The 144,179-nt window shown below is 33.5% G+C and overlaps 3 protein-coding genes and 3 long non-coding RNA genes across 6 annotated transcripts in view; 2 read left to right on the forward strand and 4 right to left on the reverse strand.

The window, feature by feature from the left end:
- Positions 1-8,494: 8,494 nt before the first annotated feature.
- Positions 8,495-15,701, forward strand: LOC143058921 (uncharacterized). Its single transcript, XR_012973292.1, has 3 exons — positions 8,495-8,716; positions 9,103-9,196; positions 14,981-15,701. It is a non-coding gene; the product is annotated as an uncharacterized LOC143058921 (long non-coding RNA).
- Positions 15,702-22,207: 6,506 nt separating this feature from the next.
- Positions 22,208-43,600, reverse strand: LOC143058517 (uncharacterized). Its single transcript, XM_076232024.1, has 5 exons — positions 43,478-43,600; positions 40,768-41,316; positions 34,972-35,073; positions 26,112-26,318; positions 22,208-24,124 (listed from the first exon to the last, which is right to left on the reverse strand). The coding sequence occupies exons 2-5, from the start codon at positions 41,264-41,266 to the stop codon at positions 23,943-23,945; spliced, it is 990 nt and encodes a 329-aa protein (XP_076088139.1). The 5' UTR covers positions 41,267-41,316; positions 43,478-43,600; the 3' UTR covers positions 22,208-23,942.
- Positions 43,601-81,710: 38,110 nt separating this feature from the next.
- Positions 81,711-86,248, reverse strand: LOC143059539 (uncharacterized). Its single transcript, XM_076233058.1, has 3 exons — positions 86,230-86,248; positions 82,511-83,732; positions 81,711-82,426 (listed from the first exon to the last, which is right to left on the reverse strand). The coding sequence occupies exons 2-3, from the start codon at positions 83,679-83,681 to the stop codon at positions 82,410-82,412; spliced, it is 1,188 nt and encodes a 395-aa protein (XP_076089173.1). The 5' UTR covers positions 83,682-83,732; positions 86,230-86,248; the 3' UTR covers positions 81,711-82,409.
- A 39,505-nt stretch (positions 86,249-125,753) lies between these two features.
- Positions 125,754-127,145, reverse strand: LOC143059538 (uncharacterized). Its single transcript, XM_076233057.1, has one exon. It carries the CDS (start codon positions 127,056-127,058, stop codon positions 125,925-125,927), a length of 1,134 nt encoding a protein of 377 aa, XP_076089172.1. The 5' UTR covers positions 127,059-127,145; the 3' UTR covers positions 125,754-125,924.
- Positions 127,146-131,206: 4,061 nt separating this feature from the next.
- Positions 131,207-144,179, forward strand: part of LOC143058880 (uncharacterized) — a 14,004-nt gene continuing 1,031 nt past the window's right edge. Inside the window, exons 1-3 of the long non-coding RNA XR_012973274.1 lie at positions 131,207-131,373; positions 143,453-143,545; positions 144,095-144,179. The exon at positions 144,095-144,179 is cut by the window's right edge and continues 1,031 nt beyond it. This is a non-coding gene — a long non-coding RNA (uncharacterized LOC143058880). The remainder of the gene's footprint in view (positions 131,374-143,452; positions 143,546-144,094) is intronic.
- Positions 136,157-139,750, reverse strand: LOC143058447 (uncharacterized). The gene is made up of 2 exons (XR_012973064.1): positions 139,580-139,750; positions 136,157-139,001 (listed from the first exon to the last, which is right to left on the reverse strand). It is a non-coding gene; the product is annotated as an uncharacterized LOC143058447 (long non-coding RNA).

The following is a 144,179-nucleotide window of genomic DNA, read 5'->3' on the forward strand; positions in this document are numbered from 1 at the left end:
AGTATAAGCCAGCATTCTAGGAAAGGAAGTTTTAAAGAAATAATACCTCAATAATCATATTTATTTCATACCAAAATACACAATAAATATTCTAATATTATGGCAGTTAGTTGTACAACAATACAGATATTAAATAAAGTGGGGAAATGTCTTACTTTAAGTAGGGATTTTAAACTGTTTCATTTAAACCATTTTATACCCAAGTCCTAAAGTTTAAACCCAAAATGAAGCCAAAACATTTAAGAGACGAATTGGTCCAGAACAGTAATAGTAAACAGCATGGCTGTAATGAATACTGATAGTTACCTTCGAGGAAAGTATGAATTCTGGACACTGAATAAAATGTGAATTCAGTTTATAATTAATAACTAAATGACTTAACAAATGGTATTTTCTTGAAATAAGATTTGCAATTTAAGCAACACCATCTTACCTTTTACTTTTAATAACCGGTTTAGAAAAGGAGTAAAGTTATTGTGTACATACACACAGGTGAAAGTTTTTATGTAAACAATAGTAATTATATAACAATGTAAATATGCTCAAGTTAAAAAGGGAGCTAATAAATAACTCTTAATTCAAATATTGCCACATTGTCTGCTAGTTAAAATTTACCAGGGACTGAATTAAATTGAAGACTTTGACCATGGTAGCCCACAGCTTAAATTTTGCAGCTGTTGAAATTTTGTAGCCCACAGCTTAAAATTTGTAGACCACATAATATATAGTCTTATAAAAGAAAAGCAGAAATTCAAGTACAGTGTAGGCTAGCCCACACAAAATTTTAGTGGCCATTGGTGAGTAGGCCCCAGTTAATTTCACACCGTGTTTATCTTGTCCAGTACTGTACCCCTTTATATTTTTCTGTCCTTTTAAATTTGTGATTTAAGGAAGTATCTTTATTAATAATTTAAATATATTTATGTATGCTCTTAAAATGAAAATTTACTGGTTGTACTTTGTAAATACAGCTGTTTCTCAAACCACACCTCTTTTTGACAAATTTAGAATATTCATATAAAACTAATTTTGTTTACATACTGGTTCCCAGTTCTGATCTGTAGGTTGCATCTCGTAGAGACATAACTTTGAAATGTTACAAGTAAATTTACATGTGAGTATTATTTATATTGAAATCTGTTGTAGCCCTGCAGTCAAGTCGGGGGTAGTTATGAAATTTAGTGTTAGTTTAAACTCTTAGTAGATAGGCCCATATGAATGGTGAAAATATGCTGCACAGCTGTATCATATCTATATTTTGATCTTTGAAAAAAATTCCAGGATATGATTTTTTTGTTACATAGTAAAAGTGGCACAGTTTTAGCCGTAAAGGGAGTTCCTATGGGAAAATGCATTGTTAATATTTACAGAAATGCAACCTACAAATGATATATTTTGTTCAAAGCAAGCTGATCACTTTTTTTTAATTTTAAGTAAAAACTAGGAGTAAGGGAATTTAGACAATTTAAAAAAATAAATTCAACCTAATGTCAAATATATTAATTTCAATAGTCCAGTATTAATACAACAAACTAAAGTGCAAGGAGTACATGTATTTATTTTTCTACATTTCTTGTTTCAGCAATTACTTTACCTTTCCAGGCCAGTTACTTATTATGTGTTGTGTATTTATTTGCAATTGACTATAACATTTTTGAGTGACTGAATAGATTGATAATATTCATCTATAGAAAAAAGGAATTGGAGACATCCGTAATGGTTTTAGACAGCTGCAGTTGAAGGTACACAAATTCAGGTTGTCATATAAGCCTTTGAAGTCATATCAATAGCACAGGCTACTGGTCAATAAGCATGAGTCATCAGCCATCAGTCATATGAATAGCCTTAGTAGGGTAGTGGTCAATAAGCATGAGTCATCAGACATCATTCATATCAATAGCACAGGCTAGTGGTCAATATGCATGAGTCATCAGCCATCAATAATTCAGTCATGTCACTAGCCTAGGGTAGTGGTCAATTATCTTGAATGACCAGTTAACAAAGCCATGTCACTAGCCTAAGGTAGTGGTTAATTATCAGGAATCACCAATTAAATAAAGTCATATCACTAGCCTAAGGTAACGGTCAATTATCAGGAATCACCCATTAACAAAGTCATATCACTAGCCTAGGGTAGCGGTCAATTATCTGAAATGATGAGTTAACAAAGCCATGTCACTAGCCTAGGGTAGTGGTCAATTATCAGGAATCACCAGTGAACAAAGTCATGTCACTAGACTAGGGAAGTGGTCAATTATCAGGAATCACCAATTAACAAAGCCATGTCACTAGCCTAGGGTAGTGGTCAATTATCAGGAATCACCAGTGAACAAAGTCATGTCACTAGCCTAGGCCTAGGGTAGTGGTCAATTATGAGGAATCACCAAATAACAAAGCCATGTCACTAGCCTACGGTAGTGGTCAATTATCAAGAATCACAAATTAACAAAGTCATATCACTAGCCTAGGGTTATGGTCAATTATCAGGAATCACCAGTTAACAAAACCATGTCACTAGCTTAGGGAAGTGCCCAATTATCAGGGATCACCAGTTAACAAAGCCATGTCACTAGCCTAGGGTAGTGCCCAAATATCTTGAATGACCAGTAAACAAAGCCATGTCACTAGCCCACTGCAGGGTAGTGGTCAATTATCTGGACTGACCAATTAACAAAGCCATGTCACTAGCCTAAGGTAGTGGTCAATTATCTTGAATGAGCAGTTAACAAAGCCATGTCACTAGTCTATGGTAGTGGTCAATAATCAGGAATCACCATTTAACAAAGTTATGTTACTAGCCTTGGGTAGTGCCCAATTATCAAAAATCACCAGTTAAGAAAGCCATGTCACTAGCCTAAGGTAGTGCCCAATTATCAGGGATCTCACCAGTTATCAAAGCCATGTCACTAGCCTAGGATAGTGGTCAATTATCTGAAATAATTAGGTAACAAAGTCATATCACTAGCCTAAGATAATGGTAAATTTTCTAAAATAATTAGTTAACAAAGCCATATCACTATCATAAGCCAAGGTAGTGACCCGATATCTGGAATGACCAGTTTACAAAGCCATGTCACTAACCTAGGGTAGTGGTCAATTATCTGAAATGATAAGTTAGCAAAGCCATGTCACTAGCCTAGGGTAGTAGTCAAATATCAGGAATCACCAGTTAACAAAGTTATATCACTAGCCTAGGGTAGTGGTCAATTATCAGGAATCACCAGCTAACAAAGTCATATCACTAGCTTAGAGTAGTAGTCAAATATCAGGAATCACCAGTTAACAAATTTATATCACTAGCCTAGGGTAGTGGTCAAATATCAGGAATCACCAGTTAAAAAAGCCATGTCACTAGCCTAGGGTAATGGACAATTATCAGCAATGGATCAGTTATCAAAGCCATATCACTATCCGAGGGTAGTGGTCAGTTATCAGGAGTATTTTTTGCATTGAAAGAAAAGCAGACATGATGACATTCATTTATGATTATCCAGTTTGAACTTAACTCTTATGTTTTTGTGTTGTTGGAATGTTGTCCATTGGAACTGTACCCCATATCTCCTTGTATTCATCTGCTTAAAAGTTTGGAAAACATATGTCCATACTACTTGTCTTAAACTGAAAAAAAAATATTCCAATTTCTTAATGTTTTTTTTTAATTATTTACAACATTTTTTTCATGATTAGGGTAATGATACATTACTGACAACATCCGTAGGCTGGTGACACATTACTGACAACCCGACCAGTCTAGGGAAACATTACTGACAACACCCCCAGGCTGGTACATGAGAGAAAACATTCATAGGCTAGTGACATATTACTGACAACACCCCTAGGGTGGTGACACATTAATGACAACATCATTAGGCTGGTAACACATCACTGACAACATTACTAGGGTACTGACACATTAGTGACAACATCTCTAGGCTGGTAACACATTTGTGAAAACACCACTAGGCTAGTGACACGTTACTGACAACACCCAAAGGCTGGTAACACATTAGTGAAAACACCACTAGGCTAGTGACACATTACTGACAACACCCCTAGGCTGGTGACACATTATTACAACATCTCTAGGCTGGTAACACATTAGTGACAACACCACCAGGCTAGTGACACATTACTTACAACACCCCTAGACTGGTGCACGAGTGAACACATCCTTCGGCTAGTAACACATTACTGACAACACCACATGGCTGGTGACACATTAGTGAAAACACCACTAGGCTAGTGACACATCACTGACAACACCCCTAGGCTGGTGACACATTAATGACATCTCTAGGCTGGTAACACATTAGTGACAACACCACTAGGCTAGTGACATATTACTTACAACACCCCTAGGCTGGTATATGAGTGAACACATCCCTCGGCTAGTGACACAGTACTGACAACACCCCTAAGCTGGCAACATTAATAGAGTACTGACACATTAGTGACAACATCTCTAAGCTATTGACACATAAGTGACAACACCACTGGGCTAGCGACACATTACTGACAACACCCCTAGGCTGGTGCATGAGTAAAACATCCCTAGGCTAGTGAAACATTACTGACAACACCCTTCAGAATGCAGTCTTGTAATTGACTGCTCCATAGGCTTACATGCAAAACAGCTGATCTTTGAAAATTAAAAAATAAAAAATGCTACATAGAAAAAAAATTTCATGTTCATATCATGTATGTACTAATATGAAATTGTGATTTAATCGAAAAAAGGGGGTCTTGCCACGAAGAATAAAAAGTTACGCAATCCTGAAGTCAAAACATTTTTTTTCTACTTTCTGTTTGCTATTTATACTAGGCCGCACCACTTCCAGTAAACATGATATCCTTCCACTTTCCTGGATTGATATCCTCAAAAGATGCAAGATTTTTTTTAAAGTCTATATATATGCTCCCATTCAAATGCATTGCTCGGCAAAAGAAAAGGGGTGGTTCCAACCCCTGGACCCCCTCCCCCTTTGTGGATCTGCCAATGTTGATGTGGTTCTGTCCCAAAAGTAGTACACTGGACTGTAAAAGTCTTTTTTTTTTGGATAGAGCCAGTGCAAGTTTACCTCACTGTTCTAGTGGAACAGTCAGATTTTCCCATCACTTGATGTCTTTTTTTGTTCGTCGTCGTCTGTCTGTTGTTCTCCTCTAAAACTGCTGAACCAATTTCTACCGAACTTAAGCTGAATGATCCTTCATGTTATATCTATGGGTCTCTAAAACACAGGTTTTGTTTTGTTTTCTGTTTCGTCATGTGATCATGGCTAAATAAAAGCATAGGATGAAAGATAGTTTTGGCTTTTATCTCAAAACCCAAATCAAAGGATTTAGAGCAAATCTGACACAGAGTTAATTGTTCATTATAGGTGAAGTTCTATCAACAATAAACTTTCAGACAAGTGTAACAACCCATTGTTGGGTTGCTACCACTAGATTGGTAATTTTAAGGAAACATTGCAGTTTTTATACGACTGCAAAAAGTTTTTTGTGATCATATATTGGTAAAGTGTAGTCGTTGTCCGAAGCCATTTGGTTTTCGCATAATTACTTTAGTATAAGTTAATAGAAATCTATGAAATTCAAACAAAAAGGAAGGTTGGGATTTATTTTGGGAGTTTTTGTCCAGAGTTTAGGAATTAGGCATTTTTAAGGGACCAAAAGGGTCCAAAATTAAACTTTGTTTGATTTCATCAAAAAATGAATAATTGGGGTTCTTTGATATGCCAAATCTAACTATGTATTTAGATTCTTAATTTTTTGGTCCTGTTTAAATTGGGCTACCTTAACATGCTTAAGGTCCAACGTGTCTAAAATTAAACTTATTTTGATTTTAACAATATTTAAATTTTTGGTGTTCTTTAATATCATGAATAAGCTGAATCTGAATATTTACTTAGATTTTTATACAACCGCAAAAATTGAAATTTTTTTGGTCGTATATTGGTATCACGTTGAGGTCGTCATCGTCGTCGTCGTCCGAATTCTTTTGGTTTTCGCACTATAACTTTAGTTTAAGTCAATAGAAATCTATGAAATTTAAACACAAGGTTTATGGCCACAAAAGGTTGGTTGGGATTGATTTTGGAAGTTTTGGTCCCAACAGTTTAGGAATAAGGGGCCAAAAAGGGCCCAAATAAGCATTTTCTTGGTTTTCGCACTATAACTTCAGTTTAAGCAAATAGAAATCTATGAAATTTAAACACAAGGTTTATGGCCACAAAAGGTTGGTTGGGAATAATTTTGGGAGTTTTGTTTCCAACTGTTTAGGAATTAGGGGCCAAGAAAGGGCCCAAATAAGCATTATTCTTGGTTTTCGCACAATAACTTTAGTATTAGTAAATAGAAATCAATGAAATTTAAACACAAGGTTTATGAACACAAAAGGAAGATTGGGGTGGATTTTCAGAGTTGAGATCCCAACAGTTTAGGAATTAGGGGTCAAAAAGGGCCCCAAATAAGCATTTTTCTTGGTTTTCGCACCATAACTTTAGTATAAGTAAATATAAAATCTATGAAATTTAAACACAAGGTTTATGACTATAAAAGGAAGGTTGGGATTGATTTTGGGAGTTTTGGCCGCAACAGTTTAGGAATAAGGGGCCCAAAGGGTCCAACATTAAACTTTGTTTGATTTCATCAAAAATTGAATAAATGGGGTTCTTTAAATGCCGAATTTAACTGTGTATGTGGATTCTTAATTTTTGGTCCCGTTTTCAAATTGGTCTACATTAAGGTCCAAAGGGTCCAAAATTAAACTTAGTTTGATTTTAACAAAAATTGAATCCTTGGGGTTCTTTGATATGCTGAATCTAAAAATATACTTAGATTTTTTATTATTGGCCCAGTTTTCAAGTTGGTCCAAATCAGGGTCCAAAATTAAACTTTGTTTGATTTCATCAAAAATTGAATAATTGGAGTTTTTTTATATATATTTGCCAAATCTAACTGTGTATGTAGATTCTTAATTTTTGGTCCCGTTTTCAAATTGGTCTGCATTAAAGTCCAAAGGGTCCAAAATTAAACTAAGTTTGATTTTAACAAAAATTGAATTCAGGGGCTTCTTTGATATGCTGGATCTAAACATGCACTTAGATTTTTGATTATGGGCCCAGTTTTCAAGTTGGTCCAAATCAGGATCCAAAATTATTATATTAGGTATTGTGCAATAGCAAGAAATTTTCAATTGCACAGTATTCAGCAATAGCAAGAAATTTTCAATTGCACAGTATTCAGCAATAGCAAGAAATCTTCAATTGCACAATATTGTGCAATATCAAGAAATCTTCAATTGCACAGTATTGTGCAATAGCAAGTATTTTCAATTGCACAGTATTGCCCAATAGCAAGAAATATCTAATTGCACAATATTGTGTAATAGCAAGAAATATCTAATTGCACAATAGCAAGAAATTTTCAATTGGAGTTATCTTTCTTTGTCCTGAATAGTAGTTGAATCAACTTAAATCATTGTTTTATACAATATACAATGTATATTTACTTTTACTACCAACTGATAAATTTAAACAATCTTTACCATTCAGTGATAACAAGCACTTTTTTACATTTAAATATTTTATGATGTATTTAAATGAGTAGTTATTGTTACAAACTCCATTAGTAATTTGAATTGAGATCAGTTTTGGAATAAGGGAAAGGGGGATGTGAATAAAAATTGGGGGGGGGGGGGGGGGGGGTAGGGGGTAAATTTTTCTCATTTCAGATTTCATAAATAAAAAGAAAATTTCTTCAAACTGTTTTTTGAGAGGATTAATATTCAACAGCATAGTGAATTGCTCAAAGGCAAAAAACAAATTTTAAGTTTATGAGACCACATTCATTCTGTGTCAGAAACCTATGATGTGTCAACAATTTAATCACAATCCAAATTTAGAGCTGATTCCAGCTTGAATGTTGTGTCCTTACTTGCCCCAACCGTTCAGGGTTCAACCTCTGCGGTCATATAAAGTTGTGCCATGCGGAGCATCTGGTTTATTATGGGCCCTGTTTTCAAGTTGGTCCAAACAGGGGTTCAAAATTTTACTTTGTTTGATTTCAACAAAAATTTCTTTGATCATGTTGATATGCTGCATCTTATCATGTATTAAGATTTTGAATTTTGGACCATATTAGAGGTTAATTGTCAATTTAAAATTTTTAACTACTTGGACCACATTCATTCTGTGTCAGAAACCTATGCTGCGTCAAATATTGAATCACAATCCAAATTCAAAATTCAGAGCTGTATCAAGCTTGAATGTTGTGTCCATACTTGCCCCAACTGTTCAGGGTTCAACCTGTACGGTCGTATCAAGCTGAGCCATGCGTAGCATTTTTATTGGTTATTATCTTGAATCTTATTTCTGAAAAAGATATACTGTGAACAGCAAATATAATTTGCAAAGTAAGGTATTAATACACCAAAAATTGTCAATTGACCCCATAAGAAGTTAATTATTGCCTTTTAAAGACAATTTTGCACAATTTGTTCATCTAGTTTGCTGAATACTCTAAAGAATCTTCTCCTTTGACATTGTGGAATCTATTACAGCCAAACTTGGATTGAATGAGTTTCAGAGTAACTAGTATTAAGTTTGTATTTTATTTCCTTTTAGGTCAAGAAACATAGTCACTTTATAGTTGCATGGCTAAAATGGAACATAGGGGTAAAATGATCACAAATGGAAGATTGATGCAAAAATTTCAGGTGAGCACTTCAGGCTCTTGAGAGCCTCTTGTTTAATTGCTTCTGTAAGTAATATATATTAATTTGAAATTCTGACGAGTGAGACACATGCAGATTATACTGTAAACAATATTTCAGAGTTTAATGTAGTCAAGCAAACAAATCATAGAAGAACAGCAAATCATGTCTTTGTTGTCCAATGAAAAATTAGTACAAACACAAAGAAAAAGTATGGGAATGTTTGTTTTTTAAACTATTGACCAGAGTGAAAGTCTTTGAAAGTGATGACTGGCAAACAGTCTGTGAAATGAAATAGCACAAATATTCCATTCTTTTAAAATATTATTGTATATAAAGAAAAACATATACTGATGTTTAATAATAGTTTTTACCCTTTTTATGTTTAGGACAAGAAATATAGAAAAATAATGAAAAGTATAAACAGTTACAACAGAAATGAGCGGCAAAACAAGATAAACAGAATACAACAAGACCTAAATGGTAAGACCACTTCTATATACTGTAAATTCAGAAATTATTGATTGCATTTATTACTGTGCTTTTTCACGAATGGACAACTTATTGTGATTACAAAAAAAATCTGCATAAAGATCTATATATGGGCAGGAATTCGCTAGTGAAATTTTAGGGTCAATAGTGTTTATCCAATTAAAAAATAAACAAATCATGCAAATATGGAGAATAAACATTGTTTAAATATCAAAGTGGGTTAGTCTTTATTGCCAAATGCAAAAAAAATGGATCCAATTAAAAAAATCAACAAAAAATCAGCACTTGTTATGTGCTGGTAGTTGAAAACTGTAGACAAAAAGTGTGACATTTCTGCAGTGGCAAAACCCCTAGTCATATTTAGAATATGCCTGAAGAATTGTTCTACTATAATAGTTGAAAATCAACTGCAAAATGATCCGTCTATCATTTAGAAACCCCATTTTGTACAGAATCCGATTATTGCTGCAAATAAAATACGATTGAAAATGGACAAGTGCATGTAACTTTTCCCGTCAACAAATGTTACATGCACCTTTTCATTAGCTGATTAGCTTTGGAAACAAGTTATTGGTCCAGCATGGCAAATTTTGAAAGGTGTCAACAATGGGTACAATTTGGATTTCATGATTTTTATCAATCAACTGAAGTTTGAAAAATATAGAAGGTAAGAAAATTTATTTCATTTTCGTGTCAATACTGCCCAATAATACTCATCTTTTTATAACAGTTGTATACTTTTTATAGTAAATATTACCATAATTATTTTTTTCACATTTCAACCCACTGACAATTACATTAAAATGTGGCTTTGTCATCTTTCACACTAGGCATCTACCAGTGATCAAGCAGATGATAAGAGAGTGGGACCAGGTTAATTTGACCTCACAATGAAGTGTTACATGCACTTTCTGTGTAAATTAGGTTCTTTGATAATGATGTGTGACTTGCTTTGCAATTTTGTCAAAAAATATAAGTTTATCTTGTATTTAAACAGGTTTGACCCTTACGATATTCATTCTATTGCTGGAGAGATTTCTGTACATAACATTGACACGAAAATATTTACCAAGGAAAGGTGTCTATGATACATGCAAAAGCTTTTTTTGTACGGTTTGCCTTATCAATCTAATTTTTTACATGAAATACCACAGATTAATTGCCAATTTGATTAACTAGTACTTGTATTCATTCTCAGCATTATAAAGATAACTGGCCACTTAATTTGAAAACATAAAATGTAACATTGACACCAGAATAAAAACAATATTACTTTATTACACTTAAAGCATAATTGGCCAGTGCATAATATTAAATCAAATGTAAATTTATGCTGAATTCTTAACAGAGAAGTTGTTGTTCTTTCTTGATTTCTAGACTTTACAATATTTACTTGTAATTCTTATCATTTAAAGGCATGTAACATTGACACATCTTCTGCGTCCAGGTTACATGCTACAACCTAATAAATGTGCATACAATTATTCAATCAATAAAATCTTGTTGAAATTTAAATTTGCTTCATTAAAATGATATTAAAGAAATAAATGAGTTTTAATTATTTGTGTTTATTTTTTTCCTGATTGACTAGCAATTTTTCCTCATCATTTGTTGGTGTTCCTGTCAATGTTACATACATAACCCAGAATTATAATGTTTTAAAAGCATTGATTTCCAAACCTCTGTTATGAGCTTTAAAATGAGTTTATCTGAGTTTATAAATGACTAACATCTGAAATATTGTCATCACACAATTTCTTTGATGCTCCTATGATAACTTTATGAGTAACATGGACTACGAATGTTGTATCAGGTCTTTTTTGTGTTACATGAGAAGATTTTACTGTGTTGAAATCAACAGTTAATCTAATTTTTAATATTCAAAGTTATTATTATGATACCTATTTTAAAAAATAATGTATAAAGTAAACCCAAATTAAACTTTTTTTTCATTAAGAAATTGTGTATGTAACATTGACAGTCTATTATTTAGACTTTTACATGTTCAGGCCAGTGTTACATGCGTAAACAAAACTTACTGCCATATGGAGCTATTATCTTATTTTTATTTTACAAAATTAAAGCGTTTTCATGTTTTCCTGTTTATTTTGTCTTTTAACACTAGTTAGTAACATTGACAACAATATTTTGTGTCAAGATTTTTTTTATGTTACATGCAAAGGTATTACTTCCTTAAAGTCAGACATTTATATAACATTTTATAACCTAAACGATTAATTAGATATTACTGGGCAGCAATTATATTATTTCTCCAAAGTTGACTATTAAGCACACCACTTTCATCTTCTGGTCTTCATGTATGTAACATTGACATACAACCTTTTACTTTTCTGTCAATGTTACACGCATGAACAGAACTGATAACATTTACTTACTCCTTTGCTCTATAAAGAGATTATTGATAATTTAACTTGTTTTACCACCATCAAACTTCATCTTTATTTCTAAATATAGATATTCTTTTTAGAAGTGCATTTTCTTCATTGACAACAAAATTGGTGTCGGTCTTGAAAATTTACATGCAATTTTTAATTAAAAAAATCTACAGGCAATATAAACCTAAGAAAGAAAAAGATGATCAGCAATAAATGTGATGAAGAAAACTCTCAAGAAGATGCTGCAAAAAGATACTGTCCCTGTCAACCAGTCAGATGGTGATGTCCCTGGCAGCCAGACAGATGGTGATGTCCCTGTCAGCCTGGAAGATGGTGATGTACATATCAGTCAATCAGTTAGTTGGTGATGTTCCTGTCAGTCAGTCAGTCTGTGATGTTCTTGTAAGCCAGTCAGAGGGTAATGTCCCTGTCAGCCAACAGATGGTGATGTCCTAGTCAGCCTGGCAGATGGTGATGTTCATATTAGTCTGTCAGTTGGTGATGTTCCTGTCATTCAGTCATATGGTGATGTTCCTGTCAGCCAGTCAGATGGTGATGTCCCTGTCAGCCAGTCAGATGGTGATGTCCCTGTCAGCCAGTCAGATGGTGATATCCCTTTCAGCCTGTCAGATGGTGATAACCCTATCAGCCTGGCAGATTATGATGTCTGTGTTAGCCAGTCTGATAAGGTCCCTATTAGTGAGTCGGGTGGTGACGGTCCTTTCAGCCAGTCAGATAGTAGTTCTGTGTCAGAAAACCAGATGATGGTGACTGTGTATGCAGACATACTAGTGATCTCCAATTTGACCATTCTACAGCAGTGTAGAAGATAGTTATTTCAAAATCTTGTTTATTTATCCCTTTTCATTCACCAGTCAACACATGTATCATGTGTATTTACTGATGCTCATTATAGAAATCATGAGGAATTCAATTTGTAACATTTTTTTTTTAATTGTTATGCCAATAATTGACATTCCAGAATATCTTTTGCATTATAAGAGGTTCAGGCTCCTTCTGATTTCAAAATCATAATAATAAACTCATCATGGATACCAGAATTGAAATTTTGTAGGCCAGAAACACTTTTCGTTTACAAAAGACTATTCAGTGACGCTAATGAAACAAAAAAGTAAAAGAAGGCCAAATAAAGTTGAAAACAGGACTATGGTCTAATGGGTGTTGGTTTTCTCTTTTGAATTGTTTTACACTGGTCATTATGGGGCCCTTTAAATTTTGGCTTCCTGTAGTTTAGGTAACAAGTTTTCAAGATGAAATGGCATTGAAAAATCGAAACAAGATATTTGAGAGTTTCTATATTATTGTAAATTTTATAATCTATGCATGGATTTTGGTTCTGATTGAGGGTAGATTAATTGTTGTTTTGTTTTTTGTTGTTAGATAGTTGAAGATGTTGGAGACAGAAAACAAGAAACAAGAAACTTGTTTTGAATGTTTGAAATAAAATTTATTGTTTAAACCTTAAAAAGTTATCATAAATGTAAGATTAACCAGCAGAAATAAAACGAGATATAGGATAATATGTCTATCAGACAACAACCTCAAAGATGAAACCCAAATTGTTCTTTATAGAAGTTATGTAAACGATTGAAAATAAGATTCTCAATAAATGCAGCTGTATCAACCTCTAGTAGATTTGTCCATATTTTGTCTTGGTTTTTCATACTATTAGTTTTAAGTGTAACTGTGTCACATGAATGAGGGATACATGTAATCATTTTGTACCCTTACTTTGTCAGTATTAGTCATTGAGTGAGAAACTTTGTGGATGCTGATGGTTGTGTGGTTGTCTTCTTATCAATCTCATCCCTGTGCATAAAAAAACGGGTTGCTTTTTTACTGATATAAAAATGTTTCATGTTGTGGAAATTTTGGATGACTCCTTCATCAATTGATCTATCTTTGGTCTTAATTTTATTTTTCTGTTTTTTTTTTACATTTGAATATCTTTTAATTTAGCCTTCCATAGTGTACCACCATGAACAAGCATAACTACTGGTATAGTTAAAAAAAATATGTCTGCTGTCTGAAATTTAGGTGAATGGTTTTGGTATTAACCACTATTTAAATAATATCATATATGAGAAATGTGGCAGTATAATTGTATAATTTACATTCAGATGGTTGTTTGGAGGCTTTTTATATCTTTTAAGGTCAATTCTGGCATGGTTCATTATTCATATTTTTTGTGTCCACGTTACATGCAACATTTAAGTCACTATTTTATGACAGAAATGAGATAATTGCAAAAATATTAATACAATTTTTTAATGTGAGGGTAACACAATGAAAAAGAGCCTTTACATGTTCAGAAAGAAAATGATTCTTACTGTATTTATCTCGTAAACATTGCATGTAACATTGACAGAAAAGTAGAGGAAACTTGTTTTCACAAAATTTCTGAAAGAAATGAAAATATACATTTTAGAGTTTTGATGATAGACAATGTTTTGTGATCAATATATATGATATTGAATGTTGAATAAGTTAAGGAATCATTAATCTCAATTTGGAAAAAGTGTCCATGTTACATGCTCCAAATTCATTATTTGCTTTGGTTCCAAACTGACGCAAGTTTAAAAATGATTTTTTTGGTTACAAATAGAAGGACACCATTTGTAGCAATAATTTGTAAAAAATTTAGAAGCTTATAATGATTTTTATTTTTTCTTACAATGTCACACTAAAGTAGCATTAGCGAATTCCTGCCCATATATATATGTTTCTGTTATCAAAATATGAGTTCTTATTTTTGCAATACTCACCAGTCACATTATTCGCATTACTAAAAACGTCTCGATAATTTCTGAATTACAGAAATAAAAGTATTTGCCTTTGAATGATGACATATAAAAATAAGAAGATGTGGTATGGTAAACGAGTGACTTATCCACCAGAGTTCAATGAAGGGGATGCAAGAAATTAAAGGCCAATTATGGGCCGGCCTTCAATAATGAGAAAACACTTCTTTTATAGGTCAGCCAATAAAGATCCCAATATGAAAAGATTTAAACAATCCAATTTAGTTCAACATGTTCAAAGTCAATAACAATTACTTTAATAATAAAAATCATGTCTGTGAGCACTCAACCTTACCATAATATTTGACAGTGGTTCAAATTACACAACATATGAACATTCTATAACAACTATTGCAAGTGGCTCAACTTTAAATATCACTGCAAGGCACTAAACAACGAATATTAAATTTTGGACACAAAGCACTGAAATAAGAGAACTCACAAATATCAAATGAAAGTTTCTCAAAATGTTCATTCAAATATGATAAAAAAAAGCTTATTTATATTGCTGTTTTTTGTCTATTTAAACATTTTTTTTTTAATTTGTTTATTTATAGGTCAGATATCTTGGTTTTTATGATCATCAACAGGTCCTGCAGGGTCTATACTGAAGAGGAAACTTAATTGTTAATACTTTTCTACATATTGTGCTAATAGTATTAATTAATGTGAAATGAACTGTGTGTTTTTCTGGAAAAAGAAATTGAAAAAATTCTACAAAATTGCTATTAACAAAATGGAGTACATGTACTATCAAAGATGCACAAGAACACAATTGTGTAAAATGTAACAACCTACATATTCGCTGATGGATTATGGAGAAATTAAGAAAAAAAATAGTATCTTTGTCATGTTTGATGTCGAAATAAACAACTGCTTTATCCATTCATGTACATGGCTCCATCATATCAAATATACAGAGAAGATGTTTGAAGAACAAGTTGCCAAAATTTATTCAACCAATTGAAGGAAGATGTCTTGTGGATGGAATTATTTATGCACTGAACTGTTATGTAGGGGGTCGAATAATTGTAGACAGCAGCTGAAACAGAAGACAAGTTAAATTAACATGAAAAGTGTTTATTTTATTTAATATGCAAATATGAGCACAATATTAATAACATCACAAATAGTATGATATTCATAACTACTAGTGTTTTGCTTATTATTGTATTGTCTTAAACATACTAAACAGTCAGCCTTTTGTTTTTGTATGTTTAAAACTCACCATGAAAATTTGTATTAAAGTTTTAATTATCTTTTGTATCAATAATTCAGTCAAGGAAAAATTATATTTATACTATCATGAAATTTCCTTAGAGGAAATTTGTAGAACAATGATTTCCTTAGAGGAAATTTAATGTCTTGAATTTTCCCTCAAGGAAAAGTGTTTGTCAACAATTTCCTCACAGGAAAAAGTTTTTCCTCCAAGGAAAATTTGAAGCTGCAAATTTCCTCAAAGGAAAATTTGAAGCGGCAAATTTCCTCAAAGGAAATAGATTTTCCTCAAAGGAAAATTTGAAGCCACAAATTTCCTCAAAGGAAAAAGAATTTCCTCAAAGGAAATAGAATTTCCTCTAAGGAAATAGAATTTCCTCAAAGGAAATGTTTATGCAGCAAATTCCCTAAGGGAAATCTTTTTCCCTCGAGGAAAAACCAATTTCCCTTGAGGAAAAATCTTTTTCCTTTAGGGAAATTTGATTTCCCTTGAGGAAAACTACTTTTCCTCTGAGGAAATTGTTGACAAAAGGGGCATAACTTTTTCAACAGTGGTGCTAGAGCAAAAAATTTTTAGGACAATTATCAGGGAACCAATATCAACCAAGCTATCAACTTCATTTTGACTTAACTCCAAAAATTAAGGTGACAAATTTTGCACTCAGCGGAATTGCAAACTTGTCCCGGAGACTGTTATAAACCTATAATCAAACAGAAAAAATTGAGTTCAGAAAAAAAATTCAGAAAAAAATGCACTATTTTGTTTCCCTCCATGTTTTGACATGCACCGGAAACTGGAGTTGTAATACAAGACTGGTACCTTAAGCTGGTGGTACATAAGTGACAACATGCCTAGGCTAGTGACACATTACTGACAACAAACACTAGGCTAATCACACATTACTGACAACATGCCTAGGCTGGTAACACATCATTGACAACATTACTAGGGCACTGACACATTAGTGACAACATCTCTAGGCTGGTAACACATTAGTGAAAACACCACTAGGCTAGTGACACGTTACTGACAACACCCATAGGCTGGCAACACATTAGTGAAAATACCACTAGGCTAGTGACACATTACTGACAACACCCCTAGGCTGGTGACTCATTAATTACAACATCTCTAGGCTGGTAACATATTAGTGACAACACCACTAGGCTAGTGACACATTACTTACAACACCCCTAGACTGGTGCATGAGTGAACACATCCTTCGGCTAGTGACACATTACTGACAACACCCCTAGGCTGGTGACACATTAATGAAAACACCACTAGGCTGGTAACACATTAGTGAAAACACCACTAGGCTAGTGACACATTACTGACAACACCCTTAAGCTAGTGACACATAAGTGACAACATGCCTAGGCTAGTGACACATTACTGACAATAAACAATAAGCTAATCACACATTACTGACAACATGCCTATGCTAGTGACAACACCATAGTGATACATCATTAACAACACTAGACTAGCCACGCATTACTGACAATACCCTTAGGTTAGTGATATATTATTGACAACACCTATAGGCTAGTGATATGTTATTGACAGCCTAAGCTTATATATGGCACATTACTGCCAACACCCGTAGTGATAAATTATTAACAATCCTAGGCTAGTGACACATAACTGACAACTACCTTAAACTAGTTATATGACATGTTACTGACAACTACCGTATGCTAATGATATGACTCATTACTGACAACTACCTTAGGTTTGTGGTATGACACATTAATAATAACTCCCCTAAGTAATTGTGAAATGACTTTGGATAAGTTATAAGAAACATAATTGACAACTTTCACGGGTTAGTAATATGACACATTACTGAAAACTATCCTTCTTAGTGAAAGGAGACATCAATGAAAACTACCAAAGTCTAGTGATATGACACATAACTGACAACTACCATAGTCTAGTGATATGACACGTAACTGATAAAAAACATAGGATAGTGATATGACAAATAACTGACAACTACCATAGTCTAGTGACATTCCTTTGTTCACTGGTGATTTCTGATAATTGACCACTACCCTAAGATAGTGGTATGACTGTGTTAACTAATCATTTCAGATTATTGACCACTACCCTAGGCTAGTGATATGACTTTGTTAATTGGTGATTCCTGATAATTAACCGCTACCCTAGGCTAGTGATATAACTGTTAATTGGTGATTCCTGATAATTGACCACTACCCTAGGCTAGTGACATGGCTTTGTTAATTGGTGATTCCAGATAATTGACCACTACTCTAGGCTAGTGACATGGCTTTGTTAATTGGTGATTCTTGATAATTGACCACTTCCCTTGGCTAGTGACATGGCTTTGTTAACTCATCATTTCAGATAATTGACCGCTACCCTAGGCTAGTGATAAGACTTTGTTAATTGGTAATTCCTGATAATTGACCGATATCCTAGGCTAGTGATATGGCTTTGTTAATTGGTGATTCCTGATAATCAACCACTACCCTAGGCTAATGACATGGCTTTGTTAATTGGTGATTCCTGATAATTGACCACTTCCCTAGGCTAGTGACATGACTTTGTTCACTGGTGACTCCTGATAATTGACCACTTCCCTAGGCTAGTGACATGGCTTTGTTAACTTATCATTCCTGATAATTGACCACTATCCTAGGCTAATGACATGGCTTTGTTAATTGGTAATTCCTGATAATTGACCACTTCCCTAGACTAGTGACATGACTTTGTTCACTGGTGATTCCTGATAATTGACCACTACCCTAGTCTAGTGACATGGCTTTGTTAAGTCATCAATTCAGATAATTGACCGCTAACCTAGGCTAGTGATATGACTTTGTTAATTGGTGATTCCTGATCATTGACCGCTACCCTAGGCTAGTGACATGACTTTGTTCACTGGTGATTCCTGATAATTGACCACTACCCTAGGCTATTGACATGGCTTTGTTAATTGGTGATTCCTGATAATTGACCACTTCCCTAGGCTAGTAATATGACTTTGTTCACTGGTGATTCCTGATAATTGACCACTACCCTAGGCTAGTGACATGGCTTTGTTAACTCATCATTTCAGATAATTGACCACTACCCTAGGCTAGTGATATGACTTTGTTAATTGGTGATTCCTGATAATTGACTGCTACCTTAGGCTAGTGATATGACTTTATTTAATTGGTGATTCCTGATAATTAACCACTACCCTAGGCTAGTGACATGGTTTTGTTAACTGGTCATTCAAGATAATTGACCACTACCCTAGGCTAGTGACATGGCTTTGTTAACTGGTGATCCCTGATAATTGGGCACTTCCCTAAGCTAGTGATATGGTTTTGTTATCTGGTGAATCCTAATAATTGACCATTACCCTAAGCTAGTGACATGGCTTTGTTAACTCATCTTTTCAGATAATTGACCACTACCCTAGGCTAGTGATATGACTTTGTTAATTGGTGATTCCTGATAATTGACCGCTACCTTAGGCTAGTGATATGACTTTATTTAATTGGTGATTCCTGATAATTAACCACTACCCTAGGCTAGTGACATGGCTTTGTTAACTGGTCATTCAAGATAATTGACCACTACCCTAAGCCAGTGACATGACTGAATTATTGATGGCTGATGACTCATGCATATTGACCACTAGCCTGTGCTATTGATATGAATGATGTCTGATGACTCATGCTTATTGACCATTACCCTACTAAGGCTATTCATATGACTGATGGCTGATGACTCATCCTTATTGACCAGTAGCCTGTGCTATTGATATGACTTCAAAGGCTTATATGACAACCTGAATTTGTGTACCTTCAACTGCAGCTGTCTAAAACCATTACGGATGTCTCCAATTCCTTTTTCTATAGATGAATATTATCAACCTATCCAGTCACTCAAAAGTGTTATAGTCAATTGCAAATAAATACAAAACACACAATAAGTAACTGGAAAGGTACAGTAATGCTGCAACAAGAAATGTAGAAAAATAAATACATGTACTCCTTGCACTTTAGCTTTTTGTATTAATACTGGACTACTGAAATTAATATATTTGACATTAGGTTGAATTTATTTTTCTAAATTGTCTCTATTCCCTTACTCCTAGTTTTTACTTAGAACTAAACAAAAAGTGATCAGCTTGCTTTGAACAAAATATATCATTTGTAGGTTGAATCTCTGTAAATATTAACAATTCATTTTCCCATAGAAACTCCCTTTACAGCTAAAACTGTGCCACTTTTACTATGTAACAAAAAAATCATATCCTGGATTTTTTTTCAAAGGTCAAAATATAGATATGATACAGCTGTGCAGCATATTTTCACCATTCATATGGGCCTATCTACTAAGAGTTTAAACTAACACTAAATTTCATAACTACCCCCGACCTGACTGCAGGGCTACTAAAATTTTGTGTGGGCTAGCCTACACTGTACTTGAATTTCTGCTTTTCTTTTATAAGACTATATATGTGGTCTACAAATTTTAAGCTGTGGGCTACAAAATTTACACAGCTGCAAAATTTAAGCTGTGGTCTACCATTGTCAGAGTCTTCAATTTAATTCAGTCCCTGGTAAATTTTAACTAGCAGACTTGTGGTGCATTCCCTGTTTAATTTGCAAATTTTTACGTCATTTAGTACCAAGTTTTCAAGTAGAAACCTTAAATATCTTTTTTTATACTGATAAGTTTTGCAGTCACATTTGTAAGGCCACACTTAAAGATATGTAAGGTAGAGATAGTGGGTAAGTTGGTAGGTATTTTCTTTTTCTCACAGCAAAGGGAAATTGGAGTGTCAGGTGTTTTTTAATCTTCATGTCTATCCGATTAAAAGAGAAAAAAAATCACATCAGAACAATAAAAGCATTTGAGTAGGCAGCTATATATACATGTGGAATCTTACATACAAAAAATACATGTAAAATAAATGTATAAAAATGGGGTGTCTGGTTTACAACAGCCAGATGTCTGTACAAAAATATTTAACTGTGCACAAGATGAAGAAAACACCCTAGCCCCATCCCCTTTATTATATGTTTATGATGGGATTATAATTAGTAGCAGTAGTCTTGATATTTATGTCGGTCCCCAAAAAAAGCCTTTCTAGACATCATAATTATTGGTCTAATCAGTTACCAAGTTAGGCTAACGTTTAGTTTTAGATTAGTTTATTCTGAGACAAGGATACAAGTGTATATGTGTCTCTCGAGCACCGATTTAGGGGGTGAGCAGGGTGCATTGGTCCCCCCTCTAGTGGGTAAAATTTGTTGGTCTGTAAAGGGAATCACCCGGACATGACTGGAGCATAGAGACTGCACTACAGATCAGACAAATAGCCAATAGGCAACAAATCGTCTGCACTAGTGCCAGAGGAATACTTTTTTTATGATGTAGACGATTGACATGGACTGGAGCCCCCCCCCCTTTTTTTGCAAATTGCTGCATGTCACTCTAGCCCTTTAGTACGTTTTCATGTGTAACAAAATGAATAGCCCTCAAATGCATATTTCGTTGCGTGTAACCCCCCCCCCCCTCCCCCTTTTTTATAATCGTCTTTTGAGTGCCTATATGCCGTCTCTATACAATGTCTAAAGCTTATTCAGTATTCAAAGTACTGATTTTCTAATTTTTTGTATTGTCTCTGTTCCAATGATATATGTGATTGTCCTACATCTTGGGTATAAGAACTTCTGATATTTTTTTTTTCCGCTGTCTACAAGTTCTGTGAGATAATCGCGCCAATGACGTGATCTCGTATCCCGCGTTGCTTCATAAAACTCATGAATATTCATACTACCATAGGCTAGTGATACGTAGAGCTTACCTTTCAGTTACCTGGAGTACACCTCAGTACTGCGTCATTATTGGTTTTATTAGTTTTTATCATGTTTTGAATTGATCTAATATAAAAAAAAGTTTTTTTAACTGATTTTATAGTTTGTTTTTGAGTTGTGCTACTACACCAGTAACCCAGGCTAAGCACATTAGGCATGTTTCAATATTTTCGTATATTTTTTGTACATAAATCAAGCCATTAGTTTCTCGTTTAAATTGTTTTACAATTGTCATTACTGGACTTTTATAGCTTGTCATATTGTATGGTGTTCGTTGATGGTTCATGGCATTACGAGTGATCGAGTTGCTTTTCCACCTACATTTGTTTCCGGAAGAAAGTTGTATCATTCGCAATCATACCATATCTTCCTATTTTTGTACTGTACATGCTCTTCAACTTCGTGCTATATTTGACCTTTTTAAAAAAATTTTATTCGAGCGTTACTGATGAGTCTTTTGTAAGCGAAACGCGCGTCTGGCGTAAATATAAAATTTCAATCCTGGTATCTATCATGAGTTTATATACACACTTTCTATGTAACCACGAAAACATTATTTAAGAAACATTTTTTACTTTCAATTAGCCAATGGCAATGTCAAATGAGGCGTTATATCGACCATCACATCCCACCTGTAGTTGTCAAGCATATATTAACAAATACTTTTTTAAATGATTACATTTTATTACAAAATATACAATTAAAATTAAACACAATAGTGTGATCACGTGATACAGTCAAGATATTCAATTACGTGATAACTTAAATACAAACCTAATAACATAAAAATACCCAAATAAGTGATAACATATAAAACGGGGTGATAACACAATCAATGAGGTAATAACATCAAAATGTGTATTTGCTTTTGAATATACAGTCACGTGATATGATCAAAAGTAAAGTCAATAAATATAGCACTATATAGACGACTGTAGTTACATTTTCCGATACTAATGTTATTATTCGATATTATTATTGCAAAAATCTTTGCGCAAATTTTGTTACTACATGTATATGAAAAAGTTACACCCTAACAAACAGATCCAAATTAGGTTTTATTTCGTATTTTAATACTTTTAAATCAATCAAAATCATAAAATTCTATACGTGCACTTGTATAAGGTCGATTTTTTTTCCGAGACAGCTCAATTGTTAGCACGGAGCTGCATGTATAGTTTTAGAATGCATGATTCAGATAGAGTTATGGTGACAGTGTAAATTCGAACATACTTCAATAGCCTTATTCTTCAACAAAATAGTCAGATGTATTGTCGTCATCGAAATCAATTATATTTCTCTTAAAAAACATTACCATCAACTATAGCATATGTGATATGAAACGAAAGAGCAATGTGCTATATCATTATAAGAGTGAACAAAATGACAGTGTCTAGCATTCAGGTAGAGTTATCAAATAAAAGTTATGCATGTTATAGTGACAGGGTAAATTCGAATATACTTCAAAAGCGTTATTTTGTTTTTAGCAAAACAGCTCTATTGGCGTCAGCGAAATCAATTTTATTTCTCTTTAAAAAACACATTAACATCAACTGTAGTTTAAATAATACGAAACGAAAGAGCAATGTGATATAATATTTTGAGAGTGAACAACATGACGGTGTCTACATGTATGTGTAGTTCAGACATAAAGAATTCTTGTAACAAACTTTTTAAATTGTAAAAATGTGATATGTATCTAGATTATCAATTTTGATTCTGTAGAAAAATACAATCAGTCAACAAATACAAATATATAATGACTAAAATGTAACTTCAAATTCGTCCATGACAGCATTCTAGTAAAATCATGTATGATAATAAACTATCACAGCATTCAAATATATTTATTGGTGGAGCTTAACATTATTGTTGTTACGCTTCACCAAAAATTAAAAGCAGTTCGTATAATTATTCAAAGTGTTATATTTACGAAAAGGTAACTTCATTAAAGACAAAAAGCGGTTCTTATATTCAAAGTTTAAACACGGATTATTTTTAATTGTCCACTTTTCTCGTCTATATTGATCAAAGTCTAAGTTAAGTCTAAATTTTGGCAGGACTTGTTTGCTCAAAGTAATGGCGAATAAAAGTGCAAAAAAGTGCATTTCACTTGACTGCCTTTGACTTACTTCGTGATAATTTGATTCAACCTAGTTTAAAAATTCTATTATCAAAATTACTAACTAAGTTTTATACCGCGAAAAAGAGTGAAAAGTCCGTGTTGCTCTAAAATAATACTAATGATGAAAATAAGCTGATGTTTAGTAGAGAAAAGCAAAATTATAAAAACTTAGAAGTAGAGCTTAGATCTCTTAACAAGTTAGGAAGATACAGTATAAAAATACAAAACAAATATCATTAATATTCAAAAGATATGTCCATTAAATCATAAACATGCATAAAATAACACAAACATGTCGGTCAAATAAACCATAAAATTACACAAAAATGTCAATCATATATTGTCAGAATACGTCGACGAACCCCAGAAGATGCAGACCTGTCCGATTTAATTTTGTTCATTCTACTTCTAAATTTCCCCAAAAGTTTTCTACATAATCCTCTCGTGTGAATAATTCTAACATCAAAGCCGTCTTCCTCCATCCATTTCTTGTCTTTGTCAAGTTTATATCCTAAAAAAAATTAAAAAAAGTTGTTTATATTAGAGGACGAATCTACTAATACTAGTAATCAAAGGCACAAGGATTATAATTTGATATGCCAATAACGCGTTTTGTCTTCATACGACTCATAGTGGCGCTCAGATAAAAAAGTTAGTAAGCCAAGCAAGTATAAAGTTGAAGACCACTGAGGATCCAAAATTCTAAAAAGTTGTGCCAAGTACGGCTAATGTAATCTAAACCTGATATAAGAAAACTTTCCAAACAGTTAATTCATAAAAGTGACCATATAATTAATTTTCATTCAAAACCAAAATGCTGACTCATTGTCTGGCAAAAGTTACATGCAACACAGACATTATCGTCGCCTTTATCTTGATATAAAAAGAAGAAAAACGCGTAAATTATGGTGGATTTCTGTAGATGAGCTTTAAAAGAAATTTTGTTTTGTTTACTTTTAATTGGCGATGCTAGCATTTAAGAGCCCTCACTGAATATGGCTAGATATCATTTGTGGTTTGGATGCCAATGCGACAACTCTACATCCAAGTCACAATTTCTAAAAGTAAGCCATTATAGGTCAAAGTACCTTAACTTGAAAAATTATTGACAATTTAATTTATCGGAAATGCCAATATGTATCCTGTCACATACTGCAGTTCAACTATATAAAATTTTGTGTTTTTGTAATAAAAGATAAATACAAGGTACACAAATTGTGTTTTATATTGTGGATATCATTATTAAATATATAATAAAATAATGTTGATATGCATTTGAGGGGACAATTAATTGAGTTTATATTTTTGATTTCGTATACAGGCAAATGCATATTGAAGTGTTAAAACAAATGTTAAGGATAACTTCTTCTAAATATACCTCGCGAGGAAATAGTTTTGCTGAAGACATCCAAGATGCAATATGATTTTATTAAGACATCGTACTTGATAACAGACCAACTTAATAACAAGTGTTAGTATTCGATGATGTAAGAGGGAAAAAATCCAATGCGATCGATACATTGAAGAAATAACAATCAAAATAACATTGTGGTCGTCACCAACAAAAAGTAAAATCACAAAAGTACTGAACTCCGAGGTAAATTTAAAAAAGGAAAGTTCCTAATCAAAAGGTAAAATCAAAACCCCAAACACATGAAACAAATAGATAACAACTGTCATATTCTAGACTTGGTCCACTGGCAGGCATTTCCTTACAATTAATTATTCTTTACATAAACAATTAGACATTGGACAATAAAAAATCTATCATAGAAAAAATCGGAACGTTTCGAATTTAAAAACGTAATTATCGTCCTTCCCGCCTATATCACCCTGCTCTGTTGCTCCGTAATTCTCGTATCAAGACTTCAAAACGAGACTAGGCATTATCAGCGACGTCACAATGTGAGAGGAGAAGTTATCAGCGACGTCACAATGCGAGAGGAGACGTTATCAAGCTTGCTTTTGTCAAGCGTAAAACTGTCTTAGGGAGAAAGAAACGACCAGTTATAGAACGATAAAAAGATAATCGGGTTTTCTTCGTAAAGATATCGTAAAATATCAGCCGATCGACACTCACTCGCCAAAAAAGGTTCACATTGTGGCTCGCGGCTGATATTTTACGATATCAATGTGTAGAAAACCCGATAATCTATACTTATCAATTCACCGTTTCAGAATCTTTTGTATTATTGGTAATATTTTCAAAAGTGTACTCCAAAATGTCGTGATTGGTTAAAGATGTAAAAAACAATGGAAATGCAATCAATAAATTGACGAATTTTAATTTCGCAGTACGCACAAAGAAATTACTCATGGATCTTTAGATTCTGAAACGGCCAATTGCGAAGAGTGCACAGATTCTCGTCATCTTTCACTGTACATCAGTTTGAAAAGACAAAAAAAAGTACAAAAAATACATCAGCTTTTCTGACAGTATTTCTGAACTTACGAATGCTTGATGCAGCATGTATGTCAGACATAAGATAATGCCTTACCTGCTTTCATTAATCGCTGCACAGTTTTCACACAGTTAGGTTGTTTGTTGTTTATCGTCTGGTAAAGTGCACTTTGGCCAAAATCATCTACAATATTGACGTCACATCCGTGTTTTATTAAGTATCTTGCAGCCTGAGACTTCCCGTCTATTAAGCACGACAGTAAAGCAGTTCTTCCTGTTTTATCTACACTGTCTAAATTGGCTCCTACAATTCCAACATAAAATCTTAAAATCAGGAAAATAGTATCAGATTAGTTAATTAACTAGACATGATGATGATGATGACCAAGTAGAGGATGAGGAGGCGTGTAATGAACTATTGAATATAAAGTGTGTGAACCATAATCAATACATCGAACTTTTCAATTTACCTTTAAGTGAAATTAGTTTTTTTTAACCCGAAATACGCTTTGCCTGAAGCATTGTCAATTTATTTTCGACTTCATTTGATTATTTATTTTGTGTGTTCGCTTCCCTTTTATGCAAGAAAAGATAAAAATGTATTAAAGAACGTCGATCTCTTGGTGTTATAAAACGTAAAACATGAATGATAGACTTTTATCTTAATATGTATATTCATTTTTTACATTATTAAATCAGCAATACAAAATGCATCTCTCCATGATAAAATCACAATGTTGTTTGCAGTATTAAAGTACATATTTGCAAAAGAGCTAGAAGTGATCAAAGTGACAAAAAACAATTTTGCATGTTCGCCTTATATATTTTGAAAAATTTACTTTTAATATAAATGAACCGCTTTGATACGTTTATCGTTCTGTATATCAAAAATATATAAATCGTGTATAATAATCTTATTCTCTCCCCCATTTTTCATTTCCAACAAACTTAAATTAATGTCTTTATATCTAACATGATTTTTCTAAAAACGTAAAATGACATTTTGAAGTTGAGGTTTGAGTTCTATTTATCCTAAAGCGTGATGAAATTTGTCTATTGTCGCAAAATATTTTACGATTTTAATATAGCAATAAAAAAAAATCATATCACCAACAATAGGAACCAAGATTATACATGTCTCTATCTTGTACAGTATGACACTAAAGCTGTAAATGATTACACATAAATGACAAATCTGGACAAAATACAAATTCATGCTAGGTCGAGTCACCTGAGGTCATTTGACATTACAGCTTCTTACAAACTGCTTAACTGGTTTTAACTAGAAATACACCCTTATTAATTCATATCTATAATCAAGTTGAACTCTTTTTATTTAAACAAACGGGTATCACTTAGAACAACATTGCATAGTATTGCATATTGATTGTTTTTAATCATGTTTATCACTGAACTAGTATATATTTGTTTAGGGGCCAGCTAAAGGACGCCTCCGGGCGCGAAAATGTCTCGTTGCATTGAAGACCTGTTGGTGACATCCTGCTGTTGTCTGCGTTATTGTCGGGTTGTTGTCTCTTTGGCATATTCCCATTTCCATTCTCAATTTTATTGTCGTCTTTGCTTAATTATATGACCATGTCGAATCAACACATGCAAGTTTTCACATGCTTCGAAATCTTGCAACATACATGTAATCGTTTGCATTATGTTACATATCATCATCGTCTGAAAGAATTTCGAATTTCGAATATACCGATAATGATATTTGTATCAATGTTTTCTAGGGGTTTCAAAATTCTAAGGAAGTCTAGTTTAATTGTATACTAGTATATCATCTATGTAACAAAAAAGAGAGAAAAAGCTGTCTATGTTTCGTTCATTAAACCGTATAAATTTGTCTATCTAATACGGATTGACACTAAACTGTCAACAATAACAAATGTATACAATCGTGTACTAAAAATGACAAATACATAGCAAAGATCACGTTCGGTCGCTCAAGTCACCTGCAATCTTTAGACAATATAGCGCAATCTTTAGACAATACAGCGTCTTCCAAACTTCACAACTGGTATAAACTGATCCCGTACAACTTTTAATTTTGAAATGGGTATCAGTTAGATGAACAATTCAAAAAAATGTTATCAGTGGCGGATCCAGAAATTTTCATAAGTGGGGGCCCACTGACTGACCTAAGAGGGGGCCCGCTCCAGTCACGCTTCAGTGATTCCCTATATTAGCAACCAAATTTTTTCCCAAAAAGGGGGGTCCGGGCCCCCGGCCCCCCTACATCCGCCTCTGGTTATGCTACACTTGTAAGGCCATTTACTTAAACTCTCGATTGCAAATGTTCCCTTGGTCTTATGTATTTTATTGTATAACCTTTGACAAATACAAGCAAAATTCAATCGGAAATATAGCAAAAAGGAACGATTCCGCTTTAGATCTATTCAGCACGGATTTTAACCATACATATTATAAAGACTTGGTGTATAAAAATGTATATAAACACGTGACTTTATGTGATCTCCTTGTCCAACCTACATCAATTAATAATCCATATGTATATATATATCACTAATGTCATCTAATGTCATCAGATTTGTGCATACGTCCGAAAAAGGGTTCAAAGACATTAATGTAAGCTTTCTAAAAGTTTGATCCACTTTATTGTGGTGCTTTTTCTCTCAGTTTTTGTTTAAATTCTTTTCGCTACACATCGATTTGACGCAACAAATGTACTTTTAGTTGCAATGGAACATGCATTCCATAAGACATAAAACACTAGCTAAATAAACAAAAATGAACACAAAAAGAAGGCATTCATTAAAGAATTTGAATGTGATTTCTTTATAAATGAACAATTGTTTGATAACATCCACTTGATACTATTTTCGTTTACATACATAGTCGACAAGACCACAGCAATATTTTTATCAGCTTAAACTTTATAAATTTGTTATTGAAAACCCTATGAGGAAACTGACGACAGAGACTTATAGAAAGCATCCTTCTATAGCTGTTATCTAAAGCTGATACTAAAGCATTATAACAATCAAAATAACCGTTATCTAGAAAGTCATTTTGCACGAAATTATGAAGGGATATGAAGACAAATCATATCATTTCAAAGTGTCTATATAAATCTAATCAATCATGATATAAAGCTACACTGTCTAGCTACAAAACCAGGTCTAATCCACCATTGTCTACATACGAAAATGCCTCGACCAATTCAGGAATATAACAGTTGTTGTCCATTCGTTTGATGTGTTTGAGCTTTTGATTTGGCCATTTGATTACGGACTTTCAGTTTTGAGATTTCTCGGAGTTTGGTATTTATGTTATTTTTACTTTTTTTGCAAGTCTGTCTATCGAACTATTCGACGGTGTCCTGTGACTCGTATTGAAGATTTGTTGTGTTTGACAGTAAAATGCAAAATTTGAAGATGGTCTCATTTTTTTTTTTTTAACATATGTATATAGATATTATTTTTAAAACATTTGTAGCGTTTATCGATGGGCATCGAGAGAATTTTTAGGAAAAACTTAAAGAAAGAATAAAGGAACCACCATGTTTAGTAATATCTAGAATGCTTATACTAATATAGTTGAACTCTCCTTCGGTCATCGAAAAATAAATATATTACAAGGGGACATATGTTTTATATAAACAAAAGTATTATGTTAACCTATAAGCTGTATTGCTGAGTTATAGAAATGTATATAAATACATGACTTTAGTGATCTCCTTGTCCAACCTACATCAATTAATAATCCATATTTATATTTCTGTTTTCTAACAATAAGAACGCATTGCCCTCAATCAAAATGAAACATCCTTGAAATAGAATAAAACATTGAATGACTAGGTTTTACAGGGGAAAACTCAGTGTTTTTGTTATAGTGTTTACATGTCTAGTTAGCCTTAACAAATATTTTACTAAAATTTTCTTTGGTTTTCCGTATTTAACCGATTTTTCATGGGAATGTAATATAGAAAAAAACATTTATTTCACCTGGCGTCCTGACCCTATGTGTCAAGAAATCATACATCCTTGTTAGCTTATGTTTGACATTGTTAAACATATTTCCTTGAATGTTGATGTGAATCACTTACACATTTGTTCACCTGTACAACTCACGTGTGCCTGTACAATGTCACGTGTTTATGTTGAAGGCTTCGTTCACACTGACCATGTGAAATATGCCGCGTGTGAACTCTCGTAACTCTCCTCGTTCACACTGTCCATTTGAAACATGTTTTGTGTACACAACTTTTGAATTATAAACTATAAATATGTTTGACTTGCATTTAATTCTCTATTCAGAAATAAAATGAACAGCTTCAAATATTTTCAAAATAAACACGTTGATACTTTAATATAAAGCCCAAAATAAAACGAACGCGCATAATAAAATGACTGCTAAAAAAATCACTATTTAAAAGTTGTTTTAAGCTTGACTATATATTAAGCTTCAGTGCAAAACCGGTTTAATTTCTATCAGTAAACTGTATATTTATAAAACACATCGGTTATTCATTTTTAATGTATCATTGCACAAAGGTGTTTCTGATTGACACTATAGCGATTGAATTATCAAAATAGCCATAAATATATGTGGTATGATACCCAATAATACAACAACAATGTATACTCTTTGGACCAGAGTACAAGGGTGTGACAACTACCGGGCATGCCTTTTACAATGAGCAAATTAAAATCAATTCTCTTGATAACCCAGTGTATTTACACGAGGAACACGACAGGTGCCGCTTGTGGAACTGGGTTTGTTACAATTCCGGAGAACCAGTACTGTATTCAGTGGTGTGGGTTGAGATGGTCAGTCATTCTGTCTTGCATACTGTTGTTTTTCCGTTTGTCTCTTTTCTAATTGTGTCGTTAGGCAAGTTGGGCAAGCAACGGTGATTACATGCATTAAATAAGCTATGTCGCTAATTTTGAAGGCCTAATTCATTGACCATTCGCCAATATTAAAAATTTAATTAGAAATATCAAGAATTTTTTTCCCAACTCTTTCTTGTTTTGTTTTGTGTTTGTTTACTTTACTAATTAAATGCGAGAATGTTAATATTACCATTTAAAAATCTGTTACGTGTCTTTTAAATTACTTTATGAGATAAATTTAATGTTAATAAAAACATTGAAATATCTGTTACGTGTACTTTTTATCACTTTCTTTGACTGACCTGTTATCATTATTAAAGTGTACTAAGATGCATTGCGTATATACAAACTAGCCGTTCCCTTTCTGAGGTAATACTATGAATCTATTGTTTTACAAGTTCATTAGAATAACAAATTAACACGATTAACATTAATTGATAGTGGTTTTCCACTCTGGTTGCGTGTTATGAACGCTTTTAAATTAATAAATTCGGTTAAGTACATGAACATTGGATTTGCATTATTAAAACCACAATTAATTGTTTTTATGAAAAATATTCTATTCATTAAATGATACAGGAAATAAACAAAAATGTGACGTGTAATATTCGTCATTGAGACAACATATCATCCAAAGAGAGACAGAGGTCAACTTACAGTTTCGACAAGTTTCTTTGCGAATACCTATATTATATGTCTAATATGTGGCGCGAATACATATGTTATGTGTTTTAGGACAAGAAGCTTTGTGTTAAAGTTTCATAACAGTTGGTTGAGTCAAACTAAAGTTAGAGAACGGAAACCAATTTTTGGATGTATGGACGGACGGACGGACATTGAGACAGACTTGGGTTAAACGTTATCCCTCCGTCTGCAGCGTGGGCTAGATAAAATAAAGTGCGGCCTTTCGGTAAATTTTGCCTTAGAAGACAAAATTAAAGGACAACTATAATGTATCTACCAAACTATACAATATGTTCCCTTCATTGTTACCTTACTGCGTAACACGTCTTAATTTGTAATAAATAACTTTGAGACTTCTAAACGTGTGTTGATAAAAAAAAAAAAAAAAAAAAAAAAATCGGCAAATAGTTGCTGGTTACACGTAGGAACTGATATATTTGCATTTTTATTTTACGGCCAAATAAAATTCCTTTTAGATTGCTGTCGTAAAAATAAAATCAAGTTTGCAAGTATGCAAAAAAAAAAACAAAAAAACAAAAAAAAAACAATGTCATGCTGTATCCTGATACGAATATGTATCAAAATGATTGCAATAAATTGACAGAACATATTTCTCACGGTGACCCGTCAACATTTATATCTTTTTTTTCCATTTCAATGACTTGTTTTCTTAATAAACGTGACCGTCACATATGTCCTTGTTCTTAATCGGTAAATCATATGGACAAAACAATCAGCTGCAGGACATCAAGGTCATGGTCAATATTTCTGGGTTAAACAACAGCAACATGATGGCAATAATATCTTTTGTAAGCTTGATTGTTAACTAAACCGTGTATTCCTTATTAGGTTAGGTAAACTACCCTCCTTTAAGAGTATGCTAGTCCCACATACAACCAATCTATCTGTCTGTAGGACTAGGCTACTTCGAAAGGATGGTAGTATACCTTATATAATAATGACTTCACAGTTCAGCTAGCAAGCAAGTTCAGTAATATATTATCTTTACCTACACATGCAATGCAATCGGCTGTAATAGCTCTAGTAACGTGATACTCCTTCAAACATTCAAATTTAGAAACACATTTGATTTTTTTTCAAAGTCTAAACCACATACGTAATACTGTTAGTAATACTCTTAGTACGACTATAGACTGACTGACCATCTCAAAATGTTTTTTTTTAAACATTATTCTGGGAATAATATCGAAAACTCCTCGATACTTTGACTAACATAGATTTAGTTTAATTTTCATAAAGTTTTGACAAAATATCAAATTTGACCGGATTACAAAAATATGAAAATTCCTAGAAATTTGGATCACACAATTAACCGGAATGATTTGGTTGGATATATTGCACTTTGACAAACACTTCTTTTGATCGATGAAACTTTAAGGCTTGATTTCTGCTTACTAATAGTATGTGATTGAACGCTCCATGATTTTTAAGAGTTAACTCCCTTAGGTTCCGTACCCCTTAAGCTTCATTAAACAATTTTGTAGAAAAATTAACTAGAAGCTTACTGAAGATTGAAAAGCGAACAATTATGACTTATTATCTTTAAATATTATACCGACTTATTAGATATGGACAGTTCATGTATATATGATTTAATTTACGTTGTATAATTTGCATAGCATAAGACAACAATTTAAGACATGCATATATTTTTTTTTATTGAAATACCTTTGTTGATAAGTTGTACAAGAATACATAATGCACTCGATTTGCATATATTATATTCTGCATATAAGTTTGATTAATATCAGCAGTACAAAATAAAACTTCTAAAGAATGAACAGTTTTCCTTCGCAATATTATGCGGATCTATTTGTTCCATTCGATGTCCACTTAATCTTGAAGTTACTTTATGTCGATAATATCGATTCCTCATCCTATATGTTGCCTTAATAGGTTAAATATACCCTAAAGTTTTAACTGACTAGAATAAGATATAGAACTTAGAACTATGAAATTGTCTCAGACCTCATTAGGTGGTGGTGGATGGTTCAGGGTGGGGGATGGGGGTTGGCGTTTCACTTCAATATTTGATTGATAGGGGAATTGTTACCCAACCATTTTCACGTATTTTAGATTTTTTTAAATGTATACTTTCAAGTTTTTATAAATTGCATAGCTAAAAAATGTGAAATTTGAGATTTTCAGCATCTGGGTGTATGGGGATGGAAAAGGTTATCATGGACTCCCTGTCCACTCCTTATTATAAGAGCAATAGCCTGTTTTAGTACTGATTGATCTTTCAATGATGTGTGTAAAGCAAGGCCGTTAGTTTTCTCGTTTGAATTGTTTTACATTGTCTTATCGGGGCCTTTCATAGCTGACTATGCGGTAAGGGCTTTGCTCATTGTTGAATGCCGTACGGTGACCTATAGTTGTTAATGCCTGTGTCATTTTGGTCTTTTGTGGTAGTTGTCTCATTGGCAATCATACCACATCTTCTTTTTATACTTTTAACCAGTTGTAAGGTGTAACAATAAAAAACGTTACATATGTCAAAAGATCGTAAAATGCAAAATAAAAGTCATATCAAAACCAATTAATAACATAAAAATACAACATATGTCAACTTGAAGCAATGAATAACGTCAACTGAGGTCACTTTTTCACTTACAAGATAACTGGGAATACTTTTTTTTATCAATTTTACACGTAGGTTATCAATGTAAACTCTAAGGCTATAACTTTGGTCCGGTTTTATTTTATCAGGACTCCAAAATTTGTATTATAATTTGGATTTTTAATTTTCCTGACCTTGATATGAAAATAAGGATAATTTATATTGGTAAGATTGTCAATTATCCACCGGAGTTTAAATGTGAGGATATATATATAAGAAAATATTTTGAACTGTCCGGTTTTCAACAATGACAAAACCTGAGACCACATAGTCTGAAATAAAAGATCCCACAACACGAAGAATATGAAACGATTCAAATCTGATGGCTTAATTTTCAACAGCGATTTAAGAAAAAATAAAATCTATCAGCTTAATTTCAACAGCAATGTACGAAAACAATATACATGTAACGGCTTCTTTTCAACAGGAATTTACGAAAAGAAATACTGAAAATCTGACAGCTTAATTTTCAACAGGAATTTACGAAAATAAAAATAAATCAAACAGCTTAATTTGTAACATTAATTTACGAAACAATATATGACAGACCTGAACCAACAACACCAACTGAAAAATTATAGGTTGATGACTATTGATTGTCGGTGTTGAACGCCGCTTTTGGCACTTTCTGCTATCTAATATCGACCAGTTTAAAGCGGTCGAGGAATTGACTCCGAGTGACTAGAGAAACCTACCAGACCTGGGCTTGGTTTTATCTGACATATACATTGTACATTGCATCAGAAAATAATTTTCCCTACCTGCTTTGTGTAGAATCTTCATGATAGTGACGTCATCAAATATTGTGGCTTTCATCATCGGTGTTTGACCAAACACATCCTCAATATCAACTTTACATTTCTCTGGAAAACAGACAAATAACTAATAAAAACATACAATTGAGCATATTTCATATATTCATAGTACTGACAAGTCAATTTAAGAATATTAAAAAGCACAAGTTGATCCAAAAGAGTGACAAAAGATTCCAGAGAGATATTTAAACTTATAGATAAAAAATAAACTGACAACGCCATGGCTAAAAAAGAACATTTCAGATAAACAATAGTACACAAGACACAACACAAAAAACTTAAGACTAAGCAACACGAACCCCAACAACAACTAGGGGTGATCGCATGTGCTCCGGGAAGGTAAACAGATTCTGCTAAGCATGTGGCAACCGTCGTGTTGCTCATGTTATTACAAACCCGGTAAATAGTCTAATTCGGTAGGTAATATTCGTGGAAAGGGACCGGAATTGTAGTTACGACATAAGGAACATATCTAATACCTCTTTGAAACGAAATATGGAGACTAAGTACAGTTGTATATTTTGCCAGAGCAGACTGTCCTAAGTGTCACTGTGACTTCTGCTCACATCAAAGCCGTGCTACGAGAATTATACTTATCGTCTGAGATGGTTGTTTTAAACAAATGGAATGACGATGAAAAGCAATGGTCCAAATACATATAAAGCTACTTAAGGTAATATTTGTTCCGAACAGACGGATTTGTCTACAATGGCATGTTCTTTATGTACGATAAATTAGTACTACGACTGGGAATCTTAACTTAAGAGGTTTTGTGCATGTCAGCCGTTATTACCATCACATTTTTTGATGTACTAAACAAAGTGTTAATCGCAGATTTTATATACGTATTTGATAAATAATTTTTGAAAAAAAACTAATATGTTTAATTTTCAAATATCATGATTGTATGCATATGTATACTCTTCGTTATTTAAAATCTTTTTTTTTCATTTGAATATGCAGACGTCTATATGTCAGTGTACCGAGATTTGATACTGTTTGAGCAACATTGAGTAGTATTTTGAAAATGGTCCTCGCGTGAATCAAATGCTAGGAGCATTGACCCTTGCTCGTTTACTAGGCAACTGGATCAGAAATAAACTGTTTTAAAGACGAATTACTACGGTAGAATACGTTTGAATACATAAGTAAAGACAATTAACAGTAAATAAATGCCATTAAGACATCATTTAAGTTAATTAATTTCAATAATTGTCTTTAATTCTATATATATTCTGTACTGTAAAGGCCGGACATATTCAAATGTATTTATCCCTTCAAAGAAACTAGTTAAAGATATGACATCACTTGGGCAGATTGACAAAGTATTTCAATTAACAAGTAATAATAATTTCATAATGAACATAATTATGTCGACTTCACGAGACGTTAATAGTCAACCCTTTGAACACGGCCTACATTTACTAATAAATCATTAAAGAATCAACGTTAAAACCAAAACGAATATGCATTAAGATAAAGTTAAGATAAAGGCGTTGACGTTTATTGATACATACATAAACAGGCAATATTAAATATATAATCGTTTTCAAATTACATTTATTACTGTAAGGTGTAAATTTCCGGTGCATATCTGTTCCGAAAATTATACAACATTCAGGAGCTTAGGTAGATATATATTGGGTACGCTACAAAATGTACATGTATTTCTTAAGTAAAATTTGATCAGCTCATTCAATAGGATATGGAAAGGGAGTGGAAGGACGTTATTGCTGTGTCATTAATTTGTCTTTTATTTTTTTCTGTGTTAGGATGGAGGGGACAGTCTCCATTTCTGTATCATTATTCATCTTTTTATTTTTCTGTATATGAAAGTTTACAAGGTGTGAGGTCTTCTGTTCAGTCCAGATTATGATCATTGTACCAAACAGTCATACAAAATTATTGGGATGTACAAGTACCCGGCCACGTCCACTCTGTGTTTTGTTACATATATTTCTATTTGTATCCATTTGATGAGTTAAGCCTTTCAATCAGATTCTTATAGATCGTTCCTATGTTATACTCTTATACTACTGTCCCAGGCTAGAAGGAGGTTTAGGATCCCGCTACCGCGTTTAAACCCGCCACATTCTGTATTGATGTCTTTGTCCTATGCCAGGAGCCTGTAGTTTAGTGGTTGTTGTTTGTTGCTGTGTTACATATTTGTTTTTCGTTTTTTTTGTTATACATAAATTAGACCGTTAGTTTTCTCGTTTGAATTGTTTTACATTTGTCAGAGCCTTTTATCGCTGAACATTTATCGGAGCCTTTTATTGCTGTATTCGCGGTATGGGCTTTGCTCATTGTGGAAGGCCGTACGGTTACCTATAGTTGTTTAATTCTGTGTCATTTGGTCTCTTGTGAAGAGTTGCATCCTTGACAGTCACACCACATCTTCTTTTTAATATAAAGCGAGATTTTCGGAGAGAGCCACTAAGGAGATGACCAATCATTTATTGAGGAAATTGGTATGCTTGCACTGACATATATTTGAACCCTTTCTCGGTCGTATGTTCAACGACTTTAGATGACCTTAAGTGTTATATATGATTTTATATTATTAATTGAAAGTTGGACAAGGAGATCATAAAGTCCTGTGTTTATATACATTGTCTTAACCCATGAATACAGCCATTAGGTAGGTATAGTAGAACGGGCAACGCATTATGATATAACTGTTTCGTATAATTTCAAGCATCGCAGATCATTTTAAAATATTGTGTTTTGGGCCTTTTTATGTAGTTTTTTTAGTTTCTCTTCTTTTTTTAGTTTCTCTTATTATGTTTTTGATGTCCTTCGAAACTTACACCTGTTCAAAGTGGAACATGAACACCCCCCTCACCCAACTTGCAAACACATATAAATGGTTTAAGAGATATGATCGTGTAAAAGAAACCTTAAAAGATATATGAATGCCGTTGAAAGTGTAATTTGTAATTCAGACGTATATTTACCACAGTTTGGAAAAAAGCACGTAATTAATAGAGGTCTAAATATAGAATCTATGCATCACAACTGTTGAGTTATAGGTATACTATTTAGCCCGCGAAAAGAAGTCAAACATTAATGTTTATTGCATCTTACTTGGTATACCAAAGAACACACACACGACATCTTTCATAAAGTGTATAACTAAAGGCTATGAACGAATTTCAAAGAAAAAAAACATGAATTGTAAACATTGTTAAATGAAATAAGACAGCCTTGCACAATAAGTCGTATTTGTACTTATCTTCTTATTTTTTTTTATAACATGGCCTATGCGATATCATACATTGTTTAACCATTTTTTTGAGACATTTTTACCTATTTTTATGCCCCACCTACGATAGTAGAGGGGCATTATGTTTTCTGGTCTGTACCGTCCGTTCGTTCGTTCGTCCGTTCGTCCGTCTGTCCCGCTTCAGGTTAAAGTTTTTGGTCAAGGTAGTTTTTGATGAAGTTAAAGTCCAATCAACTTGAAACTTAGTACACATGTTCCTTATGATATGATCTTTCTAATTTTAAAGCCAAATTAAACTTTTGACCCCAATTTTACGGTCCACTGAACATAGAAAATGAAAGTGCATGTTTCAGGTTAAAGTTTTTGGTCAAGGTAGTTTTTGTTGAAGTTGAAGTCCAATCAACTTGAAACTTAGTACACATGTTCCCTATGATATTATCTTTCTAATTTTAATGCCTAATTATATTTTTTATCCAATTTCACGGTCCATTGAACATGGAAAATGATAGTGGGAGTGGGGCATCCGTGTACTTTGGACACATTCTTGTTTTAAGAATGGAATTAGGAATGTGCCAAAGATACATGTTCAACAACGCGACTAAAGAGCAGAACACGCTAAAGGCCGAGTTCACTTGAAACTCTAGAGTTAACTTTACTTACTCGGGTTTCAACAATCCCTCTTAACCCGGTTCCAACCCTTACTGAGCCAGGGTTAAACTCGAGAAACCCTCGAATGACGTCAAACCAATCAGACTTTTTTCCTTATTTTATGCTCAGTCAGGGTCTTACCTTAGGATTACTTAGAATTGTTCCGAATAGCAACTCGAGAGCGTTCACGTGATACTCTTGGAACTCTGAAGTAGACTCTAGAGTTTCAAGTGAACTCGGCCAATGTGTCCTCAATACATGGAGATAATTCAATTTTGCTCCCTAATGGTAGTCAATGTAATGGCATTTTAATCAACGGTCATAGAAGTGAGAGGCTTAGCTAGTGGTTAAACCAGGGTTGTCCACCATATTCTACATGAGAAAAATGCATGTACCAAGTCAAGAATATGACAGTTGTTTTTCATTCGTTTGATGTATTTGAGTATGAAATTAATAGTACAAGGTACTATTTGGTTGATTCGGGGTGATAATATTCTCTAAAAAAATCCCGAAAATGCCCCCTATAGTTCCCGAGTGAACCGTTACGTGAGATAACCAGAGTGTGATTGAGTTAATGAAACTGAGAATTGAAATGGGGAATTGTTCAAGAGACAATAATCCGAGCAAAGAACAGAATACAACCGAAGACCACCAAAGGGTCTCCAACACGGCGAGAAAAATCACGCACCAGGAATAGGACCTCAGCTGGCCCCTTTATAACAATGTTTACTCGAAAAAGTACATTTGACTTTAAGACTTTTCTTCTTACAATAAAATTTGAAAAACCAACATAAACGAGGCGTAACATATAACTAGACCACAACTTTAACAATACTATATGCCTCAGAATAAAATGTTTACTGATTTAGCTGTTGGCTCTAGGTTCAATTGTGTTTCTGTCACATGACAGTCACATGTTAACTTTACAAAGAGAAATACAATAATGTGTACTTAACCCATGAACCAATTTGAAACATAAATGAGAGCAGCATATGTGCGATTTATTTGTTGTATTTCAAATAAATAAAGCATTTTAAACTTCATGCAGTGACTGGTACCTGGGAACAGTATATCTAAGTTAATATAGATGTCCCTGTACTGGTATACAAAACATCTTAAAGGTAAGAGTTAATTAGATAAAAGGGATTTTGTTTTTATTTACAACGATCATCTTTGGTTACAGGCAATCGTGATAACTTTTTGTTGTTACTTTAAAAATATGCTTGTTTACACACAGAGAGACGAGCTGCAGTAACCAATCCTTGTCTATATATGGTGTGGACAAGAAATGGATTAAAGTGACGGGATTCAGATACATTTATCATTCATGCCAACAACATACATCAAAGATAAAAAATTAACTAATAAGAGATCTAAATCCCAATTCATTCCCTCGATGCTTTGAGTTCTCTAACAGATCATAGCAATATATGTACAGATAGATCTAGGCCTACTGGTAGTCATCAATACCTTTTCCCGAAAATATGCCGACATACCCATAGCTATGCAAACGCATTATAAGAAGGTATAAACACCTTTTTGAGATAAGTGCAAAAGCTACTGTATTTAAGAGTGTTTTCAATTTACTGATTTGTCTTACATTAGACCAGCACACTACCAGTTCATTGATAAATATATATAATAGTAGCGAAAAAGTGCACACATATTGATATGATGATTGGTTATTTAACGTCCAGCGGCATATTGTATGCCTAGTAATGCGTGTATGAACCCTGCTTTGCCCTATAACGATACGTTAAGGCGGGTTTTTAACGAAGCGCTAGTGCATAAGGTACACACAACGGTATCATAGAATATTGATAGTCGTTTAAAAACAAAAACCATGTCAAAAAAGGTATTTAACTTACCAGAACTGAGCAGAACTTTAACCATTTCTTCATTTCCACTTTCAACTGCTATATGCAATAATGGCGACCCTTCACTTCCGATAAGATTGGGATCAGAACCAGAACTGAGTAATTCCCAAACATGATCCGTGTCATCTTGATAAACAGCATGTAACATTTGCAGTTGTTCAATATTATGAACATTTTTTGTTAGGTCGTGAAGTGACATGCTAGAACTTCGTCTTCGATACCCCGATCCCATGGGATTTGATAAACCATCAGCAGACAAGGATACATTACTGCCACGCCTTTTGTATGCACCTGATAGCGGACTTGGCGCACCCTCAGCGGACAATTTCGCTTGCACGCTAATGCTGGAACTTCTTCGTCTCTGTCGAACGACAGGGCTTGTCATTTTATCGGGTTTGTATATGGATACACTCGAACTTCGCCTTCTTGGTTTTCCAAATGCCATGTCGACTGTGTCAGATGACTTTTCTTTTGGATTTTTTTGAAACATTTTTCAGTTCACTTTATTCAAACGCTTTGATCAAGTAATTTTTGCACTATCTATCAAATAGAAAGAAAAAAGTCTCATGATACATACATGTATATAATTTTGTATGTTAGCCCTATTCATGTATACATACACGTGTGTTTTACATTGTTACGTAAGTCTATTCATTAAATAGAAATGCACAACAAAGAATAAAACAATTCGTTATAGCGCCTTCCGGTAAAACAGCTAGAAATTGAACAATAAAATAAACATAAATTATGCTAATAAATATTCCAGGAAGCACTTGATATTCACAAAAATGCTTCATATTCATAAAACGAAACTTGTATAATTGGGACCGAAAGTATAAACAAATATGTTAAGCACAGTTTCGTGTAATAAAAGTGGAAGGTAAAAATCCGAAAATCAATGAACAGACAAACAAAGAAAAGGCTTCACTTTCAATGGTGCTTATAAATTCAACTCGTTTATATATAAAGTATGGTCATATCCGGGACTCCATTGTACTATACATATTCGAGTATTATAATTCAAATATATCAAGGCTTAGCGTATATAAGGGTCTGGATGAAAGTAGGTATCCATTTCTGTTATATACCTATTTTTAGAGGTTTTTTTTTACTCTTTTTACATTTATAGTGCCCATTTTTCTCTTTCCTTATTGTTTTGACCTATTTTTCTCTATTCTTTTATTTTCTGTGGTCTATAATACTGTTAACCTATCCTTGACCCTCGTGTATTTAGATTAACAGCAAGACGCGATCTTCTTTTAAAATATTGTTCAGCAGAACAAAGTATCATACGCCGGTATTTTGGTGGTGTTCGGATTGCTAGATCGTAATTTTCATACGTAGGGGGTATTGTACTCTCTCTTCGTAATAAATAACCCCTTCAAAGGCTCCATCAGGGGTCCTTACTTAAAATTTAAAAGAAGAACGGAGAAAATATCATACGCCGGTTTTTGGATTGTGTTCGGATTGCTAAATCGTTACTAGGGGTAATGCAACGCTCCTTTCGTGTGATATAATTACTTCAATAGATCCTTCAGGGGTCTACAATTATAATTTAACAGAAGTAAGAATTTGCCCTTTTCCATAGGCGGATCCAGGGGGGGGGGCCTGGGGGGCCCGGGCCCCCCTTTCGTGGGAAAAATTTGGTTGATTATATAGGGAATCACTGAAGCATGACCGGAGCGGGCCCCCTCTTAGGTCAGTCAGTGCCCCCCCCCCTTATGAAAAGTTCTGGATCCGCCACTGTAATTTCTAACCTGTGAAATTATGAATGAAATAACTGTTTCGGCAAACTTTTAAGGATCCATAAAAGTGAATTTGTAATGTACTTCATGGAAAGAAAAAAAAACATTTTTTGTGATCAATACCGTTTTAGCAATCACATATTTTGCCTATAAACGATCAAATGATATTTTTAACTCCCTTGATGTTTGTGATAAACACATGAATAAGAAGGCAAATCGTAAAAAGTCATATGAAACAAGGATTCTTGCGTCGCTGTTATAACACCTTGTCTCATTTAGACGTGGCATATTAGACATTCTTATACAGTACCTGAATATCAATTTAAATTCAAAGTTGCATAATGTCATGTCCTGACCCATTTTATGATCTGGCTTGTTTTTTTTAAATTTAGCACATTTAAGAACATTTAGCGTACTTCAATATGAAATTTTGCAATACAAAAATTGATTAATAATATAGTGTTATTAACTGACTGTTTCTGTATTGGCACTGGTATAGATTCAAGGTTTGCTGTATTGGCCTCGAGACCCCCAGTTCATAACACTTTTATTAAATGATTTTAAGAAAATTAAAAACCGGAAGTGAACGTCCCGTATTAGCCAAAATTAAATTGATTAATAATTCAATATTCAATTTTACAATCAGGTAAAGACAATAGAAATGAACTCATTGATGAATTTGGAATTTAAAAAAATAAGGCTACATGTACCTGAAAAAGAAAGTTCCTTACCTGACAATAACACAATTTTCAGTTGTAAATATTGTTTAAAAAAATAAAATAATTTTCATTGATGAAATTGAAATTTGAATGTTACAATTTTGTTCATACATGTACCTGTACAATAGACAGTTCCACATCTGACAATTAACCATGTGGCAGTTGTAAATATTGATAAAAAACCCTAATAAAATCATTGATGAAATTGAAATTTCAAGGAAAATTAAGGTTACATACCTGACAAAAAGAATATGTTCCACACCTGACAAATATCACTATTGTCTATATCCAACAATGGTTTTATTAATAATAAAATATGATTTTTACGTTGACTAGGTTGTCTTCCCGTCAGAGAAAGTATAAATCATTTCATTACTGAACCTTGTCCGCATCACAAATTTAATGTAGTGAGGTAAACTGTCTCCGTCCTAACCTAGTGTTGTTATTTATGACGACATAAACAATGGCTAGTCTCCAACTTAATTATTTTTATACCTACATGGGCTAAGAAAGTTCATTAACATTTTTTGTCAAACTTTGTAACGAACTACGTTTTAAATCTACATGTAGTTCATTATTGAATTTTCGCATTTTCGTTGAATTTAAATTATTTTTTTCTCCAAGATTTGTACCAGTTGACAGCAGGATTGTGGTCATATCTATGAGCTTCACGAAGAACATACATTTACACATATAATACAACTAGGCTTAACATGCAAAGGGACATAAAACTCCGATTAATCAAAGAGAAACTGACAACGCAATGCCTTCCCCCGGTATCTGTATGATGACCAATAGAGCTCTGTACCTTTTACTAATATCCTGGTGCATTGTCTAACATTTGTGTGCCACCAGTGCTGTCGAAAAACTGGAGATGTTTTCAAAAAAAAAAAGACATTCTTGTGAAACCATTTCAATTTCAAAAATGTTGTAAGTTACACTGCGTAGTTCTGATAACTGTTCATTATTTTTCTTACACTAAAGAAACCACAACAATCAAAGAAAATAGAACAGAAAGAGAGAAATAAAATAAAAACACACATGAAACACAAATTATGAAATGGCTCGTTGACAACCATTGCGACATCATTTAAAAAAAAAAATTCTAACAACTTTGTTTTTGTTAGATATATATAGAATTTGACACAAGACAAAATATGCAGAAACGAGTTTAATTCATTTTATTTTTAAGTGCAACAAACTGCATAAACAATGTGTCGAACTAGTAATCATTCTTAACCCGGTACAACATGGTGTTCACATCGAGGCTGGAGGCACTGTTTTCTGATAATCACTGTATGCCCCATGATCATTATATAAATGTTGACATTTTTAAAAATGACAGGACAATTAAATATCCAGGAAACGCGGGAATCGTAAATACATACTATTTATATAGACTAATTTAGACCGTTGGTTTTCCCGTTTGAATACTTTTACACTAGTAATTTTGGGGGCCCTTTATAGTTTGCTGTTTGGTGTGAGCTAAGGCTCTGTGTTTAAGGCCGTACCTTGACCTATAATGTATAAAAAAGAAGATGTGGTATGATTGCCAATGAGACAACTATCCACAAAAGACCAAAATGACACAGACATTAACAACTATAGGTCACCGTACGGCCTTCAACAATGAGCAAAGCCCATACCGCATAGTCAGCTATAATAGGCCCCGATAAGACAATGTACTAGTAAATCAATTCAAACGAGAAAACTAACGGCCTTATTTATGTAAAAAAATGAACAAAAAACAAATATGTAACAGATAAACAAACGACAACCACTAAATTACAGGCTCCTGACTTGGGACAGGCACATACATAAATAATGTAGCGGGGTTAAACATGTTAGCGGGATCCCAACCCTCCCCTAACCTGGGACAGTGGCATAACAGTACAACACAAGAACGAACTATAAAAATCAGTTGAAAAAGGCTTAACTAATCAGATGGAAAAAAATACAAGTAGACGTGGCCGGGTACTTATACATCCCGACACAAAAAGACGCAATGAACAGATCTGAGAGTACTCGCAGTTATCTGACAGATAGTTCAAAGCCACTAACAACTAATAAAATCAAAGCCAGAATGCTCTGAGGGATACGATTGCCATATAGTTTTCATTGAGACATGTATAGCAGTTCTGCCAAATTTTCATTAAGCAAATGCGTGAGATTTGGCCAAAATGAAAAGATCAAAGAGGGAAAAAATAGATCCAAGGATACTGCCGCAAAAAAACATGAACATGCGTGAGTCTCAAGCATTTTTGGCAACCCTGGTACAGCTGGATAGTATTATTTTCAAAACTAATTCAACTGCACATGCAAAATGTAATAATCTGAATAGTCATTCAACTTTAAAAATAGCCAATCCCGGTTACAAGTGTATGAGCCATGTACTTATTGTGTTTTATCGAATTATAGTTATCCCGTACCATTGTAAACTCGTACCACTAAAAAAAAACTTGTACCAATGCTAACTCGTACCAACTTATTTAAATGCATTTAAGTGGTGTTAAATGATGAATATACATGATATACGTTACTTTCACTCAATACCTCTTAAGTCTGTAAAATGTATATAATTTGAAAGTACAATGACCAATTTGTAGCTTATGTTCCTTGTCTATTGAATAGAAAATACTGTGGCAGATGTAGATTATTAAAGTATTTTATTAACAGTTTCACCCGAAGAAAATATTAATTTTTCATGAATTAATTCTTAGCAGTTAGTCAAAATGATTTCCAAAATTATTTGTATTGCTATAAATAACAATGAAATGTAACTGATTCCTGTTACTTAAGGTGTCATACCACCAATTACTCCCTCAAATTTAGAACGTATGTGAAAGTAGGCCTACTCGGACAAAAAAATAGTGCATTTGATGTCATTGTTCACCTAAACTAACAAACAAATTTGCAGAAATGAAACTTTTGTTGAAAGAGAAATATATTAAGACCATTTTGAGCCAAAATTTACCTGACTATGAGTTTGCATTAAAAATTGAGGATTAATGCGCTCCATAGTATACTAATTTAAGATTTCCAGAAAACCAGGGGTTATTTTTAGTGGCACCTCCTTTCGGAAGCTCTCTTCTTTCTTATATGATTTTGAATGCATGTTGAAAATTGGCATGCAGAAAGGTGACACCTGTATGATTCAGGATATACCTAGTTTCTATGAAGTTAAACTTAAGGTAAAATATTTAGAAAGCTGTGAAAATTGCAAAATTTGGTTGAACAGATAGGGACTTTTAATTGGTGGTATGACACCTTAAGGGGTCCGGAATTGTCCGGCCCAAAAACACATGGCTTTCAGGGGCGGTTCGAGGATTTTGGAAAGGGGGCGAAGTTTTTAAACATCCCCGAGCGGAGTGAGGCGAAAAAATTTTGGGACCTTTTTGGGGCTTAAAAACCATGAAATAAGTGTAATATGCACTTTTTAAACGATTCCCGTCGTGGGGCATCAGTGGCGGATCCAGAAATTTTCATAAGTGGGAGCCCACTGACTGACCTAAGAGGGGGTCCGCTCCAGTCACGCTTCAGTGGTTCCCTATATAAGCAACAAATTTTTTTCCCCAAAAAGGCCCCTTCCCCTAAATCCGCCTCTGCATGTATATTTTGTCGTTGATGTAAAGTGTAAGGGTTGGACTTTTGCGATGCTGTATTCGAAGTTCCTATCAATTGTCTATCATAAAATGATAGTACGGATTCAAAGCTATGTGCTAATAAATTCGATGTGGGACTTTTCAGTAAAAAATAGACATGGAAAATTCTCTCCGATTTACTTGTTGTAAACCAGATATACGCCGGGCTAATCGATGAAGATTTCAATACGACGGACACGAGTTAAAAAAGACAAAACAAGAAATTTCTATCCAAATGTTTGTTGACATGTTTCAGCCAACAAAATTAAGGGAAGTGAGGGGTTCTAAATCAACAAAAGGCTACCAATGGGTCTGAAATGACAACGAATTTGAGAATGACGGTCGAATATTTAGACATAAAGGCCACACCCAGCAAGCAGGTTGCCGTCTGGTCTTAAAAAAAAGTATTCAATATAGCAGTTAGGCGAAACAGCCATTCGGTCAGACATGCAAACCCTGGCCACAAAAAAATACGCCCGTTTTTATTCACCATGTTCAATAATTCTGTTGGATTTTTGTTTCTAATAACAAAAACGTGGACAAGTTTATTGTTTTAAATCTAGATACGACCAGAATTTTTGTTAAAGGCAAATATCAGTCAACTTTTTTTTCTCTCAAATATCTGACTGCCTCCTCAAATCAAATGTTTCGTACCTTAGACTTTGAATTTATCTCGAGCTAATAAATACTAACTGAAGATCATTATTCAGCTGTAATTTTAAAAAAAGGATGGGGTGTTTGGGTTTACACATGTTTTCGTAGGTAAATAATATTGCTGTGGAACTTTTATTAATGAGAACGTAAGAGTCTATGACGGTATTACAATCTGTTTGGTGGAATAGTGAAATAGAAGCTAATACGTATACGTTCTTGTTCAATTCTGTGTCACTTTGAAGGTGTCGTGATTGTTATCCTCAGCCTTAGCCATGTGTTACTGTAATTTGAATTTCAAAATGACTGAGTGACGTTTTTTCGACGCACTGGTCAACTCCACCGCAGCGAATCACATGACTTTGACAATCAGTAAATACCAGCGAAAAATATCTTAAATGGTAAAGAATTGTCGCAAAAAAAGTTAAATACACGGGAAATGGCAAAGTTTACGAAGTCTAGTCTGATTAATCATTTTACAGAAAAAAAAGTCCAAGCAAAGGGGGGGCGTACGCCCTCTACGCCCCCCTCTGGATCCGCCACTGCATAGGCGGATCCAGGGGGGTGAGTGGCCCGGCCCCCCCCCTTTCGTGGAAAAAATTTGGTTGATTATATATGGAATCATTGAAGCATGACTGGAGCGGCCCCCCCTTTTAGGTCAGTCAGCAGGCCCCCCTTAGGAAAAGTTCTGGATCCGACACTGCACTGGCTTTCAACAATTGTAAACATAGCATTCAATTTGTGATCATGGATTACAGCTTTAATTAACTTAAATTGGATATATATATATATATATTCAATTTAATGTACAGTTAAAACAATGTTTTAACTTTCTTCTGGATTAAGTTCTAGTTTGAAAGATCAGTTTAAACAAAATTATAATGCTTAAAAAACATTCTTTATTTTTGTCTAAGTTTTCATTAAATCCAGTATAAAATTCAAGTAATTCAACTTTACTTTTATAAAGTTTACAAACAAATACCCATAAAACATCATATTTATTAATATATTTTTAATGGTTCGAGTTTACAGTTGCTCGAGTTCTGAATGGTACGACTTCCCAGTGGTACAAGTTAACTTTTTTGGTACGAGTTACCGTGGTACGAGTTAACTTGCTTCCGTATCTTATCACCATAATTTTAGGAGGAACCCCATTTCTAACTCTTTAAATATTGAAGTTCCTTTGGGCCAGAGGGCATAACTCATTTCCAGACACACTCCTCTGTTTAAATTGAGATCGTTCTCAATATAATACGACGTTTATCGGCATCTAACGAGTTCATTTATCTTGACGAGTCGTATTGTATTTCGATTTTGACGGAAAATACTTCCGGAAGGGAGACAACTCGAAACGATAATATGGAAGACTCCATTTCGGCTGAAGGGGTGTTATTGGAAACTTTTACGATTCAATAACCCTCAATAGCAGACAGACATAAAATGAATCCCATGAGTTTCAAATTAATCAATGAAGCAGGGAGTCAAGAGCAACCACTCAATCTGCTACCCCTTGAAATCAGGAAAACTATACGCATGCGCATTAATACATAAACAAACCGCGACTTGCGATTTGGAACAAGAACGTTTATTAAATGATATGATGAATGGTTCTTCATTTCTTTATGAGAGTATAGTATCAAATATCAGTTTCATAACAGTAAAATATAGAAATACACCACTTCAGTTCTCATCACAGAAATAGAATTATCGGAATTCAGAGAACTCTCGATTTATCAAAACTGGGGAATTCCCTCTGACGTGTTTCTAAATTTATAAAAACACTTAATATAAATACTGTTTAATTCTGATTTTCCGTGTTGTTAAAAACACGCATATAAGTCAAGGGAAATATCACACATGAAGATTATGAGAAGAACATTACAGGAAAGCTGTTTATGTTCAATCCTTTTGCTTGTTTTTACCTTTTAAAGCAAGACAATCATAAGAATCTGAGATGTTGCTAAATGTTTAGAATAAAACGAATGACGTGAGGGAATGTAGCATGAGTCAACGGTAAAAGTCTACAGATTGCTTGAAAGCAATCGTATCCCAAAAATCATGCATCTAAGACTAAACTATCAATCCGTACACATCCAATGGATTTAGTGTAAAGACGTCATAAACAGCGAGAGAAAAATATGACCTTGTGCAATGCCAAGTTACAGGTATCGACAGATTGTAGATCCATGAATATGTATATGTATATAACATACTAGTAATATTAAGTTAGCTTTTAATTTATTGATAACAAAATCAATATTTATACCAATAAAACAATATCCAATGATCTTATTACAGTGTTGAATAGGTAACCTTTTAGAATAAGTTTATTTAAAGGAGCAACAAGTTTACATGGATCATTTCTTAATTTCCAGGCACGGTTAACAATATTTCCGTAAAAATGAGGATGTGCTATCCCGTTTGAAATGAGTTTTCTACAGGTACAACCAAACTTCAAAACCAAATCTATATATCTATGGAAAAATTTAGTAAAGGTTTTAAGTAATTTATGGTAACGATAAACCTGGTTAAATAATTTACCAGTAATACATAGGTTGCGTTCGTTAAAATCAAAAACGTCACAACAGACACGGGCATAGCGAACAAGTTGTGAAATATAAACACCGTAAGATGGTGCAAAAGGAACATCACCATCTAATTAAAAAAAAAAATATTTGTACTTTCTTTTTTGATCGAGTTGATACCCAGTGGTTGATACAGGCAGGTAGGTGTTACAATGAGGTTTACATATTTAATTGAAGAAACCGGATCAGGACCAAGATAGTGCCCATAGTCGCTTCCATTCTAAATATTATATGACTTCATTTAGTAACTAGGGGATTCCAGTATGGCAGTAAACAGTATTTTGACATGTGGAAATGAACTTGTAGGCAAACTGAGCATGTGATCTGTTGGTTGCTTGCTGTTATTTGACTGTCTCTAAATAAATTACATATGAAACGCGTGTTGCTCGGCTAAATCTGTACCAACTTCTAACTTCCTCGTTGTGCATTTAATCTAAATGGTCAACCCGTTCTCTATCAACGCGGTCATGTTTTGGTGTCCAAGTTGGGGCAAACAAAATATTGGCTGCCATTTTTTTTATTGCTAATGAACGCTTAATGATGCCTCCTGTGCATCATTAAATAAGTTAATTTTTAATGACACTTTAATGAGATTTTACTTCATTAAACTATTTGTACAACAGACTTAATGACACATTAGTTAATGACACGCTAATGACACTTTAATGAGTCGTTAAATTTAATGAAACGTTCGTACAACCGGCTGCTGATAATATGACGTAACTTGTGTTATGTTTTTAAGTAAGAAATTAGTACTATGCTAAGAGAATGTACGTTTTATTGAGTACGTGTACATTTTTAATTCATATGATTGAGTACTAAAGCTATCAAGCTATCAAGCTTAGAGTGTGTCTTATGTTATAATAATGTACTTAGTGCTATGCTATAATAATGTATCTTGCTAAATCTTTATATCGCATATATCAAAATATGGTTCCAGTCTAATCTACAGTTTATTCAGTAATTATACAGTTCCTCATTCATTTAATTAAGGTCTCAATCCTATGTTATTATATTGTATTTAGTAATATCTAACAAGAATGTAATTAATCTTAGGTTAATATAATGTACCTAGTGTTATATTTTAAAGCAAGACCAAAGTGCTATGCTATAATTATGTACGTTTTATTGAGATAGTGTATATATTTGTATTCATCTGATTGAGTACTACAGCTATAAAGTTCATAATGTGTCTTGTGTTACGTTATAAGTATGTACTTAGTGCCATGCTATAATAATGTACGTTTTATTGAGTAATTGTACAGTATTCTATTCATCTGACTGAGTACTTAAGCTATAAAATTCAGGTTTTGTTTTGTGTTATGTTATACATTTTTAACAATGTATTTAGTGCTATGATATAAGAATGGATCTTGCGAAATTTTTAACGAAATAAGTAAGAATACACCGCCTCATACATAAGATTGAGAAAGGATACACCATATGTGTCACTATGGCTTAGGGTGAAGCTTTCTCAAACATCTGCCTGAGATCCCAAGCTTGTCTCAAATGCATCTGAATGAGTAAGAGCACAGTTTCGGGAACATATCAGGACATGGTTCAAGTCTAATTTACAGTTTATTGAGTAAATGTACAGCTTCCCATTTGTCTGATTAATGTTTAAATGGTATGTAATCATATAATTTATAGTTGTATCTAACAAGAATCTATTTAATCTTCTGATAATATAATGTAATTAGTGTTATGTTTTTAAGTAAGATCTTAGTGCTATGCTATAAGAATGTACGTTTTATTGAGTACGTGTACAGTTTTTATTCATCTGATTGAGTACTAAAGCTATAAAGTTTAGAATGTGTCTTATGTTATAAGAATGTACTTAGTGCTATGCTATAAGAATGTATCTCGCGAAATCTTTAACGGAATAAGTAAGAACACACCTTCTAATACACAAGATTGAGAAAGGATACACCATATGTGTCAGTACGGCGTAGGTCGAAGCTTTCTGAAACATCTGCTTGAGATACCAAGCTTGCCTCAAATGCATCTGAATGAGTAAAGACACAGCTTTGCATATCAAAATATGGTTCCAGTCTAATCTACAGTTTATTGAGTAATTATACAGTTCCTCATTCATCTAAGTAAGGTCTAAATCCTATGTTATTATATTGTATTTAGTAGTATCTAACAAGAATGTACTTAATCTTAGGTTAATACAATGTAACTAATGTTATATTTTAAAGTAAGAACAAAGTGCTATGCTATAATAATGTACATTTTATTGCGTTAGTGTATATTTTTGTATTCATCTGACTGAGTACTAAAGCTATTAGGTTCAGAATGTGTCTTATGTTATGTTATAAGTATGTACTTAGTGCCATGCTATAATAATGTACGTTTTATTAAGTAACTGTACAGTTTTTTATTCATCTGACTTAGTACTACAGCTATAAAGTTCAGAATGTGTATTGTGTTATGTTATAAGAATGTCCTTAGTGCTATAATATAATAATGTACTTAGTGATATGCTATAAGAATGTATCTTGCGAAATCTTTAACGAAATAAGTAAGAATACACTTTCTCATATATAAGATTGAGAAAGGATACATCATATGTGTCTGTATGGGTTAGGGTGAAGCTTTCTCAATCAGCTGCCTGAGATCCCAAGCTGTCTCAAATGCATCTGAATGAGAGAGGGCACAGCTTTGCAAACATATCAGGATATGGTTCCAGTCTAATCTACAGTTTATTGAGTAAATGTACAGCTTCTCATTCGTCTGATTAAGGTTTAAATGTAATCATATAGTCTCTAGTGATATCTAACAAAATGTACTAAATCTTCTGATAATATAATGTAACTAGTGTTATGTTTTTTAAGTAAGAACTTAGTGCTATGCTATAAGAATGTACGTTTTATTGAGTACTTGAACAGTTATTTATTCATCTGATTGAGTACTAAAGCTATAAAGTTCAGATTGTGTCTTATGTTATAGGAATGTACTTAGTGCTATGCTACAAAAATGTATCTTGCAAAATTTTTAACGAAATAAGTAAGAATACACCTTCTCATACATAAGATTGAGAAAGGATACATCATATGTGTCTGTATGGCTTAGGGTGAAGCTTTCTCAATCAGCTGCCTGAGATCCCAAGCTGTCTCAAATGCATCTGAATGAGAGAGGGCACAGCTTTGCAAACATATCAGGATATGGTTCCAGTCTAATCTACAGTTTATTGAGTAAATGTACAGCTTCTCATTCGTCTGATTAAGGTTTAAATGTAATCATATAGTTTCTAGTGATATCTAACAAGAATGTACTAAATCTTCTGATAATATTATGTAACTTGTGTTATGTTTTTAAGTAAGATCTTAGTGCTATGCTATAAGAATGTACGTTTTATTGAGTTCGTGTACAGTTTTTATTCATCTGATTGAGTACTACAGCTATGGGGTTCGTGTTGTTTATTCTTTAGTTTTCTATGTTGTGTCGTGTGTACTATTGTTTTTCTGTTTATCTTTTTCATTTTTAGCCATGGCGTTGTCAGTTTGTTTTGGATTTATGAGTTTGACTGTCCCTTTGGTATCTTTCGTCCCTCTTCTATAAAGTTCAGAATGTGTCTTATGTTATAAGAATGTACTTAGTACTATGCTATAAGAATGTATCTCAAGAAATCTTTAACGGAATAAGTAAGAACACTCCTTCTCATACAAAAGATTGAGAAAGGATACACCATATGTGTCAGTACGGCGTACAGTAGGTCGAAGCTTTCTCAAACATCTGCTTGAGATCCCAAGCTTGTCTCAAATGCATCTGAATGAGTAAGAGCACAGCTTTGGAAACATATCAGGATATGGTTCCAGTCTAATCTACAGTTTATTGAGTAAATGTACAGCTTCCCATTCGTCTGATTAATGTTTAAATGGTATGTAATCATATAGTTTATAGTTGTATCTAACAAGAATCTACTTAATCTTCTGATAATATAATGTAACTAGTGTTATGTTTTTTAAGTAAGATCTTAGTGCTTTGCTATAAGAATGTACGTTTTATTGAGTACGTGTACAGTTTTTATTCATCTGATTGAGTACTAAAGCTATAACGTTTAGAATGTGTCTTATGTTATAAGAATGTACTTAGTGCTATGCTATAAGAATGTATCTCGCGAAATCTTTAACGGAGTAAGTAAGAACACACCTTCTCATACACAAGATTGAGAAAGGATACACCATATGTGTCAGTACGGCGTAGGTCGAAGCTTTCTCAAACATCTGCTTGAGATCCCAAGCTTGTCTCATCTAATGCATCTGAATGAGTAACGGCACAGCTTTGCAAACATATGAGGATATGGTTCCAGTCACATCTTCAGTTTATTGAGTAATTATACAGTTCCTCATTCATCTGATTTAGATCTAAATCCTATGTTATTATATTGTATTTAGTGGTATCTAACAAGAATATACTTAATCTTATGTTTATATAATGTACCCAGTGTTTTGTTTTTAAGAAAGAACTTAGTGCTATGCTATACAAATGTACATTTTATTGAGTAAGTGTACATTTTTTTATTCGTCTGATTTAGTACTAAAGCTATAAAGTTCAGAATGTGTCTTGTGTTATGTTATAAGAATGTACTTAGTGTTATGATATAATAATGTACTTATTGCTATGCTATAAGAATGTATCTTGCAAAATCTTTAACAAAATAAGTAAGAATACACCTTCTCATACATAAGATTGAGAAATGATACATCATATGTGTCTGTATGGCTTAGGTTCAAGCTTTCACAAACATCTGCTTAAGATCCCAAGCTTCTGTAAAATGCATCTGAATGAGTAAGAGCACATCTTTGCAAATCAGAATATCGTTCCAGTCTAATCTACAGTTTATTGAGTAATTGTGCAGTTCCTCATTCATCTAAGTAAGGTCTAAATCCTATGTTATTATATTGTATTTAGTAGTATCTAACAAGAATGTACTTAATCTTAGGTTAAAATAATGTACCTAGTGTTCTATTTAAAAGTAAGAACAAAGTGCTATGCTATAATAATGTACATTTTATTGAGTAAGTGTATATTTTTGTATTCATCTGATTGAGTACTAAAGCTATAAAGATAAGAATGTGTATTGTGTTATGTTATAATTATGTACTTAGTGTCATGCTACAATAATTTACGTTTTATTGAGTAACTGTACAGTTTTTTATTCATCTGACTTAGTACTAAAGCTATAATGTTCAGAATATGTATTGTGTTATGTTATAAAAATGTCCTAAGTTCTATAATATAATAATGTACTAAGTGATATGCTATAAGAATGTATCTTGCAAAATCTTTAACGAAATAAGTAAGAATACACCTCCTCATACATAAGATTGAGAAAGGATACACCATTTGTGTGAAGCTTTCTCAAACATCTGCTTGAGATCCCAAGCTTGTCTCATCAAATGCATCTAAATGAGTAACGGCACAGCTTTGTCAACATATCAGGATATAATTCCAGTCACATCTTCAGTTTATTGAGTAATTATACCGTTCTTCATTCATCTGATTTAGATCTAAATCCTATGTTTTTATATTGTATTTAGTGGTATGTTACAATAATATACGTAATCTTATGCTAATCTAATGTACCCAGTGTTTTGTTTTTATAAAGAAAGAACTGAGTGCAATGATATACGAATGTACATTTTATTGAGTAAGTGTACATGTTTTTATTCGTCTGATTGAGTACTAAAGCTATAAAGTTCAGAATGTGTCTTGTGTTATGTTATAAGAATATACTTAGTGCTATGATATAATAATGTACTTAGTGCTATGCTATAAGAATGTATCTTGCGAAATCTTTAACGAAATAAGTAAGAATACACCTGCTCATACATAAGATTCAGAAAGGATACATCATATGTGTCTGTATGGCTTAGACTCAAGCTTGTCTTAAATATATCTGAATAAGTAAGGGCACATCTTTGCATATCAGAATATGGTTCCAGTCTAATCTACAGTTTATTGAGTAATTGTACAGCTTCTCATTCATCTGATTAAAGTATGAATACTATGTTATTATACTATACCTAGTGGAAAACGGGTATCTTATAAGAATGTACTTATTATTATGTTAATATAATGTACCTAGTGGTATCTAATAAGAAAGTTCATAGTGCTATGTTATCATATGTACATAGTGTTATGTTCAAGGAAGAACTTAGTGCTATGCTAAAGAATGTACATGCTACAATAAGGATACAGTTTTTCAAGCTGTCTCAAATGCATCTGACTAAGTAAGGGCACAGCTTTGCGTATCAGAACACGTATTATCTACATTTTATTGAGGAACTGCACAGCTTCTCATTCAACTTATTAAAGTTTGAGTACTATGTTATTAGAATGTATCTAGTGTAATTAAATAACAATGTACTAAGTGCTTTTCGCTAACAATGTTCAAATTAATAAGAATGGTAAAGCTTCTCATAGATCTGTTTCAGATCCCAAGCTGTCTCATAGACATCTGATTGACTAAGGGTGTAGCTTGGCATGTCAGAATATGGTTCCAGACACATGTACATTTTATTGAGTAAGTGTACATCGATCACCTGATTGATTACTAAGAGTTATACAATTCAGATTGTGTTTTGTATTATATTATGAGAATGTCCTTAGTGATATGCTATAAAAATAAATCTTGCGTATTTTTTTTTAGGGATGAAGTGAGAAGTAAAATCACAAAAATACTTAACTGGAGGAAAAGTCCCTCACCACATGACAAAATCAAATGACAACACACATCAAAAACGAATGGACAACAACTGTCATATTCCTGACTTGGTACAGGCATTTTCAAATGTAGAAAATGGTGGATTAAACCTGGTTTTATAGCGCTAAACCTCTCACTTTGTACGACAGTATCATCAAATTCCGTTATATTTACACTGATGCGTGAACTAAACAGACATTATAATAAATAAAATAGTCAAAATAGGGGTACAACATGTAGAATACACCTCATAAATGTGTTTGAGAATTAATACATCATAATGTCTATATGGCTTACGGTGGAGATGTCCAGGGGGGATCTGACTAAGTAAGGGAGCGGCTTTGCATATCAGAATATGGTTCCAGTACTATTTACATTCTATTAAGTATCGGCACGGCATCTTATCTATCTGATTAATGTTTGAATATTATATTTTTAGAATGCATTGTTGTCTCTTTGACACATTCCCCATTTCCATTCTCAATTTTATTAAGTGTTATTTAATAAGAATGTCCTTACTGATATATTCTAATGTACTTATATTTATGTTTTAAGTTAAAACTTAGTGCTTTGCGATGTACAAATTAATGTGCTATTAATATGGTATATCTTCTTATAGATCTGCTTAAGACCCCCATATATTTCATATACATCTGACCAAGTAAGGCCAAAGCTTTTAATATCAGAATATGGTTCCATTTTTAATGTTCATTTTATTGAGTAATTGTACAGCTTTTAATTCATCTGATTAATGTCTGAATACTATATTATCATTGCTGTTGTGGAAACCTCTGCAGATTTGTTCAAATAACCAAGAAAAATCTTAGAGAAAAAAAGTTAATTTGTCACTTTATAATTCATATGACGGATTGCATGAACGAATTGTTGTTGTGAATTCAACTTACTTATGCGTAGGTAATTATAGACATGTTAAGAAACAACTCGTCACATTATTCCCCTCCACAACTTAAATAAAAGCGTTATTGGCCTATAATTAGATGGTAACGACCAAATAGTATCTCATTTTCAAATAAAAAGCTATTACAACAAATTTGTAGTCTTTCAGCTAACTGGAAACTGAAACTGTTGTAGGGAATTATCACTTATTATTTTGAAAAGATTTTCTATTTTTTCAAGACTCTTTTTTTAGCATTTTATAGCTTATGACATCTGGAGCTTATCCGTATTAGGATCTAAAATTTAATTTGTATCAACAATTTCTTTTTAATAATTACGGACTGTATTACCTATCGATCGGAAAGGCGTATGAAAGTCTGAGAAAAAAAGGATTTTCTCTCTCGATAGATTCAGTCGATTTATAGATATAGGAAGATGTGGTGTGAGTGCCAATGAGACAACTCTCCATACAAATAACAATTTAAAAAGTAAACCATTATAGGTTAAAGTACGGCCTTCAACACGGAGCCTTAGCTCACACCGAACAACAAGCTATAAAGGGCCCCAAAATTACTAGTGTAAAACCATTCAAACGGGAAAACCAACGGTCTAATCTATATAAACAAAACGAGAAACGAGAAACACGTATATATTACATAAACAAAAGATTTAGACTGGATCAGAGAAAAATTACTGTTTCAGAATGAAATCTTTTAACTAGTGCTTAATGACCGTTTCAGACTGAAATCCTGTTACTAGTGCTTAATGATCGTTTCAGATTGAAATCGTGTTACTAGTGCTAAATTAAATGATCGTTTCAGATTGAAATCTTTTTACTTGTGCCTAAGGACCCTTTCAGACTGATATCTTGTTACTAGTGCTAAATAATCGTTTCTGATTGAAATCTTTTTACTAGTGTTTAATGACCGTTTCAGATTGAAATCTTGTTACTAGTGCTAAATGACCATTGCAGACTGATATCTTGTTACTAATGCTAAATGATCGTTTCAGACTGAAATCGTGTTACTTATGCTGAATGGCCATTTCACACTAAAATTTTGTTACTAGTGCCAAGTCATTTTAACAATATTGGTCCTTGTTTCAAATTCAGAAATTTAAATACCTTCCTCCTCTAAAAAGGAAATTAGACTATTTTTCAACATATTAAAATTCTCGTCGTCTTCTTGCACTCCTCTTTCTTTCCATGCTTTCATTGTGAATAATACTAATCTCGATAGATTCAGTCGATTTAAACTTGATCAGAGAAAAATGACTGTTTCAAACTGCATTCTTTTAACTAGTGCTCAATGACCGTTTCAGACTGAAATCTTGTTACTAGTGCTTAATGGTCGTTTCGATTGAAATCTTGTTACTAGTGCTCAATGACCGTTTCTGAATGAAATCCTGTTGCAAGTGATTAATGACCGTTTCAGACTGAAATCTTGTTACTAGTGCTTAATGACCGTTTCTGATTGAAATCTTGTTACTAGTGCTTAATGACCGTTTCAGACTGAAATCCTTTTCCTAGTGCTTAATGACCGTTTCTGATTGAAATCTTGTTACTAGTGCTTAATTACCGTTTCAGACTGAAATCGTGTTACTAGTGCTTAATGACCGTTTTAGACTGAAATCTTTTTACTAGTTCTTAATGATCGTTTCAGACTGAAACATGTAACTAGTGGTTGATGATCGTTTCAGATTGAAATCTTGTTACTAGTGCTAAATGATCGTTTCTGATTGAAATCTTGTTACTAGTGCTAAATGACCGTTTCAGAATGAAATCTTTTAACCAGTGCTTAATGACCGTTTTAGACTGAAATCCTGTTACTAGTGCTTAATGATCGTTTCAGATTGAAATCGTGTTAATGACCCTTTCAGACTGATATCTTGTTACTAGTGCTAAATAATCGTTTCTGATTGAAATCTCTTTGCTAGTGTTTAATGACCGTTTCAGATTGAAATCTTGTTACTAGTGCTAAATGACCATTGCAGACTGATATCTTGTTACTAATGCTAAATGATCGTTTCAGACTAAAATCGTGTTACTTATGCTAAATGACCATTTCACACTAAAATCTTGTTACTAGTGCCAAGTTATTTTAACAATATTGGTCCTTGTTTCAAATTCAGGAATTTAAATACCTTCCTCCTCTAAAAAAGAAATTAGACTATTTTTCAACATATTAAAATTCTCGTCGTCTTCTTGCACTCCTCGTTCTTTCCATGCTTTCATTGTGAATAATACTAATAAGTGGCAATCTAACTAGTGGGCTATTCACGCTACGCCTACAATAGTGTAAGCGTGAAGTATTTGAGGCGTGCTATTATATGCGTGCTATATAGAGGCGTGATATAGTGTAGTCGTGCTATTATAGGCGTAGCATGAGTGGCCGTGAAGTAACGATTAATTAAATTCGGGTAAATCTCCAGAACATTTATAGGTTTTGATCAGTATTTTCATTTTTTTCGAATAGGTTTTGGGGTAGGTCACGTTATATATGAGACTCGGAACCGTTATAGTACAGAATAGTTGGTTATTTTCACGGAGTGTACATTATCGCTCATTTTTGGCGGATGGAACAAAATCGCCAAAAATAATTCCGCCCATTTGAAAGTGTACAAGCAAAGGTATTGATAAAAGTTTTGAATCCTCAAACATAACAACCGCCAAAACATTTCGTATACCCTTTTCAAAGAAAATCGGGAAATTTTACACTGGCGAAAATAACCCGCCATACGGTACACCGAACCACGATGTACATGCTGAAGTGCGACGGTTTGAAGCTTAACTGGTCAACATAATCTTTACAAGTCGACGAAGACGTCAATTTTTTGTAAGAACAAATTTTCTGATTTAATTTCTATGGGGTGTTTTACCGAACAGCAAGCTATAAAGAGCCTCAAAACGGACTAGTGTTAAACCATTCAAACAGAAAACAAACGGTCTAATCTACATTAAAAAAAATCACTTATCAATCACATCAACACACGACAACCACTGAATTACAGGTTTCTGACCTAGGACAGATGTAAACAAATGATCCGGGTGTAAACGTTTTAAGAGGTACCAACCTTCACCCTAGCCTGAAAAAATAGTGTTACATCACAAAATATAGTAACACACTTTAAAATATCAATTGAAATGGCTTAACATAATCGAAAGACATATTAACACAAACAAGTGAACATACAATGAACGAATAAAATTACATACCATTCAGCAACCAAGCATCCAAATTTCTTATTCTTAGTCTTGTGTTCTTTTGTCATTCTGTTTATGTCAGCTCCTCTCTAAGCAGTACTGTATTTCCATGTGCTACAAATAACAAAACATATATACAAATTGTCTTCTTTACATAGCAATTTTCTTTATCAGTTAATGTTTTTACATGATTCTTAGTAATGGCAGAAATTTTAAATCATGCTGGAATCCTTCAGACATTTTCTGGAATAGAACATTTTTATGGGATTAGTGATTATCAATCATCTCTGGAACCTAACCAATACTGAAAGCAAGAACTAATATCATCCTAATAATTCACAAAAATGCACACGCTGAAATGTCTCGCCTTCTTTACTAATCATTGATTTTATGTTGATAATCCTAAATATAAAGATTTATTACAACTGCAACATAAACTCAACACTAATCAAGAAAACTAATTGATCAATGAACTATGAAAATGAGGTGAAGGTCAGAAGAACCATGCCAGGCAGACATGTTCAGCTAACAATTATTCCATACAATAAATATAGTTGACATATTGCCTATAAATTAAGAAAAAACAGACCAAAATACAAATACTTAACCCTGTGCAATGAACCTTAAAAATGAGGTCAAGATCAAATAAAACTTGCGCGACTGACATATAGATTATAAAATATTTCCATACATCAAATATAGTTGACCTATTGCATATAGTATAAGAAAAATTGACCAAAACTCAAAAATTTAACTTTGACCATGAACCATGAAAATAAGGTCAAGGTCAGATGACACCTGTCAGCTAGACATGTACACCTTACAATCAATCCATATACCAAATATAGTAGACCTATTGCATAAAGTAGAAGAAAAACAGACCAAAACACAAAAACTTCACTATAACCACTGAACCATGAAAATGAGGTCAAGGTCAGCTGACACCTACCAGTTGGACATGTACATCTTACAATCCTTCCATACACCGAATATGCAAGACATATTGCTTATAGTATCTAAGATATAGACTTGACCACCAAAACTTAACCTTGTTCACTGATCCATGAAATGAAGTTGAGGTCAAGTGAAAATTGTCTGACGGGCATGAGGACCTTGCAAGGTACGCACATACCAAATATAGTTGTCCTATTACTTATAATAAGAGAGAATTTAGCATTACAAAAAATCTTAACTTTTTTCAAGTAGTCACTGAACCATGAAAATGAGGTCAATGACATTGGACATGTGACTGACGGAAAGTTCGTTACATTAGGCATCTATATATAAAGTATGAAGCATCCAGGTCTTCCACCTTATAAAATACAAAGCTTTATAAGAAGTTAGCTAACACCGCCGCCACCGGATAACTATCCTTATGTCGAGCTTTCTGCAATAAAAGTTGCAACTCGACAAAAATGCATCCCCGTTAAACTTTTGAAGTATGTCCCCCTCTTTTACTTTTACTTTTTAAAAAGTAGCGAAACCACATTTCAAAAATATTAGTCATTCCATCATGTAAACTTAACATTATCATTATCCACGAAAAGATCATGAAAATGAGTTCGCATTATCATTAATATGTACAGACGCCGATTTAGGATTTTGAAAAAGAGGTTGAGTCTTGCGAATACCTTTCAATCTTTCCGTACACTAAATATACTGGTTCGATTGCTTATAAGTACACAAGAAACAGACTAATATGAAAATATTAAACATTGACCAATGCACCATTAAAATTTACGGACAAAAAAAAAGAGGTCAAAGTCATATGAGCCCTAAAAAACAGACATATATACCTTACAACTATTCCATACACCAAATATGTTTAAGTATTGCTTAAAGCTTATTTAGGATTTTGAAGTATATTTGGTGTACGGAAATATTGAAAGTTATTCGCAAGGCTCAACCTCTTTTTTCAAAATCATAATTAACTGACATAAACTGTTATCACAGAGATATGTTTCGCTTTTTTGTAATTTTGATTATGCAAATGTTGAAATTAAAATAGCAACACTTGAACAAGTAAGTTTTGCAAATGTTCAAAGTCATTGAACCATAACTGAAGGTACATGGCTGAACAATCTCCATGGAAAAGAGATGTACCTATGTTAATACAACTGCATACCAAATACCATTGACACACCACTAGTTGTTCCCCCATAAACCGACCTAATCACAAACCAATACATTAAAACTAAGCAAATGTTTCAATGTCAATCAACCATGACTGAGGGGCGGGGCCAAATAATCTCCGCGGAAATGAGATATGTCAATGCTGATACAACTGCATACCAATTATTATTAACTTACCACAAGTTGTTCCTTATAAAGTGACCTTATCACAAACTAATACATGAAAACTAAGCAAAAGTTTCAAAGTCAATAGACTATAACTGAGGGGGCGGGGCCAAATAATCTTCATGGTAATGAGATGTGCCAATACTAATACAACTGCATACCAAATATATTTGACTTACAACTATTTGTTCACCATAAACTAGACCTTATCACAAACCAATACATTGTTGAAGTCGCCGCCGTCGCCGGAAACAGCATACCTATGTCTCGCTTTTTGACTTCGTCAAAAGAGATAAAAATCATGAAAACTTTTCACTGTCTAATGAATTAAGAGCTGGAGGTCAAGGTCATATGAATCTTTCAGACAGATATGTACAATGTATAACTTACAATCATTCTACACATAAATATAGTGGGCTTTTTGCTCATAGTAATTTAAAAAAAGAATAGAACACTAAAACTAATAATTATTCAATATACCATAAAAATGGGGTCAAGGTTAAAGAATCCTGTCAGTTTGACAGTTATCCTGGATAAATGAAATAGATTAGATGTCTTCAGAAACCCTACTTCCGGTTAAAATCCAACATGGCGGACATTGTACTTGAATAAGCTTATTTTTAGGGAGGGTAATTGAAATGTGTTTTAACGCATTGCTACTATCATTACATTGTGCAGGAACCTTTCCTTGGTGTTTCTAATGGATACAATGTATAAGACATGTTTTAAAAACCCTTACTTCCGGTAATATCCAAAATGGTGGACATAGAAATATCAATTTATTATTCAAATTTTCAACTTTTTTCTAAAATGTAAAGACAATGTTGTTTTTTTATGCTGATCATTAAACTTTTGGCTGTAAGTTATCCCCAAAACTACTAATTCTATCATGTTGTAAATGTTTAAATATAATTTAAAAGTTGACACTTCCGGTAAAAATATGACGTAAATTATAAAGATGAGTCCTCAATCCATTTCTTCGATGTAGAGTTTTGGATAAATTGGTTAAAACAAAATAAAATCACTATAGTACTAAAACATATTCAAAATTACTACAATTTTCGGCCAAAAATAACGATCACCACGACATGCACACATCGCAGTGCACGGAAGACCCGATTTTCCACATTAAAAATGACCGCGGCATCCTTTCTTACATCCACATTGTACAAGCTTCTGACAAAATGATAAGGGGAAAGGGAATACACAGACGAATCCAGGGTTAAAAACATCATCAAAATTGGCAAAGTTTTCTGAGAGATGACGACAATAAGAAAGAACTTTTAAGTTTTCATTCACAGAAGCTTGCTCAATACAATTTTGAGTACAAGGTAGTTGTAGCAACAAATGCTCAGGATGTTCAATATTATCCACCACTTGATGATGTTTCAAGTTTAGCACAATGTTTACACGAAGAGACTGACACTAGAATCATGGTGCATGTGTCTGATGCAGTGAAACACGAACTTAAACGAGTCATGATTCGAACAGTCGTAAATGATGATGCTGTCACTACTGTTTCGCTATTCCGTGACATAGGGGTAGACGAACTTTGGATTGTGTTTGGGAGGGCAAAAGACTTTGGATTAATATCTATCAATGGCCTTTCAAATGCGCTAGGCAATGAGTGATGTGACACACTTATTGTTATCCATGCCTTTACCTGGTGTGATATGGTTCTCTATTTGCTTGAAAGGAAAAACAAAATTATGTGGGAGACATTAATTGCATTTGAAGATGTGACATAAAGAATGATGATTGATCAGACTAAATCACCGGGGTTTTACTGTAAGATCGCACAAACTTAACAGATGGGTATAACATGGTTAACGAAGCAAGAAAATAACTATTTGCGCAAAAGGGAAGGCTTTTTGAGGCTATTCCCTCAACTTAGACTAGTCTTTTCCAGCATGTAAATCATGCAATATACTTAAGTAGGTGTTTAGGGAGACAAGCTTGGGATTGGCTCTTATGCTACTCACTCCAGGCGGGGACAAAGAGGATAACTTTTAAAAAACTCTTTTTGAGGCCTCATCATACTGTCAGGAGCTTTTACATTGCGGATGTAAGAAAGGATGCCGCGGTCATTTTTAATGTCGAAAATCGGGTCTACTGTGCACTGCGATGTGTGCATGTGGTGGTGATCGTTATTTTTGGCCGAAAATTGTAGTAATTTTAAAAATGTTTCAGTACTATAGCGATTTTATTTTGTTTTAACCAATCTATCCAAAACTCTACATCGAAGAAATAGTGTCAACTTTATATTTAAACATTTACAACATGATAGAATTAGTGGTTTTGGGGATAACTTATACCCAAAAGTTAAATGACCAGCACAAAAAAAAATCATTTTCTTAACATTTAAAAAAAAGTTGAATATTTGAATAATTAATTGATATTTCTATGTCCGCCATTTTGGATATTACCGGAAGTTAGGGTTTTTAAGACATATATCTTATACATTATAACCATCAGAAGCACCAAAGAAAGGTTCCTGCACAATGTAATGATAGTAGCAAATTTCAATTACGCTCCCTAAAAAATAAGCTTATTTAAGTACAATGTCCGCCATGTTGGATTTTAACCGGAAGTAGGGTTTTTGAAGACATCTAATCTATATAATATACCGCAAGTAGTACATAACAAAAGGTTTGTACCAAATATTATGCTAGTAGCATGATAATAACACCTTTTTAAATACTAGCCTTCGATATTAAGCTGATTCAAGTATGACGTCCGCCATTTTGGATTTTACTGGAAGTGAGATATTTTTTTCAAATGGCTCCCTATCTGAAATAAAAGAGTAATAGTTGAGGAAGGTCTATGCCAAATTTCATGCTTGTAGCAGGATGTGCACAATTTGTCTGAAATATGCTTGTAGCCGCCGGACTAGTATGATTCGCCCTTCTTTTCATCTAATTGTTATTTTGAAAGTTACACGCAAATGTTGAAATAAAAATAGCAATTCTTCTTATATATGAAATACTTGAAATCAGCGACTCATGGCCGAGAGTACAGGGCCTATACACGATATACCAATGCTTATACAACTGCGTACCAAACATTATAGTTTACACATCATAAGTGATTCCTCTTAAACTGACCTAATCCAAATTTAAAAAGTAAACTATGGAAAAGCTTCAGAGTTAAAAGACTATGTATGTTGGGTTGGGGCCAAATAATTTCAATGAAAACAAATGTCCCCAATTGAATGCTTACACAACTGTATTCCAAATTTCGGTTTCAAATTTCTAAATTGCTGTTTTAATAATAGTTCCGTATTTGGTAAAACTTTTATGAATTTTAGATCCTCAATGGTCATCAACTTTGTATTGGTTTTGGTTTTCTACCTTTTTTGATCTGAGCGTCTCTGATGAGTCTTATGTAAACGAAACGCGCGTCTGGTGTATTAAATTATAAGCCTGGTACCTTCGATAACTATTCCTTGTTTATGGTCAATAGTTTGGGGGAAAAATTCGACTGACAAGACTTTAGCTCCACAGCTATTTCTAATCTATGCTCAACGTAAAATGTTTGAAATCAAACCTAAATTCAAATGGAAACAATATGCATGCACCAGGGAGGAAGGGGGAGGGTGTAAACCCTGGGAAAATATAGCATCTCCCAGTTAATTTGCCATTGGTTTCGGAAAATATGACAAACGATTTGAATGTTAAATAATAAATAACATTTCTCACTAATAGATTGATTGATGTCCTGCTTGACTCTCTATGGTAAAGACCGTGTATATTTAGGTCGATCAAATCAAAAGAGACAAAAACCTCCCTGGTAAAAAATATTTTTCTGGGATCGTGGAATCTAAATTATTGTGTCTTTTAAAATTTTAAAATCACATATTAAATAACTTGAGCCATACATGCATATCCTGTTAAATCCATATTACGAGGGTGCATAATATCATACCAGGGGCGGATCCAGCCATGTTAAAAGGGGGTCCTATCCCAGGACAAAAGGGGGGTCCAACTACATGTCCCCATTCGAATGCATTGATCGTCCGAAAAAAGGGTGAGTTCCAACCCCCGGACCCCACCCCCTGGATCCGCCAATGCATATCTATTATAATCTAAGTCATAACTTCGTCGAAAATTCAATGTCAGATAGTCTTCTGTGTCATAATCAATATTCAAGAGAAAATGAGAAAAAAAAAAGTTCTTTTTTCATGAATAACATGAAACGAAAATGATATTGGAAAAAATAAAAGATTAAATATCTACCTTGTATATGTAGTTGTTCGAACAGTTTCAAATTCAAAGATCAATCTGTTGCTTCTTAAAAACATGGCTGGCTTGTGTGGCTATTTAAAAACATTGAGGAGAAAACCCACAGAACATGACACACCCTCGACACTAAAACTACTCACAACATTCATTTGACCACAGCCTTTTTGATCAATTAACGTTTTTATCAATTCCAGAATAAGTAGCCTACGGACAAAATATATAATGAAGAACGAATATCCGTTTTAATTCTAAATAAGAAGGACTTAAAATATTTCTTTATAGATACATTGTTTATGTTTAACAACATACATGTATATACATATATATCAATAGCACTTTCAAATACGAATTTACTAGCGAAATTACTGTTAACGGGCGATCACCTGATATCTAGAATTCAATACGGCACCCGGAATTTAATATATGACTTAAAATAAATTTTTCTATTCTATGACGCGAACTACCTCGGAAGTCCATAAATGTCAGTAGAAATGTTCGGACTTACTTGCGACAACAATAGACCATAGTCCTGGATCTACACCAAATTAGGATTTGGGGGGGGGGGGGGGGGGGTAAGTAAGTGACAATGACTACCCTGATTGAACTACATATATCGTTATTGCAAATATTTCTTACGTGTCCTACTTCAATCTTTTACTAGTTTTGGGGGCAAAATTACCCTTGTATCAACATTCTAACTACCATACGTATAAGTTTGTTCTAGTCTAGAATGTGTATGTAATATTTGCAACTGGAAAAACTACCATATAATATGATCAATAAATTATAAAATCCATCTCCATGTATACGATGAATATCATGCAAGTAACGAAAGTATTGTTGTAATCATTTTATTGTTAAACTAAGTTTCCATGGTTAAATAGTCATCCACTGAGAAAAATACCTAGTAATCTCTACTAAGTAAACTAGTAAACTTACTGTCCATGAGATTACTAGGCCAGAAGTATATTTACTAGCCTACTTAGTAACTATACTAGGCCATCAAGGTAAATTTACTAGGCTACTTAGTAATTACACTAGGAACCCCTAGTAATTTTGCTAGACTGCTTGGTGACTTTACTAGTCTGAATAAGTAATTTTACTACCTTTTAGTAACATAACTAGGTCCTCCTAGTGGCAAATACATGGTAAGATTAGTGATTCTACTAGCTTCAAGTAACTCTACAAACATTTCCTGGTAGGAATACCTCCTTCAGCTAGTAACTTTACTAGGTATAAGTACTTGTACCAGGTCACCCTCGTGTGGTACTTTTTCGTACCTACATGTAGCAATGTTACTGGATTAAGGATTCTTTTTTATTTTGGTTTGTATGCATAGTTTCTTAGCAGTGCAATTTCTTATAGCTATTTCTCTATTGTACTGGTACAAAGTTCAAAATGATAAATCCATTTTTTTTAATAAAGGGGACTGCCATAAAAGGGGGCTCGCTCAAGTAATAGTTAAATTTTTCACTGTATAATCAATTAAATTTTTCCCATGAAAGGGGCCTAAGGGCCCCTAAATCCATCACTCAGTCAGTAAAATCAACAGTAAGCTTCTAGGTAGTTATATGTGTTTCAATTCAATTCAGCAAACACAATGACAATAGCAATAATTGTGAAAGATAAATATACAACAATGACCTGAAAAGACTAGCAAAAACATCCTCAATATGAATTGACTTACAATGTATACTTTGGTTGCCAATGAATGCAGATAAAAATTTGTTGCATCTGTAGTGATGATTGACCTTCAATGTCAATAAAGACAAAACTATTTCTTTTCACTCCTTGTTCTTGTTGTTTTCTCTTTCACACATTCTCACTTAAATTTCGCCATGTTAGGCCTGAAAGCTTTACAGTTACCTAACTAAATTTGTCAGTGTGTGAGGTTCAGCAAAATAATTTTAAAGATAAATCCTACATATTTTATTTACATAAGATGCATAACATCAGAACTGTAAGCAATACAAAGTAGTTAATTTCAAGTATAGAAAAAGGTGTCCAACCAACAACAAACAAATAGGTAACATGTTCTCAATTTACTTCAAAGTAACCATTTAAATTCATGTTTCAAAACCGTTAATAAGCTGTACCTTAATCAATATTAACAATATTTCATACATGTATTTGGAATATTCAGTTTACAATTCTAAAGTCATTTCGATGAAAAACATTTAAAACGTCAGTTTAATAAATTGTCAGGAAGTAAGTATACAGATTGTACCTAACAGTTTTTAACTTTATAAAGCATGATCACTTATCATTTTTTAAAGCACTGTAAATTTTAGTTTGAACAAACAGATCCAACTCAATGTCACCCCTCTAAAGCACCAGGATCTAAATACATGTCACCCATCTCATATTGCACTAGGATCTAAATCATTTTCACCGTTTGCTCCTACATTGATATTTTATATTATGAAACTTTGTTTTATCTTATTTTGACCTTAATAAACTTGAACAGGCCTAGGTCAAAACTGATTTTATAGTCTTAATCTATTGAATTCTAATATTGGCTTGTATCAGTTTTTAAATGAATGAATAAATTGACGCAAAAGTTGGTTAACATTTTCACGGAACTGTCATGTATACAGATAACACTTTCTCAAAATTGTTTATACTATACATTTGTACATGTATGTCATAGATCACAACAAAAACAAATAATCATACTTGTACTGAAACATCAATAGATATAAATATAAATGTTCATTATATAAAACTTGTCATGCTAAATGTATCTGCATTGTTACATCGAAGGTCCCAATTCTGGCTTGAACTTGACGGGAGAGCGGACTCCTATTGACGGCCTTGGTGAGCTGTTTTGAAGCTCCATGCACTACATCTTCTTTCAATGAATCACAGTTTTGACGAAGAATGTGTTTTTAAATTGCTTGTTTTCACAGTTTGTTGTTCAATAGCCTTAACAAAATTTATAAATTATCACTTTCAAAGTCTGCAAAGCGTGTCGGCTTGATGTTCCTTTTTGGTAAAGATTGCTTGTTACCAATAATTTGTCACGTTTGGATAGCTGGGACCATACCCTAAACCACTTTGTACGGTAATACTAGTCTTTGGCTTGTTATTGTGAATTGCAGGTTTTTTTGTAAGTGTAGCATGTTGGTGGTCGATCCTTCTTGTCTAAATTTATCATTCCCTGTGATTTTTTCAGAACCTGAAATTATACAAAAATCCATAATAAAACTACATGTAGTGTTGTCAATATTAATTAATATAGATTAACTAGAACTCTACTGTCAATTTCTACTAATACATAGTATTTAAAAAACTATATTTCACTTTGTTTCTATGTGTGATACAATGTAGGTGAGTCATCATGTCAGACATATATAGATACACACTGAACATTTATGTGCTTTTTTTTTTATAGCTTTTTAATGCAATTGCATACAAGTATTTCAAGTAAGACATTACAGAGTGTAATATGTATGCATTAATATTAAATCTACAATTATACTGCTATACAGAGAGTTAAAATACTGACAAAAACAATAATTATCCCAGAGCCATGTTTAAAATATACTTTTATGAATATTTTCATATTTAATTTAAAAAAAACAGTTAAGGCACCACCCTTTCCAATCCAGTGTTGGTAAATTATCCCCAAAAAACATTAGTAAATTAGGAAAAATTGTATTAGCCTTTATGAATTTTAACACTTTCTACTTTCATCCTGAAGCTAAGAGACGGCTTGCTTTTTAGAAAAGCTATTACTTATTTGAAATTAGAATGCATTTGTGCACTCACAGTCAAGATACAAGTGTACACCTACATGGTGCATGTATGTCATCAAGTACATTCTATGGTGCTTTCAAATGTTTCTCAATTTCAAATTTGATGTGAAAATATTAAAGATATACCATGTATTGACTTTGTTAGTTTTGGCAGGTTCATATTTTTTCACTACATGGGCGCAGCCATATTAATTTCATAACGAGGCGCACTTTAATTATATAATCATAAAACGTTTCGGATTTAAGTTACGGTTTTCTGTGGTGAAATAGAAGGATTATTAATTAATTAGTTTTCGTATTAAAAAAGAAGAAAAGGTGTTAATATTAGAAAAACAAAATCTGCATCTTGTAGATCTTAACTTAAATAGATAAAGTTTGTTCCACGTGTCACAAGGTTATCTTGACCATCTTCTGTTGTACATTTTATTTTACGTGAAAGGCGAGATGATGTGGTTCTTTTTTTGTGTAAACAAGTTAAAACGATAAAATAAAACACAAATTAGTTAAAATACTTACAGCTTTTCAATGAATTAGGCCAAAAATCACTCAGGATCTTTATTCGTTTGATTGCGGCCATCACTTCAAGTACAACAGAACTTGGCCACGCGAATATGATATCGTCCGGCGGGAAATCCTGTTATCGATCAGTTGCACAGCTGGTTCCTGGTAATACGATGCATCCACGATAGTAAACATACTAGTCTAATTAGTTGTTTGATAATCTACTAGGGACTCTTAATGAAGTACTAGCCAAACTAGTAGTATTTACTAGGTATTTTTTTCAGTACACATGATCGGCCTGTATCTATCATACTTTTTCGGGGGTGGTAAAACAGGGCCGTAACTACATTGAGGCAAATGAGGCAAATGTGGCAAATGCCTCATGTATTTAAAAAAAAAATGAAACAAAAGGTTGTTTTCATATCAAATTGTTTTCACGGAAAGTGTCTTGCAAGAAGCAAGTTCCCTTCACTCTCTGGTGTATCCCCTGGTTTGATTGATTGTTTATTGTTGAATGCTTAACGTCCAGTGGCAAATATTTCATGCATATTCAGGACGAGATCAAGTTCACAATAAATACAAATGGTAGGTCTTGTCATAATAGAGGCCATCTGGGATGATGGTCGGGGAAATTTGGACTGCCACTGGAAAATGAAGGTACTTTGGATAGGAACAGAAAATTTGCCTTGCAACAGGCCACCTACGGACCCCTCAATGAGTTGTTGCAAGGGTTCTTAACGTGCAAAGAGCGTGACACTCTCTTTACACGAGGCATCGGATTTAACGTCCCCATTCTGACTGGACGTGACTGCGAACTTGATACATCCCGCACAGCCAAACGGACGCCCCACTTTGGCAAGCGTTTTACTGCCGGTCGGGAGAAGACCAAGTGACCATATTACTATTCCCCAGTCAACCTTGGGGATTGTATCCCCTGGATGTGTTTCGATATCCATGTTTCAATTTCCCTTTTAGTTTTCAGAGTTGATGGTCTATTGTTTGTACTTCTGTGTTCCAAGTTTGTCTTTTGTTCATTTATTGTCCTACTTTATGACTATAGTCTGAGCGTTGATTTTCATTTGTAAACGTGGTTTTGCAATGTTGCATGTCTACCGATGTCCAGAATTGTGCGAGAAATATATTTTACGAACATGCGATGCTACTCAGTGGACACAAACAAAATTGATATCAAAGAATACAAATCAGTTGTAAATAAAACTAGATAGCTGACATGGTTGGAATCTGTTAAATTAATACATTATAATCATGGGATAGTTAGCGTTTAGTTTATAGAATGAATACTCTTACATACAATGTAGAAGTAGCTTTACTTATAGATTTGTGATTTCATTTTTGATATTTTTTGTTTTTCTTATTTTGGTAGTTAGGACTTTGTTTCTTCAAAATTTTTATCACTGGATTGGATGGGGGATATTGTTACAAGGAAGGCTTTGGGTAACAATATTTGTGGCGAATTTAACCCCATCTTTGATGGAATGGGTCAGTAAGGTTTTGTCATTATAACCATATATGTTGTTTATAAATATGATTTATTGATTTCATTATGCATACATGTTTTTCATTGTGTTGCTTCTTCGTCATTTTAATAATAAATGACATTTTTCAATTCTTAAATATTTGTTTGTCATTCTCAGTGGCGGATCTAGAAATTTTCATAAGTGGGGGCCCACTGATTGACCTAAGAGGGGGCCTGCTCCAGTCACGCTTCGGTGATTCCCTATATAAGCAACCAAATTTTTTCCCATAAAGGGGGGACCCGGGCCCCCTGGGACCCCCTAAATCCGCCTCTGATTCTTTCATCCCATCAAACATGCAGAGCAACCCTGTTGAGACAAAAATGCTAATTTTCATTGATCTCAGAAGGCGCTTCAGTTGCAGTTAGAGGTGGCAGGAAAATTTTGGAACTAAAAATTATACCCACTATCCTTCCCTGAATAGCTAATTCGGATTTTTCATTATTTTTTAACCAATTTAAATTGAAATATTTTAATTTTGTTTAATAATGGGTATTGAGTATTCATGTTTCATTTGGGTAAACAATATGTCAGTGTTTATATTCGAATGTAACACCATCTCTGATTTGATGGGATGGGTCAATAAGGTTTTGTCATTATAACCATATGTTGCTTATAAATATGATTTATTGATTTCATTATGCATACATGTTTTTCATTGTGTTGCTTCTTCGTCATTTTAATAATAAATGACAGTTTTCAATTCTTAAATATTTGTTTGTTTGTCATTCTTTCATCCCATCAAAAAGAGCAAGCCTGTGTTGACAAAAATTTTATATGAAATAGTTAAATTGATAAAATCAAAATACGAGTTTTTATCAATGCGCAACGAACATCTTGTTGAACTTCGAGCATTCATCGTTAATATTTGGTTTGTTTGTCCTTCGGTACTGTCAATTGATGTTAATAGATTACCTTTTTATATGTGTGTGAGTGCGGGTTTTTTTATGTTTTGTTTTTACATGAAACCCTTGAACAAACTATTTTCACTCTTCCGCAAATAATTTGCATCTGTCCCAAGTCAGAAATTTGTGTTCATTGACATGTGATTGTCTCTTTATATGTTTTTGTTGCTCGACATTTTTGCAGATAAATTGTTGTGTATGCCAATTTCTCCGCTTGTATATTTTGCTGGAGATATTTAAAGGCTCGTCATATGGTAAATAGCTTCCAACTTTATTGGAGATCAAGTGTGAACTCCATGCAGATGTCTAGTTTCTTAGGGATTCATGTTGTCATTTTGACATTACTGCATATTCCTTCTCCTTCATTTTCATTTTAAGATAAAAAAATGAAATAGACATAATGTGTTTACGTGTCAAAATATTGCTGAAAGAACAAGAAGGTGTTAATGAGCCAAAAACTATGGCAAGCCGTTCTCGTCAAAACCATGTTTAAACCCTTTTTTCGAAAAAAAAAAAAAAAAAAAAAAATACACACTGAGATTTAAAAACCTAAGATAACACACTGAGAAATCTAAATTACACACTGAGATTTAAAAAAATAAAAAACACACACTGAGAATTCAAAATTACACACTGAGATTTTAAAAAGACACTCTGAGATGAAATAAATTGAAAAACACACACTGGGAATTGTTATAACACACTGAGATTTAAAAAATACACACTGAGATTAATATGCAAATTACTAATGAATATTCATGAGATGAATAATTCAACAGATTAATACCTTGATCTCAAGAACTCTTCGTCATTATAATGAAATGCGATTCCTTCAACCAACATTCGTAATAAATTATTTCAAGACTTAACATCGCTCATATTCATAAGTTTGTTGCCTATGATTCAGATCATTACTACCAGTGTATCGGGATATTTTTACTTAAAACCGTTTAAGCATGGGTCCCTTTTCAAAAGTCTTCCAACTGTTACCCTGATTGTGCAAGGCAATCTTTTATACTTTTGTTACGTTATAAATATGCTATAATAGACACTTGAGTAAAAATTTCAATGCATTCTTTGTTTTTTGCAGATTGTTCCAATGTTTTCTTATAATTTTAATAAAGTTTGTCACCATTTGGTTATATTTTGTAATAAGAGTAAGTGGGTATTTTTCTTGTTCTTGTATTTCTAAAATAATAATTATAAATAGTTTGAAACCAAATCGAAGGAGTAACCGCCGTAACGAGTTCTGTTCCCTAGTTGTTTTAATCTTGTAATAGATTCACATTAAGTATTCTAATTAGATATGTGCGCATAAAAAGTGGGCACAAATCTCAGTGTGTAATTTTAAATTCTCAGTGTGTAATTTTTAATTCTCAGTGTGTGTTTTCAGTTTATTTATTCTAAGTGTGTCTTTTTGAAATCTCAGTGTGTAATTTTCAATTTTCAGTGTGTGTTTTTCATTTTTGTAATCTCAGTGGTTCTTTATGAAATCTCAGTGTGTAATTTTCAATTCTCAGTGTGTGTTTTTCATTTTTGTAATCTCAGTGCGCCTTTATGAAATCTCAGTGTGTAATTTTTAATTCTCAGTGTGTGTTTTAAAGTTTTTAAATCTCAGTTTGCTTTGTTGTAATTCTCAGTGTGTAAATTTTTCGAAAAATGGTTTACACATAGTTTTGACGAGAACGGCTTGCCATAAAAAACAGTCTTTCTGGTCATTTATTTGACTGTCGACTAAAGGAGGTGTCGGAAATAACAGACTGTTTGACAAATGGGGAAGTCGGACTTGTGGACTGTCGGAATACAGCTACGCACCCTACGCAGCTCACAAAACTAACCAGCACATAAACAATACAAGAAGAAGGTGTGGTTTGATTTCAAATGAGACTACTCTCTGCAAGAGACTAAAATGACACAGAAATTAACAACTATAGGTCACCATACGGCCTTCAACAATGAGAACAGCCCATACCGCAAAGTCAGCTATAAAAGGACCCTAAAATTGATCCTTATCGCCCAAACTACTTTACACTGTCACAGATGTAGATTTATCGAGCCTCTGTTTAGGGGTGTGGGCCTGTAATCATGTAATAACTCATTGATGTGCGTTGGTAGTCATTAAACCATTTCCGTCAGTTATAAATTAAAATTATCACACCGTCCAATGAAATAACGCAAACAATTATTCATTAGAAATAACACATTATGATAAAATAATCAGCCTCAAAATGCCCTTGTTATCATGTAATCATGCAATCAAAAACCCTAACATAGTGCCGTATCATTATAGACATACAGCAAAGATTCTATCTTGCATTGCGGTTAGACCGTTGAAAGCATCACTGTGACTTTGAAATGAAGAACAGCAATAAAACTGATGTTCCGTTTCTTTGGGCTTTGTCAAGTGTATGTAGAAATTTTGTGTCATGAATTTATACACTATATTCATTGATTCTGATTACCCAAACAATTATTGACGACAGACCTACACATTAATACTATCATGTATAACTTAAATCCAATATTTACATCAGTATAGACATTTGGAAATATATATAAGAGTTGAGAGTAGGTTTTTTTTAATGATTTTCTTCACATAATGAATTAAACAGTTCTACATTGTGTACGTGTTTCTAATACAAATTAACTAGTCTTTGAATAAAAAGAGTCAATAATGATCAACATTAATAAAAAAATAAAAAATACGTTTTGATATGCAAACAAACATGAACTTATCAATATATATAGGAAGATTTGGTGTGAGTGCTAATGAGACAACTCTCCATCCAAATAACAATTTATAAAAGTAAACAATTATAGGTCAATATACGGCCTTCAACACGGAGCCTTGGCTCACACAGAACAACAAGCTATAAAGGGCCTCAAAACTACTCTAGTGTAAAACCATTCAAACGGGAAAACCAACCGGGTCTAATCTATATAAAAAACGAGAAACTCGTATAAATTACATAAACAAACGACAACTACTGTACATCAGATTCCTGACTTAGGACAGGTGCAAACATTTGCAGCGGGATTAAACGTTTTAATGGTACCTTCTCCCTTCAAAAAAAAACCATAGCCCCCCCCCCCCCCCCCCCCCCAGAAAATCAAATGGTTGCTGCCTAATATAACTCAGTCTAGTGCAATTGAACCATAAAAGTTTTAAAGTTGTGAGCACAAGATTAAAAAAGTTGTGCGCACAAAATTAAAAGTTGCGCGCACAAGATTAAAAGTTGTGTGCTCAAGATTTTAAGTTGTGCGTAAAAGATTAAAAGTTGTGCGCACAAGATTTAAAGTCGCGCGCACAAATATTCTATTTTATCTTTTGCACTTAAGGGGGTCCTTACATATACTTATCTATTAGAATATGAAATAAAAGAATAAAGAAAATGGCTTAGAAAACAGAAATGTAGGTCACCCCATCCCCAATACTGACACGCGTTAATTACTAGACGTATATGATCAGATTTGCCTGTAACACATGTGTAAGTTTCATTTTATTACATTTCATTACATCTTCTACATTACTACTTCATACAAAACATCTTAAAAGGTTTTATAGTTATTTCCAGTACGTGTTCTCGTGTGTCTCTTTTAAGTTTTCATACATGAAGCTATTTCCAGTTTGTGTTCTCATGTGTCTTTTAAAAAAGTTTTATAGTTATTTCCAGTACGTGTTCTCGTGTGTTTCTTTATTAGTTTGCATACATAAAGCTATTTCCAGTTTGTGTTCTTATGTGTCTTTTTAAAAAGGTTTTATAGTTATTTCCAGTTTGTGTTCTTATGTGTCCCTTTAAAAAGGTTTTATAGTTATTTCCAGTATGTGTTCTCATGTGTCTCTTTATCGTGTTTATAACTATTTCGAGTATGTGTTCTCATGTGTCTCTTAAGATTTTATAACTATTTCCAGGATGTGTTCTCACATGTCTCTTTAAAATGATTTTATAGCTATTTCTCGTGTTCTCGTGTGTCTCTTTCTCATTTTATAAGTTTTTACAACTATTTCGAGTATGTGTTCTCGTGTGTTCCTTTAAAAAGATGTTATACTCATTTCCAGTATGTGTTCTCATTTGTCTCTTTATCGTGTTTATAACTATTTCGAGTATGTGTTCTCAGGTGTCTCAGTCTTAAGTTTTTATAACTATTTCCAGGATGTGTTCTCACATGTCTCTTTAAAATGATTTTATAGCTATTTCCAGTTTGTGTTCTTATGAGTCACTTAAAAAAGGTTTTATAACTAATTCCAAAACCTAGAGACATATGTGAACAGAAACTGGAAAATAACTATAAACCTTAAACATTGTTATACATGTTATAAAGCATGTAAGATGTCAACGTATATTTGTTCCTAATAAGGTTTGTTCCTGAGGGAAACAATATTATAATAATATTTGTTCTGCAGAAATTGTGTCATGGAATACTTTTTCCATCTGTATTATATTTGTTCCACTGATATTAAGAACTTATCTTATATGTTGATGAGTATAACAAATGTTCCTATAATGCTGTAGTTTAGTATTATATAAATCAAAATAGGTTTGAAATGCTGATTATATGAATATTATATAAAATGAAAAGTGTTAATGAGTTAACAACATTGGGAACATATGAACGCATAGGAACTCATACTAGAAATAAATATAAAACCTTATAAAGAGACACATGATAACACCTACTGGAACATGTGGAAATAACTATAAAACCTTATAAAATGACACATGAGAACAAAAACTTGAAAGAACTTTAAAACCTTTCAAGGGACATACGAGCATGATGAGAATAAACACTATAGCTATTTATTTCCAGTATGTGTTCTCATGTGCCACTTTTAAAGGTTTTATAGCAATTTGCAGTTTATGTTCTAAAGTGTCTCTTCACGGGGATTTATAGTTATTATCAGTAGGTGTCCTCGTGTGTCTCTTTAAAGGGTTTCATTGTAATTCAAATAAGGTGTCCTCGTGTGTCTCTTTAAAGGGTTTCATTGTAATTTAAATAAGGTGTCCTCGTGCGTCTCTTTAAAGGGTTTCATTGTAATTTAAATAAGGTGTCCTCGTGCGTCTCTTTAAAGGGTTTCATTGCAATTTAAATACGGTGTTCTCATGTGTCTCTTTAAAGGGTTTCATTGTAATAGACAACTTTCGAGTTCGATGCATTTCCGTCAAAAACTCTGGTTTTAGTGAACGTCATTTGTGCGTTTAGGGGCGTCGTCACTTCCATTCCAATGTTGAGCGAGTGGTTGGAAAACTATAAATCTATATTGTACGAATTATTCGGCAAATTGAATTCTCAAAATTGACAATCAGCATTGCTGTCATTAGGGAATTGTCATTAAGTACCTACAGAACAACCATTATTTCTAGTTTATCCGCACAATGACGATCACTAAGACGCTTGATGAACGTAAATAGTGCAGGGATACAGGCGACCCCCTCTATCTGGTAAATGACGTCATAAAGGCGCGTATAATCGACGAGTTTTTTCCGGTGACAGATGCACTCGAAAGTGGTCTATTTAAATAAGGTGTTCTCATGTGTCTCTTTAAAGGGTTTCATTGTAATTTAAATAAGGTGTCCCCGTGCGTCTCTTTAAAGGGTTTCATTGCAATTTAAATACGGTGTTCTCATGTGTCCCTTTAAAGGGTTTCATTGTAATTTAAATAAGGTGTTCTCATGTGTCCCTTTAAAGGGAAATAAGGTGTTCTCATGTGTCCTTTAAAGGGTTTTATTGTAATTTAAATAAAGTGTTCTCATGTGTCTCTTTAAAGGGTTTCGTTGTAATTTAAATAAGGTGTCCTCGTGCGTCTCTTTAAAGGGTTTTATTGTAATTTAAATAAGGTGTCCTCGTGCGTCTCTTTAAAGGGTTTCATTGTAATTTAAATAAGGTGTTCTCATGTGTCTCTTTAAAGGGTTTTATTGTAATTTAAATAAGGTGTTCTCATGCGTCTCTTTAAAGGGTTTTATTGTAATTTAAATAAAGTGTTCTCATGTGTCTCTTTAAAGGGTTTCATTGTAATTTAAATAAGGTGTTCTCGTGTGTCTCTTTAAAGGGTTTTATTGTAATTTAAATAAGGTGTCCTCGTGTGTCTCTTTAAAGGGTTTCATTGTAATTTAAATAAGGTGTTCTCATGTGTCCTTTAAAGGGTTTTATTGTAATTTAAATAAGGTGTTCTCATGTGTCTCTTTAAAGGGTTTTATTGTAATTTAAATAAGGTGTTCTCATGTGTCTCTTTAAAGGGTTTCATTGAAATTTAAATAAGGTGTTCTCATGTGTCTCTTTATAGGGTTTTATTGTAATTTAAATAAGGTGTTCTCATGTGTCTCTTTATAGGGTTTCATTGTAATTTAAATAAGGTGTTCTCATGCGTCTCTTTAAAGGGTTTCATTGTAATTTAAATAAGGTGTTCTCATGTGTCCTTTAAAGGGTTTTATTGTAATTTAAATAAGGTGTTCTCATGTGTCTCTTTAAAGGGTTTTATTATAATTTAAATAAGGTGTTCTCATGTGTCTCTTTAAAGGGTTTTATTGTAATTTAAATAAGGTGTTCTCATGTGTCTCTTTAAAGGGTTTTATTGTAATTTAAATAAGGTGTTCTCATGTGTCTCTTTATAGGGTTTTATTGTAATTTAAATAAGGTGTTCTCATGTGTCTCTTTAAAGGGTTTTATTGTAATTTAAATAAGGTGTCCTCGTGTGTCTCTTTAAAGGGTTTTATTGTAATTTAAATAAGGTGTTCTCATGTGTCTCTTTAAAGGGTTTCATTGTAATTTAAATAAGGTGTCCTCGTGTGTCTCTTTATAGGGTTTCATTGTAATTTAAATAAGGTGTTCTCATGTGTCCTTTAAAGGGTTTTATTGTAATTTAAATAAGGTGTTCTCATGTGTCTCTTTAAAGGGTTTCATTGCAATTTAAATAATGTGTTCTCATGTGTCTCTTTAAAGGGTTTCATTGAAATTTAAATAAGGTGTTCTCATGTGTCTCTTTAAAGGGTTTCATTGAAATTTAAATAAGGTGTTCTCATGTGTCTCTTTAAAGGGTTTCATTGTAATTTAAATAATGTGTTCTCATGTGTCTCTTTAAAGGGTTTCATTGAAATTTAAATAAGGTGTTCTCATGTGTCCCTTTAAAGGGAAATAAGGTGTTCTCATGTGTCCTTTAAAGGGTTTCGTTGTAATTTAAATAAGGTGTTCTCATGTGTCTCTTTAAAGGGTTTTATTGTAATTTAAATAATGTGTTCTCATGTTTCTCTTTAAAGGGTTTCATTGTAATTTAAATACGGTGTTCTCATGTTTCTCTTTAAAGGGTTTCATTGTAATTTATATAAGGTTATCTCATGTGCCCCTTAAAGGGTTTCATTGAAATTTAAATAAAGTAATTTAAATAAGGTGTTTTCATGTGTCTCTTTAACATGAACATTTAAAGGGTTTCGTTGTAATTTAAAAAATGTGTTCTCATGTGTCTCTTTATAGGGTTTCATTGTAATTTAAATATAAAGGTGTTCTCATGTGTCTCGTTTTAAGGTTTTATAGTTATTTCAACTAGCCTAGGTAATCTCATGTGTCTTTTTATAAGGATTTATATAAAACAAAAAGAATATTTTTGCCAATAAGACAACTCTCCAAAAGAGACCAAATGACACAGAAATCAACATAGGTATTTTCAGTTTCTGTTCTCGTGTGTCTCTTTAGAAGATTGTGCAGTTATTTCCAATTCGTGTTCTTATGGGTTTCTTAAAGACGCTTCTTCTAAAGCATCTCACATCATATGCTCATTATCTGTTCGTCATAAGTATGTGTCCTCTGTAACATGTGTAAGGCTGAAGCCACTTCTTCGTGACCATTCTTACATGTATACAGAATCTTTAAGGGATTTGTTCAACATTAATCGTTAGAACAAAAATTCGATTTAGGAGTTTTATCCCTCATATGTATTTTAATGAGTTTCTTTAAAAGTTACTACTTTCAATAAAGGATTTACCACATACATCACAGTTGTGAGGTTTGTCACCTGTATGTGTTCTCATGTGAATCTGTAAACCACCATGCTAACTAAACTTTTGACCACATACATCACAGGCATCAGGTTTATCACTGTATGTATTCTTACATGTCTTTTTCAATCACAAAGATGATGAAACACTTTACCACTTACAATACAGTCATAAGGTTAAACACGTGAATGTCTTTTCATGTCTCTTTTTATACTAGCAATTTGACTAAACCCTTTACCACATTTACAACAGTCATCAGGTTTTTATATCACCTGTATGTATTCTCATGTGAGCCTGTAAGTCACCTTGCTCACTAAACTTTTTACCACATACATCACAGTCATAAGGTTTCTCACCTGTATGTATTCTCATGTGAGTCTGTAAGTCACCTTGCTCACTAAACCTTTTACCACATACATTACAGTCATGAGGTTTATCTCTTGTGTGTGTTCTCCTATGAGTCTTTAAATTACTAGGTTGACTAAACTTTTTACCACATACATCACAGTCATAAGGTTTCTCACCTGTATGTGTTCTCATGTGAGTCTGTAAGTCACCTTGCTCACTAAACCTTTTACCACATACATTACAGTCATGAGGTTTATCTCTTGTGTGTGTTCTCCTATGAGTCTTTAAATTACTAGGTTGACTAAACTTTTTACCACATACATCACAGTCATAAGGTTTCTCACCTGTATGTGTTCTCATGTGAATTTGTAAATAACGAAGGCAACTAAACCCTTTACCGCATTCTCCACAGTCATAAGGTTTATCCCCTGCATGTGTTCTCATGTGAGCCTGTAAACTACCAAGCAGTCTAAACCCATTACCACATACATCACAGACATAAGGTTTATCAGCTGTATGTGTTCTCATGTGCATCTGTAAATTACTATATTGACTAAACCCTTTACCACATTCTCCACAGTCATAGGGTTTATCTCCAGTATGTGTAGTCATGTGTGCTGTTAAGTTACTACTACGAGCAAATTCTCTACCACAAACATCACATTTATGAGGTGTTTCACCAGTATGAATTCTCACATGTTTCTTTAAGTCACCACTTCGAGAAAATTCACTAACACAGACATCACATTTATATGGTGTTTCACCAGTATGTGTTCTCATATGTTTCTTTAAGTCATAACCTTGAGTAAACTTTCTAAAACAAACATCACATGTGTGACATTTGTGAGGTTTTTCACCAGTATGTGTTCTCAAGTGTCTGTTTAAGTGACTACTTTGTGTAAATGTTCTAAAACAAACTTCACATTTATGAGGTTTTTCACCAGTATGTGTTCTCATGTGTCCTTTTAAGTAACTTCTTTGACTAAATTTTCTGAAACAAACATCACACTTGTGAGGTTTTTCGCCAGTATGTGTTCTCAAGTGTCTCTTTAAGTGACTATCTCGAGAAAATTCTTTAGCACAAACATCACATTTATGAAGTGTTTTACCAGCCTGTGAGTTTATGTGTCTCTGTAGAGTACCATTGGTTGTGATTGAATCCTCTCCTCCCTCTAACATCTTATTGTCAATGTTTATCTCCGTTATGTAAGTTCTTTGACTTGTACAACTCTGCAAGGAACAAACAAATATAAAGACATATTTTGATACCTAAGTCCTTTCTGCAATTTACACTTGACATTCTCTCTATTAAATAATGCATCTGTATGTTTTGATATGTAATTCTACTATATCAGTCAGGGGACTTACTTAAATGAGTGATTTTCTAAATCACTGATTCAAGTAACATTATGTTCATAAAGGTTGAAAGTAAGAGTTGTCTTTCTTTAATAATCACCTATTTAAGTAGTACAAATTTATCACTAGACTAAGTGATTTAATTTTATTGTAGTTTTAAATATAGAATAATAATGATTCAGGGACTAATTATGTTGCTTAAATTATCAGGGCCAACATCTGGGTTGTCTAGGATGACCAGGTCGTGTCAGGTGATGACCTTGTACTGAATCTAGGAGAATGACATAAAAATCACTTGTTTAAGTATCATACCTCAATTTCCTTCCAAAAAATCACTTCTTTAAGTATCATTATTCTAATAACCCCCACTAATTTCAACACCCCTGAACAGTGAAATTTTTATCGCGAACAGTAGAATTTTATTACATAATCTGAAAGATGAAACCTTGAACTTTACAGGAAAAATACTCCCACTGCTGGGAAAAATCTGTGAAGAAAGTATCAGTTCATTTTAAAGTTAAGCCATTATTATAGCATTTTTCCAATAAAATAGAATTTACAGCTAAATGATAGCATCAAAGGCATAAACCTTTCTTCTTAAAAGAAACAAAAAGTTCATTTTTTTCAATTTTACTAATGAAAAGATATTATCTAAACCTATGTGTTTAAAATTTTAGTAAAACTACAAAATCACAATTTAAGACAAAATTTTGAATTTGCTACTTAAAGAAGTGATTTAAAAATCACTTATTTCAATAAGTGGCCTGACTGTATATACAACATGTAAAAGAAGCCTACATTAACCATATGATGTACTGCCCCATTGGTGTTTAACTCACATCTTCTTGGTCATTGTTGGTTTGACTAATTCTAATTTTGAATCTATTCTATAAACAACATTTAAAAGAAGCATATATATGCTTACTGTCCCATTTATATACCTCACATCTTCTTTATTCAAAAGGACAAGAATGCTGGTACATGTAAATGTCAACATTATTTACAGGGCTCAGTGTGGACATGATTTAAGCGGCGTTTTATCATGTTTATGTTTCCGCAATTTGGCACTACGATTCCGCATAAAAATTTCCACATTTCCGCATTTTTGCAGCACTCCTTTCCGCATTGTTTTTACATTGATTTTGTTAAAGTTTATTTACGTTTCTGCATTTTTATTTTTAATCTATGCCTCTTCTGTAACTTTATTGGGGTGTAAAAGCATTGACCGAAGTACATTTTGTATGAAGCACGTAAGCTATTGGAAGTAGACGAAGAGGGTTAGTGAAAATTTGAACACCTGTGTTTTGAAAAAAAGTTTTGACAATATGTTAAATCAAAGAAAGAAGACTCGATCCTGGGGAATAGCACCATTTATTTCAAATGGAAAACTAATGGAAGACAACAAAAGGAAAGGAGAAGCACTTATTGTATCTGTTTTTACTGATGAAAATACATCAAGTCAACCAAAACTAAATGGCAGACCATCACCTGATATAGACCATTTAGAGATAACAGTAGGAGAAGTAAGAAAGCTTCTTGGTGACGTCAACCTGAAAAAACAAATGAACCAGATAACATCCCTAACAGAGGCCCAATGGAATGAACCAGATAACATCCCTAACAGAGACCAAATGGAATGAACCAGATAACATCCCTAACAGAGACCAAATGGAATGAACGAGATAACATCCCTAACAGAGACCCAATGGAATGAACCAGATAACATCCCTAACAGAGGCCCAATGGAATGTACTAGTACAAGTATCTTGCCATACATAAGTCAGGAGCCTGTAATTCAGTGGTTGGCGTTTGTTTATGTGTTACATACATGTATTTGTTTTTCGTTCATTTTTTTACAAGGCCGTTAGTTTTCTCGTTTGAATTGTTTTACATTGTCTTATCGGGGCCTTTGCTCATTGTTGAAGGCCGTACGGTGACCTATAGTTGTTAATGTCTGTGTCATTTTGGTCTTTAGTGGATAGTTGTCTCATTGGCAATCATACCACATCTTCTTTTTTATATAACAACATTATTTAAGAAAACATATGATGAAGGGGCTGTCCAAAGTGATTGGATTACAGCTACATCACAGAACTTTTAAAAGGGAGACAAAAGCTTGACAGTAAATTATAGACCGGTTTCATTGACGTCAGTAACATGCAAACTCATGGAACATAATACTTTCAAACACATTATGCAACAGCTTGAAAAAATATGAAATTTAAGTCGATTACCAACATAGAGGGGGGTTAGGAGGGGTCCTGATCCCGAAATCCCGGGCTTAAAAACACGATATCCCAAGGTCCCGAATTTAAATAAAGTCAGAGACATATATACACATATATATTATATGTCTCTGTCATAAACTTACTTTGTTTTTAAAGGGAGAATTTAAGTCGGGGGAAAGAGACAAACGTTATTTTCTTCAATATGTATTTCCTTCCAATAATGGAACACCTCCTCAACGGATACGAATCGCCGTTTTATATAAGTGCACTGCTACATAGTTTCTCTGTTTATAATGAAAATAAAACATTGCGTCTTCGATATTCTGTTCTCAGATAGAAATAAAGACAAATACACCAACATAAAATCAAAATAAAATCAGTTATCTTAGAATGACGCGCAAGTAGGGTAACGTAACGGTACCCAAATTGCACCTATTTAGCTAAAATAGCAGTGGAAGTCTTACAAGATTTCCTAGAGACTAAACAAGTTGTATTTTTATGAACCGATAGTATGCACGTCTTTCAACATAGGTAAATATATTTAGATATGCACAAAACGTTTACAGTATTTATCAACAAATGAAGTGTTAACTGAAAAAGCAAAATGTACTGAAACGTCGCCATGCGACGTCATCAAAACGTCATCTTTTTAAAATTAGCAAATACAATATGTTTCAAGTATCCATTTCTTAAAAAAAGAAAAGTAAGCATGGACAAATATCCAATTGTTCAAAATATTTGAAAAAAATAAACAAAAGCTCTGTTATTCGACTTTTGACGATGCGAATTTAAGCATGGATGCAATTTGGGTACTCCTCATTACAGAATCATTGATGGTTTGGAGGTTAGTTCAGACCATGCAATTTTTCTATGATTCTATATGAATTGAAAATCAAATTGGTGTACCTATATAATAAAGAAGGATACGGCTACAAAATAAACACAAAATGGAAATGTTTGTCTTGATCATAAAAAAACGTAGTTGAAAAAACTGTCAAAATAGGAGCAATTTGGGTACCGTCACGTTATATATCTCCCAATTGATACGATATTCCCCACGGGGGGGGGGGGGGGGGGTAACTTCGATATTTTTTTGGTAGGGGTGTGCCATTTTTGCCTCAAAAAACGTACCCATTTTAATATAACATTCACTGAAATTCAGTACCTATAGTTATATAAATATTTAAGAAAGAATGACCTATACTTATATACAATATTTAAAATATGACGTCAAAACGTTATTGAAGATCTAATCAGGAGACAAATTTCTGGGGTTCATTTGGAAACTTATTTGAAAGGCGAACTTTCAAATGAATTGATTAAATTTAATATAATAATTGACCATTAATAATGTAAGATTCTCAATAGCATATTTATATATGATATGGGTCGTTTTAAAAAAATGTCGAATTTTCAGTACACCCATGCTAACTTTTTTATTTCTAATGGAAATTTCAGTTGTAATGGTTTAAATGAAAGCTTGTCAGATTTGTGATTCAGAACATTAATAATAAACACACCTTACATCTATTTTGATAAGATTAAACTGCATTTAAGACCCATTTTGGGGGTATTGGTCTGCGTACAGTGTCAGAAAATCACATTTCAAATGATTTTTTTGCGATTTTCTGATCGGCTTGATATCTGCAAAAGGGACTTTTTAAGAACGTTAAATATTACTTTAACGAAAAATCGTAGCTTCTATATCATTGTATGTAACATATTATCTACAAACTAAATCGAATCTGCGTACAGGAGGTTCATGTCTTTCCTGTTACCGCTACTTAAATCAGCCGTTAAATTATTCTCCCTATGAATATTGAATCAGTCGGTGTTGATCTCAAAAGTACAAAGTAATCTTTACATTTAAAACGCCTCTTTTCTTGAACGACAGTGTAGAGAAAAGAAATTTCAAGACATTTAGTGAAAAAAATATAGCGTACTTTTTTTCATGTCTATGCTGTTACCACCAATTTTGATTAAATACACCAACAGTATACTTGTAAAAAGTGCAATAACGTATTGGAAACCAAATTCACAATAGAAAAACATAATCACTTCACCAAAGGGAGTAGTTATTTCACAACAGCAATCAAAAACGAAGAAATTTGTCTATCCTGTTATGTCTATCCTGTTACTACGGTTGCTATGGTTACAGTAACAGGATAGACAATTGTAGACAAAAACGTCGTTAATTTTTTTATCTTAACATATAGGTGCAAAACGAATGAAATATTTCGTTGTTTGAAGTCATCTTAAATGGACATCTATGAGAAAACCATGCAGATGGTGCTCCATGCAAAGTTGTTTGATTTTGATGAAACTTTGCTGACATGTTCAGGTTGACATCATATGAAAGTCATGCAAGTTTGAAGCCCTTACACTGCTGGTAACCATGGCAACGATAGGGATTTAGGGTATTTTCGAGTTTATTTATAGATGCATTTACTGAAATGCATAGATTTCATAAATTTCTCAAATAGAAATAAATACTATAATACTTCTGAGTGTTTAAATACTTTAATAGCACAGATAGGATGTGTATGAAGTATAAATCACATAATATTATTAAACATAATGATATATATAGAAAATAAGGGTGTGGCAAAACACATAAAATGATAAAAAATATGGCCTTTTCATCAAATCACACTAAAACAGACAATACAGCCCAAAAGTCGCTTTAATTTACCCTAAATTTCAGAAATGCTTTGCATTTTCTTTGGTTCAAAAGATTTTGAAGGGATTTCGGTTGCAAATTAATTTTATAGATTTTATTGATCATTTAGATAGCCTCCCCCCTTTTTTTTGTATTTTCGCTATAAATTGAGGAAAGTCTCATATTTTAATGAAACCAAGCATTCAAAAATAAATACTTGAATTATACAGATTGTAACATGCAATATAGGTAAATCAAATACAAAATTCAAAGTGAAATAGATTTTTGTGGCACAAACAATGGTAAGCATTAGGCTTAAAAAAGGGGGGGAGCTGCCAAAGACAATTTTTTTTGAGTATTTTTTTTTATTCCAAATTCCTTTAGTACACTTGTCCCTATTACTTTAAAGAGTAAAATCTATTCATTTCTTCCTAGTAATTCCATTTTTGGTTATTGCAGCTTGCTAATTACTAAAGTTGTATTCTGGTTACTGAAAAATGATATGAAATTTAATGTCAAGTTCATCATATTGAAAAATCTTAAGTATTGACATTCAGAAGTTGTGTCTGACAGGTAAACAAAATTAAGACATGTTGCAACCTTTTACTGGCATGCTGGTTACCATATAAGTCATTTTGATCATGAGTACCTGAGACAGTGTGGATAAAATCTGAATTTCTATTGTACAAAGGGAGATAATCCAATAAAAATGCTGACTTTTAAAACCTTAAAATTGCATGTACATATTAATTTAAACTAACATACACTTCATCAATTTAATAAAATATAAAATTGAGAATGGAAATGGGGAATGTGTCAAAGAGACAACAACCCGACCAAATAAAAAACAACAGAACATATCTCTATTTGGTTATCTGGAGCTGGGAACAGTATATCTAACATATATATGTTCCTGTCTGGAGAGAGAGTTAATAGTGCATTTGAGAATATACTATTGGTTTGCTTTTGTTGTAGTACTTTCTAAAATTCTCCTAAAAAAATGTCTAAATTTATAAATTCTCTTTTAGCATTGATAAATTTTTAATTATCTCAATCTGTATAAATGATCATAAATGTTATTATTTTTTATAGCATTAGTATTATATTTAACAATCAATGAAGATGATACAATAACACTAAATGGTGCTTACATGCAAGAATAAGATTATTATAAACATACATAAAAGTTAATTTGAATTGACTTAGCAGCACAAGACAATTGTTGCATTAGGTATGGAATTTAGGGAAGTGTTTCCATACTATCTTATAAGAATTTACATACATGTAACTACATGAACTATGAAAGGTAATTTACTAATAATCCAATCAATAAAACTAGTTAGTCAATCTAAGAAACAATTTCTGACAAATGAAAATATTATTATGTTTATCAAATGGCCAAGTACATTCGTAATCTTCGTGATTGTCTTCAATACTGATGACCTTTTAATACAGAAGTAATTTTAGACTTCTTATTCGCTGATGAGAAAGCCTTGTTGATGGTGAGACAGTGAGAACATTCTATTTCCTAGCAAATATCTCTCTCTTCTCATTTGTGTTTCAACTGTGTGTTGACTTGGTGGTTTTCAAGACTTCAACAAGATTCACGTTGCCGTTTTTTTTCCTTTTTTTCAAAGCATATGAGTTCCATTTCAATTTATTTTTATTTGAGCTTGTAATTTTTTAACGTCAACAGGAAAAATCAAAGACAGATCAGAGCCTTATTCAAGTATCAGTAATAGTATCTAAGTTTTTCTTCATCATAAACATGTTTATCAACAAAAATGTGTCTCAGCAATCAGTCTTCTTTCATGAACTCCAGTTATTTTTGGATCACCAAATGTCTGTAAAAAATAATAAGAAAACAATTGTTATCCATTAAATGATTGAAATTTCCTAAAAAGAAATTACTTGTTAACTTGGTCTTAGTGTAAAATGTGTTTCGATTATCACAACTCTGACATTCCAGTACATAGAATAAGAAATAGAGTATACTAGCTAAAAATGGACCTAAATTTGATTTTTTTCTCATCAGGTTGGGGGAGGGGGGACACTATATAGACACTACATTCAAACTTGATTCACATGATACAGTTCAGAATTTGGATTGTGATGAAATATTAGACACATCATACATGTAGGCTTCTGACACAGAATAAATGTGGTAAACGAACTGATGATTTTGAAATTGGACTTGTGCTAATATCCAAAATCTAAAGTCTAAAAGACATGATTAGATTTATCATATCAAAGAACCCCATATATGCAATTTTTAATGAATTTAAACAAAGTTTAAGTTTGGACCCCAATTTGAATCAACTAATTGAAAACTGAGCCCAAATCATAAATCTAAACATGCTAAATGCATGATAACATTTAGCATAGAAAAAAAAACCTTCAATAATATTTTAATAAACTAATAAAGGTTTTTTTGCCCCCGTGATCTTCTTTGCAATTAGAAAACGAATATTAACAAGAGGCTGTCACAACGACAGCAAACCGGATTTATTAATATTTATTTGTGTCCTGGCAATATCACAAGAACCATTACTGATGAACGGTGAAAGTGAAAATCGTCAATGTCAAATTTGACCTCCATTTTGTCATCAGTAGCAACATATTAAAATTTCAAAAGGTTTGGTTGAATGGTTCATGAGAAAATGCACGGACACGACTGAAAACACCATTTTTCAATCTTTCAAGAACCATAACTCTTGAACGGTAAAAGTCAAAATCGTCATTATTGAACTTGACCTCCAATTTGTCATCAGTAACAACATATTAAAATTTGGGAAGCTTTGGTTGAACAGTTCATGCGTAAATGCACGGACACAACTGTAAAACTCCATTTACAATCTTTCAAGAACCATAACTCCTGAACGGTAAGAGTATTATTGAACTTGACCTTCATTTAGTTGTCAGTAACAACATATTAAAATTTTAAAAGCTTTGGTTGAACGGTTCATGCGTTACTGCACAGACAACATTTGATTGCCGCCTGACCGCCCGACGTACATCCCCAAATCAATAACCGACATTTTTGTCACAAAAATCCAGTTAAAAATCTAAACATAAAAGAAGTATTTAACCCAAAAATGTACAATACACCGTTTAATTTTGCATAATATCAAAGAACACCAATTATTCAATTGTTTTATGAAATCAAGTTTAACTTTGGACCCTTTTGACCCTATAGCTGATATAGACCAATTTAAAAACAAGTCAAAACATTTGAAATTGGTAAAACAATAAGCATTGGAAACAAATATATAATTAATTTTACAGCTAATTTCCTAAGGCATGTAAATCTAGGACTTCGGTTAGCTTGCATGGTTTGTTTGTATATTGTACAATTCCCATTGACATAACGTCTAATCAAATTTAAAAGTACTCCATACATGTTCAAATATGCCTATATTTATTGTTTGAAGATATCAACCTTAATAACAAAGCTTGAATCAATATTTATACAAACAGAGCAAGCAAACCTACCAAAGTTTTACTCTACACGCATTAGGAAAATAGCTGTAAGGCCAACTAAAATTAATTAGTAGATTTTCATCCAAATTTCTGAAAAAAATGGGGCGGGTGGGAGGATTTTATTTTTTAAATTTTATTTCATATGAAACCATTTTGTGACGAATTCTTCATGTATGCAAGTGTAATAATAAGATCATGTATACACAGGTATGAGGAATCTTACATTATTTTTCAAATCCTAAAATAAATGTCTCTAATTGCGGCTTTAGAAACTAAACAACAAAGACGTGTAGAAATGCTCTCTTCAGTTGGACTTTCTACACCAAATGTATTTGGGTTCCTAAACGATTGTTTTTAGTACCCATAAAATGAAGCAAATGCATTGGTATGCAACACAATTATTATGAGTACAGAATAAAATGAAAACTCAAACAGTGTTTAAAATAATAGGGTTTGTACAGTACTTATGCATTTATGCAAGATGAAAATTACCATGTAAAACACATGTGAACTTAATAAAAAAAAAAAGAAGTTGTTGTTTAATGACCCTTTTGGGGATATTGGGACATTTTGTGTTAATCAACAAGAAAAGACAGTCATGGGCAAAATCTAAGGGCTTCTGTAAATAAAAAGCGTATGTTAGTCGACTTTTTAAACTCAATAAACAAGTTCGTGTTTGTGTTTCAATATATTTAATCCAGTCATGTTTTCTGTATCAATGGGTTCCACGATTTTTTGCGCTTTGGATATCTTTCACATTTAAACTTCCTGACACAAAAATATTGCCTAAAAAATCCAGTTTTCTAATCACAGAAATTTTTGACATACCGCGATTTGTGGTCTAGGACACAGCGTTTTTCTCGTAACACGAATATTTCACGTCATTATCGTTATCAGTTTTTACTCTCGAAAGATGATGTTGTCATCATAGAGCAGCAGAATATGTCGACAATCATTTTGGTTAGATTTACTCGAGGTACAAAACCGAAAATTGAAACAGGAAGTCATAAATGAAACGAAATTTTAACGCTTATCGGTAACGGAAACGAACAAAATCCGTAAATCGTAAATTTTATACAATAAAAAAAAATCGGGGCGGGACGATTTCAGAGGGGCGGGCGGGGATGAAAATCTATCAATTAATTTTAATTGGCCTAATAATGGTAAAAGTGTTTTTCAAAAATGAAAAATACAAATGTAGTTTTTAGGTTTACATAAATGCATGTATACTATAAATGAGCATCTCAGTGTCAAGCTGACAAGAACACATATTTTTTTCTAGGTTTAATTCTTATAAAGAGAACAATTCCAATGATGAGTAATTCTGTTGTGTAAATTGTACTGATATGGCCCTTAATTGATCATAAAGTAATAATTTGAGTGTTCTGTGTGTTATTTTTACTTTTTGTTTACCAGATTGAACTTTTAAAATTGAAGGGTTAATCTAATTTATTGATTATTTATCATGTTTTTTCAATAATAAATGTAACTGGTCAATTTCCAATTTCTATATATGATTATATTTCACAAATAATGCCACAACACAGGTCTTATTTGCTGTCTATTTAGTAGTCTCTTGTGACTTGTTTGATTTTTTTTTTTTTTTATGAATTATATCCTATATTTACCTATATGATCTCCTATCATATCCGCTTTCATTTTAACATTATTTTCGTGCTTTTCCATCTTCAACATTAATCTGTTGATAAGAAATAAAATATTGTATATTTGTACATGTTACATGTACATTGTACATTAAGTTGGCTTAACATAATGCATTGGTTCATTGAAAAAAAAAGTTTTGTAGATATGATAATTAATTTGTGTAAATGTCATAATGCTATGATATCAATCACATCATCAAGTAATTCATTTCTTCAGTATTGTTATTTTGAATTTGTTTTATCTGAGTAATCTGTAATGTTATAATCTCATGTTGCCCCTTCTGGGCCCTTTAATTTGGAATACATTTGTAAGCATATTCTATTCAGATTCTATTTTATTAACGATAGAAGTAAAGACATGTTAAAGTTCTCTTTCCATGTTTATAACTGTGATACATGACCTGCACTAAGGAAATGTAAAGAAGAAGTCTCACAGTAACCAATTTTTAGAGAGAAAAAAAACGAGCTCATAGTCTGTAAAACATTTTTTTGAGTTTGAGAACCATATATTGTATCAATCTAGCAGCAAGCTGCATTGTACAATGTACATGTAGTACTGGTAAAGGAATGAATAAAGACAGGAAATTCACAACTCTTTGGGAGCTATATTGTGACTTTAACAGTGCTTAATCAAAACCTGTCACAAAAATCTGTAGGGTAGGGATAAAAATAAAGGTAGGTAAGGGTAGTGCGGTTAACACACATACTTTTTAGTTGGCATAAATGTACAGTAGTTTTTGTATGTTTATGTAATTTATACGTGTTTCTCGTTTCTCTTTTTTTTTATATAGATTAGACCATTGATTTTCCTGTTCGAAGGGTTTTACACTAGTAATTTAGGGGTCCTTTATCATGTTTATAGCTTGTTGTTCCGTGTGAGCCAAGGCTCTGTGTTGAAGGCTGTACATTGACCTATAATGTTTTACTTTTATAAATTGTTATTTGGATGGATAGTTGTCTCATTGGCACTCATACCACATCTTCATTTATATATCTACTGAATGTTTTCTATTTCAATGGGTTGTATTAAAAAAAAAAGGGATTTAAAGCAACCATTATATTTAAATTAGGAGAAAAAAAACAGAGTCAATGGACTCTATTGACAATATGGAAAACAAACTCAGGGCGAACAGACCTGATACCGGAGGGCTTTGTAATAGAATATATATTTTATCATGATTATTATACATGTAGATCTCTTGAGAGACTGAGAGAGAAAAAAGTTTTTCCATTAAAATTTAGAAAGCAAACACATAAATCTTTTAGTTTCAGAAGAATTTTAAATCATTATAAATGTATGTCAATGAAAATTAAATCAGTGTTTGCTTCAAGAAATTTATGTAAATACCCCCCTCTTTTTCCCCAAAGAGAAATGGTCTATGCTCTTCTTCCTATATTTATGATTTAATGTGATGTTTCTATAGTAGGTCTTTTTATGGTGACAAATTGCTTTTTCTAACCACAAAAAAATTTAACAAACTTACCAGAACCAACTGAAACTGAAAGTTTTGCTTTGGAATTTCCGTTGCTAGATTTGGAAGGGTCATGAAAGGATGGCAGCAACTCATTTTGTCTTCTTGTCTACTGCAATCCAACTCCTGTCCATGTTTGCAGCATATGCATGTTTTTAAAATGTGAGTCTAAAACCTAGACATGATAGTGATAGTCTAGCCTCATGTCATCATGAGTCATGTCTAGACTATCTGATCAGGATCAGACTTATCCCAGTGGCAGTGGTAATGTCTTTGCCACATGGTTTGCTATGTCTTTGTTACACTCTTTCAATAAAAATAAGTTTTTGGCTACACCATATTCATCAAAAATACCATTATTTCCTATCCTTCTGCACATTTGTTGATTTCCCTCCTTCTGTTATTGACACTAAATCGGGTTACACTAAAGACCTGAAAGTGGACCTGAAAAGACCTGAAAAGACCTGAAAAGACCTGAAAATATACGACTAAATTTATTCAAATTGCAATAACTTTTTTACTATTGGATGGAATTTCTTCAAGTTGGAATTTTATTAATTGTTAATATTCATATTTCATTAAAATTTAAATGTTTTAAATTAAAAACAATTTTTTGATGCCAAAAGTTGGACCTGAACGGAGAAATGAAGGGACCTGAAAATCTATGTCGGACTAACATTCTAACTACCATTACATTAAAAACCAATGGATATCTTTCAACTTTAGATTTTGTGAAACTAAAAGTTAGTTATAATGATAAAATAAAAAAAAAATATATGAAAAATACCATTTGGGTGTGAAAACTCGGAACTGAACGGAAAATTACTAGTAACATAAATTTGCTTGAAAATTAAGACTGCGGTCAGATTTATTCAATATCTTTAACTGTTTTCAATCATTCTCCTTGAAATATGAATTTTGTTATAGGAAAGGTATAATATATCATTGAAATTATAAAGAATTTTATCGAAAATATATGATGGTTGAGTTACAAAATTCGGACCTTGTCAGTGAAACAAAAGACATGAATGGATTTTAGGGGTAGTTGTATTTAAACTCGCAAAACATTGTTTTCTTATAATTTGTTTCTATTTTAGACAAAAGTCTATTGAAGAGGACGAATGACTTTATATTTATACAGGAACATATTTGAAAACAAAGTACATTGTTATTGATAAATCCTGAACCTAATAAAAAAAAGGAAGATTGTCCGTTGAAATTATTCAAACTAATACAACTTGCTTAAACTACATTAATATATATTAAAGCAGGTCGTAAACTGTTTTATTTATAAAATAAAAGTATTAGTATTGCTTCCCCATAAATCATATGTAATTTAAAGAGTTCGTCGATTGGAATGTTTTAATTACATGAACGTGTGCCGGTTGTAATTCACACCTTGTATTGATATTAGGTGATAATTAGTCTAAATAAACATTTCATTTTAATCTTTTAATTGGATTATCACTACATCTTGTTACACGAACTAAACATTGCTCGGTCACCAATTCAAGTATAAACTGATAAAAACTCATTTTAAGCTAATCGTTAACATTAAATAGTTTTATCACAAGTTGCTTTTGACTCTTCTTAAATGAAAATGCAAATGTTTTTTAAGATATGTTGAATTAACTAGCCAGGTTCATTCAGGATTTCATTTTTCATTCAACAGGTCCGACGTTTGTCACAAAGTGAAGGTTCCAGACTTGGGACACCACAAAAATTGTGACGGGGTTATCGTAGTTTAAAGACACCAAACCTTTTTCTGAATTATTTATTTCTATGGTATATTATGTCCTCTTTGACTTATAAGTTTTGACATCCGAGTTTTGATTATTCTTTGGTATCTTCCGTCTTTTTTTTACTTGTATCAGTTTTACGTATCGGCATATTAGTATCTTCCATCAATAAAAATTAGAAAGATGTGGTGTGACAATGAGACAGATCTCTACAAGAATCAGAATAATTTATTATAGTGTCACATACCAATATAAAACACAATGAATACATATAATAACATAATATGCAATTAAAAATTATTAAATATTACAATTAAAATATTGGTACCCAGCCAAATTACTGACTTATGAGACACTTTAAAAATATCACACATATTATAAAACAATTAAAACTAATGTACTAAAATATTACTATACACAATACCTTCTTCGATAAAACATTTGATATAAAGTTTTAGCTAAAAATGGTTGAATAGCATCATTTGACATTAAAAAAATAAATTTTTCCTGTAAATCAAGATCATTAAAAGAATCACAAATATCACCAGATTTTTTCATTAAATCATATCTTAAATCTGCATAAAAATCGCACCCTAATAAAAAATGTTTTTCATCTTCTACACAATTATCTGTACAATATATACAAGTGCGCTCATTTAAAGGAATTTTTGGCTTGGTGTATCTACCCGTTTCAACTGCCAGTGGTAAACAGCCACTTCTAAAATTTGACAAAACACGTCTATGCTGCAAGAGACCAAATGACATCGGACATGAAAAGTTATCAACCATATTTTTCGTCTATGTTTATTATTTTCGTTTTAAAAAAAATGTGAAATTTTAGGCTCATTCAGATTTTTAGTTTTCCGTTCAGGTCCGAGTTTTGACACCCCAACAATATTTTTACATATTTTTTTTTATATTCTCATTATATTGAACTTTTTTTATTTACAAAATCAAAAGTTGAAAGATATCCATTGAATATTAAAAAAGTTATTGTAGTTAGAATTAGTCCGACATAGATTTTCAGGTCCCTTCAGGTCTTTTCATTTCTCCGTTCAGGTCCAACTTTTGGCATCAAAAAATTGTTTTTAATTTAAAACATTTAAATTTTAATGAAATATGAATATTAACAATGCATAAAATTCCAACTTGAAGAAATTCCATCCAATAATAAAAAAGTTATTGCAATTTGAATAATTTTAGTCGTATATTTTCAGGTCTTTTCAGGTCCACTTTCAGGTCTTTAGTGTAACCCCACTAAATCGACCTTTTATTGTGAAGAGTTTTACAAAGGGAGATAATTTTAGCTATATTTTTCAGTTTTTCATCTTTTATTCAAATAAGCTTATATCAATTTGCAACCAAAATCCCGTTAAGGAATACTAGTTTGTAGTGAACCATAACGTTTAACAAAATATTTTTTTCAATTTGAGTGACTTTTGAGATTTTATGGACATTTTCAGTACAGGCTGAATTCAAATTTAAAAAAAACACAATTATGTCAATAAAAATAAAAAACAAAAATAATGGTAGAAATAAGATCCAAATTACAGTTTATTTTAGTAGAAAGTCTGAATTTTAAGGCCAAACAATTTCTTTTGTCATATAATACTTTAAACTATTCAATAAAAAACAACCAAAAATGTCCATTTTCAACAACATTTTCCAGCAAATTTGGTACTAAACTAGAATTGCCCTGTTTTCACATAATTTGAGATAAATTGTCATTTTTTAACCATAGAACTATTAGATGTACTTAATACTTTACTAGGAACCCAAATTCAGCTGAAAATTCCACAACCCCTTTCATAATTTTTTTTTGATTTTGCATGGTTTTCTCGTAGACATCCATTACAGGTTATAACGTCTTAATCTTCACAATTAAGCATTCGCAGGTGCAATACTGATATCGGTAACAGGATAGACAAAAAGGTAACAGGATAGACTTTTATGTAGTAATATATCAGAAACGTACGTTCCTGTTACCGATGAAATATAGAGAAAAGTAAACTAACTTATGAGGGATTTACTTGATGTTGGGTTTATTTGAAAGGGTGAAAAAATGCCGAACAATATAAATTGCTATCTTAGACTTGCATTACTGGTGGTAATTTTTACAACCTTTGAAAACCAATTTTAAGAGGCATTTTTCAGTACAACCTGGAAAATTGGCAAATAATCTATCATATTACAGAATGAATATATATAGAAGTTTATTCTCTTGAAAACCATCTAATTGTCTACGTAAAACAAGCTTAACATTTTATCTAAACCTTTTCTTAATAACCCAAAATTTCTTTTGAAAATGGTAACAGGATAGACAAAATAATGTACCACCGATCAAAAAAAGTTTCAACATATTCTTGTATGACATCATTAAGATTGCATCTTTTAATATGTTGTTCTTAAAGTACTGTTTGTTTTGATTTGCTTATGTAGAGGGTTGTTTGAATAAGTAACTTTTAATATTTTTTTCAATTTCAAAATTCGACATTTTTTGAAAATGACCCATATGTAGATCATACCCCAAATCAATATACAGTTATCAAACGTAAATGCATTTTAATATAGAATGTCATTAAAAAGGAGGGTCATTCTTATATAAAATCTCGCAAAATTATGACCCATATTTTTGGCACATCCCTGTATACCCAATAATAGGAAGTAACCCCCCCCCCCCCCCCCCCCCAGTGATATTCCCGTGTTTGCATTTCCTATCATGATTTTCTTGATAGAGGTTTGCTGCTCACAAGAAAGCTATTAAACCAAGAGTTCCAAATGGTGAAGTTGAAATCATCCCTTCGTAAATTTTACGGACGCCATCACGAGTTGGTTGACCGTTATGGAATAACCGTTTCACAAATGATATCGGATATGTTCCTTACGTCGTAACTACAATCCCCTTCCCTTTCATGAATATGACCTACCGAATTGGACTGTTTGCCGGATTTGTAATCAAATAAGCAACACGACGGGTGCCACATGTGGAGCAGGATCTGCTTACCCTTCCGGAGCACCTGAGATCACCCCTAGCTTTTGGTGGGGTTCGTGTTGTTTATTCTTTAGTTTTCTATGTTGTGTCGTGTGTACTATTGTTTTTCTGTTTTTCTGTTTGTCTTTTTCATTTTTAGCCATGGCGTTGTCAGTTTGTTTTAGATTTATGAGTTTGACTGTCCCTTTGGTATCTTTCGTCCCTCTTTTAATTTTTAGGGTTAAAGAAATAAATATTAACTTCTGAGTACTTTCGATCGTAATTATATATAGAGGGGCCATAATCGGGTTTACAGAACATAACTTGAATCATCGACAAACAATGAAGAAAATAGATAAAAATAATAAGCTAGGAAATAACATGAATAATAAGGTGGTAAAATATAAAAAAAATGAGAGAAAAATAGGCCAACTTTTACTGGAATTTCCTAGTATTGTATGTATTGGTACAATGTATTTCTTTTTCTTCCTGCGCATGCGTAAACTATTTGCCACTGGACAACTATACAAACCGATTAATCAATCTTTGTAGCAGTTAAGGAAACGCTCTTCATGATAAAACATTCCAAATTATTTTTAGTGTATGTTCAATTGTGTAAATTTGCCCTTTGAGTTAAGCCATTTTAATTGATACTATAATGTAAAATCAGTGAGAACGGAAATGGGGAATATGTGTCTTCCTGTGTTTTGATGTTACACTTTTGATAAAAGCCCTTATACCCGTAGCATTTGTTTGCACATGTCCGCAATCCGTAATGTTCAGAAGTTGTCGTTTGTTGATGAGGTTCATAAGTGTTTCTCGTTTCTTGTTTCTCTGGTTTTTTTTTTTCATTTTTGGACAGATGAGACCGATGACATGGTTTTCCCGTTTGAATGGTTTTCTTTAAATAGTCATTTTTAGAACCCTTTATAGTTAGCAGTCTGTTGTGAGCCAAGGCTTCGTGTTGAAGTATATACTCGACCAATAATGGTCTACTTTTACCCATTTTGACTTGGATTGAGAGTTGTCTCATAGGCACTCATGCCACATCTTCTTGTATCTATTTTGTCGCATATATCTGTACCAGTCAATCTATATTCATCATGAGGAACCACAAGGGTGACAAGGGAATAAAAATATGATCCGACTTGTTAAGTCTTCTTCTGATCGTCAGTAAAACCCTTGACAAAGTAGGATGTAAAGAGAGTCCAAGGCTCTCTGCAAATTAAGGACCCTTCAAGTATAAATTTCCGTGCATATTCAATTTTACCCTGGTGTTCCATTGGAAGACCAAATTTCCATCATGTTCGACCCCAATTACTGGACTTTCCTGTCGTATGTGTTTTCATAATGTAATTTGTTCTCGTCCTGAACAGGCGTAAACTATTTGCCACTGGACATTCGGTAGCTATACTAACAAGTAAGGAAACACCCTTTATGATAGTGCACCCCTTAAAATCAAATGGTAGCTCCCTTATGCAACAAAGTGGCGAGTCTTTGAAAAATCTATGTAAATTAAGTGTTTTTTTTTAATCCTACATGGAACTTTTTGAAGTGATCCACAATCCGTATCTACGGTTTAGACAAAAACATAACTTTTTTATTCAATTTATATAAAAGCAGATTTTGAAACATTTCGTTATAGACAGTGAGTTGTCCCAAATTTTTAGAAATAACCTCAAAAACAACGCCGTAGTATTATTGACTTGCAATTTGTTTTAGGTCTCACGGTGACTTTAAGATGAAGAATAACAAAAAGCGCTGTTCCATTCCTTCTTGTGTCTTTTATTGTGCCCATACTTATTATGTGTCATGGACATACTACCCCATATCCATTCAATTCTATTTTGATAGCAAGTTTTGCCGCCAAATGTTTGTGTTTCTCGTTGGGCATTCGATATAGCCAAGAGTGACGAAAGTGGCGTTAAACACTAAAAATCGATCCCTTAACCATTCTGAATCAAAGTGTTTGTGAACATTGATGATAAAGATTGCTATTAATTTGAATTTGCTATGTGAACATTTTTGTATTGGGAGTTGTTTTCCGTGGTTTTAAATCGTAGTTGAAGAAGTTCTAGAACGGATCAATGCACATCTAATGGTGGTACCCTGTCAAGTTTTATGATTGAACACATCATGCAACACAACTTAGGGTAACTTGTCAAGTATCATGATTAAACACATCCACCAAACTTAACGTACCTTGTAAAGTATCATGATTAAACACATCAACACAACTTAAGGTAATACCGTATCTTGTCAAATATCATGATTAAACACATCCACCAAACTTACCTTACCTTGTAAAGTATCATGATTAAACACATCAACCCAACTTAATGTATCTCGTCAAGTATCATTATTAAACACACCATCACAATTTAATATTCCTTCTGAACTATCATGATTAAACACATCAACATAACTTAATGTACCTCATGTACCTTGCCAAGTATCACGATTAAACACATCACCACAATGTAAGGTACCTTGTACATGTTGTAAAGTACCTGTATAAGGATTAAAAACCTCAACACAACTTACAGTATATTAACATCACATAAATGTGGTTCATAACTAATGAATCATAAGTGTTCCTCGTTTCTCTTTTTTACATGTATATAGATTAGACCGTTGGGTTTCCCGTTTGAATGGTTTAACACTTAGTCTAGTGATTTTTGGTGCCCTTTATAGCTTGCTGTTCGTAGTGAGCCCACTGAGAGGCTCCATATTGAAAACCGTACTTTGACCTATAATGGTTTACTTTCACAAATTGTGTCTTGGGTGGAGAGTTGTCTCATTGGTACTCATACCACATCTTTTAATATCTACTAGAACACACCCGCGAAATCGCGGGCATTCAGAGCGTGGTTCAAAGTATGTAAAGTGTTGTACTGAGGAAGAATTTTGTAAAAGATTTAATGACTTGAGAATTTCAGGAAAAGTATCAAAAGTCATAGGTACATGGGCACAGGAAAATGTTTTTTTTTATCCTTTTTTATTTAATAATTAAATCCCATTATTTTGTTTTCTATTAATTACAGAATGAACATATACTTAGTATATATATTATTAACATGCAAGTCAAGAGCCTATACATAGTGGTTGTCGTTTGTTTAGGTGTTACATATTTGTTTTTCGTTCAAATTTTGTACATAAATAAGGCCGTTGTCATTTCGGGGCCTGTTATAGCTGACTATGCGGTATGGGGTTCGCTTATTATTGAAGGCCGTACGGTGACCTATAGTTGTTAACTTCTGTGTCATGTTTGTCTCTTGTGGAGAGCTGTCTCTTTGGCAATCATACCAGTTTCTTTTATTGTAATTAATGATCATTTGTAAAAGATTTAATGACTGGGGAATTTCAGAAAAGGGATCAAAAGTCATAGGTACTTTGGGACAGGACAGTTTTTTTTCTAGTTAGGCTCCTCCTTTTCCCCCAAAAAAATTCCCCTTTGTTTTCTATTAATTTTAATATCACATGGATAATTTTAGCGCTTATCTGTATATATTATGTACATTCAATATTATAAATAAAGTGTATTTGTTTTTACTTTCCATTCTCACTTTACTAATCGATCCACGGGCCGGCGGTCATTGATATATTATACACTCTCTCAATTAATAAACTCTCGTGACTACCGTGGATAGTAAACCTGAAAATGGTATCAGATAGAAAATACACTTTATTCGTAGTATATGTATGTTCAAAGTATACAGAAAAACGCAAACCGGAAGTTTAATCTGACATAAAATTTCGTCCAAAAACGGAAATAATATCCGGACGCCTTTTTTCTCGTTTTCTCCCAAAATAACTCAATCTGAATAATCATATGAATGGATGAAAAATGCGACTATGCCATGTACCTATAGGACATAGAGGCATGATGAATAATTTATTGGGGAAAGAAGAGAAGCGACACACAAAATGAGGTCTTCTCGTTTAATAGTATAGATTTTCTCCCAAAATAACTCAATCTGAATAATCATATGAATGGATGACAAATGCGACTATGCCATGTACCTATAGGACATAGAGGCATGATAATTAATTTATTGGGGAAAGAGGAGAAGCGACACACAAAATGAGGTCTTCTCGTTTAATAGTATAGATGGTTTACCATCATATGCATGACCATGTAAACTGTGCATCTCATATCTTACATGTGCATATACGGTAGTTAATATGGATCTGAATTATAATCAGATAGCCAGCCAATAATAAAGTCTTCTCCCATACGTATTATAGATCAAATGCATTACCCAGCTTGGACTGGATATGTTAAATCAAAAATTAATAGGCATATAAGGAAACTAATATTTATACAAATTGTCACATGACTGTCTAGATGTAAATTACAAATTTGACTTAAACCTTTTACTGTGTTTATTCTTTAACTGACATTACCACGAACACAAAAATCATGCAGCTTTTCACCTGTGTGTGTTCTTGACGTTGTGTGTTTTTGTAAATTACGAAGCTGACTAAACCCTTTACCACATACATCACAGTAATGAGAGTTATCGCCTGTATGTGTTCGCATGTGAATTCGTAAACTAACAAGCTGAGTAAACCGTTTACCACATACATCACATCCATGAGGTTTATCGGATGTATGTGTTCTCATGTGAATTTTCAAACTACCATTCTCACTGAACTTTTTACCACATACATCACATTCATGAGGTTTGTCACCGGTATGTGTTCTAATGTGTCTTCTTAAATGATCAAGCAATCTAAAATCTTTACCACATACATCATATTTATGAGGTTTACCACATGAGTGTGTTCTTATGTGTCTCTGTAAATTACAAAGCTGACTAAACCGTAGTTACGACATACATTACAGTAATGAGGTTTATCGTATGGAACGCCATGACTGCCTTATGTTAATGATCAGCATTATATGCAGTGCTCACACCATTGTATTAAGTGCTCACAACATTATATTAAGTGCTCACAACATTATATTAAGGGCTCACACCATTATATGCAGTGTTCACACCATTATATTAAGTGCTCACAACATTATATTAAGTGCTCACAACATTATATGCAGTGCTCACACCAATATATTAAGTGCTCACAACATTATATTAAGGGCTCACAACATTATATTAAGTGCTCACACCATTATATGAAGTGCTCACAACATTATACATTTTTTGTTGTATGATGAGATTGTTGTATGATGAGATTGATGTATGATGAGATCATTCGGTAAACATCGTTTTTTTAGCGGAAATTACCGAATCTATAATTTGTAAATTACTGTAATGCCCAGCAAACAAATTTAAACAGTTATTAAAGTCATGTGATCATAAGGCAGTATACAATAATTAAAACTGATTGAAATAAGTAAGGAAAAGATGAAACTAAGAAGTGAATGATTAAAGTATTTCTGTTCGTCGTAAGAAATACGAATGGCAAAATGTAAGTGAAATAATAAAAAGTTTATTTAATGAAATATCGAAGGGAAATTTGTATGACATATTCCTCGAGTTCATTTCCTACTGAAGAACTTTAGCAAGGTGCCACTTTATAGTCCGTACTCAGTTTAAAAAAAAGCTTAATTACCTTTTAGATAAAACAGTCAGCTTTCTATAACACATAAGCGTCATATTACGCTAGCTTATATATGTCATGATTGAGTCATTTTTGGCATCCATTTTCAGAATTTGTCATTTCACATGAATAAGTATCTAACAGATATGGAAAATGCAGTTCAAAGCATTTCATTGTAGGTGTTTAACCTAACTTTAGGCAGCAACCATTTAATTAATTTTTTTGGGGGGGGGGGGGGGGGGGGGGGGGGGGCTATGGATTTTTATTTTTTTTCGCGACAAGTCGAAAATATTTTTTTTAATTCAATTTTAGCATTACACATATTCAAAACAGTGTGGTCCTGGCCATTGATTGACGACCTAAATTATCCCATTGACTGGGACAGATTAGGTGAACGTTTGTCTGTAACGACCATTGCTCACTTCTTACTTATTATAGAATTTAAACTGTGGGGTCACCAAAGGTTCTTAACGCCTTTAATAATAATATAATTCGAAAAAATATTCAGGAATAACCTTTATGTTTTGATTTATATTATTGATATAAATCAACACATCGTATTATTCCGGATTCGTTTTTCGAATTGCTTTATTTAGGTGTTGGGAACCTTTGGTGACCCCCACAGATTCAGTGTCTTTAACAAGTACATAGTGAGCAGTGATTGTTACCGACAAACGTTCACCTAATCTGTCCCAGTCAATGGCATAATTTAGGTCGTCAATCAATGGCCAGGACCACACTGTTTTGAATATGATTCTATTGGCAGCTAGGGGTGAATAAACCAATTTTTTTTTCTCAGAATCAAAAACCAATTATTTTTTTCTCCAAAAACTGGAAACACACTTTTTTTTTTTTTAAAAATCCATAAATTTTACCCTTTCAAGACCCAGTTTAACATTATTTTCATTTAAAGTTATCATCTCTTATGAAAACTAAGTTTGTGAGGATGAAAAACGTTTACTACGTTTGTTCGTCATTTTGCACGGTTAATATTTATATAAAAAAGTGGTATGCTTGATAATGAAACAACTTTCCACAAGAGACAAAATGACATCACAGAAATTAACAACTAAACGGCCACAGTACGGCCTTCAACAATGAGCAAAGCCCATACTGCATAGTCATGCAGCTATAGAAGGCCCCGAAATGATAAACGTAAAACATTCCTAATTTATGTACAAACAAACGATCGAAAAACTAACATGTTTATAACACATTAACAAACGACAACCACTGAAATAAAGGCACCTCCTGACTTGGGACAGCCACATATACAGAATGTGCGGCGGGTTTTAACATGTTAGCGGGATACCAACCCTCCCTCTAACCTGGGACAGTGGCGTAACAGAACAACACAAGAACGAACTATGAAAATCAGTTGTAAAAGGCTTAACTCATCAGATGGGTACAAATATAAATCCATCTACCAATTATTTTTTTCTCCAAAAACTGGAAACACACTTTTTTTTTCAAAAAAATCCATAAATTTTACCCTTTCAAGACCCAGTTTAACATTATTTTCATTTAAAGTTATCATCTCTTATGAAAACTAAGTTTGTGAGGATGAAAAACGTTTACTACGTTTGTTCGTCATTTTGCACGGTTAATATATATAAAAAAAAAGTGGTATGCTTGATAATGAAACAACTTTCCACAAGAGACAAAATGACATCACAGAAATTAACAACTAAACGGCCACAGTACGGCCTTCAACAATGAGCAAAGCCCATACTGCATAGTCATGCAGCTATAGAAGGCCCCGAAATGATAAACGTAAAACATTCCTAATTTATGTACAAACAAACGATCGAAAAACTAACATGTTTATAACACATTAACAAACGACAACCACTGAAATAAAGGCACCTCCTGACTTGGGACAGCCACATATACAGAATGTGCGGCGGGTTTTAACATGTTAGCGGGATACCAACCCTCCCTCTAACCTGGGACAGTGGCGTAACAGAACAACACAAGAACGAACTATGAAAATCAGTTGTAAAAGGCTTAACTCATCAGATGGGTACAAATATAAATCCATCTACCAGAAAATAGAGTAGACGTGGGCGGCTACTGCTATATCCCAACAACAAAAAGACACTATAAGTACTGATCTGAGAGTACTCGCAATTACTGACAGCTAGTTCAAAGCCACTAACAACTAATAAAAAAACATGCATCTAAGTTTTGCATTTAGGTAAAGATTGAAACAAACCGTGAGTAAAATAGAATGATTTACTATTATTGGATAGTAACGATTGTCCATGAAAAAGGAGTCATTTTCAATGCTTTTCAACTTTGTACTTGTTTGGATGTATAAATATTTTGATATGAGCGTCACTGATGAGTCTTATGTAGACGGAACAAGCATTTGGCGTACTAAATTATAATCCTGGTACCTTTGATAACTACTTGACCTAAATTAATTCTGGTTAAGGTACATTAAGATACAAAATATAATCAACTACAAGTCATAGAAGAATAATATCTTTTAGATCGCACTTCTTTGATAACAATGGACCTCGAAAAAAGATTCAAATTTGTGTTTATGTCCAGATGATAGCAACAACACAAAAAAGAGGAATGATATTTGTTGCTTAGCACTTCTTTGATTTTATTTAAAGTCCACACAATCTATTTTGTAACGGAAGCACAAAAAAAAAGATACTCATTATTATGTCAATATATAATTGTAATATAATTATATTAATGGAGAACTTCTAGTATTGTTTTACTGTGAATTCTTCTCGTTGTTGTGATTGGCGTTCTAATTCTTCTCACATACAAACTTGTCTATAGTCTGAGGATTTCTGTTATTTTTGCTACCAATTTTTTTCCATATCCCATGTTAGGATCAATCTAAAAGGTTGAAAATTTCATATCTGAATATTATTTTCGTTATCTGGAAAGTTACTTTTGACGGCGGATCTTGATTGTTTCTGTGGGGCTTCTTTCTCATGGATAGGGATCGCTCACGGGGAAAAAAATGGAAAATTGTCGAAACTAATTTGACTTTTATGTATACTAGCATAAAATCGAGAATGGAAATGGGGAATGTATCAAAGAGACAACAACCCGACTCCATAGAAAAAACAACGACAGAAGGTCACCAACAGTTCTTCAATGTAACGAGAAATTCCCGAACCCGGAGGCGTCCTTCAGCTGGCCCATAAACAAATATATATTAGTTCAGTGATAATGAACGCCATACTAATTTCCAAATTGTACACACGAAACTAAAATTAAAATAATATAAGAAAAACAAAGACCAGAGGCTCCTGACTTGGGACAGGCGCAAAAATGCGGCGTAGTCAGAATTATATTCTTAAAAGAATTTAAATTCACAAACTAGTTATTTTGCACCAAACATTAATAACTGTTTAAATTTGTTTGCTGGGCATTGCCGTAATTTACAAATTATGGATTCGGTAATTTCCGCTAAAAAACGATGTTTACCGAATGATCTCATCATACATCAATCTCATCATACAACAATCTCATCATACAACAAAAAACGTATAATGTTGTGAGCACTTCATATAATGGTGTGAGCACTTAATATAATGTTGTGAGCCCTTAATATAATGTTGTGAGCACTTAATATAATGGTGTGAGCACTGCATATAATGTTGTGAGCACTTAATATAATGTTGTGAGCACTTAATATAATGGTGTGAGCACTGCATATAATGCTGATCATTAACATAAGGCAGTCATGGCGTTCCATATTATCGCCTGTATGTGTTCTCATGTGAATTTGTAAACTTACAAGCTGACTAAACCGTTTATCACATACATCACAGTAATGTAGCTTATCGCCTGTATGTGTTCTCATGTGAATTTGTAAATTACCAAGCTGATTAAAAAAGTTTACCACATACATCACAGTAATATGTAGCTTATCGCCTGTATGTGTTCTCATGTGAATTTGTAAATTACCAAGCTGATTAAAAAAGTTTACCACATACATCACAGTAATGTAGCTTATCGCCTGTATGTGTTCTCATGTGAATTTGTAAATTACCAAGCTGATTAAAAAAGTTTACCACATACATCACAGTAATGTAGCTTATCGCCTGTATGTGTTCTCATGTGAATTTGTAAATTACCTAGCTGATTAAAAAAGTTTACCACATACATCACAGTAATGTAGCTTATCACCTGTATGTGTTCTCATGTGAATTTGTAAATAACCAAGCTGATTAAAAAAGTTTACCACATACATCACAGTAATGTAGCTTATCGCCTGTATGTGTTTCATGTGAATTTGTAAACTTACAAGCTGACTAACCGTTTATCACATACATCACAGTAATGAGGTTTATCGCCTGTATGTGTTCTCGTGTAAATTTGTAAACTTACAAGCTGACTAACCGTTTATCCCATTCATCACACTCATGTGGTTTAACGCGTCATGTATGTGTTCTCATGTGTTTCCTTAAATTAGTACGATGACCAAACTTTTTACCGCATACATTACAGTAAATTAATGCGGTTTATCACCTGTATGTGACCTCATGTGAATCTGTAAACTACCTGGCAGACTAAACCCTTTACCACATACATCACAGTCATGAGGTTTATCACCTGTATGTATTGTAATGTGTCTCTGTAAACCATTAAACTGACTAAACTCTTTGCCACATACATCGCAATCATGAACATGTTGAGGTTTCTCACCTGTGTGTATTCTTATGTGTCTTTGTAAATTACTAAGCTGACTAAATCCTTTACCACATACATCACAGTCATAAGTTTTTTCACCTGTATGTGTTCTCATGTGTCTTTGTAAATTACCACGCTGACTAAACCCTTTACCACATTCATCACAGATATGAGGTTTAGCACCTGTATGTATTTTCAAATGTCTATTCAAGTGACTACTTTGACCAAATTTTCTACCACAAGCATAACATTTATGATGTGTGCCTGTATGTGTTTTCACATGTCTCTTCAAGTGACTACCTTTGTCAAATTCTCTACCACAAACATCACATTTATGAATTGTGAAGGTATGTGGTTTCACGTGTCTCCTCAAGTGACTACTTTGACTAAATTCTCCAGTACAAACATCACATCTATGAATTGTGCCAGTATGTGGTTTCACGTGTCTCTTCAAGTGACTACTTTGACTAAATTCTCTAGGACAAACATCATATTTATGAAATGTGCCAGTCTGTGTCTTTATGTGTCTCTGTTGTGTACCATTGATTGTGACGACATCTTCTACCTCATACATTCTTTTTAATGTAAATGTATGATCTAGTTACAACTCTGTACAACTCTGTAAAGAACAAAATAATGAAATAAAGACATAAACCTTTTAATACTTTTATGAAAATTATACACAATGATACATAAAGACGTAACGTTATCTATTGCTACTGTCACGTAATATAGCGCTTAGTACATATTTGACAGGAAAAAATTCTTAGAAATGCAGAAATAAATATGTCAAAAATTATATGAAAAAAGAATGTTTCTCAAATTTTCACATTATGATAGAGAAAAAAATAAAATGTATATGTGTATAGACATCAGAAGACAGATTATCAGAAAGCAAGCGTTTGTTAAAGTGTTGTCCCTAGTAACAAACTCGAAACATAAAACACGAAAAATTCGAAAAATGTTCACGCAACTCTCAGAAATTTTGCATGTACATTCTTTGACATGATATATTTCAATAGTGGTTTCCATGGCTGCCCCCATCTCAATTCTGCATAGATATTTTAAAAAGAATATGATGAATGAAATGTCCCCGAGGAATTTTAGTTTGGAAATTCGATTAATTTCAATTGAAAATTATAAACTTTGACAGATAATTTATTAAATTGTTAGCACGACCGTTTTGTACTAAGTACAAACTCCAAAATGTCAAATTATCTCATACATTGAGCTGCATATCCAGTTAAAACCAATAGGTTTGCAATGTCTTGCGGAAATGTCCGAAGTAAACTTTCATGCCTTCACAAAACTGTTAAGGCCAAATAACAAAGAGTTTATTTCGTGATGATTATTTTCGACCCTGAATACTATACCATAAAAAGTACTTTAAAAGTAGAAATTGAAACAACAAATTGTATTTAGATTGAAGTAATGCTATTTATAAAAAAATACGGATTAATGAAAATGTCTTGCAAAGTTGTCTGTTAACGTTATTTGACGCCACCACAAGCGTTATATGACAGGTATATAACATGTATAAATTGCATTCGCGGGTGACGGTCACTAATTAATATATAACTGTAAGTACTGTAAATGTCCTGCATTCACCAAAACGAAATAATGCGCATATATTAAAAAGAATGCACACATATAAGACTATCAAAGTAAAAGTAAGAAAACTTCAGTATCATTACAATATTTGTTGTCTCTTGTACCACCGCTAGATTAAAATTATATTCGGATGTGGGTTGAATATATGATTCAAAAATATTCCCCCAACACCACAAAATTATTGACCGTAAAATCTAATATTATTTGTAAATTATAAAATCATATAGAATTGGAATCACACGGCATTTATACTTATGTGTATTACTTTGCATTTACCCAACAATGACAACAGAATAAATTAAATAGTGCGAGTTTCCTTTTTAACGTCACTGAAGTTTTTCTGTTACACTAACTAGTAGCAATATTTGGCGTTGCGTCAAATAGTATTCATTTGGACATTCTCTGCATGTATGGATCTGTTTGTTTGGGTTACTCAATTCCATACATTAATGTATACCTCACGTTTTCTTCATTCATAAGGAAAATAATGTTATTAAATGATTTATTTCATAGTTTAATCACTATACATCTGTTCTCTGCACCGTTTTGTATAATAACTAAAATATTAACTAGTTTTAAATACTAGTATAGATAGGCCACGTATGTACCAGTTATTAATCATCTTTATTCAGATGGAAAACTGGAGGACTTAAAGAAGAGAAAGAAGATGATTCAAATCATATGATGGAAAGTTGTCTCATTTACATTCATACAACCACATCCAATTCATAACAAGCATAAGTAAGTATTGTATTAACGGTAAAACAATTTATTCATTTTGTAATTGAACGAACTTCTATAACTTGATCTATAACTTGTCGTGTTGTAAACTACATCAATTTTAAACATATCAAATCAAGATCTTCAATCACAAAGGAAAAAAGTCTGGGAAAGGACTAGTCCAAATAATTATAACTAGGAAAGGACAGTCAGATAGGGATGGACTACCGGGCTGTCAGACCAATAAGGTGTTAAAACTAATGGAGCGTTGGACTAGTGGGGTGTTAGTCCAAATGATTTTGATATCTGGAAATGATTAATTGTTACATTTTATTTCTGGGACGTACGCAGCGTCATAATTATTTGGACTAGTGCATGTAGTGGGGTGTCTGAATATTTGTGCAGTGTATTGACGAGTCAAAGGTTTTTCTTATTGTTGAAGTTCAAACGAATAACTATAATTGCTTATATGATATACTAGCATCTACTTCATCATGTTCATTTAAACTTTCTTTGGTAGATAGAACTTTACATTAGACAGTTTACGTAACATATCACATGCAGTTTTAATTTAGCCAGAGACATATAAAATAATGTAATGTCTCGGATTTAGAAAATGTGTAAAAGTGGATTCTAATTTTTTCGTTTTCATGTTATAAACATTATATCAATTTAAGTGTACCAATACTTTTATTTTCACTCCGGTTTGTAAAAATAAGAAAAATAGTAACTTACTCGGTCTAAATATAAGTCGAGGGAATGAGACTATAACGTTAGTATTCTTTGTACATATTCATTGTTTAATCGGCAAGTTCCGCCTCTGACAGGAGCACCACTGGTAGAAAGTAATTTCATACTCTAGGTACCAAGCTTGCATCTTTTGGAGGATATCAATCCAGGAAAGTGGAAGGATATCATGTTTTCTGGAAGTGGTGTGGCCTAGTAAATACAGCAAACAGAAAGTAGAAAAAAAATGTTTTGACTTCAGGATTACGTAACTTTTTATTCTTCGTGGCATGACCCTCTTTATTTTCGATTAAATCACAATTTCACATTAGTACATACATAATATGAACATGAAAAAAAATTTCTATGTAGCATTTTTTATTTTTTTATTTTCAAAGATCAGCTGCTTTGCATGTAAGCCTATGGAGCAGTCAATTACAAGACTGCAACCCCTAGCCGTTTGGTACCTCCGCCATTTCATACACAAAATTACCATTTCGTACCCTATCGAGCAAATGCATCTATAAGATTTCGTACCTCATGGACTTTAAACAGATTATCAGATTTTTGTAAAGTTCTAACTTATTTTAAGACTCTGTCTGTTAGTTAATTTAAAACATTGAACACTCACACCACATTGACTATGTTTTTCACCAGTATGTGTTCACATGTCTCTCTGTGAGTTCTGACTTAGAAAAAAGTTGAGAACTTTGAAATACACTACATTAACTAGGTCCATCAACTGTTTGTGTTTACATGTCTCTTTGTGAGTTTTATCTGAGGGGGAGGACAGGGGAGTACCCTTCTACCTTCTCCCACCCCTCTTCTCCTTTCTCCTACCCCTCTTCTTATTTTTTTTTTTTAATTTACCGGAAAAAAGAGGGATATTTTATTTTTTCATATTTTATTTTTTTTCCCCAACTTTTTCTCCTTTCTCCCAGCCTTCCTCTCCTTTCTCCTTTCTCCCTGTCTCCCTTACCCCTGTCCTCCTCCTCTTATCTGTCAGTAAAACATTGAAGACTTACACTACATTAAGTACGTTTATCACCAATATATGTCGACATGTCTTTTAGTCAGTTCTTATGTCATGTGAAACATTGCACTCTTAAGTGGATTTTCTATAAAAATCTTGACTTATTTGCCACAAAGTCCTCTTTTTCTATCAAATGCAATGAAACAGTAAAAAATAATGCTTTGCATCAAGTTTCCCCTTGGAATATGTACTAAATGACCTATCTCTATTATTCATTATATCTGTACTTTTGATACATTTGAGGTTTGATAAATTCGTACAAAAATGGCTACAGAAGGGTACATAAACCTTAAACATTAATAAGGTTTATTGACACCCGTATATGTCGACATGTCTCTTTGTGAGCTCTTACTCAATATTGATTAGTATTATCACCAGCATGTGTCCACGTGTCCCTCTTTAACTTCTAACCGTCAGTAAATCAATGTACGTTCTGACTTTTTTTTTTATGTCTGTGTAACAATGTGTAAGTTCTGACTGTTCTCATGTCTGTGTAATTTCTGATTGCCATTTACCAATTGACCATATTTATATGTGTCCGTATGTCTGTAAGCGTTAACTGTCATTCACAAAATAAAACATTTACAACATATATTCATATGTGTTCACATGTCTATGTTCTGACTGTTATTGAAATATTAAATACCTGTTTTTATGTAAAATTGAGAATGGAAATGGGGAATGTGTCAAAGAGACAACAACCCGACCATAGAAAAAACAACAACAGAAGGTCACCAACAGGTCTTCAATGTATCGAGACATTCCCGCACCCGGATGAGTCCTTCAGCTGGCCCCTGAACAAATATATACTAGTTCAGTGATAATGAACGCCATACTAATTTCCGATGTAGTTTATTTTCATTGAACATGTACACATTTTGTTAAGGGGACAGCTAAAAAGCCTGTCTCGCGATGCGGTTTTTCACGCATTGCTGAAGACCCATTGGTGGCTATCGGCTGTGTTATATTCTTTGATCGGGTTGCTGTCTCTTTCACACATTCCCCATTTTGTTTAGGGGACAGCTGGAAAGCCTGTCTCGCGATGCGGTTTTTCACGAATTGCTGAAGACCCATTTGGTGGCTATCGGCTGTGTTATATTCTTTGATCGGGTTGCTGTCCCTTTCACACTTTCCCAATTTTGTTACGGGGACAGCTGAAAAGACTGTCTCGCGATGCGGGTTTTCACGCATTGCTGAAGACCCATTGGTGGCTATCGGCTGTGTTATATTCGTTGATCGGGTTGCTGTTCCTTTCACACTTTCCCAATTTTGTTACGGGGACAGCTGAAAAGACTGTCTCGCGATGCGGTTTTTCACGAATTGCTGAAGACCCATTAGTGGCTATCGGTTGTGTTATATTCTTTGATCGTGTTGTTGTCTCTTTCACACATTCCCCGTTTCCATTCTCAAGTTTACGACTTTGAATAAAACTTAATTGATTGAACCATTGAATTTTTGCATAGTAACATTTATATATGTTTAAGTGTTGTTATTGACATTTACATTTACAGCCAAGGGATTTTTGTAAGCTGTAGTTGACCCATTTATAATGAGATTTTAGCTAAGAAAAAAGGTCTCCCTAGTTACAAAATCTATAGATAATCTGTGACTTATCAAGCTACTTCATATTTCACAAAAGTAAGAATTGTTGTCAGAATGATTTCATGTATGCAGCATTTAACGTACATTTGTACGTAACCTTTAAGACTAAATTGTTCATTAAATATGTGAACCACATGTATTATGTCTATCACACATATGTGCTGTTTACCACTGTCCTAGGTTAGCAGAAAGGTTGATCGTTCAGAAACGTTACTATCAACGGTATATTCTATATTAGTCTGTCAAAGATCGGACATTTTCCCCCGTGTGCATGGGTTACATGGGGTTTGCTCATTGTTGAGGCTGTGTAGTGACTCAAATATGTTTTCTTTTCGCTGTAATTTCTGACGGTCGACCGTCTGTTCACACCTTCACAACACGTGCAATCGCTGTGTGTACTCTCACGTGACTAAAAGTTTTCTATAAAACCTAAAGTCTTTATCACACACCTATTTACCGACCGTGCAAGGGCTGTATAGCCAGTCAGTGTCGTTAAAAACTTCCATTTGTTGCACACCTATTTAAATACCGGTACTTTTAAACCAGTCAAATCTAAACTGACTAGGCGTGCCTATATTTTCTACCGAAAGTCGTTGACTTGGTTTATTCCGGGAATATCGGCTTCTTCAACCAATAAGGGACGACATCAAAAGATCAATGTAAAATAAAAAAAACTTAATTTTAATAGTTTTTTTTGGGAGGGGGGAGGGGGTTGAACTGCTGCAAGATTTGGTTATCCGACATTGATTTTTACATATATCCATATGGGTCAATCAATTTTTCCCAAACTAAGTTAATAGGGGGGTAGGGGGTCAGTGAGAAAAAACTATTTGAATTAAGTTTTTTATCCTTCATTGAACTTTTGATGTCGTCCCTAACAGAGTACGCATGCTGAAATATTAAATTCATATTGCAATTCTGCATCATGAAAGATTTCCCAAAAGTGTCACATACGCTTAACATTATCAATGCATTGGCGGATCCAGGGGGGGGGGGGGTTGGAACCCCCCTTTTTTTTTAACTTTCAAAGCATTTGAATGGGGACATATAGCAGGAACCCCTCCCCCTTTTTGTCTTGGGTTGGGAACCCCATCTTTTTTTAAATGGCTGGATCCGCCCCTGCAATGTTCTATGATAATGAGGTCAAGGTCAGACGATCCAGACATGATGGACATATTTACATTACAAACATTCAATGATTATAGTATACGATAGAGGTCAAGGTCAGATGATCCAGGCACGACGGACATGTTAACATCACAAACATTCAATGCTAATAGTATACGATAGAGGTCATGGTCAGATGATCAGACATGACGGACATCTTATTATCACAAACATCCAATGCTCATGAATGAATAGTATACGATAGATGTCATGGTCAGATGATCCAGGCATGACGGACATGTTAACATCACAAATATTCAATGCTTATAGTATACGATAGAGGTCATGGTCAGATGATCCAGGCATGACGGACATGTTAACATCACAAATATTCTGTATCTGTATCTGTATCTGTATGTATACGTTGAAGATACCAATTCTGGCTTTTACTCAACGGGAGAGAGAGACACCTATTGGCGGTGTTGGAGAGCAGCCTTGAAGCTCTCAACTGTATCTGCGCATACAATACGATCCTCTAGTTGGTTCCAATGTAGTACACTCTTGACGAAGAAAGAGTTCTTATATGGATCGGTGTTGCATGGAATAGTATCTAGTGCCTTAGAATTGTTCTTCACTGAATTTGTCACTATATTGGCACATACAAAATTGTCAAATGTTTTGGGTTTGATTTTCCTCTTAGGTTTACTTTTAACAAGAAAATCGTCGGGATTAATAGCTGGGACCAACCCCTCAACCACTTTGTACAGAAATACTAGCCGTTGACTTGTTCTTCTTGTTTGTAGGTTGTCTAGTTCTAACTCGGCTAGCATTTTGGTGACCGACCCCTCTTCTCTAGACCTATAGTCGCCTGTGATGAATCTAGCTGCTCTGCGTTGTATTCTTTCCAATTGATTTATATCATGTTGTGTATATGGGTCCCATATTATGGCACCATATTCCATAGTTGATCGTACTAATGATATATATGCGGTCTTTTTGCAATCTTTTGGGCAGAAGCGTAGATTTCTTCTTAGAAAGCCGAGTGTCGAATTGGCTTTCTTGGCAACATTTGAGATGTGCGTGGTCCATTTTAGGTCTTCTGATATTTGTAAGCCTAGATATGGGTTGTGTTGGACTTGTTGTAGTACATGTCCGTCTAGGCTGTACATCTTCTGGCTTTTATTCTTAATGCTAAGTATATAGCACTTCTTTGCATTGAAGCGCATGCCCCAGTTTGTGGCCCATACTTCTAGGTTTTGGAGGTCTCGTTGTAGGAGTGTGTGGTCGTGTTGACTATTTATGTTCCTGTACAGGAGGCAGTCATCTGCGAAAAGTCTGACAGATGATTGTACTGAATCTGGAAGGTCGTTTATGTGGCAGAGGAAGAGAAGGGGTCCTAGTACTGTACCTTGTGGTACACCGGAGTCAACTGAAGCTTCTTCTGATTCCTCCCCATCTACGACAGCTTTCATTTTCCTTTGGGTTAGGAACATCTCCAACCATTTATTTAGTGGTCCTCTTATACCGTATTCGTTCATTTTGTGCAGTAGTTTGTTGTGTGGTACAGTGTCAAACGCTTTGGAGAAGTCCAGTATAGCTACATCAATTTGTTTTCCTGCGTCGAAGGCTTTCATGAAGTCGTGTAGTGTGACTAGCAGTTGGGTTTCACAGGAATAGCCTGACCTGAAGCCATGGTTTAGTGATGTAAGTACTCTGTGCTTCTCTAGATGTTTAAGTATATGTCTACAGATTATATGTTCCAGTAGCTTGCATGGTACAGATGTTAAGGATACTGGTCTGTAGTTTTCTGGTGCATGTTTGTCTCCCTTTTTGAAGACACTTGATATGTTTGCATTTAGCCAGTCTCTTGGTAATGTACCAGTGTTGATGGATTTTTGGAATATCATTGAAGGTCCAGGTGCTAGTTGTTTTGAGCATTCTTTCAATATACGGTTTGGTATGCCGTCTGGTCCTGATGCCTTGGATGTATTCAGTTTTTTCAGCAGCTTTTCGACTCCATCTGTATTTATGTATAAAGGAGGTATTGTGCTTTTTATGTGCTTTGATGTTGTTGGCAGAGTTTTGTCTTTATTTCTTGTAAATACTGAGCTGAATTGTTTGATCAGTAATTCTGCTTTCCCTTTGCTGTCATTGATTAGGTGGCCGTTGCTTTTAAGGGGTGCTATTCCTATGTTGTCCTGTTTCCTTGATTTTACATACTTCCAAAATGGTTTTGAGTTGTTGTTTTCTAGCCCTTCTAGGATTGTGGTATTAATGTAGTTATACTCAGCTTTTCTGATTTGCCGCTTACATTCTTTTTGGAAGTGCCTGTAGTTGGTCCAGTTGTTGGTTTTCTTTGCCTGTTGGTATAGCCTTGTTTTCTTTTTAAACATTTTCCTGATTTTATGATTGATCCAGGGTAGACTGGTTTTAGATCGGATGAGTTTTGATGGTATATGGTTGTCAAGGTTAGAATAAAGGTCTGTCTTGAACTTGTCCCATAATTCCTGTACTGTGGCACCTGAATGGTACATTTCAATGATGTTGGTTGAAAGGATAGTCAGGTCTTTGTGTAGATCTTCCCATTTTGCTTTGGAGTATATGTAGCATTTGCGTGGCTTCTTACTCTGATAATGTGGTTTTGTGTCGCAGTCTGTTACAATCATATCGTGGTCAGATATTCCTGGAGCATTAGAGGATGTTTTGATGAGTGACGGGTTTGAAGTCAGCACTATGTCCAGTAAGTTATTGCCTCTTGTTGGTGTTTCGTGTATCTGTGTTAGTGAGTGTGATATGATAACTTCCATTAGAGCTATTTGGATTTCCTTGTCTTGTGCATTTTGGTTTACTGACATGGTGTTCCAGTTTATGTCTGGGCAGTTGAAATCTCCAGTTAGCATGATGGTTTGATTTTTGTTTGAAATATGGTCTAATGATTTATCTAATTCCTTTATGTGTTCCATGTTTCTGTGTGGCATATAGAATGAGCCTATTGTGAGATCTTTTTTGTCTTTCATTTGTATCTTTACCCATTCTATTTCACATTTTGTTACAAACTCTGGTTTTTCAATTGCAATAATGTCGTTTTGTACAAGGATGAAAACACCTCCTCCCAGTGTACCTCGATCATTTCTGTAGGCTGTGTAGTTATCTGGAAAAACTTCGCTAGATTTAATTGCATCTTTAGTTGGGTTTTTTCCAGGATGTTCACCTTTCAGCCAAGACTCTGTGCCGCAGATGATGTCAGGTTTGATGTAGTTGACTGCAGCTGAAAATTCAGATGTCTTGTCCTTGATGCTTCTACAGTTCAGTGTAAGGATTCTTAAGTTTTGTTTCTTTGGTATGTTGAATACGTTGCTGCTGTTTGTTCTGTTTTTGCTCTTATTTCTCTTTGATGTGTTGTTATTAATTGAATTATTTCCTTTTGGGCTGCTGGTTTTAAGTGGACTGAATGCATTTGACGTAATTGATTCGAATGTGCTGTTGTGGATTAAAAAGTAAAATCACAAAAATACTGAACTCAGAGGAAAATCAATTTGGAAAGTCCATAATCACATGGCAAAATCAAAAAACAAAACGCATCAAAAACGAATGGACAAGAACTGTCATATTCCTGACTTGGTACAGGCATTTTCAAATGTAGAAAATGGTGGATTAAACCTGGTTCTATAGCGCTAACCCTCTCACTTTAATAACAGTCTCATCAAATTCCGTTACATTTACATGATGCGTTAAATAAACAGTCACAATCAATAAAATAGTCAAAATATGGGAACATCAGTCATCATAGTATAACAATTTAACAGGACACAACAACATCTACTATCTACGAACACATGGATTGATTTGAGTGTCTGACGTCAGAAAAATTATATACGTCACATAAATTTGTCGTTCAATGTGCATACAATAGTTATCAAAAGTACCTGGATTATAAACAATTTTAAATTTTACATAGGCAATGAGCGCAGACAGGGTTAAAAAATCAAAAGTATGTAAGAATAAATTACAGAAATCGAACTAGTCCAAAAGTTATACATAGAATTTATGAGAATCCAAAACTTTTAAAAGGAACAATTTAACAGGACACAAAAACCTATCCACGAACACATGGATCTACTTGAGTGGTCGACGTCAGAAAAATTATACACGTCACATAAATTTGTCGTTCAATGTGCATACAAACAATTTTAAAATTTACATAGGCAATGTACGCATACAGGGTTAAAAAATCAAAAGTATGTAAGAATAAATTACAGAAATAGACCGAGATTCAAACTAGTCCAAAAATTATACATAGAATATATGAGAATCCAAAACTTTTTAAAGGGAACAATTTAACAGGACACAATAACATCTACTGTCTAAGAACACATGGATTGATTTGAGTGTCTGACGTTAGAAAAAAGGATCATAATAGTTTGAAGTGTTCAATTCGTAACTGTGGAAAGTGAAAGTAGAAACGTTGATGCTTTCACATTTACAGCATAGCCATTGTACATTAGATCTTTGCAGTAGGTCGTAGTCTGCAGAACATAGTTCTATACATGTTTTGTGATGCCAGATGTTACAGTCATCACAGCATACTCCTTCGCAGTTCCATGTGACTGGGTGTTCACAAAGTCCACATGGGTAGATACTTTGTTGTTTTGTTCTTGGTCCCGGGTTTTGCTCTATGTCCCCTGCAAGGAGGAGAATTAGTATTGCCATTGAATAGTTCTTATTTGGCTTAACAGGTAATGTCATTGGTTTACGGCCTGCTGATGACCATTTGTTGTTTAACAGATTTGTAAGTAAGTGACGATGGTCCCATGATTTTTCATTGAAGATGGATTGCCCAATGTTATATATCAGAGTCACTGCTATTATCAAAGTAAATATTTTCATCTTGTAGATTTTTCTATGAGTATCAAGCTTTTGTAAATGTTGGGTTACTGTTGAGGTCTTCAGTTTAGCTCGGATATTCAATGCTTATAATATACTATAGAGGTCATGATCAGATGACCCAGACATGACGGACATGTTTACATCACAAACATTCAATGCTTATAATATACTATAGATGTCATGGTCAGATGATCCAGGTATGACGGACATGTTTACATCACAAACATTCAATGCTTATAGTACACGATAGAGGTCACGGTCAGATGATCCAGACATAACGGACATGTTAACATCACAAACATTCAATGCTTATAGTATACGATAGACTAGGTCATGGTCAGATGAACCAGACATAACGAACATTTTAACAGCACAAACATTCAATGCTTATAGTATACGATAGAGGTCACGGTCAGATGATCCAGGCATGACGGACATGTTAACATCACAAACATTCAATGCTGATAGTATACGATAGAGATCATGGTCAGATGATCCAGACATGACGGACATTTTAACATCACAAACATTCAATGCTTATAGCATACGATAGAGGTCACGGTCAGATGATCCAGATATGACGGAAATGTTAACATCACAAGCATTCAATGCTCATAGTACATGTATACGATAGACTGACAAAATTACGAAAATGTCTAAATGAAAATGAGGTCACGGTCAGAAAATACCTGCCATGAAGACAAGTCCACCTTACAATTATTTCATTCCAAAAATATACTTGACCTATTACATCAAGAATCTGAAAAACATACCGAAACACACAAACTTAACGTTGACCAATGAACCATGATAATGAGGTCAATGTCAGATGATACTGGCTCGAACTACATATATACCTTTCATTACATCATCTTATACATGTTATACACTTAATATGGTTGACCTATTACCATGATTACTACTTATAGTTCTTTAAAAGTAGAGAAAAACTGTTGATTATGGAACTTGATATAAAAAAAACCCAGACCAAAACACAAAACGCTTAACATTGACCAATGAACCATTATTATTAAGGTCAATATCAGATGAAACCTGACAGACTACACGTACCCATTACAGTCATTCCATACACCACATATAGTTGACCTACTACTTATAGTATTTGAGAAACGTACCTTTTACATAAATTTTGCAGTTGGTTTTCTCTCTGATTTGTTTAAAATATGTCATTTCGGTGCCTTTTCTAGCTGACTATGCGGTATGGGTTTTGCTCATTGTTGAAGGCTGTACGGTGACCTATGATAGTTTTATTTCTGTATCATTTAGTCTCTTGTGGTGAGTAGTGGCATTTGCAATCATACCACATCTTTTTTATTTTTATCTCAAAAACATTCATGACATGCCATTGTCATATTACATGTACATGATGTACAATGTATATTACAATTAATGTTTTAACATAGTTTAATAAGTAAACCAGATGAACAAGATAAACTCTCAAACATTCATGACATTGTCATATCACAATTAATGTTTTAATATAGATAAATTCTCAGATGAACTTTCATGGATATGATCCTTAAACAAAGAAATAACATTCATTTGGTAAACAAGTCACTCTAAAGAATGCACCCACTACATACATTACAATCTCTACGTGTTCTTTTCATGATATGTCTTAGTCTATATCATGTATATGAAGGGTTAGATTCTAAAGAATGCATCCACTACATACATCATTATCTCTATATGTTCTTATATATCTCTAATTCTATATGAAGTGTTTGATTTTAAAGAATGTATCCACTACATACATGACATACATTACTATCTCTATGTGTTTTTATATATCTCTTAGTCTATATGAATGGTTAGATTCTAAAGAATACTATATGTGTTCTTATATCTCTATCTCTATACAAGTGTTATTATACATCTCTATCTCTATGTGTTCTCATAAATCACTCTTATACATCTCTATATATGAATCATCATTTCAATTAATGTTTCGCCAATATTTAAACCTCACAGTATATATTTTTATGCATATATATGTCATAATCAGATTTCATTATTATACAACCCTCTTCTAAATACATCGACGTTACGCACGGTATTGGTGCCACTTTGCGTTACACGACGTTCCTAATAAAACGACGATTTTGACGTTATTCAGGACCACAAAAAGTCTTCGAATCTTTGAATAGCAACGTTAGGAATTACAGATATTATTACATTTGTTGCAATGAATTACATTGATTTCCCAGTTAGATAAAAACCGATAATTTCACATGTGAAATAAACGTGGTTATTTCACTCTCTGATGTCATACAACAATAGGCGTTGTCAAGACGTCGATAACGTCGGATCAAAACAAATTTTCAATGCGTAGGAAAAAGATATAGTTCCTTACATTTTCTACATTAATTTCATAAAAAAAAGCCATTTAAATTCCAATGTAATAAAAAGAATAACTAATCGCCGTATTTGAATATCAAAAATAAGACAACTTGTGACCGAACGCCGCTATGGATTAAACTCGTGCTGCGCACTCGTTTAGTCCATGCGTCGTTCGGTCACGCGTTGTCTTATTTTTGATATTCAAATACGGCGATTAGTTATACTATAACTATCTGGCTGAGGAGGATAATTAAGAAGATCTCACTTTTGATCGCATTTTCTTTTTCAATGTATCTTGCTTTTGTAAAGTGGGGGAGTGGTCATTAGTAAGTTTTCTCTTTGTTTAATGTTATAGCTCCGGTGCCTTGTCTTTATGGAGTATCCCAGTTAAATATTTCGACATCTATTCTTTAAACAATGCAGATCTACATTTTAATCAGTGCATATTACACGAGAACTTTATTTTATATAAATCAGACCATTTCATGAAATTATGTTATGCCAAATATGCAAGAAAAGTCGTATACAGTTTAACGTTATTATAACGCGAACGTCAAATTACGGTAACGGGGACATGTCATTGGACATCTTAGATCATTTCGGATTTTCTACCTGCAACTCAAACAAAAGTACATATCATATCATTTTAAAGGAAATTAAATGTATTTTTCATTCATATCAGTTAACAGGTGATAAAAATTTGAGATATAGTAGAATTTCGCTTGATAAAAAGCCTCTGAATTATTCTTTGTGTTCTTTTGTCCATCGGGACATTTTATTGGACACGGGAAAAATGACGATGTTTTTAAAATAAGACCGCAGTTACATAATGATGACTTCAGATAGCTTCTTCGGAACATGTATAATTTTTCTGATATCATTAAAATCCATGTTCGTATGTTATATATCATGAAATTGAAGACATAAAGTTTTTTTACGGGTTGAACAGCAAATTGGGACATTTTTTCTCTTTTTTATTTAAACTCTTCTGACGATCTTCCTTCTCTTATAGTTAAAAACGTCTATCACTTCATTTAACGTTTAATGTATACAATATAGTTGTAAAATTTAAAACCATTCTACATACTAATGAATCCGCATTTGGATTTCAAAGACGCACATGAAACAAAATTGTAACAGCGGGACACCCTTAAAATGACGTTATAGACATCGAAATGAGCATTTTTTTTCATTAAAAAATAGACAGAGCACAAAATCATCTATGTTATTGATTTCTATGGTTAATTTCCTTTCGAATGATATGCATAACATGGCTATTTATTGTATAGGATAAGAGCTTGAATTTGAATAACCCGCCATCTAACCCATATTTCCAAAGTGACACCAATATCGTGCGCAACGTCATGATCACATATATATAAGGTTTAAATAGTTATTTCCAGTATGTGTCTCTTTAATCACATTTCTTCTGAAAACAACTTTTCAGCATGTGCGTCATATGTATGATGTTTGTGGCGAAGTAGCTTTCTCTGCAAGTCTGAATTCATGAAATTTGGTACGAAATAAGATTTTCCCTGATTTGACTAGTATGTGTTCTCATGTGTTTATGTAAATATCACTCACACTGAACCTGAACGACAGACATCTCGATGTGAGTGTTGTCTGCTTTATCCTCAGTATGTATTCTCATGTGTCTCTTTAAACTATCAAGCCGACTAAACAGTTTACCACATACATCACAGTCATAAGGTTTCTCCCCTGTATGTGTTCTCATGTGAGTTTGTAAATTACCAAGGTAACGAAACCCTTTATCACATACATTACAGTCAAAAGGTTTATCACCAGTATGTGTTCTCATGTGACTCTGTAAATTATTATGCTGACTAAACGCTTTCCCACATACATCACAGTGATGAACTTTTTCGCCAGTATGAGTTCTCACGTGACTCTGTAAACTACTACGATAATTAAACTGTTTACCACATAAATCACAGCCATGTGGTTTGTCTCCAGTATGTGTACTCATGTGTCCCTTTAAGTCACTTCTTTCATTAAATTTTCTAAAACAAACACCACATACATGAGGTTTTTCACCAGTATGTGTTCTCATATGTCTCTTTAAGTCATTACTTAGAGTAAATTTTCTAGAACAAACATCACATTCATGAGGTTTCTCACCGGTATGTGTTCTGACATGTCTCTTAAAGTGACTACTTTGACTAAATTCTCTAGCACAAACATCACATTTATGACGTGTATGTGTTCTTAATATGTGTCTTTTCAAATGACTACTACTACTAAATTCTTTAGAACAAACATCACATTTACTACATGTTTCACCTGAATGTGTTCTTACGTGTCTCCTTAAGTGACTACTTTGACTAAATTCTCTAGCACACACATCACATTTATATGGTGTTTCACCTGTATGCGTTCTTATATGTCTCTTTAAGTCACTACTTTGACTAAATTCTCTAGCACACACATCACATTTATATGGTGTTTCACCCGTATGATGCATCCTTATATGTCTCTTTAAGTCACTACTTTGACTAAATTCTCTAGCACACACATCACATTTATAAGGTTTTTCACCGGTATGTGTTCTCATATGTATCTTTAAGTGACAATCATGAGAAAATTCTTTAGCACAAACATCACATTTATGAAGTGTTTTACCAGCCTGTGTGTTGATGTGTCTCTGTAGAGTACCATTGATTGTGACTAAATTATCTCCTCCCTCTAACATCTTATAATATTGATAATGTTCATCTCCAGTATGTGCATTCTTCAACTTGTCATGCTTGTCAGACTCTGTAAGGAACACACAAAAAAAAAGACATAAAAACCTTTTGATACTTTTCTGCATTTACATAATATCTATTTTAACATTCTCCATATGTTAGTAATTCTAATTCCATGCTATATATACAACATGTACAAGAATTTTATATAATCTACTGCCTCATTGATTTATACCTTGCATCTTCCTTAATATATTCATGAGGAAACAAAATTTGGTAGATTATGTAGAATGGTAGATGTCAACATAATTTAAAAGCTCTGTTTTGAAGACTGTACTTTGACATATTAACTTTTTTATGCATTGTAACTTGGATTGTGAGTTGTCTCATTGGCATGTATGTCACATATTCTTTCTTATCTATCAACCCACCATTTTTTCCTTTAAAAATGTCCTGTACCATGTCAGGAATATGGCCATTGTTATATTATAGTTCGTTTCTGTGTGTGTTACATTGTAACATTGCGTTGTTTGTTTTCTCTTATTTTTGAGTGTAAATTCACATTGCGATAAGACGTGTCACGGTACTTGTCTATCCCAAATTCATGTATTTGGTTTTGATGTTATATTTGTTATTCTCGTGGGATTTTGTCTGATGCTTGGTCCGTTTCTGTGTGTGTTACATTGGTAGTGTTGTGTCGTTGTTCTCCTCTTATATTTAATGCGTTTCCCTCAGTTTTAGTTTGTTACCCCGATTTCGTTTTTTGTCCATGGATTTATGAGTTTGAACAGCGGTATACTACTGTTGCCTTTATTTATCTATAGCAAATAAACTGCTGACTCAAAGATATGTCTCGCATGTCTGCATAAATAAAATCAGAAAAGACAGTCTGGTAAACAGCAACATTTCTATCTCATGTCAAGTGAAGTAATTAGTTGCTTAACTATGAACTAGGAATAGGACCTCAAGATAGTTGTAAAACTGATATGCTTGGTTGGATATATGCAACTTTATAGAAAATACCACAATAAATCCTGTTACTGGACCATGATTGACATGATTGACCTAGCTACAATGTACATTGTAGGTTGCAATCAAAAAGTTATGTGGAATATCTATATACCCATAATGGGGCAGACAAACGTACAGAGGACTGGACAGACAATGGTAACATAGTATAATATCAAATATGTTTTTTCATTCATTGTTTGTACTAAAATCTGGACGTTAATTTTCCCAGTTTCAATGTTTGATTTCTGGGCCTTTTATCATGTTTATAGTCCAAATAATTATGACGTCTGGCAAGGCTATTTTATCATTTTTCTGGGACACCTTCCTACGACGTCATAACGCTGAAGCTATTTTTTACGTCTGGAGTTTGAGAGCAAATTTTGGGGGGAACTCGTAGGAAGGCGTCCCAGAAAAAAAATAAAATAGCCTTGCCAGACATCATAATTATTTGGACTACATGTAGTTATCAAACAATGTCAAAGGTACCAGGATTATAATTTAGTACGCCAGACGCGCGTTTCGTCTACATAAGACTCATCAGTGACGCTCATATCAAAATATTTATGAAGCCAAACAAGTCATGCAAGTACAAAGTTGAAGAGCATTGAGGATCCAAAATTCCAAAAAGTTGTGCCAAATACGGCTAAGGTAATCTATGCCTGGGATAAGAAAATACTTAGTTTTTCCAAAAATTCAAAGTTTTGTACACAGGAAATTCATAAAAATGACCAGATCATTGATATTCATGTCTACACCGAAGTGTTGACTACTGGGCTAGTGATACCCTCGGGGACGAAACGTCCACCAGCAGTGGCAGCGACCCAGTGGTGTAAATAGTAATCAGGATTATAATTTAGTATGCCAGACGCGAGTTTCGTCTACATAAGACTAGGCCTTTTACAGCTTATATATAATTACTATTCATCAGTCAGGGATATAACTCTATAGGGTTATTACAGGAAACTAACATACATTTGATATTGTGGACTAAAAAATCAAAGAACTGTGATAACATATGTATGTTACATGTTTCAAAGTGACAATATACATCATTAGTTTAGTTAAAATGTATACAAGTTGTATTGATATTACTATTGTCTTTATGTATACTTAACTACTGAAAGATGTAACAGTTCATAGTATTCCAATTTTGGATAGTACACCTATATATGTTATTACAGAAAAAATATGCCTGTAATAACTTAAGCTTAAGTTAAGGGTGTTATCACATCTTCTCTATCTGTCTATATCACTTCAAAGCATTTGCTCAGACATATATCATGCTTAATTACAATGTATTTTAATTCATTGTAAGAAATATTTACCAGAGCATGTAATGAGGTTCTGCAGCAAGTTTCTCAGTAATTCCCAAGTGTCTAATATAATAAGTTACATAAGCCTTGTTATCACAGCTAAGTTAATTCCTTAATAGCCTAGGAGTTGTCTCATTGATTTACCATGGTTAATCAAAAATGTATTAATTCAATTAAAAAATTAATTATCAATATGCTATGCATTTAGTTTCTGTGCAAAGTCTCAAGAGTCCCTGTTGAGTTCCCTAGAGTCCACTAATGACTATAGATTAAATAATTTTACAAATAACAAACATATGTTTTTACACATTTAGAAAATTTAAGGAATAAAGAGTAGACAACTCATGAAAGTATCTGTAATAACACATGCATCTTATTTTTTGTAATAACCCTATAGAATTATATCTCTGACTGTTCATGAGGTATGGGTTTTTCTCATTATTGAAGTCCAAGTGGTTGCCTTTAATTTCTTACAGCATGCATCTTGATACTTTATTAAACACTGTTAAACTTTGTAAGACAGTTGTCTCATTAGATGATAAACTGGCAATCATGTATAACCATGCATATGATAACAATGATAAAACGGTATCAGGTCTGTTTGCGCCCAATACACTTTCGCACCCTACATGTTCGCACCTCGCACCCAAGGTCCGTTCGCACTCTACACGTTTGCGCCCAATTTTAATTCAAATTCCAGTTGAATAATTGGAAAATCATAATTTTTGTTTTAAATTGCTTTGGTGTAAACATGGTAAATACTGAATGTATTTATAGCTTGGTATGAGTAAAACATTGAAGATTTTAAATGAATAACACAAAAGATAATTGTTTTTAACAGCTTGGTCCCTTCAGTGATCTGAAACAATGAAACAACAAAATATAGCAATACCCTATTATAACCAAAACATGATAAAATTTATTCAACACACAAAAAAAAAACGTAGTCAGAATCTCACTTTATTTTGAAACAATTTAAGTCAATGCATCAAAGTTATAGAAATACACTGACCAAAACATGATTAATTAACAGTTATTCAACACAAAATAAAACGTTGACAGAATCCCAATTTATTTAGAAAGGATTATTATTTTTTTTAACAATACATATATATCCAAAACATGATGAAGAATCATTCAACACCAAAAAAAATGCTGTTTGATTTTATCAGTTTGAGACAATGACAACAATTATACTTGCCAAAACTTGATTACAAAGTTATTAAACACAAAACCAATAGAAATTGGGTGCGAACATGTAGGGTGCGAAAGTGAAAGGGGGCGAACATGAGTGGGTGCGAACGTGAATGGGCGCGAACGGACGCGGATTCTGATAAAACAGCATGCTATTTACGGTCTTAAACGACAAATTTCAGTCTGGACAAGCAGATAACAACCTCTTCATAGTTTTCACGTTATAAGTAGTATTAATTATATCCATTTATTGCTTACTCCAGTTTGTAAAGAATAAAATAAACCATTGTCTTCTAATCATAAACTTACTAGAAGTGTTATTGAAGAGAGAATTTAAGTCGGGGGAAAGAAACCAACGTTATATTCTTCAATATGTATTTCCTTCCATTATTATGGAACACCTCCTCAGTGGATGTAGCAGAGTGATTTTTACGATAATTTTATATATTGTAAAAATCATCTATTTTATTTTTTTAATTACTATATTTATCATAAAGCTTAATTACATATTTTGAATACTGTATATTTAGTTTAAATTATTACTTGCAAAACCTTACTTTTATGTATAGATCTGTATAGTAATATTCACGTTATTTTCTATGAATATTCATTAGGGATTTACTTGAATTGTTCTATTTGATTGGCTGTTTATATTTCGCGGTTAAGTTTAATTTCCTTTGTTTTGTACCTGTACATTTCCACGGGACGATAGCCATGACAGTCCATTGAATTTATCTGTTTATATTGACCACATAGTTTACCTTTAAACCATATATTTTGGACAACATTATTATAGAATACTGTAAGTTACTTCTTTATTAACATTATTTATATTTTTCACGTAAATGAGATTCTAGTAAGGTTTCTATTTTGTTTTGTAACGTTCTCCTCATATCGCATGTATGTTACACAAGTACACGCGATGTACAAGAGAGTATTTTATTAAGCTAGAAGTATATGATTTTATAATCTACGGTTTATTTGCCACGGTAGAATTGTATTGTCTGTTAATTTGCGTACATTCCCTTATGAAAAGAGAAACATTGCTGCAACCTTGCGGTAAGGTTGCAGCAACCTTGCGGCAATCTTTTTAGTTCGCCAGAAGACCTGAAAGTTGTTCACCAGTGTTCGCCGCTAGCAGCGACTGTAAAGTCTTCAAACTACGTTAGTGTCAAATTCTTTATTAATATGCTTCATCGTTGCAGATAAACTCATAATACATATAGTAAAAAGCTACAAATAGAAAAAATAAAATCATAAACTCAAATGCCGTAATTTACCAAAAAATTACAAGAAAATAAACACTTGTCAAAATGACACTCATTGACCTCCATACATTTATTTTTTAAGTATAAAAAATCCTTTAAATAATTATAAGTTCAAAACATAAACAAACATGAACTATGTAGCGAAATTAACGTAAAACAACTTTGGCATTAATTGCATTCCATAAAGTGAAAAATTATAAAAATAGAAATACAGGTGTAAATATGGCACGAATGGCGTTCCATAGATTTTTTACCCGATAGCAACTCTGTACTACTAAAAGTTAATTAGCTTAAATTAAATAAGAAAAATACAATTGCAAGAATAATATTATATCTTTAACGTTAAAATAATTAATTATTCTAAAATAAACGGTGTACATAGTGCAAAACATACAAAATACTGATGTAAACAAACATGACCTGTGTGCACGTTAATCGGCAGTTCAAACAAAGAAAACGTAGATAATTAATTGCTTAAACTTATTAAAAATATGAAATATTTACTTAAAGTTATAAAATAAAATAATATAAAAATTAACTTACACTGTAGTTTACCAAAGATTGCACGAAAATCGAAAATATCGAAAGCGAAACACAATCTTTCTTCACAATGCCATGTGGGAATCTCAATGAAACTGAAAATAAATAACACGTGTTTTACACAGTAAAAGCACGTGCAAAAATGCGGGAAATTTGAATTATCAAAAATAAGTATATTAATAAAATGTTCTGGTAACATGACACTCCCCGTCTGATATAACAATATCACCCTAGGTTTTAACAAAAATACTTAAGACTTCAAGTCTTAGCTAAATAACTTCGTTAACAAAAATCTCAAAAAGAAAATTTACTAAACTACTTAAATCTAAGGTACATTACTGTAACTACTATCTAAAATGTTTAACTAATAAAGTCAATGTACATATCAACAGTTCAAATATTGTTCAATATTATCACTCAGACAAAAGTTTCACAATCTCTGTTATCGGACGGACATAGATAACTGGTTTTCCTTGTTTAATAACTCTCACTTCTATTTTCCTTATAAGATTGTCATTCTCGCTGGCGAATGTTCTTAATATTGTTCCAATTGGCCATTCGGACCTAACCATGTCTTTTTCTCGCATAAGAATAATGTCTCCTTGTTTCAAATTTGTCACTTCCTTTTTCCACTTTTGTCTCTTTTGTAGTGTTTGCAGATATTCCCTACTCCAACGTTTCCAAAATATCTCAGCTAATGTCTGAACATATTTCCATTGTGATTGGTACATACATGCAGTTGATGTAATATTTTCAAAGCTATCTTCCTGATCAGATGTTTTCTGAGTTAATAAAAGAGAAGGTGTCAGAATTGTAGGATTGTCAGAATCAGTGGAGACTGGTACAATCGGTCGGGCGTTCATAATGGCTGTTACCTCTGCCATAAATGTTGTTAAAACTTCATGAGTCAAATTCTTGTATCTCACGTCAAAAAGCATGTTATTTAGAATTTTACGAGCTATCCCAATCATTCGCTCCCATGAACCACCCATGTGAGAAGAGTGAGGTGTATTAAACCTCCATATTGTTCTATTCTTGTTGAGAAGTGTTCTTACTTCGCCATCTTCAACGTTTAAAGCATCGATTTGCAGGGCGTCGGTACATCCAACGAAGTTTGAACCTCTATCGGAACGGAACTCTTGCACTTTGCCTCGAAGTGCATAGAATCTGCGTAGAGCGTTGATGAAAGAAGAGGAGCTCATTTCTTCTATCACCTCTATATGGACAGCTCTAGATGCCAAGCATGTAAATAGCACTGCCCATCTTTTGGAATTTGCTGCGCCTCCTCTAGTGCGTCTTGTTACTATGTTCCATGGTCCAAATACATCTACACCAACAAAACTGAACGGTGCGCATGGCGATAATCTTACGTCTGGTAAATCGGCCATTTTCTGTTCACTCAACGAACCTCGAAGTCGTCGACATTTTACGCATTTAGAAATTATAGATGAGACCAGTCGTTTGCAGCCTGTAATCCACCACCCAGCAGATCGAATAGTACCTTCAGTAAGATGTCTCCCTTGATGTTGTACATCGTTATGGTAGTGACGGACAAGCAAAGTAGCAATATGATGTTTTCCAGAAATAAGGATCGGTGTTTTTTCTTTTGATGTGATTTTAGCATTACGAAGTCTTCCACCTACTCTCAAAATTCCATTTTCGTCCAAGACGGGACTCAAAGATAAAACGGAACTGTTATTAGGCAGAGGTCTTTTATTTCTGAGACACTCGATTTCTCTACCAAAGTCCTCCTTTTGAACTTCTTTGATGATAAAAATTTCAGCTTTTCGATGAGATTCAAGCTCGTTTGACTCCAAATTGTCCTTTAATTTGTTGTGTGAGTAACTACTAGCAAGTCGCTGTAAGCGTGAAATGGTACGAACTAATTTCCACCAATTGGAGAATCGGTTGAATCTTTGTGACCCAAGGTTGTCACATTTTAAGACAGATTTGATGACTTGTATTTCTGTTTTCAATTCTTTGTCAGTGTTAGGATTTATGAGAGGAAATGAAGTAGCTATTCTTTGACTAAGCGTGTCAGATTCCTGTAAAAATTCGGGTCCTGTTAGCCAAGAACTAGTTTGTAGCTGATCCGCGAATATAAGTCTTGTTCCAATATCGGCCGGATTATGATCAGTATTCACATATGTCCATTGTTCCGGTTTTGAAGCTTTCCTAATTTTACCAACTCGGTTTGCAACATAGACTTGAAAACGTCTAACCTGGTTGTTAATGTAACCTAACACTACCTTACTATCTGTATAGTACTTTATCTCAGCCGAGTTCATATCTAGATGTTCACAGATTATTTCTCCTATTTCAACAGCCATAACTGCGGCACATAGTTCTAATCGTGGTATTGTATGGCCATGTTTGGGCGCCACTTTGCATTTCCCAAATACGAAACCGGTGTTGATAGAAAACTCTGCGTCAGATGTTCTCAAAAAAGCTACACTTGCTATTGCCTGTTCTGAGGCGTCCGAGAAAATATGTAACTGTTTGTCCAAGCTTGAACAGAATGACGATTCTACAAATGTTCTTCGTATCGAAAATTGTTCTATTGGCCTTAAAGAGTCTCTCCATTCGATCCATTTATGCTGAATATCATTAGATAGTGGTAAGTCCCAGTCAGTTGTTTCGGCAATGATGTCTCTCATAAGAATTCTACCTTGTAGAATGACAGGGGAGATAAACCCTAATGGGTCGAACAAGCTATTTATTGATGATAACACACCTCTACGTGTTATAGGTTTCTCTTCGTTTGATAATTTGTAAGTAAACGAGTCCTGTTGCAAGTCCCAACTCATTCCAAGACTGTGTTGAATAGGTAGCTCATCTTTGTTTAGATCTAAGGTTTTCAGCTCTTTAGCCAACTCATCTGGACTGAAGGCGTTCATTACTTTTTCACTGTTCGATGCAATTTTATGAAGTTTCAATTTTCCGTTTTCAAGTAGAGATTGTTGAGTCCTCTTAAGGACACTGACAGCTTCTTCCTCATTCGTGAAATTAACGAGTCCGTCATCCACATAAAAGTTCCTATTTACGTATTCTTTGACATCGTTCTCTGTTGGTTCTTTTTCAACACACTTCCGTAGACCGTAGGTGGCAATTGCTGGAGACGGTGTGTTTCCAAAGACGTGAACACACATTCTGTATTCGATAAGTTGCTCTCCAGGAATGTTGTTCTTGTACCAAAAGAATCGTAAATAGTTACGGTGTGAACTGTTTACCTTAAAACAGTAAAACATTTGCTCTATGTCGGCCATTACAGCGATTCTCTCTTTTCTGAATCTGAGCAATACTCCAACCAAACTATTTGTAAAATCCGGTCCAGAGAGTAGAACATTATTTAAGGATATGCCATCCTGTTTAGCCGAAGAATCGAAAACAACTCTTATCTTATCTTTTTTCTTAGGGTGGTACACTCCAAATAAAGGCAGATACCAACATTCCTCGTTTTGTTCTAAGGTTGGAGCTTCTTCGGCATGACCATTACGAAACATGTTGCCCATGAATTCTACGAAATGCTGACGCTTACTCGTACTTTTCTGAAGAGATTGATCGAGCATTCTAGCCCTTCTTAATGCTTGAGATCTGTTGTCAGGTAATCGAGGTCTATTCTTCCGGAAAGGTAGAGGAGCACTCCAATTGCCTGTTTCACTTTTGACAAATTCTTTGTCCATGATGTCTATAAATATATGGTCTTCTACGGACATGCCAATCTTATTATCGTCCTTTGTTCTGTGGAAAATCTGATCTTCCACGGTATCTTGGTGATTGCGTGTGTTGACAGTTTCTTTAATGTTAAAGACGTTTTTACATACTTCAAAGGATGTCGGCCTCCCATTATTTAGAATGTTTGTTTTACACACGTTTACTTTCGAATTAGGTTTGTGCGTTTGGCCTAAGCATACTTCACCGATAATGACCCATCCCAAACTGAGTCGTTGTGCAAATGGCGTGTTTTGAGCTCCTGTTTTTTGCTCATAGACGTGGTGTGCATCGGCCAAGTCTCTGCCGATCAATAAGAGAATATGTGCCTCAGGATCTATAGGCGGTAATGTGATACGCTTCAAGTGTTCGTAATATTTTGTGATTTCTGGCACTGGAATTTCTTCTCTTGTTTCTGGAATGTCGTTGCATTCAATTACAGTAGGTAAATCCATTCTTACTCGCCCGTCTATAGGTTCTACTACTAACCCGCTAGCAAGACGGCCTTGTTTCTGGACACTTCCTGCACAGGACGATAAAGTGTAAGGTTGAACAGCTGAGTCTATATTCAGTGCATCGAATAGCTCTGTACGGCCTAGCGTACGATTACTTTGATCGTCCATCAAAGCATAAAGATTTATGTATTTCTCAGGTTCGTCTTTCTTATAAACTTTGACAAGTACCACCTTTGAGCATGATTTTCCAGAAAATCCTTCTCCGCAAATTGCCGTACACTTCGTTTCTACTGTTTGAATCAATGGTTCCTCCCCGCCATGAGAGGACACGGGTTCTATTTCTCTTGTTGTTTTATCATATCTATCTATATGCATAGCTAAAGAATGACGGTTACTTCCGCAATCTTTGCATGTGACGGACTCCTTGCAATCTCGAGATATGTGCGTTGCTGACTCGCAACATTTATAACAGATGCTATTTTCACGGAGAATTTTCTTTCGGTCATTCATACTTTTTTGTCTGAATCCTCTACAGTTGTTCAAAGAGTGTTTTGAATGGTGAATAGGACATTCTGTAAGTTTATCAGTCGCACCAGTAGTTTTAAATGTTTTTTCTTGTGATACATCTGTCTTTCTAGCTGTGACTTTGTTGTTATATCTATTGTTGTTAGGATACGATTTTGTTTGTTGAGGTTTTGTGTCTTCTTTAAAGGCAAAGCCTGGGTCATTGGATTGTTTGCACATTTCTCTGATGAAACTGACGAAAAACGGAAATGGCGGATACAGTACGTTATGGTTTTGCTTATATCGCATGGCTCTATCGATCCATTTGTTCTGAATCCCATACGGTAATTTAGTTATCACGGTGTTAACGCCTAACGAAGTATCAAAGTAAGACAATAACTGTGCGTATCTTTCGTCCTCCTTCAGGGATTCAATTTCTGTTAAAATGTCGCTAAGTTCATATAACTTCTTGTGATCTTTGTTGGTAATTATTGGAAATTTGTTCAATTTTGATTTTACATTCGTTTCAACCATTTCTGGTCCGCCATATCTCTCTTCAAGTCTCTCCCATACTCGCTTTAGACATTTTACTGGGTCTTTTGCATTGGCTATCCTCAGACTTTCTGCATGTTTTGAGGATTCTGGCCCAAGCCATTTCATCAATAAATCAAGTTCTTCTCGCGCGTTGACGCTAAGTTCTTCAGTTATATTGGAAAACGAAGCTTTCCAAACGTGATAAGACTCTGCTTGGTCGTTAAATTTCATAAAACGAGACATTAACAAATCCTTCTTTAATAAGAACTTTGAGAGTTCGTTTGCCACGGAAACGTTGTTAATTTCATAATTTGTTTGTCTAATATCTTCGGTCTTTGGTTCAAAAGGTGTGGCGTGAATGTTGAGCTCTGGAGGGTGCATTTGTTGAGTGTTTGTATATCCGGATTTCATTAGTTCCCTTTGTTCCTGAAGATATCTCTCGACGTGCTGACGAGGATCGACAACTGATGCCATAGATCTTCCACTAGAACGTGATCCCTCCATCTCCATCTCTTCACGGACGGCATTAAACTCAGCTTCAGCAATTGCAACTTCTTTTTCTGATTTTAAAATATTCATTTTCAACTTTGCTTCGACTTTTTTCTTTAATAGTTCTGCTTTTGTTTTAAGTTCTTCCTCTTCAAGCTCGAATTGTAATCTTTCAAGTTCTGCCTCTTGACTAACAAAGCGTAGATTTGTCTTAGCGGCATCCATTTTTGCTCTTTGTTTAATTAGTATTGAACTTGCGGAGGAGGATCTAGAGGATTTAGATTGTCTACCAGTAGCGATAGATTTGACGGATTGTGACTGCTTCAATTTAATTTCGATCTCATTTAACATGGTTTTAGCCTTTGACATGATACTTTTATAGATTAGTTTTTGTGTTGCCTCTTCCCGGGCGCTCTCTTCAGTTCTGTATCTGTTCAGAAAGCCGATGAATTTTTCTGAAATTTGTTGATATTTTGACAGTTCCGATCTAATTCTGTCTGGCAATAGTTTAACATCGGATATTTCTAGTTCTCCTGAGTAGTAACTTTTGTTTAAAATATCTAAGTTCTTTCTATAGTGGATTAGCTCCGCAGTGTATTTTCCTACGTCTTTTTCGTACAGTTCCTGTCCACCAGACGTTAACTTTCTCACCCGTTTTGGCCTTACGTCCTCTGGTGATTGTGTTGTAACTGAATCATCAATAATAAATGGTAGGTTGCCTTGACCGTCAGCGTTTATTACATCTTCTCCAGTTTCGATAAAAGGTTTGCCTTGAACCTTTTCCATTTTACGTATTACTGTTTCTGTGCTCATCCTGTGGTAAAGGATGCAGTCTTTTTACTGTAAAGTCTTCAAACTACGTTAGTTTCAAATTCTTTATTAATATGCTTCATCGTTGCAGATAAACTCATAATACATATAGTAAAAAGCTACAAATAGAAAAAATAAAATCATAAACTCAAATGCCGTAATTTACCAAAAAATTACAAGAAAATAAACACTTGTCAAAATGACACTCATTGACCTCCATACATTTATTTTTTAAGTATAAAAAATCCTTTAAATAATTATAAGTTCAAAACATAAACAAACATGAACTATGTAGCGAAATTAACGTAAAACAACTTTGGCATTAATTGCATTCCATAAAGTGAAAAATTATAAAAATAGAAATACAGGTGTAAATATGGCACGAATGGCGTTCCATAGATTTTTTACCCGATAGCAACTCTGTACTACTAAAAGTTAATTAGCTTAAATTAAATAAGAAAAATACAATTGCAAGAATAATATTATATCTTTAACGTTAAAATAATTAATTATTCTAAAATAAACGGTGTACATAGTGCAAAACATACAAAATACTGATGTAAACAAACATGACCTGTGTGCACGTTAATCGGCAGTTCAAACAAAGAAAACGTAGATAATTAATTGCTTAAACTTATTAAAAATATGAAATATTTACTTAAAGTTATAAAATAAAATAATATAAAAATTAACTTACACTGTAGTTTACCAAAGATTGCACGAAAATCGAAAATATCGAAAGCGAAACACAATCTTTCTTCACAATGCCATGTGGGAATCTCAATGAAACTGAAAATAAATAACACGTGTTTTACACAGTAAAAGCACGTGCAAAAATGCGGGAAATTTGAATTATCAAAAATAAGTATATTAATAAAATGTTCTGGTAACATGACAGCGACCTTTCGGCAAACATATGTAAAAGTTTGCCGCAAGGTTGCCGCAAACTCTTAACTTTCTTAAATTTGAAGGAAATTTGTAAACAAACTTTAAAGGAGTCCTAAAGTTTGCTGGAACTTCGCCGCAAACATTATAGCATACTGAGCATGCTCCCTGTACTAAAATCAGACTTCCTGCTTCTTTGAATTTGAAATAGGAGGGAGTTTTTAATGTTGGTGTTTTCATGTTAAAAGTAAATGGATGTTATATATGATAGATGTCTGCGTTATATATGATTCAATTAGTTCCTGGAACAGGCCAAGCATCATCCTGATCCTGATCCTAAGGTCAATAATTGACACTACTGTTCTCTGTGTGCTATCTTCCTCCTCTTATGGTACACCGTTGCTCGAGGTAATATCTCGCGGTACTTTGGTATACTTGTTTAGGCGCAGGATCGGGAATCAGGGATTGCAAGTTCTTGGAATCTCCCTGATTTTGTAATATATTCCCCTACAATTTGCGATGTTGCTTCGTAGGTTTCTCTTTTTGGTGGTGCTAGTATTGACTGTATATTTGTTGGATCGATGTTAAGTAGTTCCATTTGTCTTCGCATGTCCTCTCTTTCTTGTTGGTATCTTGGGCAGTATAGCAGGAAGTGTTCTGATGTTTCTTCTTCTCCGCATTCACAATATGGCGTGAGGGATTGACCGATTTGGTTTCTGTATTTGTTAAGTCTGCTGTAGCCCGTTCTTATTTCTGACAATATTCTTCCTATTTGGTTGTTAGGCTTGTCTAGTTGTGCGTCCTTACCAACGATAGGAATTAGGTTGAAAAGCTGTCTTCCAGTTTCACTAATTGTCCATCTGCTTTGCCATTTGAGTTTTGTAGACATCTTGACTGCACATCTTACATCTGACATGGTTATGACATTATACTGATCATTTAGTGATGAGGCCTCTTTTGCAGCGTCTTTTGCCAACTGGTCCGCTATCTCGTTCCCGGCTATATTAGCATGGCCTGGGATCCAAGATAGGGTTGTTAGTATGCCGTGTCTTAAGAGCGTTCCCATGCATTCTTTGATATCAGTAATTGTGTCGATGTAGTTAGAAGATTTCCAGTTCAGAGTCAAGATGCCTACAGCAGTCTGGCTATCTGACAGTATTTTAAGCTCAGAAAACTGGTCCTTTATAGTCGTTATACAGTGCTCCAGGACCATTAGTATGGCTACTAGTTCAGCAAGAAGTATCGATCCTCTATTAGCTACTGGCCTCTTTAGACTTATGCCTTGGCTATTTCCAGAATATACTACTGCTCCTGCCCCACATGGTCCCGGGTTACCTTGACATGAACCATCAGTGAATGCCACTACTGTTGAGTCTGTGCTGTCTCCTAATAGGTCCTTTACAACCTGTTTACTTTCAACAGTTTGTTCGGCTGTTCTGTTCTTTGAGCTACCTAGACGACTCCAATAACTTGGTGATCTCCTTAGCATGACATCTACACCAGCTTTGTATGTGAATTCTGGTTCTATAAGTTTGATGTCAACTTTCGTGGCTTTGAACATGTCTATGGATTGGTTTATAGCTTTACCAAATGGAGAATCCTGTTGTTCATAGGTTGCGTTGTTTGTTAAATACTGTTCTAGTTGTTGTTTAATTGGTTCTGCTATGTTCTTTGATTGTATTTTTGCCAGTTCACGTACTGATATTTCCTCTATTCTGAGGGCTATGGGTTGTATATTGGCTTCAACTTCCATTGCCTCTCTACCTGATGTTCCTGGTAGTCCTAGGCATATTGACAAGCCTTTTCTTTGTACAGCTTCTAATTTCTTCATATTCTCTGCAGATGTTATTTGCCAGACTGGGCATGCATACTCCATGATAGATCTAACCATGCTGTTGTATATTTGGAGTAGTTTTGATCTTGATATTCCTCCCATGCCCTTAATATCTCTAATTACATATATTGCATTATTTGCCCTCTTCTGCATCAGATTGATGTGGGTGTCAAATTTAAGCTTCTCGTCTAGAGTTACTTCAAGTAGCTTCGGTGTTGGACTATATCTATAGGAGAAGGAGTTGACTTTTAATGTTTTCTGCTCTGCATCTGTGTTGCCTTTTGAGAATAGGCATACTTCACACTTTTCCAGGTTTACATTAATTCTCCATTTTTCTGTCCATTTTAAAATAGTTTTGACATCCTCTGAAGTTCTTTCTTTCATTTCCTTTATGTCTTTCCCCTTATGCCATAGAGTGCCATCATCTGCAAACTTGCAATTTTCTCCTTTTGTGTTATCCATTATATCAGCTATGAATATGTTAAACAAGGTGGGTGATAGTACTGACCCTTGTGGCAAGCCGATTTTGGTATCAAATTGTTCTCCAAAGAAGTTATTCAGCATACATCTGGCTGTTCGATTTGTGAGAAAGCTGTTTATCCATAACCAGGTTTTTCCCTTTATCCCAAGTTTATGCAGCTTGATCATTAACCCCTCACGCCATATTGAGTCATATGCCTTTTCAAGGTCCATCATTGATCATCTCTTTGTAAGTTAATTTAGACAGTTTTTGCATGTTAAATTGCTATTATTGGTACAAAAATTATGTCAAAGAACCCCCATTTTGAAATAACGATTGTGTTACACCCTTTTTGCCCTTAGAGAAAGATCATTACAGTTGTAATCTTAAACTTTGTGGATAATGATGTTTTGCAGGAAAGGTCTTTAAAACAATTTGTAATTCTATATTGTTTAATCACATTTGTCAGATTTATATTTTAGATATGATTTTATGCTTTATGTTGTAATGCCTTAATCATGTTAATCCCAGTTTCTTTATAATTGGCCTTATAAAGACAGATCTGTTCTTGATTTTTTCATACATATGAATCTGTTAAGAAATTAATCAGCTCATTCTGAATTATGCACTGAGTAAATTAATAAATATACATGTACCTACATTGTTTTTATTGTGGTCAAAACTTTTATTTCTCTCTTTCACATTTCTTTAAAAATGTAAATTGATCAGAAGGTGAGCAGGTAAATATCAGTTATTGGTCATAATAATTAATTTTGATCCACATGTGCATCATTTTGAATAAGAGGTCCAGTTTTGAAAAAAGAATAAACATATAAAGGTAGTCATAGGGCATCATTATCACTTGATTTGCCAGAAGTTCACCGCAAACTATATAAGGCTTTGAAAGTTTGCCGGAAGTTCACCACAAAAATTGCCAGAAGTTTGCCACAAACTATATAAGGCCATCAGAGTTCGCCAGAGGTTCACCACAAATATTCGCCAGAAGTTCACCACAAACTATTTAAGGCTATCAAACTTTGCGGCAAGTCTGCCGCAACCTTCATTTGCATGGTAAAAAGTCGCGGTGAAGTTGCCGCAAACTATTTGCAGCAACCTTACCGCAGTGTTTGCGGCAGATCTGCCGCAACAGTTCGCCAGAAGGCTGATTTTTCAGTAAGGGTTACTATTTGATTATTGTCATGAATAGTCTATATTTTATAAATGATGGCTTATTAAGTGAAAGACGGAAAAGTGTTTCCATTTATATAAAGTAATAGTTTTGTAGTAAATAGTTTTTATCAAGTACAAATATGAATGAGTAAAGAATATTTGTTACGTTGTATATTTTTATAATTAGAGTCCGAGTATTTATGTTTGTATTTTGGTTTCAGGACTCCATGTAATGTAATTATGTAGAACACATGATTGTGTGATGTTTATATGATGTGCCGTTAACCGTATCAGTACAACTCACTCCACAAGTGGTAAGAGTATATTTATTTATAGTTTAGCATTGTTTATATTGTATTGTAAACATGACTTACCTCCCGTTAGTTTGAAGCTTTTAACAAATCGATAATATTGACATCATAAGTCTTTATGATTATTATATTTGCAACTTTATGTTGTTGTATGATATTATGTAGTTAATTATTATACGTATTATATATTTTAATGACGTCATTATTAATAAATGTAGATGTAACATTTATTATATACCGTTTGTAAGGTAAACCAGTATTGAATACAAATACACAGATACACGTAAATTACATATTACATTCCTGATTTAGTATATAGTCAAAGGTCAAGCTATTGTAAAAGTACACGTGACACCCGATGTCAATTTCATTGAAAGTAAACATTGAACATTTTCTACTTGCAATACATTATACTTGCTACTTAGTTAATAACAGTCAAAGGTATTATTTATTATATTTCTGTATTATATAACCTGTGATATTCGTAAACGTATATATATTTATGTTATATGAAATAGCTTGTTATTTATATATGTTGTATTGCTATTTCAGACTTGTTATTTATATACTGGTACAATAAATCATCAGAACCTTAAGCTCTCGTTGGTGTTACTCTTTAGCATAGAAAACCACCTAC

Source organism: Mytilus galloprovincialis, chromosome 14, assembly GCF_965363235.1.
Source record: "Mytilus galloprovincialis chromosome 14, xbMytGall1.hap1.1, whole genome shotgun sequence".
NCBI lineage: Eukaryota > Metazoa > Mollusca > Bivalvia > Mytilida > Mytilidae > Mytilus > Mytilus galloprovincialis.

Excerpts from the sequence above, each read along its gene's own strand:
- LOC143059538 (XM_076233057.1), bottom strand. The coding sequence starts at position 127,058 with ATGTTAGAGGGAGGAGATAATTTAGTCACAATCAATGGTACTCTACAG.
- LOC143059539 (XM_076233058.1), bottom strand. The coding sequence starts at position 83,681 with ATGTTAGAGGGAGGAGAGGATTCAATCACAACCAATGGTACTCTACAG.
- LOC143058517 (XM_076232024.1), bottom strand. The coding sequence starts at position 41,266 with ATGTTTCAAAAAAATCCAAAAGAAAAGTCATCTGACACAGTCGACATG. Across the intron at positions 35,074-40,767 it reads TAAAGTTCTGCTCAGTTCTG|AGAAATGTAAAGTTGATATT; the intron begins GTAAGTTAAATA and ends TCTGTTTTCCAG. Across the intron at positions 24,125-26,111 it reads GCAGCGATTAATGAAAGCAG|GATATAAACTTGACAAAGAC; the intron begins GTAAGGCATTAT and ends AATTTTTTTTAG.